We start from the raw sequence: 144,179 nt of genomic DNA, 5'->3' as shown, positions 1-144,179 counted from the left end.
CAACTATTTAGAAAGAAACATATGTAGCTTTAGAGATGGGGCAACACCAGTGTTTCTTTCAGAAACAATGTTCCTGAGGATCACAGTTAGTATTCCCAGGGGCACTGCTCATAGTATTCTATTTATTATTCTATTATACACGTATTATTTGGTCTCCTGCGGGGGCACTCTAGGAGCCCCAAGGAGGCAGTGTACCCCCCAAAATCATTTTGGAAAAAAACATTGAGCATCATTTGCATGATATAGTATACAGACGAGACAAAAATACATTTTGTCTCGCAAGGATAGTGTGTCCTTCGAACCGGAAATAATTGCAAACAATCTCCCTTTTTATACTGATCGTTTAGATAGATGCGTATACCAAGTTTGAAGTCTATACCACAACTGAAAATGTATAAGATTATAACTTTTAAGGAAATACACACACACACACACACACATATATATATATATATATATATATATATATATATATATATATATATATATATATATATATATATATATACGCACCTTTTGACAATTTTCTCGTTGGCAGCGTATATAGTTATAATATACGGGATACGTGGAGAAGTGCCTCTTTCGGTTCAGTAGTTTGTTTACAGGACCGGTTGGAGTGAAATGCGTTTTATAATAGACTCAACCTTATAGGCAAACAATATATGCTATAAAAATAAACTTTCAAAGAAAGAAAAAGTGAGAAAAAGATTGTTAGGAATCGAACCCAGGTCTCCTGTCCAGTAGGCTCACGTTAATCCCCTACACTACCGATTTCCTTAGATTTTCGACTTCGTTCTTACTGCTCACATAATACTGGTACGTTGCGGCCTGCATCTGTGGGGAATTATATACCTCTATAATCGGAAACACACTTAATTGTTTGCATACTTCCACAAAACATACAAACACCAAATTTTGCATACTTGTTCGTCATGGGATGTGAGTAATGGGAAAATTCCGATATCACGAAAAAGTCGACATTTTCCATGTAAATGAAGTGTCGAAATTTTTCGTCGTTTCGAAATGCTGGTTTCTAGAGTTGTTCCGCACACCATAGAAACATCATATTTTGTCAGGCAGTGAAGCTAGGAACATAGTTTATGATAGAAAAAAGAGCATTAAAATTCGTTTTCGTTTCGCGGCGCAAATCGAAAAAATGTGAAATTTGTAATGGCTGTATGTAGGACGTTGAAATTTCGAGGTGATGTTTATTCTGATGCGCAGTTTGCGAATCCGCCCTTAAACTTGAAAGAAATAGTCATGTTCGGTGCAAGAAAGTACTAGGAATGTTATAAGGGGGCGTCTAATTCTACACAACTTGTAGACATGGTGGAATCACGAAATTGCGTTCAGGTGTGTAGATTACACAGCATGTGAGGGGAAAAATCCGACATGTTGGAAAAGTCGCCATCTTCGATTCAAAATGGCGGCTCAAAAATTTGTAACCATGAAAATTGTAAGTTGTGCTCTTGGTAGGTAAGCCAGGTTTCGCTATGTTATTAAGGACGTAGTTGAGTTTAAGTGAAGAAACAAATCATTGGAGAAGTCGCCATCTTGAATGCCAAAGTGCCATATTTTTGAATTGCCTTCATTTGGACTCTTATGTGGTATATTGAGGAGAATAAAACAAGCAAAATTCAACGTAGTAAGTTAGCTTCGCGGTAAAGTGTCTGCTTTCTGAGTAGCAGGTCTGGGTTCGATTCCCCGCCGAGCCTTGTTTTATCTTACGTTTTTTCTTCTTATCACGTTGCTTCGTTTTATCAAAATAGTTTCTGTTGGCATTGCGTGAACAAAATATTTTCGTTATTACAGACATAGACGAAAAGAATATATTTATACACTAACTGTTGATATCGTCTCGAAACTAGGCAGTATGTTCGTGTGAAGCGTCGAGACGATACTCAACTATTTAGAAAGAAACATATGTAGCTTTAGAGATGGGGCAACACCAGTGTTTCTTTCAGAAACAATGTTCCTGAGGATCACAGTTAGTATTCCCAGGGGCACTGCTCATAGTATTCTATTTATTATTCTATTATACACGTATTATTTGGTCTCCTGCGGGGGCACTCTAAGAGCCCCAAGGAGGCAGTGTACCCCCCAAAATCATTTTGGAAAAAAACATTGAGCATCATTTGCATGATATAGTATACAGACGAGACAAAAATACATTTTGTCTCGCAAGGATAGTGTGTGCTTCGAACCGGAAATAATTGCAAAAAATCTCCCTTTTTATACTGATCGTTTAGATAGATGCGTATACCAAGTTTGAAGTCTATACCACAACTGAAAAAGTATAAGATTATACTTTTAAGGAAATACACACACACACACACACACACACACACACATATATATATATATATATATATATATATATATATATATATATATATATATATATATATATATACGCACCTTTTGACAATTTTCTCGTTGGCAGCGTATATAGTTATAATATACGGGATACGTGGAAAAGTGCCTCTTTCGGTTCAGTAGTTTGTTTACAGGACCGGTTGGAGTGAAATGCGTTTTATAATAGACTCAACCTTATAGGCAAACAATGTATGCTATAAAAATAAACTTTCAAAGAAAGAAAAAGTGAGAAAAAGATTGTTAGGAATCGAACCCAGGTCTCCTGTCCAGTAGGCTCACGTCAATCCCCTACACTACCGATTTCCTTAGATTTTCGACTTCGTTCTTACTGCTCACATAGCACTGGTACGTTGCGGCCTGCATCTGTGGGGAATTATATACCTCTATAATCGGAAACACACTTAATTGTTTGCATACTTCCACAAAACATACAAACACCAAATTTTGCATACTTGTTCGTCATGGGATGTGAGAAAATTCCGATATCACGAAAAAGTCGACATTTTCCATGTAAATGAAGTGTCGAAATTTTTCGTCGTTTCGAAATGCTGGTTTTTAGAGTAGTTCCGCACACCATAGAAACGTCATATTTTGTCAGGCAGTGAAGCTAGGAACATAGTTTATGATAGAAAAAAGAGCATTAAAATTCGTTTTCGTTTCGCGGCGCAAATCGAAAAAATGTGAAATTTGTAATGGCTGTATGTAGGACGTTGAAATTTCGAGGTGATTTTTAATCTGATGCGTAGTTTGCGAATCCGCCCTTAAACTTGAAAGAAATAGTCATGTTCGGTGTAAGAAAGTACTAGGAATGTTATAAGGGGGCGTCTAATTCTACACAACTTGTAGACATGGTGGAATCACGAAATTGCGTTCAGGTGTGTAGATTACACAGCATGTGAGGGGAAAAATCCGACATGTTGGAAAAGTCGCCATCTTCGATTCAAAATGGCGGGTCAAAAATTTGTAACCATGAAAATTGTAAGTTGTGCTCTTGGTAGGTAAGCCAGGTTTCGCTATGTTATTAAGGACGTAGTTGAGTTTAAGTGAAGAAACAAATCATTGGAGAAGTCGCCATCTTGAATGCAAAATTGCCATATTTTTGAATTGCCTTCATTTGGACTCTTATGTGGTATATTGAGGAGAATAAAACAAACAAAATTTAACGTAGTAAGTTAGCTCCGCGGTAAAGTGTCTGCTTTCTGAGTAGCAGGTCTGGGTTCGATTCCCCGCCGAACCTTGTTTTATCTTACGTTTTTTTTTCTTATCACGTTGCTTCGTTTTATCAAAATAGTTTCTGTTGGCATTGCGCGAACAAAATATTTTCGTTATTTCAGACATAGACGAAAAGAATATATTTATACACTAACTGTTGATATCGTCTCGAAACTAGGCAGTATGTTCGTGTGAAGCCTCGAGACGATACTCAACTATTTAGAAAGAAACATATGTAGCTTTAGAGAAGGGGCAACGCCAGTGTTTCTTTAAGAAACAATGTTCCTGAGGATCACAGTTAGTATTCCCAGGGGCACTGCTCATAGTATTCTATTTATTATTCTATTATACACGAATTATTTGGTCTCCTGCGGGGGCACTCTAAGAGCCCCAAGGAGGCAGTGTACCCCCCAAAAACATTTTGGAAAAAACATTGAGCATCATTTGCATGATATAGTATACAGACGAGACAAAAATACATTTTGTCTCGCAAGGATAGTGTGTGCTTCGAACCGGAAATAATTGCAAAAAATCTCCCTTTTTATACTGATCATTTAGATAGATGCGTATACCAAGTTTGAAGTCTATACCACAATTGAAAATGTATATGATTATAACTTTTAAGGAAATACACACACACATATATATATATATATATATATATATATATATATATATATATATATATATATATATATATATGTATATATATACGCACCTTTTGACAATTTTCTCGTTGGCAGCGTATATAGTTATAATATACGGGATACGTGGAAAAGTGCCTCTTTCGGTTCAGTAGTTTGTTTACAGGACCGGTTGGAGTGAAATGCGTTTTATAATAGACTCAACCTTATAGGCAAACAATGTATGCTATAAAAATAAACTTTCAAAGAAAGAAAAAGATTGTTAGGAATCGAACCCAGGTCTCCTGTCCAGTAGGCTCACGTCAATCCCCTACACTACCGATTTCCTTAGATTTTCGGCTTTGTTCTTACTGCTCACATAGTACTGGTACGTTGCGGCCTGCATCTGTGGGGAATTATATACCTCTATAATCGGAAACACACTTAATTGTTTGCATACTTCCACAAAACATACAAACACCAAATTTTGCATACTTGTTCGTCATGGGATGTGAGTAATGGGAAAATTCCGATATCACGAAAAAGTCGACATTTTCCATGTAAATGAAGTGTCGAAATTTTTCGTCGTTTCGAAATGCTGGTTTTTAGAGTAGTTCCGCACACCATAGAAACGTCATATTTTGTCAGGCAGTGAAGCTAGGAACATAGTTTATGATAGAAAAAAGAGCATTAAAATTCGTTTTCGTTTCGCGGCGCAAATCGAAAAAATGTGAAATTTGTAATGGCTGTATGTAGGACGTTGAAATTTCGAGGTGATGTTTAATCTGATGCGTAGTTTGCGAATCCGCCCTTAAACTTGAAAGAAATAGTCATGTTCGGTGTAAGAAAGTACTGCGAATGTTATATAGGAAAGGGGGGCAAGAGTACGCAAATTTTAATTAAACTTATATATTTTGGTAAAAAATAGTTACAACGGAAAACTTTTACATGGAACACAAAACTTGAACTCTCCTTTACGAAATGTGAACTCAACTTTTATATACCTCTATTCTTAGAGGAAGTAGAACTCATAAAATGAAAACATTCAAATTCGTACTCTTGCCCCTATATGTGGGGCAAGAGTACGAAATCAAAGGGCCAAGAGTACGCACCCAAAAGAGCATTAGCAATTATCACAGATTAAGGTGCTACTCCTTTATATGATGTGCATTGTTCATGCCACCATTCATGGCATCTTGCGCACTTGATCCAGTCTTCTATTGGTGGATCACTGTAAATGATATTGCATAATGGACACTCGTACACTACTTCCTCACTGACCTGAGGAGTTGTAGCTACAACTTCGGTTGTAGCTTTCCTGGTGCAAGATGATGTTTGCCTTTGCTCTTTTGAAGTGCGCCGTTTCGAAAGTAAGTTCTGCTTGAAAGGAGAGGATTCAGAATCTCTGATTGACTTCGAGAAGATCAAGATCTACTGGTTGAGTGCTTGGTAGCAGTTGGAGGAGGACTGACAACCACCAAAGGAGTGCATGGTGTAAATGGTCCACATGGGCTCCTGCTTACCTTCAGTTAAGATCTAGTTTACTGGTTGAAAGTTTGGTAACCGATGAACGAGCAATCAGCAGAGAAGTGTTTGTTGTGGATAATCCGCATGAGCTCCTGCTTGCTTCTAGTGAGAATCCAGTGTTACTGGTTGAAGGTTAGGTAACAGATGAATGAGAACGAGCAACCGGCAGAAGAGTGTTTGAAGTGGACAGTCCGCATTAGCTCTTGCTTGTTTCTAGTGAGGATCTAGCGTTACTGGTTGAAGGTTTGGTAACAGATGAATGACAACGAGCAACCGGAAGAAGAGTGGTTGAAAAGGACAGTCAGCATGAGCTCTTGCTTGCTTCTAGTGAGGATCTAGCGTTACTGTTTAAAGGTTTGGTACAGGTGGAGGAGGACGAGCAACTGGCAAAGGAGTGTTTGATCTGGATGCACCGCATGGGTCCCTTTTTACTTCCAGTGAATCATCCGATGAACGATTTTGGGCTCTATTCAGGTCTGATGCTTGATTTTTTGCTTCAGGAATGCTTTCTTCAGACCTGGCTTCTACATTTAAGTCTATCACATCCACAATAGAAAGAAGAAAATCATCTTCAGTGAGCACATCTGGATTCAGTAGGGCAACTCCAGATTCTTGAAGGTTGGATACCAATGGTTGCAGCGTTGTAGTCATCATCATCATAGGTATTCTGCCTTTATTGGAAGGTCACTTGCCGCAGCTGAGAAGCTTCCATGCTCCACGGTCCTCCGCTAACTTCTTCGTCTTCGCGTATGATCTTTCTGTTTTTATATCATGAATTAATTGTAGTCCCCTTCGCCCCCTCCTTCTCTTTCCCGCCACCATACCCTCTAGGACGTCCCTCATGATACAATATCTTCTTAGGCAATGTCCCAACCAGTTTCTCTTCCTCTTCCTAATAATATCTAAAAGTGTTCTTTTCTCACCCACCATTTCTAACACTCTCTCATTCGTTTTCCGCTCGATCCAACTAATTCTTTCCATTCTTCTCCACACCCGCATTTCGAAGGCTTTCAGTCGATTTTCATCACCTTTACGTAATGTCCACGTTTCCGCCCCATACAGTACAACACTCCACACGAAGCATTTTATGAGTCTTTTTTGTAGTAAGCCTCAGTAAACAAACTCGCAACTTGGAATTATGTGGGATGGATGATTCCTCATCCATCTATCACACACAGTTGAATACCAGGATTTAACGGGTCAAAAAAGGAGCGATCTAATAGTTTCAAATTATGACTGGGATTTGGTGGTAAACTCAACATCACTATCCTATTTTGCCTGCAGAAATCAATCGCTTCGATTGAAATGTGATTGGTCTGATTGTCAACAAGTAAAAATACCTTTTTCTTAACCGAATTTGATCGCACATTGGTGTAAATAATATAAACATTCTACAAAAAGTTCTGAGTTGATGAACCAGAATTAGATATTCCCACAGAACCTGGCGGCGATCCATCGAATAATTTTTGTTTCATTTGTTTTGTGAGAAATATCTGGGGAATAAAGGAACCAGATGCACTCACCATGAAACAGCTGTTATGTTAACTCCAAAATCACTAGATACAGTTTTATTCACAACTGATTTTTAGTCGACTTTTGGAACTTTATGAGGAACCGTATTTATACCAGTTTCGTACATGTTGTAGATATCCCGTGGAGAAAAGGTTCTTCATAAATACAAGATCTACAAGACATATAAGACTTACAAGATCTTTTAAACAATTAAAAAAAAAAAACATTCAACTTGTGGCTTGCTAAAACCACGAGCTCTCCCCAGACCAGTCTTTGAAGGCTGTTGCAAAGCAATTGTTAAATGTCTACGACGGAAATACTCTGTCCAATCTCTTTCTGCCATTCGATTCACACGACTAAAGGATATGGGGCACCTAGTTACGTTCAGCAAAATTGTATGCCATTCTTCTTAGATCTTCTAAAGTTAATTCATAGAAGAATTGATCCAGTAATGTGATATATTACACTAATTCGTTCTCCATTTCTTCGGTAAATAGGCCTACTGGCTTTATTGTACCTAAAGACGTTGGAGATTCTCATTCAAAAAAAGAAAAGAAAAATCTTTAATTCTCCTTATATCAGTAATGGGAATGCATAGGATACAAAAAAAAAATCAGATAATATTTAGACCCTTTATAAAAATATATTTCCAGCTTATTCCATCAGTTACAGAATGCTGTCACCTACAAGGGTAACTTGAAACCTTCTTGACCTATCCTTGATGAAGCTACATATTGTCAAATGTTAGCTTCATATATCTTTATAGAATCCCATACCAATCATTGGACTGATACCGCCTTATGCAGAGTCGTTTTAACGTATGATTACTAAAGGACTGACTACTACAGGAAACATACGGTAGTCGAACTTTTTAGTATGGTACTAATCACGCGTCAGAACGACTCTGCATAAGGCCCATTGAAATTTATTACTGAAGACTACTGACATTTAAGATAAAAGAGGACAAAACCTGAATAAAATAAGCAAGCGTAACGTTATTCAATAACTGCAGATATCACTATCTCACACGTTTATCTGTTTCGAAAACTCAAAAACCACCTTAGATACTGTTATGTAGGGAATGGTATTTAGAATAAAAATTTATCCCTCGTACATAAGAAAATATCAGGATTCTTCAGAATTCTTAACGTTAGAAGCTACATATGGGAACCAGTATTCGTAAAGTTTGCCGTCACTCTCTATTACAACGGAATCTACATTCTTTTTTGATTGTTAGTTCTAAATCAAATTGGATTCTTTTTCATAGAACAGAAGGGGCAAGAGTACGCACGCGTACCCTTGCCCCGTAGGTATATGCGTACCCTTGCCCCCTCACTACACAATTGATTTTCCCGTGATGTTGTACAGCCAACTGTTGGAAGAAAGTCAATTTACTCCATCCTGTCAAACAATGGATATGTTAGAAACTAACGCTTTATAGTACTTTGAAATCGTTATAAAATTGTGTAAGTTATTCATTAACTACTTATGTCCCAATATTACATCAAACTATTAGAAAACCATAAATAATTACGTAGAAAGCTTGTAGTTTGCCGCAGCACACTCAAACTTGTTTAGGTTCTAGACGCCATTAACATCAAACTCCACGTGACGCATTATTGCCATACGTGAATATATTCACCTGATTTTAGGGAATCGTATCCTTACCCCCCACGTACTCTTGCCCCCCTCTACTCTAAATGTAGAAGCCAGGTCTGAAGAAAGCATTCCTGAAGCAAAAAATCAAGCATCAGACCTGAATAGAGCCCAAAATCGTTCATCGGATGATTCACTGGAAGTAAAAAGGGACCCATGCGGTGCATCCAGATCAAACACTCCTTTGCCAGTTGCTCGTCCTCCTCCACCTGTACCAAACCTTTAAACAGTAACGCTAGATCCTCACTAGAAGCAAGCAAGAGCTCATGCTGACTGTCCTTTTCAACCACTCTTCTTCCGGTTGCTCGTTGTCATTCATCTGTTACCAAACCTTCAACCAGTAACGCTAGATCCTCACTAGAAACAAGCAAGAGCTAATGCGGACTGTCCACTTCAAACACTCTTCTGCCGGTTGCTCGTTCTCATTCATCTGTTACCTAACCTTCAACCAGTAACACTGGATTCTCACTAGAAGCAAGCAGGAGCTCATGCGGATTATCCACAACAAACACTTCTCTGCTGATTGCTCGTTCATCGGTTACCAAACTTTCAACCAGTAAACTAGATCTTAACTGAAGGTAAGCAGGAGCCCATGTGGACCATTTACACCATGCACTCCTTTGGTGGTTGTCAGTCCTCCTCCAACTGCTACCAAGCACTCAACCAGTAGATCTTGATCTTCTCGAAGTCAATCAGAGATTCTGAATCCTCTCCTTTCAAGCAGAACTTACTTTCGAAACGGCGCACTTCAAAAGAGCAAAGGCAAACATCATCTTGCACCAGGAAAGCTACAACCGAAGTTGTAGCTACAACTCCTCAGGTCAGTGAGGAAGTAGTGTACGAGTGTCCATTATGCAATATCATTTACAGTGATCCACCAATAGAAGACTGGATCAAGTGCGCAAGATGCCATGAATGGTGGCATGAACAATGCACATCATATAAAGGAGTAGCACCTTAATCTGTGATAATTGCTAATGCTCTTTTGGGTGCGTACTCTTGGCCCTTTGATTTCGTACTCTTGCCCCACATATAGGGGCAAGAGTACGAATTTGAATGTTTTCATTTTATGAGTTCTACTTCCTCTAAGAATAGAGGTATATAAAAGTTGAGTTCACATTTCGTAAAGGAGAGTTCAAGTTTTGTGTTCCATGTAAAAGTTTTCCGTTGTAACTATTTTTTACCAAAATATATAAGTTTAATTAAAATTTGCGTACTCTTGCCCCCCTTTCCTATAAGTCTATCACATCCACAATAGAAAGAAGAAAATCATCTTCAGTGAGCACATCTGGATTCAGTAGGGCAACTCCAGATTCTTGAAGGTTGGATACCAATGGTTGCAGCGTTGTAGTCATCATCATCATAGGTATTCTGCCTTTATTGGAAGGTCACTTGCCGCAGCTGAGAAGCTTCCATGCTCCACGGTCCTCCGCTAACTTCTTCGTCTTCGCGTATGATCTTTCTGTTTTTATATCATGAATTAATTGTAGTCCCCTTCGCCCCCTCCTTCTCTTTCCCGCCACCATACCCTCTAGGACGTCCCTCATGATACAATATCTTCTTAGGCAATGTCCCAACCAGTTTCTCTTCCTCTTCCTAATAATATCTAAAAGTGTTCTTTTCTCACCCACCATTTCTAACACTCTCTCATTCGTTTTCCGCTCGATCCAACTAATTCTTTCCATTCTTCTCCACACCCGCATTTCGAAGGCTTTCAGTCGATTTTCATCACCTTTACGTAATGTCCACGTTTCCGCCCCATACAGTACAACACTCCACACGAAGCATTTTATGAGTCTTTTTTGTAGTAAGCCTCAGTAAACAAACTCGCAACTTGGAATTATGTGGGATGGATGATTCCTCATCCATCTATCACACACAGTTGAATACCAGGATTTAACGGGTCAAAAAAGGAGCGATCTAATAGTTTCAAATTATGACTGGGATTTGGTGGTAAACTCAACATCACTATCCTATTTTGCCTGCAGAAATCAATCGCTTCGATTGAAATGTGATTGGTCTGATTGTCAACAAGTAAAAATACCTTTTTCTTAACCGAATTTGATCGCACATTGGTGTAAATAATATAAACATTCTACAAAAAGTTCTGAGTTGATGAACCAGAATTAGATATTCCCACAGAACCTGGCGGCGATCCATCGAATAATTTTTGTTTCATTTGTTTTGTGAGAAATATCTGGGGAATAAAGGAACCAGATGCACTCACCATGAAACAGCTGTTATGTTAACTCCAAAATCACTAGATACAGTTTTATTCACAACTGATTTTTAGTCGACTTTTGGAACTTTATGAGGAACCGTATTTATACCAGTTTCGTACATGTTGTAGATATCCCGTGGAGAAAAGGTTCTTCATAAATACAAGATCTACAAGACATATAAGACTTACAAGATCTTTTAAACAATTAAAAAAAAAAAAAAAAAACATTCAACTTGTGGCTTGCTAAAACCACGAGCTCTCCCCAGACCAGTCTTTGAAGGCTGTTGCAAAGCAATTGTTAAATGTCTACGACGGAAATACTCTGTCCAATCTCTTTCTGCCATTCGATTCACACGACTAAAGGATATGGGGCACCTAGTTACGTTCAGCAAAATTGTATGCCATTCTTCTTAGATCTTCTAAAGTTAATTCATAGAAGAATTGATCCAGTAATGTGATATATTACACTAATTCGTTCTCCATTTCTTCGGTAAATAGGCCTACTGGCTTTATTGTACCTAAAGACGTTGGAGATTCTCATTCAAAAAAAGAAAAGAAAAATCTTTAATTCTCCTTATATCAGTAATGGGAATGCATAGGATACAAAAAAAAATCAGATAATATTTAGACCCTTTATAAAAATATATTTCCAGCTTATTCCATCAGTTACAGAATGCTGTCACCTACAAGGGTAACTTGAAACCTTCTTGACCTATCCTTGATGAAGCTACATATTGTCAAATGTTAGCTTCATATATCTTTATAGAATCCCATACCAATCATTGGACTGATACCGCCTTATGCAGAGTCGTTTTAACGTATGATTACTAAAGGACTGACTACTACAGGAAACATACGGTAGTCGAACTTTTTAGTATGGTACTAATCACGCGTCAGAACGACTCTGCATAAGGCCCATTGAAATTTATTACTGAAGACTACTGACATTTAAGATAAAAGAGGACAAAACCTGAATAAAATAAGCAAGCGTAACGTTATTCAATAACTGCAGATATCACTATCTCACACGTTTATCTGTTTCGAAAACTCAAAAACCACCTTAGATACTGTTATGTAGGGAATGGTATTTAGAATAAAAATTTATCCCTCGTACATAAGAAAATATCAGGATTCTTCAGAATTCTTAACGTTAGAAGCTACATATGGGAACCAGTATTCGTAAAGTTTGCCGTCACTCTCTATTACAACGGAATCTACATTCTTTTTTGATTGTTAGTTCTAAATCAAATTGGATTCTTTTTCATAGAACAGAAGGGGCAAGAGTACGCACGCGTACCCTTGCCCCGTAGGTATATGCGTACCCTTGCCCCCTCACTACACAATTGATTTTCCCGTGATGTTGTACAGCCAACTGTTGGAAGAAAGTCAATTTACTCCATCCTGTCAAACAATGGATATGTTAGAAACTAACGCTTTATAGTACTTTGAAATCGTTATAAAATTGTGTAAGTTATTCATTAACTACTTATGTCCCAATATTACATCAAACTATTAGAAAACCATAAATAATTACGTAGAAAGCTTGTAGTTTGCCGCAGCACACTCAAACTTGTTTAGGTTCTAGACGCCATTAACATCAAACTCCACGTGACGCATTATTGCCATACGTGAATATATTCACCTGATTTTAGGGAATCGTATCCTTACCCCCCACGTACTCTTGCCCCCCTCTACTCTAAGGGGGCGTCTAATTCTACACAACTTGTAGACATGGTGGAATCACGAAATTGCGTTCAGGTGTGTAGATTACACAGCATGTGAGGGGAAAAATCCGACATGTTGGAAAAGTCGCCATCTTCGATTCAAAATGGCGGCTCAAAAATTTGTAACCATGAAAATTGTAAGTTGTGCTCTTGGTAGGTAAGCCAGGTTTCGCTATGTTATTAAGGACGTAGTTGAGTTTAAGTGAAGAAACAAATCATTGGAGAAGTCGCCATCTTGAATGCAAAATTGCCATATTTTTGAATTGCCTTCATTTGGACTCTTATGTGGTATATTGAGGAGAATAAAACAAACAAAATTTAACGTAGTAAGTTAGCTCCGCGGTAAAGTGTCTGCTTTCTGAGTAGCAGGTCTGGGTTCGATTCCCCGCTGAACCTTGTTTTATCTTAAGTTTTTTTTTCTTATCACGTTGCTTCGTTTTATCAAAATAGTTTCTGTTGGCATTGCGCGAACAAAATATTTTCGTTATTTCAGACATAGACGAAAAGAATATATTTATACACTAACTGTTGATATCGTCTCGAAACTAGGCAGTATGTTCGTGTGAAGCCTCGAGACGATACTCAACTATTTAGAAAGAAACATATGTAGCTTTAGAGAAGGGGCAACACCAGTGTTTCTTTAAGAAACAATGTTCCTGAGGATCACAGTTAGTATTCCCAGGGGCACTGCTCATAGTATTCTATTTATTATTCTATTATACACGTATTATTTGGTCTCCTGCGGGGGCACTCTAAGAGCCCCAAGGAGGCAGTGTACCCCCCAAAAACATTTTGGAAAAAACATTGAGCATCATTTGCATGATATAGTATACAGACGAGACAAAAATACATTTTGTCTCGCAAGGATAGTGTGTGCTTCGAACCGGAAATAATTTCAAAAAATCTCCCTTTTTATACTGATCATTTAGATAGATGCGTATACCAAGTTTGAAGTCTATGCCACAACTGAAAATGTATAAGATTATAACTTTTAAGGAAATACACACACACACACACACACACACACACACACACACACATATATATATATATATATATATATATATATATATATATATATATATATATATATACGCACCTTTTGACAATTTTCTCGTTGGCAGCGTATATAGTTATAATATACGGGATACGTGGAAAAGTGCCTCTTTCGGTTCAGTAGTTTGTTTACAGGACCGGTTGGAGTGAAATGCGTTCTATAATAGACTCAACCTTATAGGCAAACAATATATGCTATAAAAATAAACTTTCAAAGAAAGAAAAAGATTGTTAGGAATCGAACCCAGGTCTCCTGTCCAGTAGGCTCACGTCAATCCCCTACACTACCGATTTCCTTAGATTTTCGGCTTTGTTCTTACTGCTCACATAGTACTGGTACGTTGCGGCCTGCATCTGTGGGGAATTATATACCTCTATAATCGGAAACACACTTAATTGTTTGCATACTTCCACAAAACATACAAACACCAAATTTTGCATACTTGTTCGCCATGGGATGTGAGTAATGGGAAAATTCCGATATCACGAAAAAGTCGACATTTTCCATGTAAATGAAGTGTCGAAATTTTTCGTCGTTTCGAAATGCTGGTTTTTAGAGTAGTTCCGCACACCATAGAAACGTCATATTTTGTCAGGCAGTGAAGCTAGGCACATTGTTTATGATAGAAAAAAGAGCATTAAAATTCGTTTTCGTTTCGCGGCGCAAATCGAAAAAATGTGAAATTTGTAATGGCTGTATGTAGGACGTTGAAATTTCGAGGTGATGTTTATTCTGATGCGTAGTTTGCGAATCCGCCCTTAAACTTGAAAGAAATAGTCATGTTCGGTGTAAGAAAGTACTAGGAATGTTATAAGGGGGCGTCTAATTCTACACAACTTGTAGACATGGTGGAATCACGAAATTGCGTTCAGGTGTGTAGATTACACAGCATGTGAGGTGAAAAATCCGACATGTTGGAAAAGTCGCCATCTTCGATTCAAAATGGCGGCTCAAAAATTTGTAACCATGAAAATTGTAAGTTGTGCTCTTGGTAGGTAAGCCAGGTTTCGCTATGTTATTAAGGACGTAGTTCAGTTTAAGTGAAGAAACAAATCATTGGAGAAGTCGCCATCTTGAATGCAAAATTGCCATATTTTTGAATTGCCTTCATTTGGACTCTTATGTGGTATATTGAGGAGAATAAAACAAACAAAATTCAACGTAGTAAGTTAGCTCCGCGGTAAAGTGTCTCCTTTCTGAGTAGCAGGTCTGGGTTCGATTCCCCGCCGAACCTTGTTTTATCTTACGTTTTTTTTCCTTATCACGTTGCTTCGTTTTATCAAAATAGTTTCTGTTGGCATTGCGTGAACAAAATATTTTCGTTATTACAGACATAGACGAAAAGAATATATTTATACACTAACTGTTGATATCGTCTCGAAACTAGGCAGTATGTTCGTGTGAAGCGTCGAGACGATACTCAACTATTTAGAAAGAAACATATGTAGCTTTAGAGATGGGGCAACACCAGTGTTTCTTTCAGAAACAATGTTCCTGAGGATCACAGTTAGTATTCCCAGGGGCACTGCTCATAGTATTCTATTTATTATTCTATTATACACGTATTATTTGGTCTCCTGCGGGGGCACTCTAAGAGCCCCAAGGAGGCAGTGTACCCCCCAAAAACATTTTGGAAAAAAACATTGAGCATCATTTGCATGATATAGTATACAGACGAGACAAAAATACATTTTGTCTCGCAAGGATAGTGTGTGCTTCGAACCGGAAATAATTGCAAACAATCTCCCTTTTTATACTGATCGTTTAGATAGAAGCGTATACCAAGTTTGAAGTCTATACCACAACTGAAAATGTATATGATTATAACTTTTAAGGAAATACACACACACACACACACACACACATATATATATATATATATATATATATATATATATATATATATATATATATATATATATATACGCACCTTTTGACAATTTTCTCGTTGGCAGCGTATATAGTTATAATATACGGGATACGTGGAAAAGTGCCTCTTTCGGTTCAGTAGTTTGTTTACAGGACCGGTTGGAGTGAAATGCGTTTTATAATAGACTCAACCTTATAGGCAAACAATATATGCTATAAAAATAAACTTTCAAAGAAAGAAAAAGTGAGAAAAAGATTGTTAGGAATCGAACCCAGGTCTCCTGTCCAGTAGGCTCACGTCAATCCCCTACACTACCGATTTCCTTAGATTTTCGACTTCGTTCTTACTGCTCACATAATACTGGTACGTTGCGGCCTGCATCTGTGGGGAAGTACACCTCTAAAATCGGAATAGTATTCGGGTTATATATGCGTTTTTTAGTATCATTAAGGAAATGATGTCTTGTTATTTAATTGTAATAAGAAATGAGAAAGACACCATTCTAATACACTGTTATACTACTATGCAAAAAGTGGTTTGTTTAAAATGCTATAAACAAATTTTCAAAAGCCTCCAATAATATTCATATTCTAAATTACTTAGTTAATAATCGTCTTCATTGAAAATATGAGAGTAAAGATGCACGAAGACTCTATGTAATTGCCCAGTGTATATAAACATTTCAAAAAGTCTTGCTGCCCAGTAAGTACATTTTTTACCAAAGGACACCATTATAATAAGATATACTACGTTACACTGCAAAAACTAGTGTTGAATCAAATGTTATGAACTAATGTTTAAAAAGCCTTAACAAAATTCATTTTTATAAATTACCTACAAATTGTAGTGTTTATTGAAAATACAAGACGAGAGATACAGGTTGACAGCAAGAAATTGTCCATTAAATATGAAATATTTGAAAAAGTCTTGCTGCAGGTAATATGTGCAACTATGCCCAAGGTTTCCATTATAATCCACTGTACTACCAAATTTCACAGAAGTAAATCCCCACGCTGAGCGGGTTTGCATATCCAGGCTCCTAACTATGAAAATATTTACGATCACTCCAACCCCAATCATTTCACAGATTCAACCTGTTGTATAAAAGTTATTAGGACATAAAATTGAATGTAATTTATACGAGAAACCCTTTTATGCATTGCAAGATCTGTAACGTCCAAATATTCACCACAAACTTATAGTTGTATCGACATAAACAAAACAAAAAAGTGTGGAGCAGGAAACCACTTTACAACACAAAAGTCAAAAGAGGTCACTGAAGACATACGAACTGGTCGAGCGGTTTGGGTGACTAGTCTGTCAATCAGAAGTTTATGTGTTTAAACCCTGTAGAAAATATTCGTTTTGTTTTTTTTTTCTTAAAAGTGTGTTCCTATTTTCATCAGAGGACTGAGAACATTTCTTTGAATAAATCTTTGGAAATTACTTTTCTCTCAAATTCAATTAGAAGCGAACATTATATGAATTGCTAATCTAACATCCACAGCTGAGAACAAAATATTAAGTATGTTCAATATGTCATTATTATCATTTGATTTGTAATTAAAAAGTAATTATAAGCATTGACGATTTCAGAAGATTCTCCCCGGTAATGGTCAAGATATGAATGAGAAAAAACTGATAAAACATTATTAGTCTACTTTGAGCATGATCGAAAATAACTTATGGCCACGAAGGGGAAATTTATGTCGACAGGGTCTCAAATTCTCCGACGGGTCATGACCTGAAATTATCATTGTTTGAAAGGTTTCCTTAACAAATAGAATATTATATTTATTTCTCCTTCTACGTTTTGAAATGGAAAAATCATAATTTTAAATAGAATTATAATACGATAAGCATAAAGATTTATACAACTAATGAAGTAAATATCCTTGTGTAAGTTATCGATTTCTATTCGGATTAAAACTCGAATATTCGTTTGCATCACACTTTAAAGTAAATCCTCTCTATATATAGTTCCTACTGGAAAGCATGTTTAACTCCAATTACTTAATCAATATTTTTAATAATATATTTTTATTGTAATACTCTTACTATTCAATGTTGTATGCACTTAATTTCCCAAAGCAAAACCTCACAAATGTATAATTGACTAGTAAATATTATCAAATAAATTATCATTTAGTTTACGTAAACATTGCATCGCCTGATTTGAAACTTCGTATTTTAAATAATAATAATAATAATAATAATAATAATAATAATAATAATAATAATAATAATAATAATAATAATAATAATAATAATAATAATAATAATAATAATAGTAATAGTAATAATAATAATAATAATAATAATAGTAGTAGTAGTAGTAATAAAATCATAGCCATATCTTTATCAGAATTTCAGGCTTAGTCAATGAATGAATTCAACATAGTCTCTATTCGAAGCTCTATTTAATCGAATCAGATAGAAATACGAAGAGGAACTTCGAGAACAGATAAAAGAAAAATGTTACTTTGGTGGGTTTGGATGTAACTTTTAAGAGTTAGTTTTTTTTTTTTTTTTTTTTTTTTGCAAATTACAGACAAATGCCTTGGACACTTTTTTCTTTTCTTTAAGTTAACTGATTCACCGAACGTATCTGACATATGAGTAACTTGTCTCTATATTCTACTCGGTTATACACGTTTTACAATCTTTTCCATTAACCTTGAACGACAAGAACACGAACACAAAAACATCCACATAGGTATGACAGTTAAAATTCCTAACCTCCCCCACGGGGAATCGAACCCGGGACCACATACACCTGAGGCACACGTGCTAGCCACTAGACCAGCGGGAAGAACAAATAAAATGTATTTTGTAGTGTCTGAAGTTTATAGCTATTTCACCCTGTTGTAGTATGTTTATTGATTTTTTAATGTTTACCGTATTCGTTACTTTGAGGAATGATATATATTATTGATATAGGTTTTATTACATATTCGGCCATAAATATTATATAAATTATCAGAATTATTCATGATCTTCCATGGAAATTCACTGGTGCATGCGCAGTAGACAGACAGTGTAATTGGAAGATGAGTTCAACAGAGATTATAGGGCTATATTCCGCCGATTATATTTTATTTAATAACTATTTAGAAGAGATAACGAAAACGAGTCTACATAATGAAGATGGAATTTCCGTAGAAGATAGAATGGTGAGGTGTATACGGTTTGGGGTTGATATGGTTGTTGTTGTAGAATCTAAAAAGAAAATTAATAAGATGTAGAAAACTTGAGAAAGGCTTGTGAAGAATATGGGATGAAAATAAATGTTAGAAAGACAAAATCCATGGTGATTGAAACGAAGCGATCGGTGTGAAATATAGAAGTAGGAGCGGGAAAAAACAACAAGTGATTAGTTTTCGATATCTGAGTACTATTACTAGTGATGATTTGACATGCGAACGTGAAATAAAAGCAAGGATAGAAATGGCGAAAAGAGCCTTTAGGATGGAGGAAATAGTATTTTGAGGGGTATGATGGCAGGGAAGAGAGGGAGAGGACGAATTAGACTATATAGAAACAGAATTAGGCTATTGGCGATATCAAAACAGAAAAATCGTATGTGAAGATGGAGAGGTTAACAGAAGATCGTGGAGCATGGCAGCTTCTCAGCTGCGGTAAGTGACCCGCTGGTAATGGCGGAATACTTCTGATATAATGATACTGATGATGCACAGTAGGAACAGAAATATCCACTTTACTGTCATTGCTAATACGAATCACAATGCAAATTTCTACAGGTTGTCAAAATACCTCGCTCTAAAAGCTGTAGAAAACTATCTGTTACTATGCGAGGGAAAATCATAGGTCGAGCAACAATTAGACAAATTGCCATTCAGATAGCTAGGGGTATGAGCTGTGACGAGAAAACAGTGAAGAAATTGATTTAGCGGTATGAAGAAGGTAGTGAATATTTCACATCTTGGCCAAGAAGTAGGAGACCAATAATAATAATAATAATAATAATAATAATAATAATAATAATAATAATAATAATAATAATAATAATATTAATAATAATAATAATAATAATCATCATCATCATCATCCCAGGAATTTATATTTATTTCCAGCAAAACTTTTGCATACCCTCCTAGTGCAATATGATGTTTTTGTAAAACGGCAATTATAAAATTGTCAAGCTGAATTTGAAAGTCATAATAAGTAGTGCTTTATTTACTTATTGCACAATTCTTTTATGCCAGTAGCTTTCACCACCTTACTCGCTCTTCATGCTTACTCAGGAGGAAGCTGCAGGTCCCTAGGTTGGGAACTACTGCTTTCCACCAAGGAATTCAGACAGCCTGTTAGAAATTTGCGTTCTGACCAACATCAGAAAATTGTGTTCTTCTGTTTCTACTGCGCATGCACCAGTGAATTTCCATGGAAGATCATGAATAATTCTGATAATTTATATAATATTTATGGCCGAATATGTAATAAAACCTATATCAATAATATATATCATTCCTCAAAGTAACGAATACGGTAAACATTAAAAAATCAATAGACATACTACAACAGGGTGAAATAGCTATAAACTTCAGACACTACAAAATACATTTTATTTGTTCTTCCCGCTGGTCTAGTGGCTAGCACGTGTGCCTCAGGTGTATGTGGGTCCGGGTTCGATTCCCCGTGGGGGAAGTTAGGAATTTTAACTGTCATACATATGTGGATGTTTTTGTGTTCGTGTTCTTGTCGTTCAAGGTTAATGGAAAAGATTGTAAAACGTGTATAACCGAGTAGAAAATAGAGACAAGTTACTCATATGTCAGATACGTTCGGTGAATCAGTTAACTTAAAGAAAAGAAAATAGTGTCCAAGGCATTTGTCTGTAATCTATATATATAAAAGAGAACGTCCAAATCTAACAACCCCCCAAAAAGTGAAAGAAGCTGAACCGATTTCTTTCATTTTTGGGGGGTTGTTAGGATTTGGACCCTAGATGGTTTTTATCATATCACTTTAATTTTTAATTACCAGTGTCTTGAGATAATGGACCATTCAAGTCTCCATAGTTCATCATAGGTAAAAATAAACGTATGTATATGCAACCCGCATGACCACGTGACTCGGCGGGTTAACATAAATGACAGGCGCTTGCAATTTGAAAGCGAAAAAGTAAAAATTATCTAAGTAACAAAGTTTATTGCGTTCCGGGGTGACCGCAGCGAAGCGGGGTGAACGCTGCTAGTTGTAAAAAAAAAAAAAAAAAAAATTAACTCTTAAAAGTTACTTTCAAACCCACCAAAGTAACATTTTTCTTTTACCTGTTCTCGAAGTTCCTCTTCGTATTTCTATCTGATTCGATTAAATAGAGCTTCGAATAGAGACTATGTTGAATTCATTTATTGACTAAGCCTGAAATTCTGATAAAGATATGGCTATGATTTTACTACTACTACTACTATTATTATTATTATTATTATTATTATTATTATTATTATTATTATTATTATTATTATTATTATTATTATTATTATTATTATTATTTAAAATACGAAGTTTCAAATCAGGCGATGCAATGTTTACGTAAACTAAATGATAATTTATTTGATAATATTTACTAGTCAATTATACGTTTGTGAGGTTTTGCTTTGGGAAATTAAGTGCATACAACATTGAATAGTAAGAGTATTACAATAAAAATATATTATTAAAAATATTGATTAAGTAATTGGAGTTAAACATGCTTTCCAGTAGGAACTATATATAGAGAGGATTTACTTTAAAATGTGATGCAAACGAATATTCGAGTTTTAATCCGAATAGAAATCGATAACTTACACAAGGATATTTACTTCATTAGTTGTATAAATCTTTATGCTTATCGTATTATAATTCTATTTAAAATTATGATTTTTCCATTTCAAAACGTAGAAGGAGAAATAAATATAATATTCTATTTGTTAAGGATACCTTTCAAACAGTGAAGATTTCAGGGCATGACCTGTCGGAGAATTTGAGATCCTGTCGACATAAATTTCCCCTTCGTGGCCATAAGTTATCTTCGATCATGCTCAAATGGACTAATAATGTTTTATCAGTTTTTTCTCATTCATATCTTGACCATTACCGGGGGAGAATCTTCTGAAATTGTCAATGCTTATAATTAGTTTTTCACTACAAATCAAATGATAATAATGACATATTGAACATACTTATTATTTTGTTCTCAGCTGTGGATGTTAGATTTGCAATTCATATAATGTTCGCTTCTAATCGAATTTGAGAGAAAAGTAGTTTCCAAAGATTTATTCAAAGAAATGTTCTCAGTCCTCTGATGAAAATAGGAACACACTTTTAAGAAAAAAAAAACAAAACGAATATTTTCTACAGGGTTTGAACACATAAACTTCTGATTGACAGACTAGTCACCCAAACCGCTCGACCAATTCGTATGCCTTCAATAACCTCTTTTGACTTTTGTGTAAAGTGGTTTCCTGCTCCACACTTTTTTTTTATTTTGTTTGTTTGTTTATGTCGATACAACTATAAGTTTGTGGTGAATATTTGGACGTTACAGGTCTTGCAATGCATAAAAGGGTTTTTCGTATAAATTACATTCAATTTTATGTCCTAATAACTTATATACAACAGGTTGAATCTGTGAAATGATTGGGGTTGGAGTGATCGTAAATATTTTCATAGTTAGGAGCCTGGATATGCAAACCCGCTTAGCGTGGGGATTTACTTATGTGAAATTTGGTACATTACAGTACAAAAGTAGTGTTCACTCATATGCTATGAAAAAAATTTTAATAATTTCCAACAATATTCATATTTGTAAATTACCTAGTAAATTGTAGTCTTCATTGTAAATACAAGAATAAATATAGAGGAAGCCTGAAATATTTTCGCACTCTTATATCACAGATGTGAATTACTTTTAGTGCAGGTAGTATGTACAATTAACAACAGGGACACTATTATAATACATTGTACGTACTAAATTACACTGCAAAACGTAATATTTAAAAGGGTGGAAAAATTCACATTTGTAAACAGTGAGTGTTTTCGGAAAATGAAAGGTTTAATTGGTAGGCTATTGCAAGACAGTTTCCGCTGTTTATCTTTCAGAAAATAAATTATGTTATTGTCTCTAACATGTATAGATGTGCGCAAAGTGTATATAATTAGCCATGTATATGATTGCCAGAATAGAAGTAGTAATAGAGTTCTTTCTTATAAATTGTGAGTTTGCTGTCCAAAGTTAAATGGAAGAAATAATACCGGTTCAATTGAGGTATGTGTTGGTAACAGGTGTGTGCTGTAAAGGGAAGTGAATTCCTCAAGGAATAGTTTTCTAGAACTTGACACCTTATGGCAAACCCATTACCGGGGGTCTGGGGGCGGAGCCCCCAGCGAGCTTTAGCGAGTTATTTGCTAAGATCGCAATCTTTTGATGGATTTTTTGATCATTCCAAAAGTTCTTGACCAAGATTGCTATCTTTTGATACATTTTTTTTCGATCATTCCTAAAATTCTTGTTCTGGATAATTAGTGTCTGAAGGATGAATAACTAGTTCACGTCAAGGTCTGTTTATTTGCGAAATGTTTGAATGTAGATTGAGTGTAACACCATACAACCGTATGCATAGGTACTAAAGTTGAATATTCGAACTGCAATGCACGTAACTACTATCCCGTCCAGGGGGTAAAAGTGGACCTGAAAAGGTAGCGGGGCCGTAGGTAGCAGTATGACGTCACGCCGTCCCCCTGCTTATCTTTGCCCATTGTATCCTATTATGAACTGGGGAGACGCCGTATATATTTTCTGCAGGTGTGGAACGGCGTCCCCCTGCGTTCCCTTCACTTTTACCCCTGATCCTACCCCGTTTCAGAAGCAAAAGAAAAGAAAACTTTAAAAAAAAATAAAAATAGCACTGCATGCCCTTCACAACATGTATCCACTGCTCCAACTTATAGAAAAAGTTTAATGGTTAATTTTGAAGGCAGAGGGAGATAACCAGGCCCATAGCCAGCCCAAAAATGTAGCGGGGGCCCGGCTGAAGTTAGGTGAGTAACGATCCAACCATATTACAGTTCATCACCATATAATAGTTCATTTGCAATCCTACCGTTTTTTTAGCAAGAAAATTTTAGGTTGCAGCAAAAATTTAGAGGGGAGCGGCCCCCTAGACTCCCCCTGGATACGGGTCTGGAGAAAACTTGAAAGTTAATTTGAGTGTTCAAATAGTTAATTTGCAGATGAGTGGATGGCACAGTATAACTGTCACTAATCTTGCTATATGAAAAGAGTTACATGAAATAATCATAAAAATAACGAACATATAAAGAATTTAGCCAAAATCAACTACCATGTAAGTAAACAATACCTAACGAATAGTATTTGTCAAGTTTACATATTATTGGCACTGCCATTGATGGTGGTAACAGTTGTTAATGAATTCAATTGTTCTTTCTCACAATGAAGGGTCACACAGTGGCTCCACTGAGATCCGAACGAGACAATTGTGTTTGCATTTGATATGTTATAGCTAGATAAATCCCAAAGTTATACGTGCCACCGGGCGGAACATCGTGAGGTACAATATATTTTGTAATGTAAGAACTACAAAAAAGTTACCTGGCAGAATAGTTTGAACCGAGTAATTTGTTCGGAAACGGTTGGGAAAGTGGAAAGCTCGGACAATACGTATCCCATCATTTCCAAGGATACACTTTTTCGGATAAAAAAAAATTCCCAGGGTCCTCCCAAGGCCCGAGACGGGGTCCAACTCAAAATTTTCAATTGGCAAGGGGGTTTAGTAGCACATCATTTGAAAGCTGTTGTAAAATGGAAGAAAATGCAGCAAGTCTCGACTCTCTACGACAACCCTCTGCCAAATGGTCAAAATGTAAACAAAAACTTAATTGAAAAGTCCATGTTCACTCTTATAAATCGGAAACGGTGAGACATATGTGAAACTAGGAAAGAGGGTTGCATTATTTTCAAAGTACAAGAATTTAAGTTAAAACGTCTTGTCCCAGGGAGCCCACAGGGCATATTTTCGTCACCTACTAATCAACATTAATGCCAAATTTGGTTTTCCTTGCTTCAGCAGTTTGGTATGCTTATCCTTTCGATATAGGTTTTAAGCAACCATCTTGGATTCAAGGTGGACATAGATTTTCAATTAAGCTTTTGTTTACATTTTGATCCGCCGTAATTTTGGACAGGGTTGTCGCAGAAAGTCGAGATGTCCTCCATCTTCTATCACTTAACAAGAGCTTTCAAACGATGTGCTACCTCTCTTGCCGTTTGAAACTTTTTAGACCCTGTGGACCCTGGGACAAGACGTTTTCACTTAAATCGTTGTACTTTGAAAATAATGCCACACTTCCTTTCCTGTTTTCACATTTGTCTCACCGTTTAATATCTATAGGGGTCTCCATGGACTTTTCAATTAAGTTTTTGTTTACACTTTGACCCGTCGCCATTTTGCACAGGGTTGTCGTAGAAAGTCGATACTTGCTGCATTTTCTTTCATTTTACAACAGCTTTTAAACGATGTGCTACTTAACCCCCCTTGCCATTCGAAAATTTTGAGTTGGACCCCGTCTCGGACCCTGGGGATTCTTTTTATCCGAAAAAGTGTGTCTTTGGAAATGATGGGATACGCATTGTCCGAGTTTTCCATTTACCCAACCGTTTCCGAACAAATTACTCGGTTCAAACTATTCTGCCAGGTAATTTTTTTGTAGTTCTTACATTGCAAAATATGTTGTAACTCACGATATTCCGCCCGGTGGCACGTATAACTTTGGGATTCATCTAGTTATAACATATCAAATACAAACACAATTGTCTCGTTCGGATCTCAGCGGAGCCACTGCCTGACCCTTCCTTGTCAGAAGTCGACTAAACTTTGTAGTAGAACTCAGTACAAGCATATCTAGGGAACTGAATAGATATTTGCTTGTGACAATTGCTATAATCACGTTATTGTTGAGAAACAGGTCGCGTATCATTCCCTGTCTGACTTTGGATCAAAGTATCCCAAAGTCAGACTTAGCTTACAATGAAAAGAAGGTTCCAATACTTTCAGAACAAGCAAATTGAAAAGTTCTCAAAGCGCTTCTAATCATTATGCATTTCTCGTAGCTATTATCGAAAAGCCATTGTTGCAGAACAATGACAAAATACAACATGGAACTATAAACAATATAAATTGAATGCAGTTTTGTTGTAGTTTCTAATAAATACATTGAACAGGACTGCAAAACGAACAATCTTAAGCTTGACAGTGGCCTATTGACTGGATAAGAGTGGTTTATTTGCTCAATGGGACTACGTTGTGTTACACTGACACCAGTATATCGACGGCACTTTTCCAGTGATGCAGAGATTGTCAGAATTGGGCGCAGGGCCAGATCCGGGGGGAGGGGGACAGAAGATAAAATTTTCTTATTTTATATATAAATAAAACCCATTCCAGAGTTTCAAGCTCTTAAAAGTAGCTCTAAGTAGTAGTATTACAACCCACCGGGCCCCAGAAGTTTGTCCTGGATCCGCCCCTGACTGGCCGGAGAACTAGGTCGCGTTCTCTTCTTTGATCAGAGCAGAATCAGTCTAAGTAGCGCTTCTGAACGTACTTTCAGATCTGGCACTTCTTAGTCTCCATCTATGCACTGCACTGAGGAAACAACGTATGCGACATACGTAAAAACATAGGTTACATGCGTAAATCCTGTAGTTTTTGGTACTTATAAACAACCGTATGTAACATCATGCAGCAAACGCATAAGTGAAAATTATATTTTGTACGTACTTTCCGTATAAGTGTTCCGAATAAACGCACTTTCCGTACAAAAGAAGAACTACATATAGGCGGTCAGGATCTAAAATGCAGATGGACGTATTTAACATATAGCTGCCGTATGTAATATACGAAAGAATGTTAGATGTCAGACATCCTGCAGTGGCATGATATAACGTTTAAGCGAGGCAATGACAGTACATATTAGCATATGGATAAAGCAAGCTCCGTACAGATTCCTGCAGTAAACATAAGGATTCCGTATAGTTTTACAGTATACCGTTGTCTGGATAACGTTTTTTTTTAGTGTAAACAAACTCGATGGTCTGAGTACTTTTTGTTATACTGAAGTGCTATTGTTACATTTGTTATTCTCTGGGAAGATTCTCCTTGCAGTCGAATCAATTATTGAGAGAACTCAGCGATTACAACATCGCAATCAACAGTTTTCGCCTTTCCTGACTTTTGAGAAACGGCTAGACTTTTGCAACCTCAGCCAAATTTCTTGAACCACCTGGTTGCTGTGCCGTGATCAACTGACACTTCACTTTTCTTACAACAAATGGTTTTGGTTAATTCTTAGCGTTATGCTTCGTTCTGGTTGCTTCAGTTCGAACCCATAAAGAAAAGTTTTATAATTAAAGCTCGTTGTAATTTCATCTTTGGTGCCATCGAATCACACATGAAATGCCATCACTACACAACATTTCTGGACACAAAATACTATTATTTGTACAAATGCTAGTGAACACATTCTGTGATTTGAAGTGACTCACTCACGTGACGATAATATTGCGAAACTTATGTCTGTCTTTTCTATTATTGTATATGTATTTACTCCTTCTCTTCTGATACATTTTATTAGAACTTACACATTTTACACTTTACATTAACACATTAGAAGTAAGGGAAGCATGTGTTATGACGGACTTAAATTTTTATCTTTCCATTGGTTAATTGGAACTCCAAGCAATACGCGCAGTGGGAACCTTTAAAAGAAACGCATGCAAATTTAATCAAAATCGGTCATTATAAAATATATAATTTATACCCTTTTTCACTTTAGCTAACTTAGTAATTGTTGTTCCTTGAAGATGGTTGATCTTTGAAGATGTTTTGTTAAAGCTCTGGAACATCTGTTCGGAAAAGGAAAAATATCATCTTTAATAACATTTATAAACTTGACACACTCAAGTATTTTTCTTACGTAAATGTATAGATGAGGATGGCAGGTTGTTCCTTTGCTATCTTCTTCGCCGACTGCCAACTCCATACACAGCATCTTCTCGCAGATGTCAGAGCCAGATGCCCCGAAGCCTGACGGTTAAAGAGTCGAATGTGTTTTGAGAAATACATCTTCTTCCAGCACCAACAACGCAGAAAACTCGTTCACTTTCCTCCAAATAAAGTCGTGAGGATGTCACACAAAGCATCATCCATTTAAACGAAGAAAGACATTTATGGTGCTAAGCCTTTTCCAGCTCAGAGGAAGGGGCTCAAAGAAGAAAAAAAAACATATATTCTTTTGTAAAACATAGCAAAATGCCGATATCAGCACTTAGGTATAGTTCTCGTTTTATATACCCACAATCAAAGATACAGGAGAGCATTGGGGAGGAACTCTCTCAGGGTTGTGTAAATTATATTAATTAAAATAATTTATTTGTTTTCCTCTCCTATTCCCTAAACTAGGTTCATCTATATCCATTCGTGTTTAACTTGTTATTGCAATTAGTTTTGCATAATATGAATGTGAACAGATCAAAGGTGCCACGTGATGTACTAATAAAACACAAAATGGTCACAAAATTCACTGAACACAGATGACACATGTCATAGAAACCACTGGGTACACAAACAAATGGTCACTGCAAGCCATAAATCTTTTTTTTTTTAAAAAAAACGGCCATTGCAACCATATGCCAGGCTATCAGAGATGTCGGGTATACAAGCCACATGCACATTCGGTAATACACTGAGGAAAATCCGTTATACGGACAGCGGTATATTGTACAAATATACGGAATCTCTAAGTTTACTACAGTAATCTGACCGACTTTCTACTCCGCTGATTGGGGCATTGACCGAGAAGGAATTTGTATCCTACGCTGATAAAAATCCGTTACCCGGACAGCGGTTTATTGTACACATGTGCATATTCTAAATCTTAACTACGGAACATACGTTATTCATATGCTACATACATATTGATTTTTTTCCGCTTAGATGTTTCATCATGCCGCGGCAGGATATCTGACATGTAACAGTCTTCCGTATATTACATACATATACGTATGTTATATACGTCATCTATATGTTATATACGTCCATCTGTATGTGAGATCCTTACTGCCTATGTACAACTCTTCCTTTCATATGGAAAGTACGTATAGATGGAACACTTATATGGACAGTATTATAAAGCATACATTTGGTACAGGATGTTACATACGTTTGAATGTTAAGTCCAACAACTACAGGATTTACGCACGTAACCTATGTTTTTTATGTACGCCACATACGCAGTTTGTTTCTCAGTGTAATTGTCCCATACCATAGCAATCACATTGCAAATAAGTTTTTAATTTCTGATTCAATTATTGATAAAGAGAGCAAACTTTTCTCCAAATAATTGTTAGGATCACACAGTGAGACATATAATATTATGTTGTTAGTACGTATGCCCCCGTTACTTCTCATGATAACTCTTGAACGGATAAGATTTTTTTTTTTTTTTGCAACTGATGGTTAGAGTGATTACATCCGCCGAGATTGTTAGTGGAGTCAATCCGATAACATATTAACGGAATACCATGACTTTAACGGTGGTCATATGACGACGAAGGAACAAGTGCGCCACCGCCTCACTTGGTACACCTATATAACCGAGAGGCATCCAACGACAACCATCAGTCTCGACTGGTCAATTCCCCTTTCTTGGCTTCAGTGGAGCCTTGGAAGTACATCTTCTAAACCCAAACCCTCTAGCTAACAGTAAAGCTCTTGGCTTCCTAGACACAACAGCGATACCACTGGTCATGACGACGAAGGAACAACAGCCCCACCGCCTCACTTGGTACACCTATATAACCGAGAGGCATCCAACAACAACCATCAGTCTCGACTGGTCAATTCCCCTTTCTTGGCTTCAGTGGAGTCTTGGAATTACCTCTCCTAAACCCAAACATTCTAGCTCACAGTGAAACTCTTGGCTTCCTAGAGACAACAGCGATACCACTGGTCATATGACGACGAAGGAACAACAGCCCCACCGTTTCACTTGGTACACCTATATAACCGAGAGGTATCCAACGACAACCATCAGTCTCGACTGGTCAATTCCCCTTTCTTGGCTTCAGTGGAGCCTTGGAAGTACATCTCCTAAACCCAAAGATTCTAGCTCACAGTGAAACTCTTGGCTTCCTAGAGACAACAGCGATACCACTGGTCATATGACGACGAAGGAACAACAGAGCCACCGCCTTACTTGGTGCACCTATATAACCGAAAGGAATCCGACGACAACTACCAGTCTCGACTGGTCAATTCTCCTTTCTTGGCTTCAGTACAGCCTCGGAAGTACCTTACCTAAACCCAAAGCCTCTAGCTCACAGTAAAGCTCTTGGCTTCCTTTTCCTTCTGGTTTGGAGTGGAGCTTTGTGAGAACCTTTAGCTCTGTGTGTGTGTGTGCTTGTGGTGAAGCATTGAGAGACTTCTTATCACAATACCCACCTAGCTTGCAGTGGAGCTTTGTTGGGACTCTAGCCCCTCTCTGTTTGCAGTGGAGCATTCAGTCTCCTGCCCCTCCCCACGTAGCTTGCTTAGTGAGAATTCCTTCTCGAGACCGTGAGATGGAAGGGACATCTACCCTTGCCAAACGTTAGAGAAATTGTATATTTTTTGTATCATAGTAATTTTGTAATAAAATCTGGTAGTGGTATGAAATGATTCCGGACTGTAATTTGCTCTACCTAGGCGTTACCTACACTTGAACAAGTTGAACTTTACAAAATATAGCCCATATTAATACATGTAGGTTAATTCTTGAGTTGTGTCTTTTGTAACTGACAACTAGATCAATTTCCTCGAATAGGTTTGTCAATGGAGTTAAACGGTTGATGTAACGGTAAATGTGTTTTTAACTGCGACAATATCTAGTTGACATCATGTAAGTACCCAAAAGTAGGTATACCGTCCCGTACTGATCTACTCATTGCTTTTTATATTTCATATTGTCATCCATAAGGTAGATTTAGTTTCTTTATTATTTGTTCTTAATGTCTTTTTACTTACATCTTCAGCTCGGAACAGCCGAAGCAAATAAACCTATAAGTTAGAATGTTATACTTAATCAATGCAGGGGTACATACCTACCTTTGGGCCACCCTGTATAAAGAAATCCTTTAATTTTTTGTGCATAGAGTCAATCTGCAAATATGTTAACAAATAGTGACAACTTTAGTTGTGAATGTCTATAGCTCATATCAAATGTATGCAAGTGATGTTTGTTAAAATTATTTAATGGAGTCGGTAATAGAGTCAACTATTTAACAGCTTTACGAGCAATGGGAACAAAAGACTGTCTATCTGTGTCCCATATCTCGAAAACATAAACGAATTTTTGAATTGTCTGTTCGCTTTGGCTCTGGAATATAGGTTTCTGCTGTGTGCATTTCACTTTCTCCACGAACATTAGTTTCTGGCTTCGTGTTAAGCAAATTGTCAAAGAAATGAAGCGCTTAGAGAATAAAAGTGGTATGTTACATTTTTTGAAACGTTGCATTCTGGCGGTTCATGCTCGTGCTTTATGTTAATCATGTTACGTAACACATTATTTAGTGAGTCCTCATCTGAATGAAGAGATTTGGAAACGATGAACGAGGCAGGTTAACGGATGAAGTTGTGAAAGTCAATTTTTCCCGAAATGTACACTTTGTTACATATGACCTTTACCCTCAAACTACTTCAAATATTTATATCTATTCAAGATACTATCTGTATCAGTCAGAATTGTTCCGTCAGCTTTCTTTAATATTTAAGCGCGGGGTTAATAGTTATTTTAAAGCTCGTTGATTTCCTTATACAGGATGGCCCAAAGGAGGTATACAATCCCATACTGATCGGCTCATGATATTTTATACCATTTACTTATTATTATCCATACAGGTTTAGACTTAGTTTCTTCAATATTTGTTTTTAATGTCGGTTCACTTATACCTGAAGCTCGGAACAGACCTAAGCAAATAAATGCATTATTTTAATCAATTAAAATGTCATACTTGATCGATGTAGTCTGTATATCTACTTTTGGGCCAGTCTGTATACATTCCTAATGTTTTTATTTTTTTTATTATCATCTTAAAATTCATTAATTCTAGCTTTCCAAAAAATAGTGTTTCTTTGTTCTAAAGGATTATGAAGTTTCTCACCTCATATCAACGAAATTTTTTGTACCTTTATCATTCGGATTTTGTAGGCATCGTGGTCCCCCGAGCCATGATTTGTTAAAAATTGAGTAATATTTGGTATAATATACACATAATAAAACATGTACCAAAGTTATCAGAATCGCTCTCTGAATTGTAAATGTAAATATTTGATTTAAAGCTGTATTCTTTCTTTTGCTTTATTGCATTTGTATCAAAACTATTTGGATTATCCAGAAGAAATCTTCGACCACTTATTTGAATCCAACTAGAAAACAAACACGAATTTCAAAGGTGGAAAGAACGTTTGGTGACAAACATAAGGAATAATAGAAAACATCACAGAATATAGGAGGGGAAAAAAAGCAACCCTTTTGTAAGCATAAAAGGGCACAAAAGGTTCTCAGAAAGACGAGAGAAAGCTTTGAAAGCTGCTTATTGTAGGAGACCCTTGGGCTGAAGCTTTGTGAGGTTTTAAGTCCAGATTTGTTGGAACCCACCACACGACACACAATTCTCGCTTCAGCTTCTAAAACATGGAATCTCACTCGTAAAATCCAAGCAAGGGGAACATTTCAGTTTGGATACTGGATTGGTATATAAAAAATCACTTTCGTTATCCATTATGTACCAAATACTTGAATGTGGAGCTACCTTAAAAATTATTCACTCATTTATCCCTAGTCAAAACCTTCACTGAAATCTATTTATGAAATCTAATATAAAAGAAATAAACAGTTTGTGTGTCTGTGTGAGGCCTGGGGACCAGACGAGTGAACCGAAAGTTACCAAGTTGTGGGCACGAGTACCTTATTTCAGACTTCAGACCGAGATGAAGCGTTTTTTTAATCCGAACCAGGGGGTGTCAGGGAGGGGGGCGTTTACCAGGATATGTAAAGTAGTAGAAAATGACTGATATAAGTGTCAAATTCATAGATTTGGCGGTCGTTGAGATCAATGTTGAAGTTCTGATCGCATTAACCTCCAAATTCACCCCATTCGGCTTCGGGCTGAGGGTCATCTGGGGAGAGGGGATACCGAGACATGTAAAAATAATCCAAAATGACCGATATTAGTGTCAAATGCATAGTTTTCGCGGTCGCTGATATCAATGGAGACACTTCTATTAGCGATGACTTTCAAACTCAGCAATCATTTATGCGGGCTAGGAGTCAACTGTGGCGGGGGGGGGGGAGAGGTTACCGAGACAGGAAAAAATAATCGAAAATGACCGATACTAGTATCAAATCCATTGGTAAAATTAGTGTTGTGTTCTTTCGTTGTTCAGTTAGTTTACATAGATATTTTATCTGACCAGTACAAAGTCTGGCCATTTCAGTTAGTTCTATAATGTCATCGTTTTCATTTTGGAGATACAATACGTACACATATACAACGTGTGAAAACGAGAAGCTTTATTAATTTATCAATGTTTCATTGAATGGAATCCATTTGTTCGTGTCAGTCCCAACATCACGAAAAACAAGTATTACTTAACATTTCTGTTAAACTTATTGGAACAGTATGATAATGTGATTCACGTTATTTTACAACGCGACAATTCCTTTCTAAAATGCATAAGAGTGTTTTTCTGTCAAAGAAGTCACAGCTAAGTTGTGTCTAATTTACCATTAATATTTTCAGTTCATTAATAATATAGACTGCCTTTTTGTTTATTTGCAATAAAATAGGCATTACTAATTGCTACATGATTGAATATGAATATGATATTCGTACTTTTAGAGTTTGTCCTTTTTCGTTTCAATACTACGCTAACTTCCCTATAATAAAAACAATTCCTTAAACATTCACAGTTGTTAAACTCAAACTAGCTTCTTGGAGCGAATTTCCTCTTTACTTGACTTAGGTGTTATCTGGATACTCCTCCGAGACGTGTGAAACATTCTTAACCAAATTTGACATGGTGATTTGACAGCGTCGTAAGCCGTAACATGTCCCGATACCATTGAAGGATAATTACCGGAAAACGAGATGCCCATAGATTTAACCTTGGAAAAGTATTTGGAGCGCGAATTGTCATTATAAACAATGGGTAATAGCATTTTCAGTACTAGAAATAGGGTGAAGCCCTTTTGTTTTGTTCTGTGCACACTGTTGTTCAAAACCATTATGCTTTTCGTTGATATGCCAAATTAAACCATTTGCATATCGTGTTCGTTCACAAAAACAATTGATACACTAAAAAGTCAATGAATAACACCAGTCAAGAAATATTAACATTTTTGCTGTAACATAAGTGAAAACACCTGATCTTAAAGGAACCTTTTGCGCTGAATCCGAATATGCATTCAGTTTTTTCTGCATTACGTACAGTTTTGCCACGACAGAGTAGAGATGCGCACGAGACGAGGCGAGACAGAATTTTCCTGACAAAATTCGAGTCGAGACATAGCTCTTCTAATAGAAAAATATACATTTTTCGAGTCGAGTCATCACTTTTACAGCACATTTTCGGGTCGAGACAGCCTCAAATCTTGTCTCGTGCGCATCCTTACGACAGAGGGATGTTTGGCAAATTCCCTCAAAAATGTCCCTTTTTCACGTATTTCGTAACCCTAGTTCTTATCCTCTTATGAATAATAACACACGAATTAAACCTATGGTGTAGCTCTTGTGTTAGTATCCGTTAGGGGATAAGAGCTAGGGTTACGAAATACGTGTAAAAGGGACATTTTCGATGAAATTTCCCAAAACAATTCCTCTGTTGTGGGAAAACTGTACGTGATGGAGAAAACTGAATCTATATTCAAATTCATCGCACAGAGTTCCTTCAAGATCAGGTGTTTTTCTTATGCTACAAAAACCTTGTTAACTAGTGTAATCAATAACGGTCGATCACTTCGCTCTAAGTTTGCAATTAATGCACACCTAATTTACGAAATTCTATTTAAAGCTTTGGTAAACATTCACACTCGATGTTTATCTGCTGATTACTGCTCCGTAATGCTTTTAAGACACAGCTTTTTGTGTGATATAAATAACTAGCATATACATAATATGAAACATTATCATCATTGCTTTCAGTGAATCTTCAACTAAATGACTAAATTCATGTGCGCTTTGTGCTAATGCTGCATGTTTAGCTTTCCTTTATCTTTCCGATGTTCTAACACTAATCCATTACTTTAGATCTCATGGATTCACTATTCTCCGTCTAAGGGTTTCAACAGGTGTCAGATTTAAACTCAGGGAGAGTTTTATCGTTTTCGATTGATCCTTGGAATTAAGTAGTGGAGCTCATGAAAAAATTATATTGATCTCCGATACGAAAAAAAAAAAAAAAAACAGTAAATTATTATTTGTTTAAAAATGACTCTGAACCATAAAATGCTGTTTTATGTTACAAGATGCTATCATTTCGCGGTCAAATGCTCGTTCCTGCGTGACAACGCTTTCTTGAATATGCTTATAGTCTTTAAACATACAGTATTTGCAGTAAATTTTCTATACGTGCGCAAAATTGGCGTTGTTCTAAATAAGTAATTCACGTTCGGAGTTCTAAGATAATTTCAATTAGAAAAATGAAACTTACATACCTTGAATCCTTTCAAAGTACAATTGGTGTTCGTAAAAATAATGCAATTACATTTAATTTACTTGTAGAACAGGGAATTTTGATTTTAGATATAGATAGACCCAAAGCTAGTACGAGGAGTTGACAATCAGGTCATTACAATGTATTCTTGATTTTTATGGTAACTTTTGGAACAACATCATATCTAATGTTCCTCCTTCCTGTGATTGTGATCGATCACAGGTTCAAACCCCACTAGTGTACAGTGATTCGGAATTAAAGAAGTACTCGTTCTGCTCTCACCATAATACTATGTCGAGTCATTCATGAACCCGGTGTTGCACAGAGCGTAAACAGTCAACCAACTAATCTGTGACCTCTGGTCTGCAACTGCTTATAATTACTTGGTGTATATGCAGACCGTGGAACCTATAAGTAATGTGGGTTGCCGCTACACAAGGGGTATAAAGTAATTTTCAGTTTATTACTCGACTGAGGGGAATTGGCAACGTATTGGGTTTCGTTGTGTTGAGTTGAACGTTCATTTCAGCACCAGGGCTATACAAGAGGTAAACTTGCGTATGATTCAAACTACATGAGGTCCAAACAGAAATTGAACCTAGGCAATCGAATCATAATACAACGATAGTCTCCGGTAATGTTTTTCAGTTTCAAGTATATGTCTTCACGTGAATGTCAACATATCTCTTTCTTCCCACGGAGAGCCTAAACGACTGATAGAATTTGGTGGACGAGATGCTAATATAATCGTTATAATCTCGGAAATGTCGATGTGTGCATGACGTCATTTAAAATATAATATGACAAATACTAAATGCCATAATGTAAAAAGAAAAAAAGTCCTTGAAATATTTTGTATTGGGTATTTAAGGATGGGAAAGGCATTTTTTTATTAAAAAAAAAACTGGAAATATATTTGTAGAAAGACTGAAAACCGATAAGCCGACATATGGGTTTTATCCAGAACAGGATCAGCTTTCCACCAAAAAATGTTTTTTTTAAATAAAATAACGAAACGTTTTAAAACCGAAACCAAATTTTTGACATTTTTTAAAAAATGTCTGAAGATAAATCGAAATCGGTTTATTAAAAAAACATATTTTTGCAAATTTTTGAAAATATTTTTTCCATAGAAACCGAATAGCGAGAAAACGATTTTTTTTGTCCTCCAATAATTAGAAATTGAAACATTACCTCAGACCACGATGGGAGGGTTTATAAATAATTGCTTTATGGCAGCCACATGTTTAATTATATAGTACAAAATGAAATGAAGAAGTAATGTAACAAATTTCTTGTTTAGCTAATTTCTCCTCCATATTATGATGTAGCGGACAATAGAGTAAAAAAATTGGAGAAAGAAACTAATTCTAAAGAATTATTATGACAAAGTTTCTGGTTCGTCCTCCGGACAAGTAAGTTTGTAGTGAACAACATTGTGCCCGAGGATTTTCTCAGAGTATTCCCGTTTCCTCTGAATTCTCATTCTACTAATTATTCCATGATCACTCACTTGCCTTAATCTCTCTTAGTCTAAAATCCGTATTCGTGTGATCAGTGGCGTATTTACGATATTGTTTCGGGGGCTTTGCTAACTTTAGTCCTGGAAATGTGAAAATACTGCCAAGATATGCCATTTACTTTAATATAGTAAATAAAATTTCAAGGGGGGAGCTTAAGAACGGAAGCCCTCCTTATATACGCCACTGTGTGTGATGTTAAACTAAAAGATTTAATCTCGTTTTCAGCAATGCACGTTGTAGCGTATTCATAGGAATTAAATCCCGTTTCCCCTACAAATTTTTCACACACGTTCTTATAGACATAGTTTTAACAGTCCAAATGGCCAGCAGCAACCAACTGTGTTAGCATCAGGGCTTTTGATAGGAATGTCATGAAAGTGGAACGGATTCCCGATACCTGGTTCATTGTTGATAAAAACGTTGGGAATGAGTGAAAGCTTTATCCATGTGCTTTCGCATCTAGTACTTGTTGGATCTGGTAGGAATGCTTTTTCGATAGATTGGGGTCATGATGGATTTCTGAATATAGGCAGCAATCACCTTCGCGTTTGCGTCACTTTACTTAGATCCAACTTTCTTTGTAACCATATCTGGTATCACTTACCAGTTCATGTGATTTTTTTTTTTTTTTTTTTTTGGAGTGACGGTAAAAACTCTGTACGTCACTTGCCAAATGCATCACGGTACGAATTTATCCGAATTATATCATTACGCGGTATGTAAATGTAGGCTTCATCCAATGTAACAATCGCCTTTTCTCCCCCCTACTAAAGTGGGTAAGTGTCTATCTTATGTTCATATACGTGGCACTTGAGGAGGTTATAAACCGAACTGAGGAGGTCTGGCTGTTAGCGAACTGCAAATCAATGAATTCCACGAGGGATCTCAGGAAAGGAATTTTGGTTGTAACCTCGAATAGCCCTCTTTTGTTATCAAACAACTTGAGGCGATCAACTGAAACCCGTTCAGTGGTCATAATTCGTGAAATGAATTTTATTTCGAGCAGAAACTTGTACACTATCTAGAGGCGACTATGGTTAGCATATAGTAAAAATATTGTTGAGAAGAAGTACCTATGAGTCTTGAGACACTTGTCCCACTGTGTCACCAACTTACAAATGCCACCAAGGTAAACTTTGGACGGCTGACTATCAAACCAATCACGCACAGCCTCCTGAACCTCAACGTCAGACTGAAATCTCTGACCTTTCAATACCTTCTTTAGAGGCCCAAAGATGTGAAAGTCACAAGGAGAAAGATCAGGGCTGAAGGGCGGGTGTCGCATCATTTCCCACTTGAATCGTTGAAACAAATCCTGCACTTGGTTTTCAACGTGTTGACGTGCGTTGTCATGCAATACAATAACTTCAGCAGTCAATAAACCAGGCATTTTGTTTTTGATGGTTTTCTGTAACTGTGTCAAGGTCTGACAGTAGCGTGCGGCGTTGATGGACTGTCCTGGTTCCTTGAAGTCAAACAATAATGGCCCATGGCAATCAAAGAACACAGACACCATAAATTTCCCCACAGACGGTTGCTTCTTGAACTTTTTGGGACGTGGAGATGAGGAGTGTTTCCACTACATACTGGAAGACATTGAACTCGGTTCAAAATGATGGCACCAAGTTTCATCCTCAGCAACAATGCACAGCAAGAAGTCGTTACCTTCCAAATGGTAACGTGACAATTGTTGAATGGCGAAACCCATACGCTCTACCTTTTAGTCTTCCGTCAACACCCTGGGGATCTACTGCGCGCACACATTATGATACCCCAGATCTTTCACAATTTTCTGAGCAGTATCATAACTCATGTTTAACCCGTTTGCTATGGATTGAATACTAAGGTGTCTATCCGAAGCTATAGCCGAATTCACCTTTTCATGCGTGTCTTCTGTGGCAACAGCATGGGCTTGACCAGGACGGAGATAATCAGTGGTTTCTTCACGCCAATTCCGAAATATTCTAGCCCAGTCCACCATCATCATCATACACGTCTTTCATACGCCGGAACACTTCAGCTGGTTGACAACGTTCGGCACTCAGAAGCTGGATGGCGGTACGCTGGCCCTGTTTGGACGGATTTGGGATCTTGAACGCCATCTTTCACTCGTTATACCTGCAAAACGGAAAGACGAATCAACAATATTCCTACACCCAACACACAGGGACATTGGGCATTACACACTATTAAACAAACAATATCCTCCTACACACTATACTAATGATACACGGAACGAACAGGTTTCAGTTGATCGACCCTTGTATTTGTATTTACTAAGCCACGATATCTATTGGTGGTTATTCCGATGGTTAAGCATTTTCTCGATACTGTCTCTATGCATTTGTACAAAAATGTGCGTGGAAAAGGACCATGACACACGCTTTGATCTTGGTGTGATTTCACTACCACCATGATACTTCGATACCTGCAAACTAAGACAACGGAAAAGATAAATAAAAGTAGTTAAAATATGCTTTATCTTATACTTGTGAGAGCTCCTTCGTGACAAAGAGGTTAGCGTACGCACCTTTGGCGTGGGAGAGTCGTGTTTGATTCCCGACGGAAGCTCATGTAAATTGGATTCCACGTTAACCAGTAGGTTCACGTCTCTTGTAGCCTTGCTGCTGAAAGACACGTTAAACTCAAACTCAACACAACTAAACTGATACTTGTGAAATGTCATAGGCGGGTATTCTACACATAATCTGTATACACATTGTAAAAGATAAATTATCATAATTTATATAATAGAGATTAAATTAAGGAGTGCAAACAAGTTGTTAACGCTAGCTATTGTCTCCTACCTACCATTAATTTTTGGACCTTACCACCACAATAAAAATTTGCATTAATTTTTGTAATATAAAACCGCCAACTCGTGGTTTATCAATATTTTTTTATAACAATTTCAATTTATTGCGAAAACATTCTGTTATTCTAATGTATGTGCACTTTTTTACTTTTCTTATTTAATACTTGTGAAAGATAGATATATATGTATTTTGATGTTGAAAAAAAAAAAACTAACATGTGTTTGAAAGGATAAAGATTTATTTTCTCTATTTGAGACAACATATTGCAATGCTAAGTTTCAGATAGAAAGAAAGAACCACACTATAAATCCCCAAAGGTGGTTTCTCTTTACCATCTTTGAACTATATTCTTTCCCTTCAAATCCACACGAAGAGTTTTGATACAATGTTTCGTTCATTCTATTTTGCTTATCTTATTGAAGAGAAAACGTATTGTTTTACACCTGCAGGGTAAAAAAAAATATCTTTTGATACGCAATTGAGCACAAGAAAGGAGAGAGTAAAAAGAGAGATTTAACACCCAGAGGCATACATAGGATTATCCTCCCACGTTGGAAGAGTACAGAGCATTCAGCAATGATATATTCCATAAAATTCAAAGGGGAATGGTACTTAAAAAAGAACTGTTCAGAATATTTTGAATTTACATATAAGCATTCGCTGATTGAGTAGGAAATTTAATGTAGTTATATCATAATATATATAATGGATCTTGGATATTATCTGTAAGATCAATTTAATCCAAACTAGCAGAATACCTGTTCTTCGTACAGGGAAAATACTTTAATTTTGGACATAAAAGGCTCAAAAACTGTCACCAATCAACTTAGAGACTCCTAAACTATGAATTCGACATTAATATCAATCATTTTGAATTATTTCCACATGCCACATACCCCCTTAGGAGTACTAAGGAGGGATGAATTTGGGTTTAGCGACATCGGAAGTGTCACTGTTCATCTCAGGGACCGCGAAAACTATGGATTCGACACTAATATCTGTCCTTTTCGATACTTTATATATACATACATACACACACACACACACACACACACACACACACACATATATATATATATATATATATATATATATATATATATATATATATATATATATATATATATATATATCCTTCTCCCCTAAGTTGCACCTTCAAAGTGAAATAACAATAAAAAAGGCCCCAGGCCCGAACCTCGTCTATGTTGAAAATTTGATCAAGGTCGGTTAGGTGGTTCAAGAGTTAGTAAGTTACAAACATAGCCACTTTCAATAATATAAATACAGGGTGTCCATAAAGTCTTTTGCCACCCCTAAAACTCGGAAACGGTTTGATATATGTTAAATCGGGAAAACACGTATTTCATCATTTCTAAAGTACCACGTATTGAGAGAAACAAAGTTGCCCCAGGAGCCTTCGGAGGGTCCCAGACGGGGTCCAACTCAAAATTCTCAAATGTCAAGGGAGGTCAAGTAGTGTATCTCTTGAAACCTATTTTCAAAAGAAAGACGATTGCATACGTTTGGACGCTCTACAGTAAATCTGTACAAAATGGCGGCAGGTCACAATGTCAATACAGTTTGCATTGAAAAGTTTTTGACCAAACCGATAAATCTGAAATGGCTCAACAGCTATCAAAACTGTAAAATACTGTAACAGTTTTATTAAATAGAAAAAAAAGTTGATAGTTGGTATAAAATTGGTAAACAGCGCCAGTGAGTTTATAGCGGAAATAACGAGTACTACAGGGTGTCCGAGAAGTCCTTCCCTGATTACAGAAATTGATAACTCAGGCTAGAAATAAGATATAAATATGAAACTGGTGTTGAATTGTTTACAAACTATAAATTTTTTTGTCTGTGTTAGGTTTGTTCTGTTCTACCAAGTCTCAATTTTGTTTGTTTTAGGTTTGTAGTACGTAAGTAAGAAGCCCAAGAAGCCATGGCAACCAACCAGGAGAAGTCACAGTGTGTCCTGTGGTACCATGAGACACGATCACCAACCACGGTGCAGAGACAGTTCCAGACAACATTTGGGAGGACTCCACCTGATGTCAAGAGCATTAAACTCTGGTATGAGAAGTTCAAGAACACAGGGTCGGTTGATGACCTTCCGAGGTCTTCCAACAGCTTGGCCCCCACGCTCTCCTGACATAACCCCATTAGACTTCTTTTTATGGGGTTATGTCAAGGATGAGGTCTACCGAACACGTGTACCAGATCTTGAAATCCTGCAGCAACGAATAACCACAGTCGTTGCATCGATCCCTCCAGTGATGTTGGTAATGTGTGGATGAAAATTGAATATCGCCTAGATGTGCTACGTGCTACCAAGGGTGCTCATGTGGAAGTGTACTGATGTGACCAAAACTTTTATAGTCTGTAAACAATTCAACACCAGTTTCATATTTCTATCTTATTTCTAGCCTGAGTTATCAATTTCTGTAATCAGGGAAGGACTTCTCGGACACCCTGTAGAACCTGAAAGTTGTGCGCGGGTATAGAGTAGGCTCATAATTACGACAACGATCGAGAACTGGACACAGTCAAATACTCGTAAATTCAAGTGCTATAGAAATTGTTCTTGGTGGAAAGTTCTCAAGTTATATAGGTAGTTTAGAGTGACAATGTGAAACAGTTTATCGATCGATAAGTTAAAGTGTTTGGTTGCCGGAATTAGAACAAAGATTATAAAGTAGAATAGTTTGGCTACTTCTTTCAAATAATTAATTTATCTAGGTTATGGGAACGACTACCTTTACGGTTACGAGTGTGTGTTGCATTAAGTGAATGCCTTAATGATATTTATCTCATTGAAGTTTTTGAGTGATAAAATTATACTCAAATTTTCACATTTATAGTGGTTACAGTAAAGTGCAAGAAATTATTCCCTTTCGATTGTGTTTAGCAACCTAATTAATAGCTTTAGAAGTGGGTCTAGTGTTCCATATTTACTTTTTGGAATGATAACGTTAAATACATTGTACAAGAAGTAAAAATTCGCTATGGAAGTAATAATTTCTAGACCCAGCAATGTTGGTAAGTGTTGAAATCTTGTTCAAAATACTTAGTCTCATGATTATTCCAGAAATTAGTTGTTTTGTTGTAAAACCTAATATTTTGTTATTTTGTTCATTAAAAAATCAGTCAATTTAAATCCTTGATTTTCATTACTAATTTTGGAATTACATTATTTCATATTTGGAGTATAGTAACTCAGATTTAAATGTTTTATTCATTATATTTATCTTTAAAATCAGTTATGTGTATGTACTCAAACAGTACATGTCTAATGGCGCTAGTCTTTGTGGGGAAAACTTCACTCAGGCTACGTTACAATATGTATGTCATCATTTCAAACGTAACACGTATTGAGGGAAACAAAGTTTCCCCAAGGACCTTCGGAGGGTCCCAGACGGAGTCCAAATCTAAATTTTCAAATGGCAGGAGGTAAAATATGTACATCATTAGTATGCTATTGTTAGAGGAAGGAAGATGGGACAAGTCTTGCATTTCTATACCAACCTTGTGTGAAATGGCGGTGGGATTAAAATGTTAACACGGCCTTCATCGAAAAATCCATGGTCACTTCCAGTGATCCAAAACGGTAAAACATAGGATGTCAAAGCGCTAAAAGGTTTTTTTTTCTTATTTGTAAAGTACAGCTTTTCAATGTGCAAATATTTGTCACAGAATTCCTGCAGATTCCCAAGTTTGGTCCAATTTAAAGTTTGCGAACAGAAAAAGGGTCAAGTTGTTTGAAAATTATTGGTACAAGTTCAGAATGGCTATGCAAACCGTGTCCGGAAGAACAGGGATTGGATGAACTAAAAGATATGTAAACAGTCACATCTATCGAAAGATTTAATTAACTGGTTGCCATGTGTGCATTACTGATTGAGACAATACTATTTCAAGTAGAAGTGTTCCTACTGCTACTTCTGATGCTATTACAAATATTCATATTACAAGTAGTAGTACTATTATTAGTTATACTAGGCCCTACAATTTGTTTTATACATTCCTTATGAAAGAAGGTACTTGAAGTGAGACCCATTTACCTTTTGGCTGTAGAAAAGATGATTATGAAATTCGTCTTGAACTTTTGCGATCGTTTCTGGTGAAATATCTCTACATGCTGCTGTTATCCTTCGCTTTAGATCTTCTATACTTATAGGTTTTGTTTCGTGTACAACGGATTTGAGGTATCCCCACAAAAAAAGTCATTGGGAGATAAATCAGGTGATCTTGGTGGCCATTGAATGGGACCAGGACGACCTATCCACCTGTTGGGGTAAGTAGTATTAAGATATTTACGCACTGCTTGAAAATAGTGTGCAGGACATCCATCTTGTTGGAACCAAATAGCGCTTACATCATACTCAGAAAACCTGTTTTCATCTGAAGCATTTTCTACATGATCTGTTATTAAGGGGTATATTGGATCCATTAAAATTTGTAGATACAGATTAGATTGCCGCTTACAGTTTCGTCAATGAACAAAGGACCAACTATGTGATTCCCCAAGATTCCTGCCCACACATTGATTTTCTGGGGTCTTTGACTATGTTCTTCCCTGAGTATATGTGGATTCTGATCCCTCCAAAACCTAACATTCCGTGTATTGGCACGTCTATCCAGGGAAGACGTACTTTCATCACTAAAACAAATGTTGTGTAAAATCTGTCTATTTTCGGCAATTCTTTGAGTCATGAGTTCACAAAATTCGACACGCCGATCAAAGTCAGCATCTTCGAGTTCATGCTTTATATGTATTTTTTAAGGTTGAAACTTATGAATTTTCAAGATCTTATCTATTGAGCTTCGTGGAATATGCGTGTTAAAGCTTAGTTATCTAAGAAAAGCAGTAGGATTGACAGTTATACTTCCAATAACTGTTTATTCCCCTATCTTCGGTCGTCCTTAGCGTGGTCTGTCTTTAACGCTTTGTGTTTCCCGAAATTTTTTCACAAGGTGACAGACATATTGATGACTAATACTGGGACGTTCAGGATACAATTCATTAAAGCGTCTCGCTGTGGTACGATAGTTACGCGCACATTCTCCAAACAAAAATATTATTTACACTTCATCTTCACTGGAATGTGACCATTCATTACCATTCATTATGACAATCTAACGGCCACTTCAAACACACACACACACACACACGCATATATATATATATATATATATATATATATATATATATATATATATATGTGTGTGTGTGTGTGTGTGTGTGTGTGTGTCTGTGTGTGTGTGTGTACAATCAAATTCTAACAGCACCACTGTATCGTTGTTATTAAGGTTAACTTCATTTATTTGAGTTTTCCTCTTTAATCCTATAAAATCAACAGTGGTCAATATATAAACAACAATTAGTCCATTCAGTCTTTTTGCGTTCCCATCTCCAGCTAGAATAATCTGTCAACTATTTATACGGGCTCTTTGCATAGTAACCAAATCCGTTTTCAGTATGTGCCATTTAATAGACACTCTTTGCCTTAACATTCACACCCTCATCTCTTAACAATCGTTCTGTACGGTTACAAGATGACTAACGTGGAAGAACAACACACTATTACTAGCTGTTTTCACCTACGTCGATTGAACTTTGCCAAGGAATTATATACTGCTAAATTTCACGAGGTTAAACGTACTACAAACGTTAGGAAGAACTGTAATGGTCACTGTAGCATCACTCCTTTGCAAGTACAGTTTTGGATGGCACGGCCAAACATCAAATGTTCTAATGGGTCAAATGCCACACACGCTTATTACGGCGTTAAACGAAACGACATCTATTACATGAGGCGTGTGCAGTTCAAACAACTAATCTGTAAACACTTGAGATCTTCGCGATTCATGCGAATAATATCTAAGGAAAGCAGGTAGACACGAACTCATACGAAAGCGCACATTATGGAGATAGCCATTGTCACTACGTAGCCTCAACATGAAGGCAACGCTACCGTTTTCGTAACAAACAGCAAGATCAGTGTTTGCATGGCTTTTGGCTGAAGTTACGGAATTAGACACTAAAAGGCAAAGTTTGTCTTTAAAAGTGAAGGAGAAAAAGCGATTTTAGAAAATGTGCAGTTTTCTCAAGCGGATAGTTCGAAAACTATTAGTGTGAAGAAGGAAAGAAAAGGTAATAAAGACAATCTTGTAGGACATTTTCTCAGCTTTCTCTGTGAACATAAAAACTTTTTCGCTACGACCCACCGTTTTCGAGATATAAACGAAAACCCGAAAAAAAGTGACCTTCTTCCGCCCCTCCTAGCCCCTGCTGACATCGTAGTTTCGGGGACTTTTAGTATGTTTACCTCCTAACTACTCCAAACGAAGCTCTAAAGTCAAAAATTCTGTTCCCAACCATGTCCTCTACCCCCCCCCTCTTTGAGCGTTTATTAACTGGACTAACAAATAAAGATTGAATTAACATTCTCAGTCCCCCGCAATTTCACACAGGGTTCTTATAGCCACAACAATTGTTCCATCTTCCTCCTTTTAACAATAGTTTTGAAAGAGCCGTTTGCAACTTTTGCGTTGGATCCCGTCTTGGACCCTCCGAGATCCTCTGGGACAACTGTTTTTTTTTCCTCAATACGGGTCACGCTTGAAATGATGACATACGTGTTTACAGTTTTGATAGCTGTTGAGCCATTTTAGATTTCTAAGAGTGGCCGAAGACTTTTCAATGAAAACTGTGTTAACATTGTGACCTGCCGCCATTTTGTACAGATTTACTGTAGAGCGTCGAAACGTATGCAATTGTCTTTCTTTTGAAAATATCTTTCAAGCGATATACTACTTGACCCCCTTGTCATTTGAGAATTTGAGTTGGACCCCGTCTGGGACCCTCCGAGGGCCCATGGGGCAACTATGTTTCTCTCAATACGTGGTACTTTAGAAATGAAGAAATACGTGTTTTCCCGTTTTGACATATATTTCACTGTTTTCAAGTTTTAGGGGTGACAAAAGACTTTATGGACACCCTGTGTATATACACTATGTGATCAAAAGTATCCAGACACCCCCGAAATCATACGTTATTCATATTACGTGCATTGTGCTGCCACCTACTGCCAGATACTCTTTATCAGCGACCTCAGTAGTCATTAGACATCGTGAGAGAGCAGAATGGGGCGCTGCGCGGAACTTACGGACTTCGAACGTGGTCAGGTGATTTTGTGTCACTTGTGTCAGATGTCTGTACGCGAGATTTCCACACTCCTAAACATCTCTAGGTCCACTCTGTCTGATGTGATAGTGAAGTGGAAACGTGAAGGGACACGTACAGCACAAAAGCGTACAGGCCGACCTCGTCTGTTGACTGACAGAGACCGCCAACAGTTGAAGAGGGTCGTAAAGTGTAATAGGCAGACATCTATCCAGACCATCACACAGGAATTCCAAACTGCATCAGGATCCACTCCAAGTACTATGACAGTTAGGCCTGAGGTGAGAAAACTTGTATTTCAGTGTCGAGCGGCTGCTCATAAGCCACACATCATGCAGGTTAATGCCAAACGACGCCTCGCTTGGTGTGAGGAGCGTATACATTGAACGATTGAACAGTGGAAAAAACGTTGTGTGGAGTGACGAATCACGGTACACAATGTGGCGATCCGATGGCAGTGTGTGGGTAAGGCGAATGCCCGGTGAACGTCATGTGTCAGCGATTGTAGTGCCAACAGTAAAATTCGGAGGTGATGGTGTTATGTTGTGGTCGTGTTTTTCTTGGAGGGGGCTTGCACCCCTTGTTGTTTTGCGTGGCATTCTTACAGCGCAGGCCTGCGTTGATATTTTAAGCACCTTCTTGCTTTCCACTGCTAAAGAGCAATTCGGGGATGGCGATTGCATCTTTCAACACGATCGAGCACCTGTTCATACTGCACGGCCTGTGGTGGAGTGGTTACACGACCATAACATCCCTGTAATGGATTGGCCTGCACAGAGTCCTAACTTGAATCCTATAGAACACCTTTGGGATGTTTTGGAACGCGACATCGTGCCAGGCCTAACCGACCTACATCAATACTGCTCCTCAGTTTAGCACTCCCTGAAGAATCGTCTGAAATTCCCCAAGAAACCTTCCAGCACCTGATTGAAAGTATGCCTGCGAGAGTGGAAGCTGTCATCAAGGCTAAGGGTGGGCCAACACGATATTGAATTCCAGCAGTACCGATGGAGGGCGCCACGAACTTGTAAGTCATTTTCAGCCAGGTGTCCAGATACTTTTGATCACATAGTATATATATATATATATATATATATATATATATATATATATATATATATATATATATATATAGAAAGAGAGAGAGAGAGAGTAGAATTTGTGGTAAAAACTTACTATTTTGACTGCTGTCCCAATCGTAATAACACCGCCGAAAGAATGCATGCTCGTAGTTTAATTGTTCAACTCAGTCAAAATGTTTTTGTTTTCAAAGCTTAGTTTTATTAGATCACTTTCTTGCGAATATCGATAGTTCTATCGCTCGTTCAACTTAGCAAAAGCGATTGTTTTATCCGTTTTTCGTGAAAATCTTTACCTCGTTTCGGAAATAAGTCATATTTCAGTCGTACGAAGATGAGTTTTTCGATATCAAGAAGAGAGGTACGGTGGCTCAGTGGTAGAGCGATCATCTCAAGTGTGAAGTATCCCTGGTTTGCTCCCTGGGCACATGTAGTGGATAACATTCCGTTTTCTAAGTGTTCTTCACTTTCCTCCCAAAATTTCATTCTGCGAACTATTTTATAACCGTTCATACTCTATTAAGCATCTCTCTTCTGGACATAAAACTACAAATTCCACTTCAGTAAAAGTAAGAGCTAGCTTATAAATAGTTTTGGTACATCCAACCAATGAGTGCTTCATGCTTACAGTATTTTAAATGTAAAAACTGTTTATACGACTTAATTCATTCAACGTTAAAACTAGCATGCTCCTTTCACATCGTATTCAATTGCATAGAAAAACCTGCGTTTTAACCCTTTCAGTATTTCCACTTCTTGAGGTAAATTTTAGACTTTCAATCAAACAGCTACTGCTTCCTTACTATTCATTGTAGGATCATTGTTATTTCTCGTTTTCTTTTTCAGGAATGAGCATCCTTTCCAACGGTACTACTCGCTTGTCTCTATTATGCCCGAGAAACGGAAATATTGGAAGATTTTTTTTTATTATTTTTAAAAATTTCTTGCGCCCTTCTGACCTGTGCCTAGGTTCAAGTAGGGATCTGAAAATCTCTTGAAAAATACATAAGTATGAACACAATGCATGCGCCAAATTTCAATCTTCTATCTTGTAAATAAATGACGGGGAAAAATTGAAATTCTGAAGGTGATCCATATACATATTATACAAATTTACTGCGTCATTACTATTTGGCCTAGAGTCATGGTTCAAACGTCATTTTCTTCAATATAACGCGTTCTTTGCATCGGTACTACTCGCATGTCCATATCTCACACCTGAACTGGAAACTTCGGAAAAAGTCGAATTTTTTCTGAAAAAATACACCTTTGGAATAGTTGCCCCCTCGGCTCGAGCCCGGGGCCAGAAAGGAATCTTCAGTAAAGATTTAGAAATAGCCAAAGGTGCGCAGACTCAGTATGAAAAATTTTAATCTGATATCTTAGAAACTAAGGGCGTGAATTTTTTTTTGAAATTTGCTTTAAGAAAAAATAAAATAGTCAGGCCCCTCCGCCACCACTTGGCGCTGCCAAATTGACCATCCGGTTCCAAAACGCACCTGTGATATTCTTTGGTCCATGCTTGACTTGACCAATAAAAAGCCGGCTTAAATACTTGTTATATAACCTAAATAAGCGGTCAAAGATAACACTACGTCATGGTAACAAAAGTTACCAAAAATCCTAAAAGGGTTAATATTAGTGTTCTTCCGCCAAATTTCCCGTTATTATCATTCTGATTGAGGACCGATTTATTGACTGTTTCAGATTCTGTATTTTGTGTCACAGTTATTCTACACACAGGATTCAACAAGATTGTTGTTAACACTAATATTTTGGAAACCTATTTTCACTAACTTTACTTAACAGTATTCCGATAGGATTTATTAAAAAATGTGATATTTCCTGGTTGGAAATAAGCGATTGTTGTTAGAGAATGCATCCACATGAGAATGCATATTGTAACATAAAACAAGCAGCCAGGATTATCTGGCGAATAATTTTAACTAACTTCGAGACAGCCGAGCTAGTCTTGCTTCTGATCTCTACCTCGACTCCAATAGTACTAATCCCGCTTGCAATCCCTGATGTACCCTGCATCATGAAAGATAGAGAATAGGGAACATGTTACATTGACCAGATAGGCTGGGTAGCACAATGCAGGTTCACAGATCTGGAATCCACTTTTCAAAGGAGCGAGCGGAACTCGGTGCAATAGAAAAGGTCCCAGAATCACGATGGGGAACTAAAGCTCACTGGATCCCTATGAAATCAACAGAGATTTTCATGAAAAGAAGAGAGAAAGAGACAGGATCTTTTGCAGATTGCATCTGAATAATGGCGGGTTGTGGAGCGCTTTAAAAGATGTCTATTTTCCGTTCACTGAGTAAAGAATTTTGTAAAAAAAAAAAAAAAAAGGATCCAAAAAGAGGTACAAAGAACTTGAATAGGGTTATTTTCTGCATCATTTGGTATTTTTAATGTTCAACAATGTGTGCGCAGAAACTAGACGTTGAGTATGAATTACCTTTAGTTATCGAATCAGCTCGTTAAATGTAAATGAACATTCTAGACAGAATAGATTAATTACTTGATATTTTTGTTTTCATTTCAGGAGACAATTGACTTTATTTATGCCGTTATCTAGTTCATAATCTAATATTTTTTTTTCATTTGTAGAAATTGACTTCATTTAAGTCTAAACGATAAATGAAAAGAAAAGTTCCAAAAACTGTCCTATTAAGTTTTTAAAATTAAGTTCTAATTTTGACGTTTTTCGTTGTGTGACTGCAAAATGCCTACATCTTTCGTGACCCAATGTTGCGTATCGATAGTTGTTATTAACAGTGCTAATAGTGCCATGGACAATAAGAGGTAGAAAATACTTTACGATCTAACGATTTCGTGAAGCACCTTTAATAAAATCTCGTGAATCTATTGTTTCCCGTTGCGGAAAAAATAATTTAGATGGATAAAGCAAATATAAGTGAGGATCCCAGAAGACCGGAAGTATATTGCAAGGTACCATACACCCACACATACTATAAACATACGGTTTCACGATTTGTAAATAAACAGTGGCAGACGACAGAAGAAACACCACGCCTACTGGAAGAGACGATGAGGACACGGAGAACTACGAAGGATTCCGACAATCCCTCCAGAGGTTCTCCCTCCAAAGGATGGCTATAAAAACACATCGAGACCAATAAGTCATCAGTGCCTTATACTAATCATAACGTGCAATATTACTATCGAGGCCGCTTTGGGGTACGGAGACATCGATCCCATATGAGGCCGCTTTGGGCTAAGACACCATCCTATCAACTCGAAGCAACATAGTACTCCGAGAGAGCCCTCTTTATCCATACTAAATACACTTAAAAAATAATTGCACTTAGATAACATTTTAATTGAAACTTTCAAATATAATTATATATGATACTTTGTAATAAAAGGTTAATGGATAAATCCCGTGTACTTTATGAACTCTACCTACTGACTATTGCAATAGTGACTAGAGGACAGAAAAGCCGAGCCGAGGTTCAAGTACTATGAACAATGTAACAAAGCCTCATATTGCGTTTTCACTCGATCACGTACTAGATTGAAACCTCCCCAAGCCTGTGATTGAGACGCACTGTCCTTGCTCTGAAGCCTCTTTTTCCGCCGCATCTCCTGTTTCGGCCTAGCCAATGCGCAGTTACCTAAGAGACACACCATATAAGGGCCCAAGAGCAAGGTAGAGGTAACTTTTCACATTTCTATACTTCGGCATATATACACTACGTTCTCACCGCTTTGACTTTTTAAATTTTCGAAAGTGCTCATCTTGTAGAGGATGGATAGACTTCTAAGCCACATTGAAATAAAAGTGGAACAACAAATGATTCCCATACCCACAGAAGATCGTGCCATTACCACCTTACCGACTATACTGCAGATCTAATTAAGATTGATATCAACAACAAAAACAGTATGAGCGACTTTTACGGTAATAAAGGAAAGTCTGACTCACATTTTTCTTCGAAAATCTTATGATACGAGACAATGATATGGATAAAAGTCAAATACTTTTTAAATGATGACTTTACAGAGATAAGATAAATACTACAAACGTTAAGCAAGAACTACGTGCGTGTTTGAGGATAACATGAGAAGTCGGAATCCTAACCTCTGGTTCACGTGGCAACATCTCATGATTACGTCACAGCGTTATCACTCACCTGAGCTCAGTGCAGTGTTCAACGAGACATGATTACGTGCCTTGTGCTATGTGATCCTTGTGGGATTGTAAAATTATGTGTGTTAAATTTTGTATTAAATTTTGAAAAGCAGATATACAGGCGTACAAAATGTTGCAATTCGCATTTGGTGATGTGTCAATGAGTGATACAACTGCCTTTCACTGGCATCTGTAGAGAATGACCATGTTGTGGTAGGCTGTCCGTGAGTTGGAATGAGAAGAAAACTGCCCAGGTTAGTTTACTTGTGAAATCCAGTCGTCGACTATCTGTACGTGAATTTGCAGGGAGTGAAACATCTCCGTCATCTCATGCTACCAAACCTTACACGAAGATCTAGAGACGCCGCATGTATCAGAGGTATTTGTACTGAGAATTCTCATTCAGGACCAGAAGGACACTTGCTCCTTGACAACACTCCATGCCACACATCAGGAACGGTGCCCGACTTCTTAGCCAAAAATAGGACTCCGTCGTACATCATCCTTCCTATTCAACGGATCTGGCTCTGTATGAATTTTTCATGTTCGCACACTGATATCTATATTAAAAGTGAAATAATTTGACACCATATAGGAGATCTAGAGAACGATGGCGAGGAAGCTCTGGTGTGTTCCACAACAGATAGTTAAAGACTGTTTAGAGCGATAATTGCAACGTTGGAATCGGCGTGTAGACGCAGCAGGAAAGTGCTTTGCTGTGGACTAGCACAAATTATTAGTAAGTTGCGCTTGTGATTTTTTTTACAGTATCAGTCAGATAATTAAATGAACTCACCATTTGTAGTAGATATAGTAAAATGTAAAGGATCAACAATTTCTTTTGAGATACATGTAGAGAGAACAAATTATTATTTTGCGTGTTTTTGTTATATTAACTCCTTTATTCATTTTAATACCGTTTGCGCCAACAACATTCCTATCTACGAATAAATACACAGTTGTAGACTTCAGGATTTGTCTTTTCTTATGTATATTTATATACATACATATAAATATATTTAAATATACATATATCAATATAAGTCGTTATCATATTATTATTGTCTGTTGCACTAGACTCAATAATTTCTGCTTTGCGTTCCTGTTCCAACAACTGATACTCTCAATTTTAAATGCGTCGATTAAGTTCAAATGAATATTTATAATGTGTTGAAACAAAAGTTTTTGTTTAATTTTCAATAATAATAATAATAATAATAATAATAATAATAATAATAATATACCATTGTTTTAGAAATATGCAATTATACGAATTTTAGGAACGATCAAAAAAATGGATCAAAAGATTGCGATTTTGGGCAATAATTAGTTTCTGGATCACGAGCTACAACATTTTTGTACCGTGTCTTCACTGTTCGCTTTTCCCGTTTTGCCTTATGATTCTTATCGCAGGAAAAGCCAATCAAACATTGGTATTTAATGACTTGTTATTGTAAGGCAAAACGGGACTTCCCCTTTCGTCTTACAATAATTTTCGTATATTGATAGCCCTGCCTTAGCAAATATAAATGTAATTAAAATGTTCAACAGAAGGATACTGAGAAACTGGAAAGAAACAAGTTTTATTGAAAATAAGGTAACAATGTAATGAATTGGAATTCAGAACTTAGAATTAATGATCACAGGTCAGGGGTGGACTGGTCAAATTTGGACCACTATTAAAATTTTGACCCACGAATCCGACCATCATGGCTCACGAATCCGGATTTTCAACGCCCTACTGAAATTCACAGGAACAGTTATACCTAATCAGATAAAAAAAAGCATAAACATAATAGTACAACTTATGGTATGTGCAAGTGTCTGTTTTGTACGAAAAACAGTAGAATCACTTTTAACACTCTCTACCTTACTGGCATTTTATTTCTTTAAACCTCAATGACAATCGTTTATTCTGTCTACAGAAATAGAACTGAAATTCCTCGAAAACAACTGAACTCGGATCGGGAGTGCAGAAAAGTTTTAAAGAGTGAAGAAATTCTCGCTGACGTTCACTACTTATGTATAAAGAAAAAGGACAAATTAAAATGATAGTTGCCATAATCGTGTTCCATTTGTTGTGTAATGGAAACATTCTTGCACAAATTCCGATTCACAAAACTTTCCAGACATCAATCTGATCCGAACATTCATTAGTGTACAAAAAATTTCAAGCAGAAAGCGTACGACAATACTTAGATAGAAAAAAAAAACTCTTCCACAACCTAAAAGGAGGATAAGTTTATTTGGTAAAGTTGACATTAAAAAAATGAAGCAACGAAAAACTCACAATAGAGGTACACCCAACCACAAAAGTATCTCCCCCCCTAAGCGCTCTAATTCCATTACTTGGGGTCCAGGTCATTAGCAGTTGTCTGAACGCCTAGATCGATGCAACCCAACTTACACTTAACTTTTCTCGGCACTGACAGCACTTGGTAGACTTGTTCCAGGTGTTTACGCAGGTAAAATTTTAAAGTAGGTGACTAACGGAACAGTTCTCCATTCTAAGATGAATCTCTATGGTTCGGATCGTTTTTTCCAAAGAACACAATATATTAATCTCAATATTGCTGTGTATGTAATCAATTATTTCTTTATATACTGTATGTTTAGAGAAATAAAAATACTGACCACGCAGAAATTATTGAAAGTAGCTGAAAATATCAAATCTAAAACAACTGCAGGAAATAAGTTTGTAAATAATTGCCTCCATTGAGAGGCCTTCTCCAGTTCTACACATTCCAATATTATTTTCTTTCTGGTGAATATGATATTGAAACATTTGAAAAAGTTTCAACCTGGCCGGGATTCGAATCCCGGTCCGCCGAACAGAAGTTCAATGTGCTAAACACTTACCTACCGCGTCACTTAACATTTTATCTAAACTTTTAGCCAGTTAAAATCGTTGCATGTAAGACTATACAAATTACTAATGCTCGTATGAGAAGACTTTCCTTATGAGTGTCGCAATGACTTACTCGAGATTTCCTTCTTTAACTAAAAAACAAGTTATATAGACCTTCGTCAATGATGAAAATATCACGAAACTCATCCTCATTGTAACTTCTAATTTCCAAAGAAGAAGAGCGGCAGCATTTACTCCGATCCCAAGAGTTTCAGTATTTGCGCGCTACCCTAGCCAGCTGTTTGAAGTTGGTCATGTAAAATGTACAGAAAAATTAGAGCAAGAGAACAGAACCTAACCAACCCCTGCGGGGCTTCTAACTCGTTCCTACTACTACTACCACTATTACTACTACTACTACTACAACTAGTACTACTACTGCTGCTGCTGCTGCTACTGGTGCTATTATTATTATTATTATTATTATTATTATTATTATTATTATTATTATTATTATTATTATTATTACTATGGATCCGTATAGTAAAACTGCAAGCTTATTTTAATGAAAAAAAGTGTTATGAAAATTTTAAAAAAGTAATCGGTAAATCACTTTTTTGAGTATTATTTTCAATCCTATTTTAATGAAAAAAGTGTAATAAAAATTTTAAAAATCCTTGGGCAAGGTTTAAACCCACGCCAAAAACTATTTTCATTACTAGAATGTTGCCCTAGAACGCTCGGTCACGACATCAGTTGGCCTTAATTTCCGCCAGATGTAGGTAATGACTCTTGATGTTCTATCTGTATCGGACAATAAGATCAGAGGATAACTAAAAATTCTTGGAAGCTGCGAAAATGCAAGCCGGCAGACAGGTACGTAGCCAGGAATTCGTAATAGCAGGGATCCGTTACGAAATATTGAGGTTATCACACCAGGGGCTGGATAATTCTAACTATTTTACTGGTAAAATATTTTGATTCGTTTAGTGAGAATTTTGTATTGATGGAAGGGGGGGGGGGTGACATGAAATATTGTGGTTATCCACAAGAGGCTCGATCAATCTAAACTATTTTACTGACAAGGATATGTTAGTAAGTATTTTAGTAACAAACTATGAAGAATTCTCGAAAAAAAGGATATTTAAAAAATGAAAAAGATACAGTCTTCTGAGGTCTTTCGAACTCGGTTCTTCTTGTATTTTCTTCTCCTTTTCCTTGTCTTCGTTTAATGCCGTTAAGAATAGCAACGAGATCCCTTTCGGCAGTGGAAACTTCCTGCCGCGGAATGGATTAGTAACGCCGCGAAATTGAAAATTTCTTTAACAATTGTCACTGGAATCCATGTTGCCAGGCTCATATTATTGAGGATTATTGGTATTTCTTAAGTTCTACCTGAGAGTCTATCTGATCGTCATTTGTAGTCCATAGGATTATCATGGAGCTAGATAGAATTCAGAATGTTTCGTCACAATAATATCCATTTTTAACTTGACTCCACCCCCCTGTTTCCCCACACAAAGCTCCTCATAAGAAAGAGTAACCAAACGCTTGTTGTAGTATTATATTTTTAACGCTGATCCTTCTTTTTCTCGTTTCTTTGGGGGTCCAAATCCCCGGACCCACCCTTTGGCTAAGTAACTGCGGCAGACATTATTTTCGCATTCTTAGAATTGTAACAATACGTGTAGAAAAAGAAAGTTCTATTTCTTTCTTCCGTAACTACTAGTTTATTGTTTTATCTTTTGAAGCGTAATGAAAAAAAAGTAATAAGAGATTGTGAATTCTATCAGAGATGGAAACATTGATGAACATTGCTGCTATAGTTATAGTGCTGCCACCTACGAACTTTCGTTTGAGAAATTGACCTATCGAACCTTGTAGAAAGACAAGGTAATTTACTTAGTTAACATGTTAAATTGTTTGGCAGTGAAATTGTTTCGAAATTGTGTCGTGAGAATGAGAAGTTAAAAGAAGTGTATTAGTGGTTTGTATGAGGAACCGGTAGCATTGTGAGTGAGTGATTAAGATTCACAAATTCTAAATTTAGAACCTTTTTTTTCATTTTTTATTATTGGATAATATTAAGGTGAGTATTGGTCACCCATTTGGGAATGGCCCCGACTCCTATTAGATTTAAAGTGCATGTAATTAGTAATGTTAGATTTGGTAAAATATTTAGCAGTAAATTTGTGAACTAAACATAACCTCTAAATTGAATCGAAATTATTGGAACGTGAATGAATTGTTATATAGAAGCTAAATTTCGCCTTCCGACATTAAAATGTGATTGTGGAGCAATTTCACAAAGGAATCGGTTTGTTAGTTGTTATATTTATATGTTGTCCGTTGAATTATTTGTTATAATAAATTATATATCTCAGTTGAACCAGATTCCTTCTAATTTAAAAACTATTTAATAACCCTTTCACCAAGTCTTGTTTTCCGTAACCACTCAAAAATGCAGTGTACTTGTCGTTCCCTTTGACATGATTGCTGCACTTTCTATGAGGAATTCGCGGTAGACTGGCAATTTATGAAACTCGTATGGCAGAGATACGGGTTCTAATCCCGTCGTGGCAGCACCGTAACTTAGATTTTTTCTTACGAGGGGGCAAGCATTAATACACGTATTTGCGCCCCCTAGAAAAAGTCATTTTCCTAATTTTTGGGCCCTGTCTTTCCATTCTTCTCTTACTCTATATGGGTCCCGGAGCCTGTGGGCCCTTCCGCACAGCAAGGTATGCGGGATCGTTAGTTACGCCTCTGGGTCCGTTCCATACACGACAAATTAATTAAGGGACAATATTGACAAATCTGACAATAATATACGAATATATGTTATTTCTAGAGCACTTAATAGTAGACGTTTTTTTTTTTTTTTACTGGAAGGGGCCCACGACTCATTATTGCTTTATTTATCTTCTGTGTGATGTTCTGCTTATGTAATGTAGTGAACCTGTTTGATGATTCACTTATAGTCTGGCTGCGTTTTTTGAAAAGGGGCCTAGAAATTGAGTTAGGGGGTACAACATGCTACTGAGTGCCAACTGATATATTTTGGTTTATGTGTCCTTAGGGAACATGAAACGGCTTGTTGGCATTGTTGAATTTCTAAAATTACATCAGGAGCCGCCATTTTGTAAAGTGATGGCAGTTGTCAAAAATACACTACTTTATCTGTAAATATGCATGAAAGGCACTCAATATATGTATATTTAGTATATGTTTGTATTATATGAGGCTGTATAAGTTAGGACAAAATGTGATATTAGGACGCATAAAATATATTTTCAATACGGCGACCAAGAATTTTCCGTATTTTTACTTATTAACCTAGCCAAGTTTGATATCAAACAATATGTTTAAAGGGATGCAAAATTCAATGAAGATGTTTAAAATGAAGCAAAAAGCATGTGAAACAAGATTATGAATATTTGTTTGTCAATTGAAAGTTATGCACTCAGTTGAAACCCTCTCATGTTGCACTACTGACTCTTATATCAAATAAAAGCATTTTCTCCGAAACCGCTACTATACCACTGTGTGATAATCGTGTGCATAACAGCAGTGAACTATTAATAGTATGATTCAAATAAGAGCAGTCAATAACCTAGTAAACCTAACCAGCAGCAAATAATAACCTAACCTTACTAAACTCTACCTTGGACATGCAACAGTTTTAACATTTGGCGAAAATCTTTACTGCAAAGCAAAATCATTAGCATGGGTAAATAGGGACGCCTGCAAAAACTTTGTGATCAAACTTGGCGGATTTTACACAGCTCTGAGCTTCATTCGTGTTATTGAATGGCACACGTCAGGTTTAGTTCTTACTGAAGTCTGGTACCAAAGTGACGTGTTTGGAGCTACAAATATCTTAGCGGGAAAATCACCCAATCGTTCTATCCCTACCCACAAATTAACTTATGAAGTGTTGCAAATAATTTTATGGCCACATATTATGAAATGGGCAACCAATGAAGGAATGCAAATACCATTAGATGAAATAGAACAAGCAGTTGATAATGTTTGCTCTCATATGAAGAACAACATTAGTTTGTGTGAAGATGAATCACAGGAGTCCATATATATAGAAGGTTGTAAGAAAAATATACGTTACTTTGTGCAGCAATTACGAACTTGTTAGAAGATATGAATGTGCAATCGATTATAAAAGAGTTTGACTCTCAAAATTCCGCAACTTCGAAATCCTGGTGACAGTATATGACTATGATGGAAAAATTACTCCAATTTATAAGAGCAGAAACAGAAGGGAACAGGGAACTTCACATCTCATCATTTACGAAGAAGCTTCATTGGTTTGCTGCCTACAACCATCACAATTAGCTGATATGAAACTGTTATCTGAGACTCGTCCCTATGTATTTGAGCAATTTTATGCTGGTAATTTTAAAGTTAAACAAACAGAAAGGAGGTGTATAACAGTAAATGAACGCAGTCATATCGTGCAGGATATGTTTGGGCTTGGAGTGAAGGATGATGAATATTGTTTGTTACAATCCAAGAATCTTTCAAAATCTAAATACGAAAGAAATGAACGGGACGTTTAAAAGTTTGTTCATGAATGTGAGGAATTCGGTGTTTCCTCTGTAAATCAAGAAAATGTGATGTCTATATCGACACGTGATCCAGTCCCACCTCATACTACAGAATCCTTATTGTTAATACACAAAAGAGGAACTGACGTTATTAACAGTTTTCTTCAGAACCGGTTGATGACTACACCTCAGAAGTTTCATGAGTTTTTGAAACATATCAGCACGTTGACATTGCAGAATATTATTGACAGAGTTGAACAGGCTAAAGAAGAAAAAGTCAAATTAGTCAAAAAATGTAGATATTGTTCATAGATTGTTGTTTGCTACAAAAACAGGTCGAGAAATAAATCTGCAATGTATTCTCGAACACGAACTCCCTTCAGTTCCATTGTCTATTGGTGATTCCAAGGGTGATCTTCGTACGACATGTAGCAAGTCTGAACTCATTCACATCTTGGCAGCTAGGGTACTGATGTCATCTCCATCATACAGTGATGAGTTAACATGCACTATGATAGATAGACAAGTTGCGCAGGTCTTGGGAAGAATTTCAGGATGTTCTTTATTTAGGGAGAATGCAGACAGATACTCAGATAAAGTTTTCCAGAACTTGAACACCAATTCTTCTAGAGCAGATGTTGTATTTGATCGATATTATGATATCTTTATCAAGTCGGCCACTCGAAAGAAAAGACAAGGAACAGAAGTTTATTCAGTTAGGCGAGTTCTTTCTCTTAATGATGATGTATCAATGGTAAAGAATTGGAACCAGTTCATAAATATGCCAGAGAACAAAGCTAATTTGGCGGAGGTATTATTTGAACACTTAATTACAAAAGGCCAACAAATGGAAGGGTCGAAATAATAGTATCGGGTTGGTTTTCTGAAGCAAAAGAGGTTCAATGTTCAACACAGAGAGATGTAAAGATGGTAAAGTCGAACCACAAAGAAGGTGAAGCCACAGTAGTTTTTCATGGGATTAGTGTGTATCAAAGAGGTTTCAAAGGTCTACTTATTCTTGCCAACGACAGATATTGTTGTGCTCTTGCTGCAGTTTGCTGATCAACCCGCAAAGGAAATATGGTTTAAAACCGGGACACCAAGTCAACCTAGGTTTATTGCTGTTCATGATATTGTAATGCCTAATGAATTGAGACATAATATCGTAGCCTTTCATAGCACTACAAGCTATAATACTGTTAGTTACTTCTATGACATTGGGAAAAAGACTGTAAGGCATGTTTCCAAGAACTGGCCGTTTCTCTTTGACGGTTTGGGAAAAGGTGAACTGACCGAAGAACATTCAGAAAACCAGAGGAATCAGTCTGTCGCCTATACCTTCCATCATCACCACTTGTGAATATAAATGAAGTCAGAAGCCATATTTTTAGGAAAGGGAGTAAAGATCTCGAGGTCCTTCCACAAACTACTGACGCTCTACACTATTATATCCTGCAAGTTCACTACCAAGCATTTGTCTGGCTGACATTTTATGTTGCCCAGCAAAAACTGCCATCGGTGACCATGAGTGGAAGGGAACTCCAAGACCTGAATTCAGACCGGTACTTACAACAAAATTCCTCGTGCCATCAAATTACGATAAACTCGTGATATGCAAGCAATGGCGTATATAAGGGTGGGCCTCCGGGCTTAAGCACCCCTCCCGAAATTTTATTTACTATATTAAAGTAAATGAAATATCTCGTAGAAGTTTTATATTTCCAGGAATAAAGTTAGCAATGTCTCTCTCCCCGAAACTAAATCATAAATAAGCCACTGCATGCAAGTGTACCAAATATGCTACCGCGAAATGGGAACGCCAAAAACAAGTATTAGTGGAGCATTTAGCTATACCACAGACTGTAAAAATCTGTACCAAAGTAACATAGTTAATGATGATGGTGTTAATGCAGATTCTGACATATAATTTTTTATGATCATTAAAAAATGAAACTATTTCTATTTTGCATTTTATTCTTTCATGTTATTGTCCCTTTAAACTCGGTGTTGTTTCGTATCATACATAATTAGTTGCTATTTATTTGGATCATTTAAAGTTTTTACAAATTATTATAAACGCTGCCGAAGTATTTATTTTGCCTTTATTCACTTCCGTTTCCAAGAAAGAGTCAATGGCCAACATTTTGGTTTTGTTACCCACAATATCTTGCTTCACATGTTTTATGCTTCATTTTAAACATCTCCATTGACTCTTTCATTGCATTTTGCATCCCTTTAAACATATTGTTTGATATCAAACTTGACTAGAATAATGAGTTAAAATATGACGCTCATTTTGAAAATTCTTCTCCGCCATATTGAAGATATATTCTATACGTAGTAGTATCACATTTTAAATAATTTGTCCTAACTTATACAACCTCATATCGTACAAACACATACTAAATATGCATATATTGAGAGCCTTTCATGTATATTTACAGATAAGATAAAGTAGTGTATTTGTGACAACTACCTTTATTTTACAAAATGGCGGCTCCAGACGTAATTTTAGAAATTTAAGAATGCCAACAAGCCGTTTCATGTTCCGTAGGGATCCATAAGTCGAAATATATCAGTTGGCACTTGGTAACATGTTGTACCCCCTACGCCCCCCATTACTCGATTTCGCCGCTAGACTATTATAATTTCATTTTCGTATCGTATATGGAGTAAGACAAATTTGTCCTAAAATGGGAACCCCTCGAACGGCGAGAAGCTTCCTGGTGGGCAGTGTCCCCCTGCTCCCCAAAAGTTACGGCCGTGCGTTCTGGCAGTCATTTTTTTCCTTAATTCGAAGGTATTATTTACGTAATTGATCTTGTAATTCTGTTACTCCTTTATAATAATAATAATAATAATAATAATAATAATAATAATAATAATAATAATAATAATAATAATAATAATAATAATAATAATAATAATAATAATGATTATTGCAAAGTCGAGACTTAGCTACATATTTTATATTTTATGAATTTTCTATTTGGATATCAAATCTTTTTGTTCAATAATCAACACACTCCACTTTAGGGAGTTTGGGGGAGGGAAATATTATCCTGTTGCTTTCCATTTGTTTACTTGCACGCTACCCCAAGCCTGGATACATTTCACCTTTCTATATCTACAGGAAGTACCCTAAAGGTTGTGATGATCATAAGATAATAATTGAATAAGTGATGAGATCAATGAACTTTGCGTATTAACGACATTTAAAGTATCAGGTTATCATAAAGCCATGACGTATTTCGGTGAAATATGACAAATGATGGTTTGTGTATATACTAGAGTTATTCGGATCATGTAATAATTATGTCATGAAAAGCTAAAATGTTGAGCGTGTTGTGTATTAATATTGCTCTTTGTTTGGTTTGGTTTTACAGATTTGATGAGATATGGCGTGGGTCAATGAAAACTTGACCCACGACCCACTGATCCACCATCTACTGTGACCCACTACGACCCATGATCCACCTCCCACCTTGGCCCACTCTGACCCTCTACCCACCATGACCCACTCCGACCCACCATCCACCATGAATTATTGACCGACCAAAACATATCGTCACCAGCTGTGACACATGATCCACGACCTCTTTTCTACCGACTAAAAGTTTATACTTGTAATAAAACCAGGTTGTCAAATTCTCACTAATCGGAGTTTGAATTTCTACAGTCAATCGCTCAAGCATCACTATGTTACAATAATGATGGATATGACCTTTGCGATATAAAATGGTAAAGTGTTTGTTATGGGCAAAATTACGATCAATTATCATGGTCTAAATATGTCCTTGTTGAATTATCGATACTTTTCAGTGAAAACGGATGAAATTTGAAAGTCCCAAATCAAAGTACGTAGACCAACATACAGAAACTTACATTAGAAATTTTATGTCTATTTTTCTCACAACTTTATGGGTTGTTTGCCTTGTGCTCTAAGCCCTCCATATAATAAACAAGCTTCATCAATTATTGTACAGCACATGGTAAGCATATATGAATATATGATGCAAAGCACTGTATGGTTTGTTCCTACTCCTATTCCTATTTGTTGAGTTGATTTTGAGTTTAACATCTCTTTTAGCAGTGAGGCTATATGAGACATGGACCTACCCCATGCTGTAAACGTCGTCAACACCTAGTGGCCCACTTGCGGGTAAACGTCGATCGTCAATATAGTGACGAGTCGAAGGACTGCCGCTAGTGTCCCACTGGCGGCAGGGTTTCGTCGAGTCGAAGCAGATATCTCGCGTCGGGATGTTGAAGATACCACGTGTAGAAGCGAGGACTTCGTTTTGGTCCGCGCTTCTTCGATTCGACGCGAAGAATCGCGAAGGGACCATCACGAACTAAAGTGTTCCTAAATTAGCTCCGGGGGTCAAGAATAGCCTCTGCCTCAACATCATGAATATACAATTTTGAGTGCGATAATTGTATGAATTTAGATGGCAACTGTCGTAGATCATTAGAAAGTGGGTATGGGAGAACAATGAAATAAAGTAAAAAGACGCACGTCATTTTGTTATAAAATTACATGGCTAACGCATTTTATCTTTTCCCAAACAGTTATCGTCTCATATACAGGGTTAAAGGAGCAATCTGATTGACAAAATTAAAGAGATCTCAACGATTTATCCCTTTTACAAATGACGTTTCCTTCGTCGCCTCCGTAGAGAAGTCGGGAGAACACCTTCCTAATAATCATAAGGTTGGTGGTTCGAGCCCACTCCGGGGTACTTTTTTGGTACTTCCTTTTAGTGTTTTTTAGACTCACCTTAATGTAAACAAATCACAAATATAGACGATTTAACATATTTTGGGGGAGTAATTTTGTGGTTCATCGGCGTTTTGTTGCGTCAAAAGATGTCTACAATGCAGTGTGCAATGAGTATCGGTAGGCCTAAGTGCGTCATAGTGAGTGCCGGGTCAGGATGGGTGTTGCGTCGCAGTGGGTCACATGTTGTTGACCCACAACCCACTGACCCACTCAGAAAACTCGATCCATTTGACCCACTGACCTACTCCAACTCTGGATTTGACACCACATAGAAAATGAAAGACCAAAAAATGCATGTTTACCATATTTTGTTTTACTTCAGGCAAAGGAAGAAACGCGAATAGTGTTTGTGATTTTTACTGTTCTCCGTGTTTCTGTGTTTTTATCCCTGTTCTTAAAGATTTAGTGGAAAAACTCTAAAAGTGAGTAAAACGCATCAAAATAGGAAACAAGGTACTCAGGAAGGTTTGTTAAATTATTTAACGGTATTTCTTAAGAACATGTACTTCTCATTTCACGTGTACGAGGATAATTCTTACTGTTCCACTACCTACAGAAATGAATCTATATCGTGTACAAGTGGTAATAGAACGCACAACAAACCCAGATCATGTTGTATTCTCACTCCATTATGGAGTGAGAATACAGCGCGATCTGCGTTTGTTATGTGTTCTATTACCACTTGGACTTCAAGTAGAATCAATTTTGTAGGTAGTGCAACAGTAAGAAGTATCCACGTGCATTGAACACGCGATATGCATTCAATTGCCCCCAAACATACTCATACATTAAGTACAAGAGCACTACAGAGACACACATAAAATACAAGTGTAAATATCATAAATGCAACGAAAAAGGGAAAAGTGCGAGGAAGCATTCATTTTCACATACCTCAAATGTTTGGAGGATACAATCGAGCGACTTTCAACAGGAAGTTCTGAAACCGCGATGTGAGTGGATACTTTTTCTTGAAAAGAACGGGAGCCAGATGTCCAACGAAATGGTGTCTTTTGTTGCCATATCTCGGAATGCTGTCCTTTGCGTCTCGCCACAACCGCTAGATATTTTGCGTATGAGCACCAATAACGGGATTTACGAAATTCAGGATATGATTCAGACTGAAGTGTTGCAATCCCACCTCAGCCAACCTATCATATTACTTCCAACATTCGCTATGAATGGTTGTACCAGATTTCACCCACTGTTGAAGAAGGCACAACAGCTCTTCAGCACTTCTGTTCTTCACGACACACATGAATACAGTGCCAGAACCAACCTCGTAACCTCTTAAAACTTATGTCCCATCGCTCACACGACCGCAGCGATATTTGTGTTTCCCGAACTTGGGTTCATCTATCTGAACTGTTATCCCTGGACCACCAAGTTTAGTAGAGGAATCCATAGCCCAGCAGACGCAAACCTCATGACAAAAGTTAAACCAATTGACACATGCTGGTGTGGAAATATTCAGATTCATAGTAGCATTACTGATGTTTGGGCGACTATTCAAACACCAGTAACCCATAAGGCGCGTCACCGTTAAAAAATCGAGTTTAGCCCTAAAAAAACGTTGCACTGAAAAGTGAGGAGGAAAACAAGCACTTCGTCTTCCAACTCGAATTTTCAATGTAACGTATTCTCTGACAGCGAAACACTTTCCTTTCCCTACAAGAAACCACATCTCTACAACCTTTGGAACACAACTTACCCAACGAAAGCACGTCGTGCTCCTGTAACAACCGTATACCATCTTCCTTTCTTGAATCAATAGTCAACTCGACGATCCCACACTCTGATATTGTGCACTCCGTGCACGTGGGCACCACCATGAGGACACCATCAGCCACCTCTTCTCTCTCTTCTTCTCTTCATTCTCTTCCCGACAACTCACTCGCCACACACATCAAACGCAGTAGCATGCACTCACTGACGTGGTATGAACCATTTAAAAAGCGCTACTCGTCAAAGTAAGTAAAATTCAAAATACTATGAGAGCGGAATAAACGCACGTCTTCTTCTGTTTCGAATCACCCATTAGGTAATCAGAAGTCAGCCTATTGCCTACTTTTTAACATGCTAGATAGTCAATGAATAATTCCTAAAATTAAAGGGTTTCTCGTTCTTCCGTAAACGGGAAGTACGGCTCCTTAAGTATTGCCTAGTTAACTTTAAAAAAATAATCCAGTGTCCTGAAACACCAGATTCCAATCAATATAAGTATCTGTCCAATGCCGTGCTTTTGAAAATTCAGGGCCCGAGGCCTGAACATACGGCAGCGCCTCCGTGCATATGAGTTGTCAATTTAAAGTTGACCTTTCTTGACTATTCATTCTGCATAATATTTTACTATTTTATGATGACTGAAATCAGAAAGTTTCAGCATTATTACACTGGAATAGTAAAAGTGTGTAATTACTGAATTCGCTGCAGCTACATTTTTTCCTTCTCCAAGAACAGTGATTTCTTAGAGCCCAGTTCGCGTTGAGACACGGGGCGCATAACATCGCCTCTCTGTCCGTGCTGTACTATTGTTTCTGTTTTGTTTGTCGAATAGTGCAGTTTGATTTTTTTTTATATTATTATTTGTGACTTAGTGAATTGGTGAAATGTGTACTACAAGTCCTTTGTTTCACTTGTGAGCAACAACATTTATATATATATATATATATATATATATATATATATATATATATATATATATATATATATATATATATATTCTGTAGTTGACGTGTAACGTCGAGTGTAAGCAATATGAGTTGTATGAGGTCTAATACGCTCCGAATTAATTTCGTAACTGTGCGTCAAAAGCCTACGTCTATTCATATTCATGAATGGATTCGAAGTGTTTTCAAGTTAACAATTGACCAAGTGTTAAGTATAGAACTGAACTTTATTCGTAAACTTTTATACATCAAACTAGTTAGTAAAGTGCTATGTGAACGTATTCTTTCTGGTACCAACGGCACCGTGACTTATACCAATACTGATGGAGATCATGTGTTACCCATTGATTTGGAAGACAACTCTGTTGTTGTTGTAAAAGTCTCTTTATGTCCAATGGAACTTAGTGATACCCAGTTAAGTCGTGTACTCTCCCAGTATGGGGATATTCAGAATATTGCTGATGAACAGTACTCTACTGATCATATTTATCTTACCCGCACGGGTCGCAAACTAGTCAAAATGACTGTTAAACGTAACATTCCATCCTTTGTTACTGTTTGTGGTTTACGTCTTTTTGTCAGTTACGCCGGTCAAATCCAGACCTGCGCGGTCTGCAACTCTCAGGACCATTTTGTACCGGATTGTCCTAAGAAGAGAACTCCACCTTTACCCAGGTCTACTTCTGTGTCTCCAGGTGTCCGCATGCCGTGCAACCTTCCAGTGGAAACATCAGCTCCCGATACCGGTTGTTACAGTGCATTTCCTGTACAGAAGGATACCCACATACCCGCGTCGTCCCCGATTTTGCCACTTGCAAGTGCTACATCTAGTGCTCCCGACATTCATCCCGTCCACCCTTCCATTGCTGGCAGCTCCCATAGTATGGAAGTGACACCTACTCCCGATGCTGACGAGAAAGGTGTTCCATCTCCAGTTCCTGTGACTGACCAGCCACTTCTCCTAAACTCTGAGGTAGGTGATAGAAATACAATAGAGGGGCACAGTGCTACCTCTTCAAGCGTTCCTCTCGCAGTTGGTTCCATTTACACCACTGGTTTTGAAGATGCTACTAGTGATACCATAAGTGATTCCGATCTGAGTGTAGCATCCTGCGAAAAGCGCAAGTTAACTCAACTTCAGTTTAACAGTAGTGCAGTGTCTAAAAATTCTAAAGGTAACCGCAGTGATGAAACAACAAGTGGTCACAATGTTAGGAAAACACGAGCTTCGACCAAAAAGTTGAAATCTGTTGTTCAATCAGACGGCGAATAGTGCATTGCCCATCTTTGTTATCAATAATTTATCTTGTTTATACATTTCTTCCTTGTTTCTACTTTACACATGTTCTTGTTCCCGCATTGCTTTACTTTCATGTATTTACTTTATATATTTTTTGTAATGTTTAGTTTTCGTTTTGCCACAGTCAATTTAAATCGTCTTACTTCTCCGGCCAAATTACACGCACTACGAGATTTTATATATCAGGAAGAAGTTGATATTCTGTTTGCTCAAGAGGTGGCAGTACCCGATTTTCCAGACATTCCTTATTATTCATGTGTTTCACGCTTCACTGAAAATGGTTTAGGAACTGCTATTCTATACCGCAGTGATATTGACTTTCAAGCGCTTCTCCAAATGCCTACTGAACGTATCACCTTAGGAACACTAGAAAATATACGCCTGTGTACAGCCTATGCTCCAAGCGGTTCGAATCATGCACGAGAGCGCAATAGTTTCTTTAATACTGAGGTTGCTCAAGCGTTACATAATGGTTCTTCTCCTTGTATATTAGCCGGAGACTTTAATGCTGTTTTGGCACCAATAGATATGACACCAAATTATACCTTCTCAGCCAGTCTGTCCAATTTAATTGCCACCTATGATCTCGTAGACGTGTGGCGACACTTATTTCCAACTACGCCTGGCCATACTTTCTTTACAGGGACGAGTTCCTCAAGACTGGATAAATTCTATATCAGTCGCCCTCTTATACATCAGGTTCAACACATGGCTGTGGTCCCAGTCTGTTTTAGTGATCATCATGCTGCACTCATGACCATCAAACTACCAGCCCACAAATTTCTCAAACGTAGCCCATTGTGGTACTTTAATACGTCAATTTTACGTGAGCCCGAATATGAAGCTCTGATACATGCTGAATGGAAAGGCCTCCTTCATGTGAAACAAAGCTACAAGGGTTCTCTCATGCATTTTTGGGAAAACCGTGTTAAACGAACTTTTTGCTCTGTCACCAAACAATATTGTCGAACTAGAAACGCCGATCATTATCAGCAATATCACTCCTATACTGGTCTATTGTGAGATTACATGATAGAACAACAACGCGGGGGTCAAGTACGACCTCAAATTCAGCAGATCAAAGCTCTTTTATTAACGCTGCATAAACGACGTTTGCAAGGTTTTATGATTCGTAGCAAAACACGTCAATATGATGACACTGAACAGGCAAGTATTCACCAAATACGCAAGGAGCGCACACGGGGCAGACAAAAATTGATTTTTAAAATTAAGGGTGACGATGGCCGTGTGTATGAGGGCGTAAACATCATGACTTGTTTTATTGATTATTATAAACAATTATATGCTCAACCTCCTACTTGTTGTACTGATTCTTCTATACTAGAGTGTATTCCCTCTGTTTTAACGGATGATGATCAAGAGTGTCTATCGGGTCCGTTCACAATAGACGAGGTCAAACAGTCCATCCGATTAGGTAAATTAGGAAAGTCCACAGGTATTGATTCTCTACCACTAGAACTCTATGTTACATTTATAGATATTTTAGCTCCCTTTCTCACCGACCTTTTTAATGAATACCGCACACATTTTGTTTTAGGCCAGTCTCTCAGAACGGGCATTACTGTTTTGGTCCCCAAACATTCATCAGCATCTAGTGTTACAAATTTCAGGCCACTAAGTCTCTTGTGCACGGACCTAAAACTATTAACTCGTTGTCTGACGATCAGAATGAAAACATACCTTGAGAAGCTGTTAAGTCCTTGCCAATACGGTCTTGGCCACAATAACCCTATTTATAAGGCCTTATCCAATCTCAGAGATTTTATTTCCTTTCATGAGTCCGCCGATCCTTCTTCGGTAGCAATTTTATCCACCGATTACTCCAAGGCCTTTGACAGAATTAATCAAAATTATCTCTTCCAAGTTTTAGCTAAATATGGATTTGGTGACCTTTTCATTTCTCTTATCAAAGGAATATATACGAAACCAATTACCAGGTTAAAGCTAAATGGAGGTTTAAGTGCTCCCATCTCTGTTTGTAATGGCATTCTACAAGGGGACCCAATGTCTAGTATTTTATTTGGTTTATCTTTAGAGCCTCTTGTATATGCGGCACACCGCCTACTCCCTGGTGTTCCTGTGTATAACAACAGTCTAGCGGTGCAATCATACATTGATGACACACACTATATATTACGTAATGACGCAGATCTGGAATGTATACAGAAGCTACTAAGCCTTTATCAACACGCCTCAGGCGCGCAACTTAATACAGCAAAAACAAAAATATTGTGTTTACATGAACAATATCAGTCTCTGTATAGTAGAACGTTTGAAACTGTTCCATCAATCAAAATACTAGGTATTGTATGGTATCCTAGTTTACAACAGACTATCACTAAAGCATATGAAGTCATCGCCTCTAAGATCCGAAGTAAGTCTTTTAATAACGCATAAATCACGTAATCTTAGTCTTTTCAGTAGAAATTTGTTTCTTAAAACTACTGTGTTTAGCTTACTATGGCATTCTGCACAGATTTTCCCGTTACCAAAGCCCATCTATAAGTCTTTAAACAGTCAGGCTTTGTTTTTTCTCTGGCATAATAAAGCATTGAGAGTAGCTCAACCACAACTACTTTTGCCTGCAGCAAAAGGAGGAATAGAGTTTATGGATATTGGAATTCAGTCACGTGCTCTGCTTGTGCATAGAAGTTGTCGTATGGTTTGTTCCCACCCCGATTTGATTACTGCTACGGTTTTCAATGTCTGTTTTCAGTGTATTGACCTTGTGCTTCCGATTCCTATCTTTCCTTGGGCGATTAAATTCCCTCACCTTCGCGATGTAGTACTTGATATGCTGTATGCAATAGTCGCACGACAGCAGATCGAAATTAGGTCAGTCAAAGAAATATACTGGCACTATCAGAGCACGTGCGTATCTTTTACGCCACACGTCATGCTTCACGTGCCATACAAAAACTGGAGTAACATTTGGAAAAACATAACTGCCAAGTTTTTAACTCACAAACAGAAAGAAATGTGGTATTTTATTGTTAATAATGTATATGAAACGTCTGCTAGGCTCTTTAATCTAGGAATCACCTCTACAAATGTATGTTATTATTGTAATCAGATAGACACTCTAGATCATCGATTCCATAACTGTTTTGACATACCACCCATTTGGCAGGCTTTTAGCACTATACTTAGTAGAATATGTCGTACCTCACAAACTGTTTTTAGCGTACATAATGTAATATTATTTCCAGATTTTCATTACTTTCCTAGCTATAAACATAATGCTGTGATCTGGTTTACTGTACAAACTATCATGTTTATTCTTGTAACAGCACGACCATTGTGTCTTGAAATGTATGAAATGTATTTAACATACCAGGCTATGAAGCTCTCTCCTGTATGTAAACGAAAGTATTTTGCCAACTACTTATCTGCAATAGCTCCCACACTTTCTTATGATGTAACCAACAAACAAAAATGAACTGAACCAGTAAGTTTTTTTTTTGAATAATGTTTTATCCTGAATAATGTTTTACACTTTCAGTGAGGCTGTGAATAGTAAATATCCTTGTAAATTTCTCTGTATTTCGATGGAAATAAAGTTATTTAAAAAAAAGAGTAGTGGCTTAAACGTTAGTATCATAATGCTGGGGACGCGAGTTCGATTCCGGCTGTGGCAATTCATGATTTTTTTAATAATTTGCAATACTGATACTTCTGATGTATACTAACATGAAAAATATTCAATATCTCTGGATCTAAGAGTTGAGACGACTTCCTTTACAGGTTAAATGCCCACTACTCAAACTTACTTCATCCGTATCAACATTTGTTCGTTATTGTCTATCAAGTAACGTGTTTGGACAAGAATTGATGAACACATAACGACTAAACATGTCCTTACTGATGTAGTATGGGCCAAAACTGAGTCCCAAGGAATTGTTCCTAGTTGTGCACAAATTGCAAATAGTGATCGAACTTACAATAGGGATCGCTAGTTACGAGAATTATCCTATTTAAGATGTCACCTCACCTTTCTACTTAGAAGAAGGGCGAAACAAAATGCATTACTGTTATCAGCAAACAAATATTTATATTCTATTTCTTATTGTCATAAAATGATAATTCTGTCTGTAAATCCATAAACGTAATAATATTATTGCATTCATGTGTAAACCTAATAAACATCTGACATATACTATATCTTTTCTTTTCCTATGAATACGTTCCACTATGTTACTTTTTTTCCATTGCAGTAATCTAATAATAATAATAATAATAATAATAATAATAATAATAATAATAATAATAATAATAATAATAATAATAATAAATGAATAACATAATTGCAATACCAATTACATAAACATTACCTTCCCATTCTAAAAATTAGTAATTACCACGACGGGATTTGAACCCAAGTAGCTACAATGAGAGTTTCCTGCTTTCACATTATTTTTAGAACAAATCGTCCTAACCGGAGTATTGTTCGCCACTGGCACCTTATGTCCTTTTGACGTATTCCAAACACTGCAGGAACACGAACACAGATATATAGGGGACAGTTAAAATTTTGACCTTGCTCTTCAGAGGAATTCGAACCCCTAGTGGATTGCGCCTCATGATCAGAAGCCGAACGCCCGAAGTCACTCGGCTAGTGCCACCGGCTCAATTTGACACAAATTCTTCATGTGAATATAAGTAAATAAACTAGTAGTTATGGAACATAAACATACAACTGTGTATTTCTACACTTGTTGGTAGAATTCAAAGAATGTGCAAATAATTTTTGTCGTTTTTTCTTCTTTGGAAATTAGAAGTTATGGTAAGACGAAATGTAATGTAAATTGGGACCATCACTGCAACCGATGACCAGAGACGTAACTTAGATTCTTTTCTAGGGGGGTCAACCATTAATAAACTTATTTTGTCCCCCTAGAAAAAGTTGTTTTTGTAATTATTGGGCCACCTCTTTCCAACTTTCCCTAAATCTTTATGGGCCCCCGGAGCCTGTGGGCTCTCCCGCACGGCAAGGTCTGCAGTTCCATTTGTTACTCTTCGGGCCCATTCCATATAAGAGAAAATTATTAAGGGGATAATATAGATAAATCTCTAAACCATACGAATAAATATTACTGAAATGGGTCCACGACTTATTTTTGTTCTATTTACCTTTTGTGTGCTGTTTTGTTAATGTAATATAGCGACCCTATTTGATGCTTCATTTCTAATTTCATGTTCGTAGTATATGGAGTAAGAAAATTTTGCCTCAAAATGGGCCCCCTCGAACGGCGGGGTGCTTCTCTGAGAGGGCAGTTGCCCTCCCACAAGTTACGGCTCAGCCGATGACGTAGCACCAACTTGAAGAACATTTCGTGATATTTTCCTCATTGAAGAACGTCTATATAACTTGCTTTTGAGTTAAGCAAGGAAATCTCGAGTAAGTCATTAAGACACACAAGCTGCTTATATTTTCTTATTCATATTTTTATTTATATTTTGTTTATATTCGTTTTTGTTATATTTGAGTATCTAGTTTGTATTTTTCCACGAAACGATTTTAACTAGGTATTAGTTTTGGTGGAAAGATAAGTGGCGCGGTAGGTGATGTCAAACTCTGTTTATGCTCGATTTATATACTGCAGTTGCTATTAACAAATCCTTCACGTAGCAATGGATACGATGTTTTTGGCCTAGTTATGAATTTCTTGTGAGCCCCGCGTTTATTAACTTTGCTAATTGTTGTCCGGCATACCTTACTTCACTAATACTTTATTGGACATACGCCGGTGTGGTTCTCTGCCCCAACGGGGCACAATTCTCGTACTATGTATAATTTCCTTCTTTCGTTGCCTACCGAGCAGATTATTCTCCAAATTCTTCACCGATATCCTCAGACTATGTGTTCACGGGTATGGGCTAATATCTCCGCCCCGGTATTACCTTCATATCTACAGAATGAGTGGTTTCAAGTGGTGCATCAGTTGGTCCATACTCGTGCTCGTTTATTTGACCTGAAACGTGTTCCTGACACACTGTGTTCTCGATGCGCCAAAAAGGATACACTACCCCATCGGTACGATCAATGTGTGGGTGCTCCAGCTATCTGGAACTGCCTCACGTCCTCCCTAGGACGAATTTGTCAACGACCTCCACACCAGTTCACAGTATCATATGTTCTGTTTTCGGATTTTCGTTATTTTCCACAGACCAAACATTAAGCTGTGCTTTTTCTTGTGGCGTGTACACTTGTTTATATCCATCGCCATGTGCCTTTGCTGGATGCTCGCACCTACTTGCTTAAAACGCACTCGCCGAAAGCTATTTCCCCCGAGTTGGACAGGCAGTGTTTTAGTCGGTTTTTAGAAATGGTGTTACAGTGAAAAAATAAAAAAAAACGTAACTTCTCTTAATGTAGGTTTAGCGCTTCGTTTTTATTTTAGTTTTAGCGATTATTATTGTACACTTCGTTATTCCTTTTCTTGTATGTAAGAACTATTGTATTGTATTACACTCGAAGTAAGTCCGTGGTTAGCGCATTTAACTTCTATTTGGCAGACCCGGGTTCGAATCCCAGCGAGACTGAAACTTTTACAAGTGTTCCTATTTCAATTTAAATTTCAATGCATACTCAGTGTGACAAGCAAGATCTTCTCTTCCCTAGAAAGAAATAAAATCTTGGAATAAGGAGAATTGGAGTTAGAGATTTAAAAACTTATTTCCAGCAGTTGTTCTAGATTTGATATTTTCGTTTACTTTCAAGCATTTTCTGATTCATATGTGATCAGTGTTTTTTATTTCTTTCAATTACAGTATATAATGAAATAATACATTACATACACAGCAATATGAGTTCATTGGACAACACGCTCTGAGCCAGAGAGATTGAGGACAATATGAGGACAAACTCTATTAAAATTTGTAATATCGTCCCTAAAATTAGACAAAATTTACAGAAAAGTCGGGATTTCGGGAAGGGGGGTACGAACTAGCAGAACCCACCCCCTGCCTACAGCAAATGAGGAATGTAGTATTAAAAAAAAATGCAAATTCGTTAAAATAATTTTAAAAAAATGAAATTAATCAATCATTGCGATACTCTGATTTGCGTAACTGAATGCACAGTTGCGAATTTATTGCTAAACTACATATTGTGTAATGATGTCTGAGTTTAATCTTATATTTTCTTTGAATTGGTTTCTTTCATTCATATCCATAAAAATTCAAAATCAAATAAATTGACTTTCATAAATGATTTTTACTTCCTTATTAATAATTTATAGGTACATTTTTTTAAAACCTATCATTCTAAATTCACGTACTGCAAAGACCAAAGCCGCAATAAGATAGCATACAAAACACATAATAATAAATGTATATGTATCATAAGTATTTCCAATAATTATGGACGATACCGTAGTTATTATTCTGATACAGTTTAACCATATTTGTATACATTATAATCAACTCTTCTCTGATTTTTTTTTTTTTTTTAATAGTGTGCATGTTAAAATTTTAAACAATCTAGCACTAGAAGATGTTGAAAGCATATGTTTAGGATAGAGACTAAGGTTAAATTTTCAAACAAAATATTTGTCCTAGAAATATACTTTCTCCTTTACCATGCTGGTGATTGCCTGGTAGCCAGGTAGGCAAGACCGCTCTTGTTAGTAGGATAAATTATTGAAAAGGCATAAGAATTAATGTTTATATTTTATATTCATATAATTAAATTATTTCAATGCATTTGCAAGGGTAGAGCAGGGCGGGGAAAAGGATTTTGGAATCTTTTGTGTAACTTCGTTTTCTGTAAGATGACTGATCGTTACGAGTCAATCAGGGAAAAGGTTTCCAATTAGAGTTCTGTACGTTGCTCAAGTAGTTTCACGCTGTGTCTGATGAGTAAGAGATCCTGACCAATACTAAGTTAGTCACTCGAAATTGTGTAAGTGCAAGTGTGTTTAAGTGTGTAAAATGGATGTATCTTTCAGTGCATAAAAACGAAAGGGCAGGTTATTGTGTTACGAAGAACATCGTCGCGAGTCAAAATAATATTGCGATTGTAGTGAAGGGTTTAAGGACACTTTTGTTCTAATTTGTGATGAATTTGAATCTTCATCTGGTGAATACACGCATCCTCCGAAAAATGAGCACATTCAAAGTTCCCTCATACGAAATGAAATGAAATCTTTAAGTTTTACGTCCCACGTCTATGCCAGGTTGGCTAAAGGAGAAGATGATGATGATAAATTAATGAAATGGTGAAATGAAGAAAGTAGGAGGAAACGGGAGTACCTCGAGAAAACCCACGCACACGTTGTTTGTCCACCACAAAGCTCACTTGGCGCAAGCTGGGATCGAACCAATGATCCCATGCACCAGAGGTGAACACTCTACCACTGAGCCACCGCGGCTCCGGAAGACTGGTCGAATAGCAGTAATTAGAAGAGAGGCTCTTACATACTAGATGTCTTTGGGATCCCTGAGAAAGGATATGGTACAAAAGCGCTTGATTTTACTAAGTTATTGTTAATTTATTTATTCACAAAGCTGTGATGTTTAATAAATCTAAGAAATGAGATCTTTAAGTTTTACGTCCCACGGTTATGGCGGGTAGGTTAAAAGATACGTCAAATATTGACTTGTGATAAGGGTGATATACTTGTTACAAGTCTGGAGCTCTGCCTTGCAAGCTTGGCTCAAATGTATTTTATGCTGTTATGCTATTAGGGAGTTAATATACATTGATCACGTTCTTAAAAAAAACAGCTTCTGATTGTTTCAAAAACCTTATAGTATGACAATGTGCTGCCAATTATCAAATTCAGTTTGCAATAGTAATTATTACATAAGCTCATTATGTTTATAATTATTCTATTGGTAATTACTTAATTGAGAATTCTTCAAGCGACTTATTTACTTTATTTCTACAACCTCTTTGATTATCATTTATTTGGAACCATTTTGGACATATTTAAAACCGTTTTGATAATGAAGGGGACAGGACCACCAATCGAGCAGAGGGTTGGCACTTAAAGTTAAATAGAAGTGCTGGGAATCCTCACCTCAATATGAGTAGGGTAATTTAGTTACTGAAGCAGGAGCAATCAGAAAATGAAGCTTTGATGGCCATTTTTTTTTTTTTTTAGTAGAACTTGTTGCAAGACACCAAGAATATAAGTGGAGACTATTAAACATTCACCTGCGTACCTTGAAATTCGGAATGAATGTTAAGAGACTTCTCTAATGCAATACTTAGACGCTGTTGCTCATTGTATACACATGGAAGATAAATATCAACTGATATAGATTTTCTGTATTTCTTGTAGTTACTATACTTACTTTGTTATATGAATAGACAAATTAAATTATATCTATGAATGCATTTGCAAGCCTACCAACATAAAGTTCGTAAGGCGAAACGGGAAAATGCACATCGAGATTTCCCGTTTCGCCTTAACATCAAAATGAAAAGTGATAACAGGTTTTTACATGCAAATTACATTGCTAAAGGTCATAAGGCGAAACGGGAAAAGGCGAACAGTGCAATAATCTTTTGAACGGCCCCTAAATCGAGATTTCGTATTTTCTACGGAATAACCACATCATACTGAATTAACTAATAATTTGGGTTTGGCTACACTATATGTAGTTCTCCAGATATAAGGCCTACAAGAAAATTTTTGATTAACATATATTGCATCTTTCGATGCATTTTTGGATCAAGAGCCACAAAGTTTTTTTTTTTTCGATCATTTTTTTTCAGAATAACCACATCATACTGAGTTAAGTGATTGTTTGGGTTTGGCTACACTATATGTAGTTCTCCAGATATAAGGCCTACAAGAAAATGTTTGATTGATTGAAATGTATTGGATCATTTAATCCAAAAATGCTATTCTTTGTTGTTAAATTAAATTAAAATGTTAAAATTATAATTGTTTTAGGCAAAACAAATTGTATACTTTTAAAATAAATTTATGAAAATTGCAATTATTCCAAATGGTACAGGAATAGTAAACAAAATTATCATGATTTTTCAAATTGACAATTGTATGTAGAGATGACTTAATAAAACAATTGACATTGTTTATATATCCCCTGGATAAATTGGAATTTTCTCAATACTTCCTCATGTCAACGACATTAGATTAATTCTGAATAATTTTCTTGAGGAGAGAAGGGAAAAAATGCTGAGAATAGGGGAGAAATGATAATTAACAGATGTTTCTGTTGACAGAACCACGGGTTCCCAATTCCCAGTAGACGACGGTGAAACCAAATTCTCACTTCCACTTCTACTGATTTCAATTTGATTAAAAGTTCAGGAAGTCTACAAAAAGTTATAAATGTGGACTTGGCTTGAGAAAGTATTGATCACAGACAGGATTTGACGTAGTTCAAAGTGCCACCTTCAGTTTACAGAAAGTGTTTAACTTTCCTGGACTTATTTAGCAAATCTCTTATTTGAGAAATACCTTCTTTTAAAGAAAATGCCTTTACATTAGTATATAGCGGACACTGTAAGCTCATTAGCTGAAAATACTAATTCATTAATAAGATATCACCTCATTTGCAAAAACTGAAATTTAATATCATTTACATAGTTTTGGCAAAGCTTTGCAGATTTATTTTATGTTTTATATATTAAAAAAGTGCTTTCAGATTTCCTTTTCATTGGTTTCATCCCCAACATTTGTTTATTTGTTGAAATTTTCCATCTCTTTTCAGTAGCGAGGCTATGCAAGACGTGAACCCACAGTTAAAGGTGGAATCTAAACCACCCCAATGCGATAAAATGCGCCATGTACACTCATGTCCAAAATTATTGTCGCATGTCTACAAATAAGTTGTTGTAGGAATATAATTTGATATTGAATTCGCCCGGTATTTCTTATAAGGTTAGTACGTGTACACTCGGCAAAGACATGTATGTGGCAAATTTCATGTCAAAAGAACAGTAAATAAGAACAGTAAAACAAAAATAAAACTTTCTTGTCCATTTAGCAACATTTTGTTTTATTCGCTTTAATTTTCGTATTTATTATCCTTTTTCTATGACATTTGCCACAAATATACATTTCTCGATTATACACATAGTATCAGTATTAAAAGTGCCATGCAAAATCATTATCAAATTATATTCTTACAAGAAGACAATTATATATATGCGACAATCATTTTGGACATGAGTGTACCTAAACTATTTGTACCCTAGCCACTGGATTCGAACGTTCCTTCCAATATCAAGACTATATTTAGAACGTGGATCTACGGCTCTACGGGAAGTCCAAATCATATGAACTCCAGCGGGAAACGAACCCGGGCATCACGCGCGGAAAACATATACGCTAATCACATAACCATCAGTGCGTGCACAGTCAGCGACAAAAGTTTTTTTTTTTTCATTTGGTAAAGTTTATTTTGGAAATAACGGTGGTATAGCTGGAACGTATATCGGTGGTACACGAAACGTACAGATAATTACGTTCTTTTTAAGTCACTCAAAACTACTCAAACTGTCCTTCCATTATGAAGTCATTTACGAAGCTAATTTAATCGAGTGGACATAACTTTTGTCGCTGACTGTACTATAAAGGGATCAAGCATGTTGGTAATCCTATGTGTACAATTTCTAATCTTCAAATCAATATATATATATATATATATATATGTGTGTGTGTGTGTATTGTAATTTAATAGAGTCTCACTTGTTTAAATATATCACTTTTCTAGTTTAAAAAAAAAAACTCAAATTCACTTGTCTATTTCGAAGATGCAAACTAATAATAGATTTACTTTCAGTTTCTTTACAGAATTCTTTAGACTTCTCAAACTAATTTATTTATGAACTTGCAAATTTCTATATATAGCTAGAAAATGATCTTAAACTGAAAATATCAAGAATGACACAAGAAAAACAAGACAATGTTAAAGGAAATCCCTCAGAGCTTACTAATTAAATAACCCATTCCAGCATATTTAAATTGTTAATTATTAGAGGTTGTATAATTCTATTCTCATTTCATTTAACTTGATTTGAGTTTAGCGTCTCTTTCAAGCAGCGAGGTTATATGAGATACGGATCTACAGTAGGGTGGAACGAAAAAAAAATCAAATTTTCGAGTACCGAATTCTAATAAGGCTCAAAAGTTCCATATTCGCATGTTAATCAATGGAAAAAGTAACGAAAAAAAATCACAATTTGGATCTTCAGTTCGCGCAAACAGCCTGAAGTTTGAAAAAGTACCAAAATTTACCTTTACGCGAAAGAATCAGATTTTTGAGTATCGAATTCCAATATAGCTCAAAAGTTGTGTATTTGCATGCTAATTAATGAAGTATTAACGAAAAATTCACACTGTGGATCTTCAGTTCGCGCAAATGGCCTAAAGTTTGAAAAAAATGACAGAAAACATCAAAATTTATTTTTATGCGAAAAAAAAATCAAATTTTTGAACATCAAATTCTAAAAGGGCTCAAAAGTTGCGTTATTGTGTGTTTATGAATGGAGCAGTAACGAAAATAATCACACTTTGGATCTCCAGTTCGCGCAAACGGCCTAAAATTATAAAAAATGGCAAAAAAACACCAAAATTTGCCTTTCTGTAAGAAATATACAGATTATTTTTTCTTAATTTATATAGCGTCTAAGTACTTTATTTTAGTTGTGTGAGGGAATATTTGTTAATAATTCGTTAATATCAGTGATTTTATACATTTTATTTTCATAATGATTGTGCAGCTCATCGCCCATTTGTCAGTGTTTTCTTTCTTTTTTTATGAAATGACCCAGAACTCATCACGAGAAGGTGGCTGCAATTCGAGTTTCACCCACATCCTACTCAACTCTCTTACTAATTAGGGTGTGCTAAATTATGTCGTCATAGTCAAGGACTTTGTCTTAAACTCGAATTTTTAATCAAATTTTTGCAGTGTGTTTTTTAAAGCGAATTTGTTCTAATATGACTATCTATGTTTCCTTGTCCGTATACTTTTCCTGCAGACTCTGTGACAAGATTGACACATCTTTCAACTTCCTGAGTATGGCATGGGACATTTAAGAAGTCAAACTCATGAGCAGATTTGTTATGCATAAGTGATAAGATAATTTATGTTGTCAAGTTTCCCAGCACTGGAGGAGGCGACTGCTTACATTTTCTCCAATCTATCACCTTAGTATAGTCCGTGGCATCAAAATTTATTGAAGTTGTCACAAAAGTTCTAACAGATTTCAACTTCGGATATTGATTTCTTGCCTCTAGCACTCTCCCATAACCCAACTCTCGTATGTGATTTCTCTCATACATTGTCATAGCTAACAATATGTTCTTTGAGTGACAGAACACGCGTTTTTCTAAATCACTGGATCGATAATTCTTTTAATGTTTTTGGCAAATGTCTAATTGTTTGAACCTTCAAAATATATTTAGGTCCATATTTCAATGACTGATATCTCTTTATGTCGAACCAAATAGGAACATATGTCTTTATAATGTACTTTACAAGGACTTTGAGTTCGTTTGTAGGATTTGTTTGTCAAACGTACAACCGTAAGACCCGGTTTGCACATGTCAGCCATCGGAAGTAACTGAAAGGTCTAGGATCTCTTATAGCCACATCTGGAGCACATTGCCCTATCTGAATTGCTCTGTTAGAACTTTTATGTCAACTTCAATAAAGTTTGATGCCACGAACTACAGTGATCTGATAGATTGGAGAAAATGTAAACTATCACCCCCTCAGTTTCTTATCACTAATGCATGACAAATCTGCTCGTTGAGTTTGACTTGTTAAATTTTCCATGCCATACCCAGAAAGTCGAAATGTGTCAAACTTGTTACGGAGTTTACAGAAAAAGTGTGTGGACAAGAAACCAGAGATGGCTACATTAGAGCAATTTTGCTCTCAAGACTCACAATGCCAAAATTTAATTAAAAAATCTGAATTTAAGACAGCATCCTTGACTAAATCAACATAATTTAGCACACCCTAATTAGTAGGAGAGTTGAGTAGGATGTGGGTGGAACTCGAATTGCAGCCACCTCCTCGTGATGAGTTCTGGGCCATTTCATGAAAAAAAAAGTTGACAAATGGGCGATGACATGCAAAATCATTTTGAAAATAAAATGTATAAAATCACTCACATTAACGAATTACTAACAAACATGCCCTCACACAACTAAAATAAAGTATTTAGAAGCTAAAGAAAAAAAATAATATGTATATTCCTTGCGTAGAGGTAAATTTTGGTGTTTTTTTTGTCATTATTTTAAAAAACAGTTGCTCTTTTACGCGAACTGAAGATCGAATGTGTGATTTTCGTTATTTTTCCATTCATTAGCATGCAAATACACAAATTTTGAGCCATATTAGAATTCGATGTTCAAAAATCTGATTCCTTTGCGTAAAGGTAAATTTGGTGTTTTTTGGGATCATTTTTTGTTTCAAACTTTAGCCGGTTTGCGCGAATTGAAGCTCCAAAGTGTGATTTCTGTCGTTATTTCTTTTCATTCATTAGCGTGCAAATACGCAACTTTTGAGCCCTATTAGAATTTGATACTCAAACATTTGATTTTTTCGTTCCACCCTAATCTACAGCATAACATGGGATCCGAACCACATGAGATTCCGCCGGGAATTGAATCCAGTTCTTCCAATGGGCGTACGCTAACTGCTTAGCCATGAGGGAGCTCTATAATACAGGAAGACTTAAAAGTAGGTATACAGTTCAGTGTTGATCAGCTCATTGCATTTTGTATCATTTCTTGTTGTTCTCCATCAGGTAGACCTAGTTTCTTTATTACTTGTTCTTAATATATTTTTACTTCTACCTTAAGCTCGGAACAGCCGAAGCAAATAGATTGATAAAATAGAATGTTATACTTGGTCAATGCAGGGGTGTATATCTACTTTTGGGACACCTTGTAGTATTATGATTTTCATTATAACGTCTTTCCTTGACTTACATTTCAAACTTTTAAAATGGTGTGGTTTTAAAGCAGATTCTAGAGTTTCGTTTAGAGAGCTGTTTTTCGTACACTAAAGATCTTAGAGCAAGAGCATAGTTTCTCAACCTGTGGTGTACGTACTACTGGTAATACGCCAACCACTTCTAGGTTGTACGCATGCTATTTCTAAACTTAAGTAAACTTCTGAGTTACAAAATAAGTCTATAGTGTATAATTTTGCCCCTACGACAAAGAAACAATCTTTTTTTAGAATTATTTTGACTACTGTACATCAATATTATCTACATTAAATATGGTGATAAAACAGTGTAAATGGTTGAGAACATCTGCATTAGAATCATTATTTCTATTTCATTGTCTTCAGTAGAAACTACTTGAGAATGCTCCAAGAGCATTGCCAGAACAAACCTTAAAAAATGGAGAGATAGAGGGGGGAATTATAACTGTGATTTTCCCTATATGTGAAAATAAGCCTTTTTATCTGCAACTCCTTCTGTTTCTCACAAAAATTAGCAAAATATCATCTTTTGATTACTTACTGTTATCGAGATAGGATTTATTAAATATCCCGAAATCCGAAACATTGTTTTTTTGTTAATACCTGGGGAACAGTGGCCAGTTGGCCAGTGTCCTCCGGATACTATTTGGTGCTAAAATGTTCACCCTCCTTTTAGGTATTGTTCAGCACCAATATGATCTCTGTATGACTTACCGTTCCCAAGATATGGCTCCTTAAATTTCTCTAAATCGGAAATTTTTGCCTAATATCTCAGGAACTGTAAGTCATAGAGAGATGATGTTGGTGATGGTCAATACCTAAGAGTATGATGAACATTTTGGTACCTATATTAATCGGTGGCCATTGGCCACCGAGTGCTGTTTGGTACCAAAATCTGTCTCCTTAAATCTCCCGAAATTTCACATTTTTTGGCTAATATCTCGGGAACGATAAGAATAAAGCGAAAAATTTCATAACTTTTTTTTTTTAGGTAGTTTTTGATGCACTATGGAATTGAGGGCACAAAATTGAAAAATTCGCAAATAACAGACAGACAGACACACACCTAGGTAGGCACAGAGAATTCAGTAATGAACGTTTTATGTTAGTTGACATGTTTTTAGATAAAGGCCTGCAAATTACGAATGACTATTTTTTGGAAGATTTTACCTGAGTTTTAACGAAAATGAATTTTGAATTTGACCTCTGCATCAGAGTTCCAGATTGAATGCCTGTTTGATAGTTACCTCGGAAAATACTGTACATTCTGGACTGTATATTTGCAAAACTTAATTGAAGTACCTATAATACGCAGGTGGAGATAAAGAAAATCAAACTAAGTACAGCGTTTGCAACAATGTATGCAACACTTACGTAGAGAGATACAGACAGAGAGAGAGAGAGAGAGAGGGCGAGAACGAGATATATATATAAAAGGAAACAAATTTTTGCTATGTGAACTGAAGCACACGGTATTTTCTGACTCCCTTCACATAAGGTTCTCTCTAAAGCTATCCAGTTGTGGAATCATTTCTCATACATCTGACGAGTTATGAATATCATTTTTCATATACAACTGTAAATATAAGGAGACTGAGAAGTCCTTAGCGATTTCTGGGAAGGAACACTTGAATTCAAATCAAATGTTTATAATATCAAAGAAGATACCGTAAGTCAACGAAATCACAGCAGTTCAACATGACCATCCTCCATATCCAAGCAGAGTTGTCATTTCTCTGCGGTGAACCTGAACACACGCTGCAGCTTTGCTGGGTTAATTGTACGCACCGATGCCAAAATGTGTTCACGCAAGTGCGCGAGATCCCTATAATCTTCAGGTGTACAAGGTGCATATTAGGGATTTGGCGAACCTACATAAACGTGCATAAGGGTGCATATTTGGGATTTCGCCATCAGTGCATACAATTTCCCCAGAAATATTGCAGCGTGTGTTCAGGTGCACTGAGAAGAAATGAAAATTCTGTTTGTATATGGGGGGCGGTCATGTCAAGTTGTTGTGATTACTTTGATTTACGGTGTTTTCTTTGATATTATACACACTTCACTTGAATTCAAGTTTTCCTCCCCGGAAATGGCTAGAGGCTTTTCGAGCACCCTGTATATATGTGAAACACATGATATTTTGTAAGTATTACTAAAAGAAATGTTGAAGTTAATTTATTATTAATCTGTTGTGTAATACTAAGTAAATCAGAGGGCAAAGTGGCTGGGCGGTAGAGTGGCGATTCTGGTGCTAAGGGTTACTGGCATTATCCAAGGCCAGAAGAGCTTTTTATGAACAGTATCATGTGCTTTCCTTATTCATCCGTCTTATTTATCATAAAGGACATCACCGTGTTACTGTCTAAAGAACTGTACATATATCCGTAAAGTTACTGTGCACTATGACTGTTTGCTTCTATGTAAGTAATGCACGAGCTATAAACCAAATTGCTTTGCTTCTTTGGTTTGAATTTAACGTCACTTTCATAGCGAGACTATATGAAACGTGGATCTACAACTTAACGTTGGATCCGAACCACATGATCTCCCGCCGCAATCGAACCCGAGTCTCTCTCTTGCCAAAGGCAAGTACACAAACCGCTTAGCCACGAGTAAGCTCCAACTGACATATATATACAAATGGTGATCAGAAAAATGGAAACACCTGTAGTTGGCAACACGTCAGATGTATGGGTTGGCAGTGGTGTTGTGGCGCCCGCAGCGCCGGACCGCTGGTGGTGGTGTGTTAGGCCGGTCTCCACTACGTCAGGTGCAGTGGAACAGCAGTGTCCAGTGGATGCAGCAGACGGAGGTAATGTAAAATGGGAGACCTCTCAGATTTTCAAAGAGGGCAAATTGTTGGTGCGCGGTTATGTGGAGTGAGTGTGACGGCAGTGGCTACTGTGTTAGGTGTGTCGCGTGGGACAGTGTCGAAGGTGATGACGGCCTACACAACACAGGGGAAAACCACATCGGGGAAGCGGAACAGTGGGCGGAAGAAAATCATGAGTGACAGGTCACGCCGGGTATTAAAGCGCATTGTCACGCAGAACCGTCGTGCCACTGCGGAGCAAGTGACGAAGGAACTCAATCAGCACCTCCCCCACCCTGTTTCGACAATCACAGTCCACCAAGAATTACATGACATGAACTTACGGGGTCGTGTTGCACGGGCCAAACCGCTCATCAGGGACCATAAAGCTTTCGCACGCCTCAAATGGTGCCGCGACCATGCAACTTGGACCGTTGAGGACTGGAAACGTGTGATATGGTCGGATGAGTCATCCTTCACCCTATTCCCAACCACAGGCCGTGTTTATGTGTGGAGAACGCCCAAAGAAGCTTATGATTTGCAGTGTCTCCGCCCAACTGTGAAACATGGCGGTGGCTCGATGATGCTGTGCGCCGCCATATCATGGTTTTCATTGGGTCCTGTGGTCACACTTAGCGGACGAATCAATGCCAACGATTATGTCGCAATTTTAGGAGACCACTTGCATCCTATGGTCCGGATGGTGTTCCCGGACAATGACGCCATCTTCCAGGATGATAATGCACCCATTCACACAGCTGGCGTTGTTGCAGCGTGGTTTGAGGAACATCGAAATGAAGTTTAACACCTCCCCTGGCCCGCCTAATCCCCAGATCTCAACATAATTGAACATATGTGGTCCGTCTTGGAAACACGACTCCGGCGACGATTTCCACCTCCATCCTCTCTCACAGAACTGGCCGATGCCCTGCACGAGGAATGGTGTAAAATTCCACTTGCTACCATTCACGACCTCTATGCATCCATACCACGTCGCATCAAGGTTGTTCTGAAGGCGAAAGGTGGCCCGACACCATGTTAATCTGGTAAGTTGCAACTTCGTTCAGGTGTTTCTATTTTTCTGATCACCATCGGTATATATGTGTATATTCCAAGAAGATTAACGTACAGAAATGGATCCATACATACGAGGGGCATTCAATAAATAAAGAGACAAATTGGTATAGCTCAACAAAGATTTATTTCAATCTTTCAAAACTAAGGCTATTTTTCAATATAATCACCCTTTACAGTTATGCATTTGTCCCATCTTTCTTGCAGCTTCCTAATTCCCTTGGCGAAGAAATCTTTCGATTTACCCCGAAGCAACCTTTGCACCGCTGCCTTAACTTCCTCATTGTTAGCAAATCTTTTTCCACGTAGGGCGTCTTTGAGTGGTCCAAACAGGTAAAAATCAGATGGGGCAAGGTCTGGGCTGTACGCAGGATGAGGTAAGACCTCCCAACCCAATTCTTGAAGCTTATCTCGGGTCAGCTGGGCTGTATGAGGGCGGGCGTTATCGTGCTGAAGAATGACTCCTTTTGACAAGAGACCACGGCGTTTGCTCCTGATAGCTGGTTTAACTTTGTGTTCTAGCATCTCAGAATAGTATAGACTATTGATAGTTCGCTGATATTCACGAAAATCGCAATAGATTGGACCTTGTGAGTCCCAAAAGATGGTCAGCAGCACTTTACCAGCGGAAGGTTGAACCTTGAATTTTTTGCGAACTGGAGAGCTAGTGTGTTTCCACTCCATACTCTGCCTTTTGGCCTCAGGGTCGTAGTGATGGATCCAGGCCTCGTCGCAAGTCACTATTCTTTCAAAAAAAAAAAAAAAAAGCGTTTCCTTCAATCAAACTTCGTTACATCAATTCTTGACAAACGGAAAGCCTTGATTCTTGGAGCCTCAGTAAGCTGTCTGAAAACCCATCTGGCACACGTTTTTCTGTACTTTAAAATGTTTCTAATGACATTGTGAAGAGTTCCAATACTTACTTGAACTTCCTCAGCTATCATTTCAACAGTAATTCTTCAGCTGTCACGAATAAGTCCGTCAATCCTCGATTCCAACGAAGAACCAGAAACTTCCACTGGACGTCCACATCGGGGTTCATTACCTACACTTGTTCGGCCACTTTTAAACCGATCAACCCATTTGTACACATTCGCACGGTTTATACAACTGTTACCGTACTGTCTCAACATTCGAGAAAAAAATTCACTTGGTTTTACACCTTCTGCGACTAAAAACCTAATGACTGAGCGCTGTTCTTCTAAGGTGCAATCTTCTAGAGGACTTGCCATGATGAATTGATATTTTTGAAGTTATGTTGACATAAAATTACGAAACAGCAGATCAGACCATACCACAAGGTTGCTAGCTAACACCCCTGAAACAAATAAAAAAATGATTAGTGTTAAAAATATAGACTTTGTCTCTTTACTTATTGAATGACCCTCGTATTTGTACAACCGAAAAGTTCCTCTTTAATCATCTTTTGTACACTCAGCAACATAAGTTCTTTCCGTTTGATGAAATTAGTATTGTAAATAATTCAGAATGGAGAGTGGAAGGAATTTGAATACAGTTTTCAGTAAATTAAAAATAATGTAATTTGCTGTAGGTTCCAGTCACACCACCGTTAATCCTAAAATAAATTTTACCAAAAAAAAAAAAAAAGTTGTCGCTGACTGGTGTTACTTACACTGCGCAGAAACTTTTCGGTCACCCTGCATATTATATTTAAACTGAATAAATGAAGTTAATGAAAATATTACCGTTTCTGCCAGGCCCATTTAATGAACTTAAACTCATCATACAGGTATTATGTTTATTAAAAGAAAACATAGTATCAATGAAACTGAAAAAAAAAAGAAGTATTAAACCTTCTCGAAGTAAAACTGCATTCACAAAAACAAATCAAGCAAAAAAGTTGTGGTATGAGGACACAAACAATCGACAAATCTATACATTCTTGTTTTCGTAAGAACTGCAAAGAAATTGATTTTTTTCTTTTTTATTTAACCTTCTAAATTGAAAGTCTGTTCTTAGAACTGGTACGCTAACGTCAATATGGAGGGCGTTGAAGGAAAATCCTGAGTAAATCATAGCTTCTGTCATGAATAAAAGACAAGTATCGTGTGAATGTACCACAAACCCTTGATATATCACGCCACATAAAGATGCCATGCTTCATCGATTATTTACAACAGAATCGATGTCGTTTCGAGCTCTACAGAAGTTGCTTGTTCCTGAGGGAGCAAAACATTTAGATTTTATATCACCCACCTTAATTACGTTCATTAAATGCCATAACTATATCTATTGCTGCATCGTCATTTACAAGTTTAATGGCACAACGCTATTGTGCGTAAATGGTTAAGCGTTGCCGTCAGCCCTGTTGACAAGGGTTCAATTTTCATTGACAGATTGTGTGGTACAAATTGAGGAACCGAGCTAAAGAAGACTATGGAGTAGCAGCATATTTTGTTGGTTTTTTTTTTTTTTTTTCAACGAACTTACAAGTTAGAAAGTTCGTTACTGGATTCTATGGGCCTTATGCAGAGTCGTTTTGTAACGTGATTAGTACCATACTTAAGAGTTCTACTAACATATGTTTCCTGCAGTAGTCAAGCCTTTAGTATGATGCTAATCATGCGTCAAAACGACTCTGCATATGGCGGTATATGTCTGTGTGTCTGTCTGTTATTTGCGATTTGTTTTCAATTTTGAGCCCTCCATTCGATAGAGAGTCAAAACCTATCTGAGGAAGTGATGGAATTTTTTTTGAGTCACTCTTACCATTCCCGAGATATTGGCCAAAAAATTGCCTATTTCCGGAGATTTAAGGAGCCACATTCCGGGAACTATAAGTTAAAGAGAGATGATATTGGTGCTGATCAATACCAAAGAGGACGGTGAACATTTGGTACCAAATAGTAACCGCTGCCCACTGTCCAACTGGCCATTTTACCAGATAATATCGGTACCAAAATGTTTACCATCCTCTTAGGTATTGACCTACACTAATATCATCTCTCTATGACTTCCGTTCCCGAAATATTGGACAAATATCTGTTCAAATTTCGAGAAATTTAAGGAACCATATCTCGGAAACCATAAATCAAAGAGACATTATATTGGTGTTGATCAATACGTAAGAGGATGGTAAATGTGTTGGTATCAAATAGCAACCGGCTGCCACTGGCCAGCTGGCCGTCGTTCCCCAGATATTGGCCAAAAAAAAGTTTAAATTGCGGGAGTTTTAGGGAGCCATTTCTCGGGAACTGTAAGTCATAGAGAGATATATTTTGCTATAAAGTACGGGAAAAAGATTTACTTTTGCATCTAAGGACAACCACAGTTATTATTCCCACTCAATTTCTCTATTCTTTTTAAGTTCGTTTTGGCAATGCTCTTGGGACATTCTCAACTGCTTTTTTGTTGCATTCTTACGGGGATCCCCGAAACTACTTCTATGAAAGCATCTCATGACATCACGAAATGAAGTTGTTGTGCTAGAGGTGTGAAAGTACTGCAGTAGTAAAATTTCAATTCTAAAAATGCCAGAAACTGACGGGCATGTTTTCATTATTTACTTTTAGTAAACGCATTTCATATAAATTGTGCAATTTAATTTTAGTTTCAAGGGCTCATTTAAAGAATTAACCTAATTATATAATTTTCTGTTTTCCTGTAGAAACTTGCCTTCTTTATAACAAAAATTTTTGTTTAAAAATTACTATAGGGAACTAGGGATGAATACGAGACCAGGTTTGAGGCTGTCGCGTCTCGAAAATGTGCTGTAAAAGCAATGCATCGACTCGAAAATTCTATATTTCTATATTGGAAGAGCTATGTCTCGTCTCAAATTTTGTCAGGAAAATTTTGTCTCATCTCGTCTTGTGCGTATTCCTATAGGAGGCAACTATGAACCACTTGCAGGTACACTGGGAAAACCCGTTGTCAGGACAGCGGTATATTGTACAAATATACGGATTCCGTAAGTCTACTACAGAAACCTGTACGGAGTACAGGTTATCGATATGTTACATACGAACTGTCTTTTTCCCACTTAGATGTTACATCATGCCACTGCAGGATGTCTGATCTGTAACAATCTTCCATATATTACATACATTTACGTATGCTGCATACTTCAGCTATATGTTATATGATATATGTCCATACTGCCTATGTACAGCTCTTTCTTTCGTACCGAAAGTACATTTATTTGGAACACTTATACGGAAAATACGTATAAAACATACGTTTTCAGTTATGTTTTTACTGTTGGATGTTACATTGGGTTGTAGGTTAAGTCCAAAACTATAGGATTTACGCATGTGACCTAAGCTTTTAAAAACGCCACTTTCTCTGTGTATCCATAATTGGTTCCTACATGTTCTGTAGAACGTCAGTATTTTAATAAGTAGCAAGATAACATGTATAGACTTAACAAAGAAGTGAAGTGAATCTTTGGCTGCAATACATTTTTTGAAATTGCTCGAGACGAACTGTGGATGTGGTGTGTTGAATGCATTTTGTGGGTTCATGAAGAGTGTTATTGTGTTGGAAATGTATTCATGTCTGTACATTTTTGATACTAGTTCTAATTAATATGTGTTTCATATCACCCACGTGTAGTTTTCTTGGCCTTAAAATTTTCACAAACAGCAGACTGTATTAAATCTAGGAATATATTATTAATACTATTCCATATCCATTTAGAATATAAAAGAAAAACTATAAAGTTATATTATAAAATATTCTAAAATAAATTACAATTTAAGATGTACAATTATTATGTTTTGTTATAAGCCTAGAAATCAAAATACGTTTCCTAATACTTTTAACCTTGTACCATTTATGAGAACTTTAAAATCCACTTTTTTTAAAAACTATGGTCTAAAATACATCGGTTGTTAAATATATTTTCTACAACTGTAGAGAGAATCAATTTTCTGCTATCAGTCAAATTATTGGAATTTCTAGTGCTAAAACAGCCAGACGCCCACTATAACACTATACATTCTAATACATAACGCAATGAATTAAGATACAAGTGCAAAAAAAAAATATTAATTGTCATGGGAATACTATGTATATACATTTTGTTTGGGTAACATACACACAAATGCTAGAACAAATAGCTACATAGATAGAACTACAATGAAGCTATGTAAATAATATATGAAGTACGTACTGAGATACCCGTTACAATTTCCAATTTGCAAAGCGTATGATGTGGTTTCTTTTGGCAAAAGGCAAATGCACTAAAAACAGGTACAAAAGCATTGAATTATGTATTATAATCTTGTATAAGTACTTTCAGGAATGATTTTTATTTCTCTTTCCATATAATATATCTCTTGTTCTTGTTTTGTGAGCTGGAATTGGGAATAATATGCTCAAAATAAGCTGACTGTATATTTTATTTCCAATTAATTTATGAATGAACATTGCGGAGTTGTATTGCCTTCCTGTTGCAAGAGATTCTTGCTCAAAGTGGTCAGAAGCAGGCCCGTATCCAGGGGAGTCTAGGGAGCCGGGCCCCACTAACTTCTACCGCCCCCCTACATTTTTGGGCTGACTAAGGGCCTGGTCAGAGTGTCTGTTATAGTAATAGTAAATATGATATAATTTGGGATGATGATACAAAGAGATAATAAATATTTTCTGTATTTTGTCAATCACTTCTTTGTTTTACATATACAGGGTGTCTCAAATGTCCCCTGATATAGGATAACTCTGTTATAATCGAAGTCACAACAATATCTAAGAAAGGAAACCGTTTCCAAATATGATGTTTTCAATCTAAAGTGATGGATTTTTTTTTTAATCGGATGGGCCGTTTGGACTGTACACTCTTTATGCGCCCAATGTTAAATGAAAATGCAACATTGTCATTAACAGACGGGTTGGGGGAGCGGAGGGCATGGAGGCAGATGGATAAATTTGGTAAGAGTATGGTGAATGGGAGCATGTTTGAAATGGGGTCTGGCCATCGACACGTTAGTATAAATGACAATAACGTCATTCACTTATGTTGTGGGCCCAGGAAAATGGCAACGTTGCATTTTCATTTAACATTGGGAGCAACAAGAGTGTACGGTCCAAACGGCTCATCCCATTTTTTAAAATCCTTCACTTTAGATTGAAAACATCATATATGGAGAAGGTTTCCTCTCTTACAGTTTGTTGTAACTCTGATAATAACAGAGTTGCCCCATGTCAGAGGACTTTTGAGACACCCTGTGTTAGTCCAGGCTACTTAACCGTATTCCAGCTTAGATCGAATATATAGAGGAAATGGCGTGTTTATGGAATAGTCCCCTGATATAGGATAACTCTGTTATAATCGAAGTCACAACAATATCTAAGAAAGGAAACCGTTTCCAAATATGATGTTTTCAATCTAAAGTGATGGATTTTTTTTTTTAATCGGATGGGCCGTTTGGACTGTACACTCTTTATGCGCCCAATGTTAAATGAAAATGCAACATTGTCATTAACAGACGGGTTGGGGGAGCGGAGGGCATGGAGGCAGATGGATAAATTTGGTAAGAGTATGGTGAATGGGAGCATGTTTGAAATGGGGTCTGGCCATCGACACGTTAGTATAAATGACAATAACGTCATTCACTTATGTTGTGGGCCCAGGAAAATGGCAACGTTGCATTTTCATTTAACTAAGTAATGGTGTGTTTAGTACTCTCAGAACTGCTCTGATATGTGCTGGAGTCTCGTCGTGGCTGTTTATATCACATCGTTGAAAGAAGGTTGATGACGTTTGTGTGTGGCGGCGTGCTGATACTTGTTTGTGTGTTGTTGTACTGGGTCGTAAAGGTATTTTGCATCTTCGAAAAAGTTGTGCAAGTATGTTGTAATTATTACATCATAAAAAAGACACGTACGACATTAGCATAATAAGATGGTATAGCTTGCATGTGTAAAGACTGAAACTTTTTAGAGTGAAAGGAATTGTTGCTGTTATATCAAGTAATTGCATAGTAGACGCTGGAATTCGAAATAGACAAAGGAGGGGGGGGGTTATGGAATATTTAAATTAACCAGTAAAAATTAATTTTTTACAGGTGCTGCTAATTTATGTATGTTCATTTTAGGGTAACCGATACATAGTGGAAGATCACTTTTGATATTTGAACACCACCACAAAGAAGAACATCAGCGCGTAGACGTCCCAAGGGCTCTGCAGAACTCCCTACATTCTCTCCTTATACATTATCTTTACAGTGTGCAAGTAAATAAGGAGGATCTAAGCTGCTCATTAAGACTTTAAAAAACAGTATCACAGTAAAACGATCACCCAAGTAGTAACAGTCCCTATTTCCACTAGCTCTAGTGATTCAGATTAAATGGAACTTCAGGATTCAAGTAATGATGAAACTATTCATGTTCACCTGCAACCAGGAATGATGTGCATCTTCTGCGAACATTAATTTTCCGAGGACGTTAGAGAAATAGAAGGAGAAATATGGTACAATGTGTTATGTGCCACATATGGCCTCATGAAGCTTGTTCAGGTTGTGAAACAGACAGCTACATATGCGATCTTTGCAAATAAATCGGGATCTCTCTCTCCCGATTTTAACATTCCCTATTTCGAATTCTAGAAACTATGGGTGGTGGTCTTTATCGGTGTAAAGGAAGCCACGCATACACAATCCAAAAGTGCATATTTCGTCAATATTTAATATGTATATAGGGAATTTCCTACAGGGTGTAATTTTCAGATATACACACAATAGAGTTTTCAGATATACCCTAAATTCAAGGAGGGTCAAAAGTAGGCAGAAAGTAATCCTTGACAACAATGGGCATCCAATGCTTCGGAGGGAAATCGGAAGTTTTAGGAACCGGCAGCTCTATGACTTTTTTTTTGTGTTCGGAATAATGTGTGATACGATGTATTCCGTCACGGTATATTTCATGTTTCCTTCACTTATAAGCGTGAAAGGAAGCACTGCAGCATGCATTTTCCCCAATACGAGAAACCGTGCTGTCAAAGAAATCTGTGTTCACTGCTATCAAGGCTTATCGTTTGCCTACTTTGGACCAATCATAAAGTCAGAGCATATCTCAAAATTTGGTTGATGGCATGTCTGGGAATTTCACCCTGCATGGAATACTCTGTACACCCACTGAAAATTAATGAAATATGCATTTTTGGATTGCATATGCACGATTTCCTTTACGCCGATAAGGAACACCATCCACAGTTTCTCGAATTCGAAATAGGGTTTGTTGAAATTTGGCTTTTTCGCGATTTTTTTTTACAGCTCTGAAACTATGCAGTTTTCCCCACAAATCCATATGAATTTTTTCTTTTATTTTGATGTAAGGAATCACGTCTTACAGTTTGTCGGCATAGTTCATTAACACCCTGGGTATATATACGGGGCGCATCCAGAAAGTAAGTTTCTCACGCGTCCCATAGCTAGGAAACGGTATGTTGCGAGAGGCAACTATGTGCATGGGAGAGAGTAAGGTCCTAGCATGGCACTAGCGGAACTCCCCATCGATTGTTACACTCATAAGTGGTGTTAGTGTCAACATGTATCGACTTTAACTGCTATCCAGAAAAGAATCGATGTAGCTATTTGATGGATTGGTAGGTCTATGCTATTGTTCTTTATCTGCAACCTTACTACATAATACAATTCGTGTCCATAAAAAAAGGACCCGAAAGATATATAATTATATTTATTTATTTATTGCTTTATCTTGACTTGTAGAATAGTGCTCAGTAGTCTGTGGGCGTCATTTTGGATCACATCTATGGAAGCGATCCTTACTTTTTGACTTTCAAGTTGTTTTTCTAGTCTGATCCACAAAATAGTTCCATATCAGACCAAATTAAGTAACGATAAATATTATCTCAATTAAATAATATTAAATGCTACACCAAGCGACATCAAGTTTGAATGATTTACAGTATACAATTTGGAGCAAATATACGTACCTCGTACGTTTAAAACGGCTAGAGAGACACCATATCTTGTATAGATGTAATTGAGATTATCATACCTGTTACGACATAGCACCAGCACGGTGGTCATCTTGAAGGCCGCCATCTTGGATTTATGTCCGATTTTTTGTAATAGGAAAGGGACATCTGGCGTACTTTTAGGGTAGATTTTCATCACAAATATATGGTGGTGATCTAAATGGTTAGATTTGATTCAGCTTAAGATCTTATTGGATTGTTATTTTTTTCTGCAGCGATGAACTCCAGACTATTTTAGCAATAAAAATTAGTTGCTACGTGGGTATGGAGGACAATGCAGAAAGCTTATTCGGTAGAACTAGACAATGAGATAAAGTTAGTTAAGTAGGAGAAAACAAAACAATGCTCAGGACAGAAAGAAAAAAAAAGGCTAAGGCATTATTTGAGGAAAATATATTATTGTATGAGGGATAGAAATCCTCTCTATATAAAATTACATGAACTGACATCTATATTATAAACTTGAAAGTAATACTCACTCTTTATCCTCTTGAACCGCCCGACCGATCTCGTTCAAATTTTTAACGTAGATGGGGTTCTGGCCTAGGAGTTTCTTTTTTATCCACTTTCACGGTGGAACTTAAGGGAGGGAGATGAGTTATAAATATATAAATAAATAAACTTTAATAACTTTTGAACCACAGGACCGATCTAAATCAAATTTTGAACATAGATGAGATTCGGGACTGAAAAGATATATTTTACGCTTTAATTTTTGTGGTAGAATCTAGGGAAGAATGAGGAAAGAGGGATATATATATATATATATATATATATATATATATATATATATATATATATATATATATATTTGGTCTAGGAGTTAATTCGTGCGGTTGGTACGCACACATTGAAGCTGTAGTACAAACACAAAATACATAAATACCTTAAGAAAAATATTGTCCATCGCTAGCCAGCACTTTCGCCCATCTGTCAGGCAATGTACGGATTCCGTGGCGAAAGAAGTCCTCATCCTTGGAAGCGATCCAGTCAGAGACCCATGTTTCGATATCTTCTGAAGAAGTAAACCGCTGTCCAATCAAATCGTTGTTAATGCAATCGAACAAGTAGTAGTCCGAAGGAGCAACGTCTGGTGAATACGGCGGGTGGGGTAAAACTTCCCATCCGACATTTTCTAAATAGGTTTTGACCGGTTTTGCGACATGTGGGCGAGCGTTATCATGTTGAACAATAAGTTTATCATGTCTGTTCTCCCATTCTGGTCGTGTTCTAGCCAGAGCTTGCTTCAAACGCATTAATTGTCGTCGATAACGTTCTCCATTCATAGTTTCACCCGGTTGCAGCAGCTCATAGTACACCACACCTTTCATATCCCACCATATGCACAGCATAACCTTTGCACAGTGAATATCTCGTTTTGGTTGTGATGGACCTCGTTCACCTGGTTTCACCCAGGCCTTTTTTCGTTTAGGGTTCTCGTAATGGATCCACTTCTCATCACCCGTAATAATTCGCTGCAGAAACCCCTTTCTGCTCTGTCGTTGAAGCAGCAATTCGCAAATGGTTTTTCGTCTTTCAACGTCTCTGTCTTTCAATTCATGTGGAACCCAATGTGACATCTTGTGAATCATTCCCATGGCTTTCAAGCGTTTGGAGACTGTTGTTTGATCAACGCCTAATGCTGCTGCAAGTTGTTCCTGCGTTTGACACGAATCCTGCTCGAGCAATGCTGTCAATTCTTCGTCTTGAAATTTTTTTGGCTGTCCAGCTCGCTCTTGGTCTGCCAAGCCGAAATCACCACTTCTAAACCGTGCAAACCACTTCTGACACGTTCGCTCAGCTAGAGCATGGTCACCATACACTTCCACCAAAATACGATGACTTTCAGTCGCACTTTTCTGCATGTTAAAGTAATGCAGCAGGACACCCCGCAAAAACACTTTATCAGGCACAAATTGCGCCATGTTCACTTAACTACAAACTGGTGTTGTTGACGCTTTAATCCACTGCCCTATACTACGAACGATACGCGATGACAGGGGTTTGCAACACATGTGTGGATACACGGAACTGTGGGACGCTCCGTTCGTTGCGCCATCTCTTGTCCACCCGCACGAATTAATTCCTAGACCAAATATATATATATATATATATATATATATATATATATATATATATATATATAACTCTTGAACTACCCAATCAATCTTGACCAAATTATCAATATAAATGAGGTTCGGACCTGGGACAATTTTTATCATCTTACAACGTGGGGGAGGGGAGAGAGAAGAGGAAGTAATATGCAAAAAGTAATAATAAAATTGACTGTCTTTGTGACTTCATCACTCTTGAACCACTCGACTGATCTCAATCAAATTTTGAACATAGATGAAGTTTGCACTTGGGGTGTTTCTTTATGATATCACTTTGACGGTAGAACTTAGGGGAGGGGAAAGGGAGGGGGATATATGTATATATATATAAAACTTCCAAAAATATCCAAAAATACATTTTTCAGAATCCTGAAGTACTCACGCAACAAAATTTTACAGAGGTTGTTTTTCTACGGGCATACAATTTGAAGTATTCATCAACTACCTCTATAAAAATTGTTGCGGAAGTACCGCAGGATTCTAAAACTTCCACACACACACATTTTAATAGGGCACATACTAGTTCCTAAGTGTAGTCTTGACGCGACTACAGTAGATCCCATAGTTTTGGAGCGATGGACCTTTAAAATTCATTTTTTTCTGCAGCCTACAACTCTGAAAAGAAGCATTTGTGCACCTAGGTTGTTGTATAATTTTGGTCTTATCTTGGTGTCATGAACACTGTCGGTGTTGTTTTGAAACACCCTGAATAAAATAATCAAAAATGACCAATATGAGTGTCGAATCCGTGGTTTTCGGGGTCGCTGAGGTGAATGGTGACACTTGCGATGCCGTGCCCTGTAAATGCGAGAGGAGGAGGGGAGAGAAATATAAAAATGATCAAAAAGAACTGATATCAAGAGTACTTTGGTAATAGTATAAAATGACTGACTAACGGAACATACTACTATTTTTTTTTTTAAATTTAACCCAGCGAAGCAGATATTTGTTATAAGAAAAACTAGATCGATACCGTAGTAATGTAACGCGCATAACTTTTTACTTTGCTGCAAGCAACTTCGCATCGCTGGCAGAATACCTTTCACAATGATGTTCATATTTACGACTTAAAAAGAGGATCTTACAATAAAAACCGGTTTGGCTGGTTGATCAAGTATTGGGGAGTCCTAAGGAGATACTGCAGTCATAATGTTCTTCTACACGCTTGTGTTAAAAGAAACTCGATGCTTATAAACTTTTGCCAATTTTGTTCAGCTATATGGTAGTGGCGGTGCTTTTGTTATCTTTATTTTCACTTATTGAATGATTAGGCTGCTGCCAGAAGCTATAATTTACTGAGCATATTGTCCAAATTACAAAGCTCTCGTCGCAGGTGTATTTTATGTCAAGTGTGATGAGACCAAGAGACATAAAGGATTTGAAACCTCTTGAAAGACCGTGTTTCAGTAGAGGCGAACACGACATCTATTAGTCTCATTATCACAGTCATAAAATACAAGACTTCACCTAGTTATATATATATATATATATATATATATATATATATATATATATATATATATATATATATATATATATATATATATATATATATATATCCTACATAAATTTAACTTACAGACAAAGAAACATTACGTGGTTTAATTATAACACCCCGTATTATTCTTGATTTCAAATGATTAAATATTACCAAGTAATTTATGATAACATGAAATGATCACTGGGTTTATTTGAAGGAAATTTCTATGATACGATTGGCGTGAAAAAAAAAACAGTACGCTAGTCTTTGTAATAGAGATATCTTAGTATTGATATTTTGATTTTTAGATTTGTATACAATAATGAACAGAAGTACATGCCTTCTCCTAAATATATTTTGTCAATATGATCGCAATGAATTAAAATAAGTTGGATATGTTTACTGTAATTTACAGAAAATATTTTGTTTAAATATGAATTTTTGTTTTAATATGATTGAAACTTCACTTCCATATAACTTTCTTTCTAATATTAAAATATGCTGTGTTTAGTTTATCCTTTCTCCTAACATGTGGTAAATGAAAAAGTGAACAGAGAGATACGTCTAAATAATTTAAAAATGTATTGACGTGTATAGTACACATCGAACATTCATTGTTCTAAATATAAAGCTTACCCTAGAGGCAACTTAGGAATTTCAATATTATTAAGATAATTCCGGAAATGATGCTCCAGTTAACAATAAACCATCAATATGTTAGCGACTTGAATAATTGAAATCAAACAAATGCTATACATTGGTTTATATTTATTGTGTAATACATACAAGAACAGGAGGATACGCATTACTCAAAATCGTTTGCGTGAAACAAGATATATATATTGTATCTACTGATTAAGGGTAAGTACACGATTCAGTTGAGAACAAACACGTGGTGAATAGTTTACAATAAAATACTCGAATTTCTGCTGGGTTTTCTTGATTATGTTGTTCATTGGCAAGCCTGACGAGTGCTAAAATACGAATCAATGTTTGGGTCAAGAGCACTGAATTAATTTACACTTACCCAGCTCTGTTGAACCCTTTTAGGATTTTTTGGTAAAATTTACCTCAAAAAGTGGAAATCCTAACAGGATTAATAGGTTGCTCGTTTTTGAGAGTTCCTAGCACTTCTGCGAAAGGTCTTGAAGTCCTCTGAGCCACGTTATAAGTATTAACCTCTACGGTCCCCCAGTACTCATTTGAGTACATTCATTTTAATATTACGTAAATATATGTCGTTTCATTTCAATCGCACCCTTACACGTTTTGCTTCTCAAGTACTGATTCGAGAACAAATTTAGTGCACTCTGGGTTCATGAGATAGCAGCATTGAACATACAGTGTTAGATTCAAAAGTATGGCTGCAACAGGAGAGGAAGGGATTGAAAGTCCTGACAAAAGAACGTGAGTATATTATTTGATTTACCTTCGGTATGGTATAAAAAATTATTTTCTTGTAGTTTAATAGAAACTTCTTGATATAAAAACATTACTCGTGATTTGGACGTTCTGTACATTTTAGAACTTAGTAAAAATTATCATGTACTCAGATGAGTACTTTGGGACTTATGTATATATATTATTCCCCTGTACTCATTTGAGTACTTTTCATATTGCTAGATATTTTTTATCTTTCAAAAGCTATTTTAAGTTTTGTTTCCTTTTAATTGCATTTAGAAATAAATATGCTCCATTTTGTAGATAACTTATCTCATGATTCCGAATCACCAGACAAAATTTGGAAAGTAAAGCCAATAGTTGATGAGATACAACACGGTTGTAACCTGCTGCCACAAACAAAAGTCCGTTGCTATCGACGAACAAATTATACTTTTTTTCAGGACAGAAAATAACTCAAGGTTTGAAGCAGTGTGTTCGTTCTAAGCCCAATCCTTGGAGATTAAATAGTTGCTCTAGCAGCGTGTGATGGTTTGGTTTTACATTTTTTGAAATATCAAGTGAAAAATACATTTCCTGAAGAGTTAGTGAAAGTGTATGGAGTAGAAAGAGCTGTTGTAAAAAAATAAGTTGAGCCAATGGATTCTGTAAAATTTGTTTATACTGACAAGTTCTTTACTAGTGTGTCCACTGTTGAAAAAGTGTTGGAGGCAAATGCATATTGTACTGGTACAGTAATACGAAATAGGACAGGAAGAGCATTCAAAAATCTGAAGAGTGATAAGGAAATGGTAAGAGGCGAAGTGGTGTCGTATGTAGAAGTGATGGTAAAATAGTTATAGTTAAATGGAAGAACAATAAGAGTCTTCTCTTGTTATCTACGGCTTTTGGTAGTTTACCACAAGATCAAATCCTAAGATACAGCAAAGAAGATAAGTATCATGTTTGTGTTCCTAGGCCTTCTGTAGTAAACATTATAATGAGAAAATGGGGGCGTAGATTTGCAAGATAGATTGATTTCGTACTGCAGAATCTCCACTAAGACTAAGAAATGGACTGTAAGAGTGTACACTCATTTCTTGGATTTTGCTGTTGAATTTTGAATAAAGTAGATTGTAAGCTTGCAGGTACACCAAAAAAGACGATTTTGGTCTGTTAAGAATTTAGATCAGACATTGCTAATTCTCTATTAGCGTCTGACCTCGAAAACGTGACAGTCCCAAAGTTGACAGGTCAAGTAACAATAACAGTAAGGTGATTTCTGTGAAAAAAAGAGAACAAATGCCTATGCCTCAATATCATGTAAAGTATGATTCAGTAAATCACTGGCCAGATCATGACCCTGGTAAATCACAATATCGATGTAGGTTTGCAAAATGCAGAGAAAGAACAAGGATTAAATGCATAAACTGCGAAGCTTTCCTTTGCTTGCAAAATAGAAATTGTTTTCTTACGTTCCACACCAAGTAAATCCATTCACCGGGTTTGCAAGGTTATATGTTATGAAAACAACAGTGCATGCTAGATAGTATTACACATGGCAAATGTAAAGTTATTCTTGAGATGTAAAATGCATGATTGATCTAATGAAACATTGAAAGTACACGATTATGTTAGCAGCTTATCTTATAAGGTACTGAAGGTAAAAATATACAACTAGTACATTTCTTTATTTCTCATTTTGTTAAGATACATCACAAAATTATAGCATAATTTGTTGTAAACACTGCAACAATATTTTTGCCATTAAGTTTTGATTTTTCACTTAACAATTGCAAAAAGTCGTGTATGGTATGCAGTGAATTCAACTAAATTCTCATAAGTAATAATACCCACACTGAATGTATCACGAATGATGTTAAATAATTTTGCTTCAAAACAAAACAACTAAATCTTTATTGATACCTGGCTTCTAATACTTGCTTCGTTTCTAGCAAAGACATCCTTTATTTATTTTTATATTAACAATAGATATATGCAGTACGCCCCTAAAGTACTCAAATGAGCACATGCCCTCCCTCTGCCCCTATCGCATATTTTAATATGAAATTGCTTTTAATACACTGAAATACATATAACTAACTAGAAAATATTCAGAAATAATTTTTTGGTGTAGTAAAAAAAATTCGGGTCCGTAGAGGTTAATATAACACTGTAAGCATGAGTGGCCCATCTCTTTAACTTTCATGGATATGAAATTGTCAACAATTTAAAACTTTGGAGGTTTTTGATTTATTTTGTCTTCACTGATAAGACATTATCATATTATATGGTTATATGGGTTTGTTTACGAGTCCATACGCTTTATTACAACATGGTTAAATGATTGAGTACGGGGTTATTTTTTTTTCATAGGACTTAGGTACATCGATGCACTCTTTTTAAATTTTGGAAGGGGTAAATTTGCACCCCTTTAAATTTGGAATTGTTAAAAAAAAATAAAATTTGGCAAATATTCTCTTGGATCCTATATAATATACATAGTTTTGTAAATTTGATAGGTACTTCTTGTTTCCTTTTATGGATAAAAATTGACCAAAATTCAAATTTTTGAGTATTTTGGGGGTTATTATGTCCTCTTTGATGAAAGTTATTGTATTATGTGCTTAATAGTTGAATACAGGGACCAGTTCTCTTTCATAAGATATGGGTACATTGACGCTTTCCTTTTGAATTTGGGAGGGTCACTTTCTTCCACTTCTTAAATTTTGAAATTGTTAATATATATATACATTTTCTCTAGGACTTTTTTTAAATGTGATTGGTTCTCTATATACCCCATTTTATAGATACAAAATTGACAAAAAAAAAAATATCGTCGAAGATAACACTTAATATTTGGTGAAGAATGTCAATTCTAATGGGAAAAATGAACTAGTATGATGCACAAAGTTTGAATGTTGTGGCTAATGTTTACAAAAATAGATTGTAACATAACAATATGGCTCAATACAAGATCCTATTGTCTTTCATTCAACAGGAATACCTTGAGACTAGGAGAAGTACATTTGATACATCCTTAAATTTTATAAAAAAAATAAAAATAAAAAAAAAATCTGTAATTGTTCTCCAGGACTCATATAAATTTGGATGATCTAATTTGTGTGCTTTCATGGATAAAAATTGCCAAATTCAAATTTTTAGAATGTTGACCTAATGTAGCATCCTATCGTTTTGATACTTGGGGGCAACTCATAGTCTAAGGTTATTGGTGAGAAAGTTTTAGGACTTAAAACCTGATAGGCAATGATCAATATCAACTAATTTGAAATAATAACAATTTCAGTAAAATGAACATTATTAGTTACAATTGATCTGTCTTTCTAAATCCGCGTTGTGCTTCAGTTAAAATATATATTTTTTACATTAAAATATAAATATTCATATAGAATATTTAAAAAAAAATAGGAAACGTATTTACTAAACTTACAGGTTTATAATTTTTAACGTTTCACGATCATCTCATTTCTAAATCGGAACAGTATATACTTGTTTCCATTTCGAATGAAATACTCCGTTTTTTTAACGTAATATTAAAAACGTCCAATAAATTGTTGCTACATCATTACCACAGGTTTTGAATATGCAATACGGAATATTATCGTGTTCAGGGGTAGTACACAATACTATCATGTTTAATGTTTTTTTTTTTTTTTTTTTTTGAATTACGCAAATTTCCATGATATTTGGAATACTAATGGACATGCTTAAGTTGCTACTAAATATTGTTCATTTCACGACGTCATATATTGATCAGAACCTAAATTAAAAGAATATATATCAGCACGCTTAAAATAATATGCAGTGTCAATCGTCTCAGTCATTGATGCATTATCATACTTTTCCGCCTTGGAATTTCTTTGTTACTTGATTTCTCAAATGCTCTTCAGAAATACAAGGTGTCCCAGGAGGAAGGGACAATATTTTCGGAAATGGTAGTGTGCGTGACTCTAAATAAAAAGGTTCATATGAACATTTGTCCTAATCTCAACGGTTTAAGAGCTACAGGTTGCGAACCACTTTTGAACTTATGTTGCGTATGGTTCACCCTGTAATTATTCTACAGAAGTGGAATATAGCGGATTTGAAAGGTGATGGGATAGCCTTTCCAAAGGTATGCAACATATGGCAGTGATGTCTTTGAAAAGGGGTTAATACGGGAAAGTTAAGATTAGGTAAGGAAATTGGATGACAACACTGATTTCCACATTTCCCTCAATAATTTCCCTTCAAAAGATGCCACTGTCACATGTTACATACCGTTGGAAAGGTTATTCCATCACCTTTCAAACCCACTATGTCTCAACTCTGTAGAATAAATACAGGGTGTGTAATAAGCAATATTAAATCAAAATGTTTCACAACCTGTAGCTCTCAAACCGTTCAGGTTAAGACCCATCTTCATATGAACTATTTTTACGTAGAAACACCCATACTACCATTTTCCGAAGTCTTCCCCCTTCCCCCGTGACACCCTGTATAAATTACCCTTCTCCAAAGTTGAGAAATATGGTTTTCTTGTCCCAAGATCTTTCTCAACTTTGTATCTTTACGGGATACCTTTTATATCAACTATCATTGATTGATTGTTTAGTTTTTCCCAATTTTTTTTTAAAATTTATTAATGATTTTAGTTCCGTACTCGTCCACGGACCCTTATATTTTGTATTAATCTACATTTTTTTTTTAAAAAGGATATGTGTGTCAAGAACCTTATGTATTTGATCGTAGAAATCTCTTGTCATTTCTTCGGCATTGTTTGCATATATCCTTAATTTCACCTGTTCCCTTTATTCCTTAATATATCTGAGAGAAGCCAGATTTTTAAAAATCATAACCAGTGCTAATTTATATGGATTTTTCTTAGAGTCATTGGAGGGCAGGGTGACTCACTACTCAGTGGTAGAACGCTTATTTCTTGTGTGTGGGCTCTCTGATTCGATCCTCGGCTAAGTAGTTTGTGGTAGACAACATCGTTTTCTTGGGTTTTCTCGGGGGTACTCCAGTTACCTCTCACTTTCTCATTCCACCACTTCTCGCAATTACATTCACTTGTCTAAATTATTCGTCTCCCTTAGTCTAAGAGGCATAATCGTGGGACGTTAAACTGAAATATTTTGTTCCATTTTTTTCATTTTTCTTACAGTCACTGTTATTTTTATTATATTCCAGGTAAAAATAAAGTGCGGATGAAAAACGATGAATTTTGGCTAGTACAGCACCATTATGATTTAGTGTGCTGTTTTCTAAAGTTTTTATCTCAACATTCAGTGCTTTATCCTGATTCATATTTTCATAAGATTTGGTCATTTTATTTCAATTGAATAATCTTACTTAATCCTAATATATTTTGTGCTTTATTCTTAGCATAAAAATTACTAGATGTTATGATACCTGTTTCTCAATCAATTCCTCTCTATATGAAAATCTCCTAATATTACGAAAATGCCATTTGTTGTTAGTAAGTAAGAACCTAAACAGTAACCGTAATCCTTAAAATTATTTAATGGTCTAGTACGATGAAAATAATGTAAAAATATTATATTTTTTATTGTTCGTTCCGGATTACTATTTTTATTATTATTACATCTGATCTGTCGTCAGAAACATTTATCAATGTGTACAGATATTTCATTTTTATTATAATCGTATGCCCATCTCTCTTAGTTGTTTTTTTCTATTAGTGATAAGCTATTGTCTTTTCTAATGACATATGTATCTCATAATTGTGCGAAATGTAAGTTTGATTCTTTGAACCATGTTCCAGTAATGCAATATAAATCATATTCTGAGCAATTAGTTTCGTTTGGTAATACAAGCTTTTTCCCCTTATGTCATACGCGTATTAATAATGAAAAAATTATTTACCTGCGTTTTCATCCTTTCCATTCGATATATTCTCAGATTCTTCCACAACTATTTAATTCTTTAGACGACCCATAAATCTAGTGAACAAAACGCCATCCAGCCAAATATTTGAATTACACACAGTGCTAGACTCATTTTCTTGAAAATGAACATAAAATGAGGAGTACGTGTTATGTTTACTTTTTTAAATTTAACACATTTTTCAATCTCAATGTTAACACCACCATTCAAAAACGGACTAATATAATTACAAGACACAGTTGGGTCGAGCAGCGTTACAAATTGAGCAACCATGGGGCGGGGGGGTGCTATTGACATTCAGCTTGCCAATGTTCATTCTCCCTTACATTAGATTTGCTCGTTTTTGTTATAATAATAATAATAATAATAATAATAATAATAATAATAATAATAATAATAATAATAATAATAATAATAATAAATGAATGTATGTGTGATTTTGCGAGGTATTATGCTATTTTTATGACAACTTACTGTTTCAGTAATACCGTGACAATACACTCTTCAAGGTATTACCGAGACATGGTAAATGATAGGTACTACGCTGAGTGGATATTAATGCTGCGTTTCTTAAAAGAAATATGTCTCGAATATTTTGAAAGACAATTGATAAGTATAAATACGAGCTGGATAAGTCGTTCATGTTGTCGGTTACCAAAATTACCAACAAAACAGCTAGATTCAGCTTTAAAAATTTATAAGATAAATTTTAAGCTCCCGCTTTGGTAAGGTAAAAAGAATAGGAATTTATAACTCACTTTGTTTTAACCTGATATGTATTGCCTGACAACTTAGTAAGAAGTAAAATATTCAGTTCCTTGAGCACCCATAATCTTGAGAAAAGAAGAAAGAAAGAAAGAAAAAACAACTCAGAAGTATTAAAAAAGGGCAGATTTCTAAAGTCATAAATTGTCGAAAAGCATGTTATGCACCTTGAAACCCACTATGTCGGTTTTTCTACTTAATTTGACTAGCTATGAATACGGGAACCTACTAAACCCATTCTTCATTTCTGTAAATTTAATTGAACATCTCGCCAGGGAATAAAAGTAAGTTCTTTGAACACAACAACATGCTTCCCTCAGAATTTATTTTTACCATTATGCATGTATGTGTGTGTGTGAGTGTTGGGAAGGAAAGAGCGCAGATGATGGATCCTGCAAAATTAACAATCCAGAAAAGGAAAGAGAAACCAGCAGAAGGCTTTGCTGAGCATTCCTAACTTCTTTTTCTGTGACCACAAACGAAACTCCTCTGTGGATGAACAAAAGGGACCAGAAGCGAAGAACTAAAGAAATTAGTTGTGGCAGTTGGAAAGTGAAGAGAAAATTCGTGTAAAAAAAAGAAAAAGGAAGTTTTTTCTTTGTTTCGTACTCATGTGAGTGTGTGTGTGTGTGTATGTGAAAATGGAAAGCTTTTTTACAATTTCTTGATTCAGAATCTGAGAACATTTTTCTAGCTGGAAAGAATATATTCATTTTGTCCTTTTTCGCACTGAGTAAGACATTAAAAATCAAATTTGCAAACTTAAAAAAAGCAGAGAAACTGCAAACTATAAAATAATGTGTTTGGTGGTAGGAGGGTTGTTGATAATGAATTTAAAGGCGTTCATCTTAAAGAGACATTCAATGAAGATCCCGCACCTGTATGCAAGGCTCTTTAATAAATCGAATTAAAGCCGCAACTCGGCAATTAAGCACGTTGTGTGTGAAGATCGATAGCAGCTACCGGAGTCTTCACCAGTTTCTCAGAAATAATTCCAAAGCGATGCGATTGGAGACTGAGTATTCAATGTGGCAATTTTCCACATAGAGAGGATGGCTCAGTGATAGACAATTCGTCTCATGTACGAAGGGTCTATGGTTTTGTATTGAGGACTTAACAATCATGTTGTGCATACTCTATTCATGGGGTTTCTACGACTTTGCTCACTCCCTTAGTATCCTCAACGTTCACCAATATTTCCATTATGTTCACATTCATTAATCATCTTTCTCTTTGTCCTATAGGAAATAATGGAAACACGTCTCAGATTTCATATTTTAGTTTACCAAAATAATCTAATATAAATAAAATAGAGAGTTCCTTTGCATGTCTGTCTCTGTGTGCTTGTGTGCTGCCTGGAGACCAGACGAGTGGACCGAGAGTTACCAAATTTTGGCCACGGGTACCTTGGTTCATGCCCCACACTAAAGCGAAGAGATTGTTTCGAACCAGGGGGTCTCAGAGGGGCGTTTACCGGGACATGTAAAAGTAGTAGAAAATGACCGATATTAGTATTAAATTCATAGTTCTCTCGGTTGCTGAGATTAATGGTGAAACTCAGATCGCATTAACTTCCAAATTCATCCTATTCGGCTGCGGTCCGGGGGTCACCAAGGGGGGATACCGAGACATGTAAAAATAATCCAAAATGACCAATATTAGTGCCAAATATAGTTTTCGCTGTCACTGAGATGAATGGCGTTGACTTCCAAATACATCCCCTTCGGCTGGGGACTAGAGGGTCTCAGAGGGCGTTTACCGGAATACGTAAAAGTAGTAGAAAACGACCAATATGCTTTTCCTTTTGTTGTTCAGTTTGTTTACATAGATATTTTCTCTGACCCATACCAAGAATGGGTATGTTCAGAGAGTATATTAAATAACACAAAAGTAAATGAACCTTTATAGTTCCTCGACTATGTCCTTTAGGGTAAAAGGAAGGATGCGTATTGAAAATCAATTATTATAAAAGAATCGGGGAAATGAAAACATGCGGAGAGAACCTCGAGACAACCTACGATCTCAATATTGTTCACAAAATCTTATATGGCCGTGGATCGAACCAGCGAGGCCTGGAAATATAAACGAACTCTACTCATCGGCAGCGATGGCGAGCTGACCTGCGGAATGCGCTGTTGCTTGTTTATACGGCATACATTCATTCTTCAAGTTATACTTCTTCTTATCGTCTAAATGGTAGTGATTCGAGTTAATACATTGCGTGTAAACTTTAGTAATGTGCTCAATGTGTTTAGTAATGTGTATTACTTATAGTATACATGAATTTATTTTGACAATTTCAAGTTAAGCAATGACCAACTTGTGAGTATTGAATTAGACAATTACCGACGTTGTGTGTTTGTTAAGTTAATATCCCAGCTCTTGTGTGAGCAGATAATTCGAGATAATAATATTGTATCACGATATACTGATGAAAATTAGAGTATGATGTGGGTGTGGAAGTTGCAGATAAGCCCATTACTTTAGTTCAATTATCTTTAGTACCAACTGAATTAGAAGATTAAGAAATACTAAAAGTGTTGACACCATTTGGTAGTGTTAGAAATATCAGGGATGAATTTTATGATTGCAGTCATCGATACCGAGGGTGTACTGGACGGAAATTGGTGTACAGTGGGCCACAGAAATTCTTGATGTACGAACTCCGCGAGATAGGCAACCCAACTAACGCCTGCTACAAGATTAATTACGCCTGGTAGTAGCTAGCACAGCAGCATGAAGTTGCCCCCAACTGTTAAAAGCACAAATCGTAAAGAATGCTTTTGTGCAGAAGTGGAGCGAAACGCTGGCTGACGAAATGACAAAAGGGAGTCTTTGGATACTTATACTCACAATAATTCTTGTTTGTATGATACACACGTAAAATTATACACAGCCACTTGAAAAAATATAGGGATACCAAAGGCGCCGATGAGTAGATAACAGTCGAGGGACTTAGTTAATCTTATACTGTAATTAACTCAAATGAGGGATTATATAAACAGGTTTACTTAGTTCAAATAACTATACATATCCGCGTATCAAATAATATACGGATAGATTATGCGGTACATATGGTAGGTCATTTCTTAACTAACTCAAAGCTATGCGCTGAGTTTTGAAACAGTTAACAGTGGTCCTAACTGCAAATGAATTAAAAATATGGATGGAAGAACCCAACCCCCAATGAAAATTTTGGGGGTCTAACAGGGCCTGAGCTCTTGGTTCCGGCGCCACTGACTGATAAGTAATAATACTTCGAAAGAAAAAAATGTCCGATTTCATTATTCGTTAAATGAATTTTGAAAAATGCTAAATATTGGTATGCAGTAATTTATTTGTAAATATTAAAGTGAAAAAATCAATGACACTCAAACTAGTTGGACAACTTATCCGTGTTAACTTATTTCCCGTTAGGTTGCAAATATAACTAAGGGTTCCTGATTTGTATAATTTTTGTGAAAATTTACACATTGAGATACAAAGAGAGAGAGGAAGAATACAGTGTCAATAAACAACAATTTAAAAATGCACGAAATTAACCGATAAATCAAATATAGAACTATTAACAGAATTAACTTTGCAACTCGTTTCCTCCATCCATTTTTCTTCCATTATTCTCAGGATTACATCATCACTGAATTTCTCCACTGGGGATTATCTTTCATTTAGCAGCATCCAACTGTAGCTCAGCCTTGTAGATGAAACATAGTAAAACGTGCTAAAGTCTAGGAGCAGAATCGAACTCGAACTGCTAGATTAAGAAAGCACAAGTCTAACCACTCATCCACAGCATTACTTATTCTGGCTTGCCTAAATAAAGAGCCTTTTCAGTTCGTTCAAAATAGTTGCTTGATAATAGTCAAATTGATTGGCAAACAAGAGGGGTATATAATGGACACTTCCTTTCTGACAAATGGTTGTAATTTAAAGACAGCATCGTGTAGAACTAGTCTTCAATATAGCACATACCAAAAATGTCAGAAAAATATTTCTTCGTTACGGAGATGCAATGCTTCAAACAATGGAAAAATGAGCTGCTTACGTCACAGAAGGGTTTTGGCGTGACGCCATAGGTCCCTAAGCGCGCTGTGAGTGGCATTGGAAGCTTCAGGGATTTTTTTTTTCATATTGCAGTTTCTCACTGCAAACTACAAATAAATTTAGTAGAATAGTGAAAGGAAAAATGGCAAAATAAGTAATACACTTACGGTATATAAACGTAAAGTGTTAATAAGACCTATTTTTCTAGCTTGAAACACATTAATGGTCATTTGTAACGTTCTATCCTTACAAATATTTTAGATATTTATACATTTAAGAAGAATTACTTAACTATTGTATTACCCCAAAAACAGTAGAGCCTAAGTACCATATCAGTTCATGCGCGGATTGAGAATATCTAGGCCATCATATTATAGCTTTTCTTTATTTTGAAGATGTGTCGTTAATTTCCATGCTATTATGCTACGGCTATAAATAAGCACTTTATGTACCAAAAAGCTCTTAATTCCTTAAAGCTCTTAATAATCATATTCTATTACATCCTTTCATTTTCCTCTGCATATTAGCAATAGGTCCCCTAACGCCATTGCTACAACCATTCTTATCTTAATGTTACAAGAAACGTATTATATAGCGCTTTACTTTCATATATGTCTACAAAAGAAATGCTTTTGTGGTCACCGCGGTAGTTTGAAGCTGAAGGAAGCTGTAGCGAATAGATGCAGACAGATGGCTAGGCTGCCGAAAGACCATCATAAACAAGATAAGCGATCGAGAATTTCTTCAGACCTAGGCGCCGGTTCTCAAGTTTAGGTACCATAATAATACAATTTCATACATGGGCCTTCATAATTTTATTTTTGATTTAACTTATTTATGAGCCAGTCTCCTATTTCCAATCGGACTAACTGGCTTCCAGGATTTTTCGAGCCTGAACAAGAGGAATATTGACAGAAATTCATTGTGTTACGTATGTTGTTACTTTACTACTTCAGCTTTTTCTTTTCAATAACCTCACACGAAATAGTGTTCTAAGTATACAAACACAAGTTTATTTATATTCTTCCCTTCAAATAGGCCAGTATCCCCGGGAGGATGCCCCCTAAATTTTTACTGCCCCCTAAACTTTTCAAGGTAGGCTTGCAAATAAACCATAATGTGGAGATGAACTATAGTATGGTTGGATTAACCCCCTGACTTCTACAGCCCTCCCTACATTTTTGGGGTAGCTACAAGCCTGCCCTCAGCTCTGAGATGATTAATGTTTGGTATATAGTAGTACATTTGAAAAAAATATATATATCGTGAAAGTATTGTGTTTTGTGTTCTGAGGTCCACAAGTAAAAAAATAAATAATAATACATAAAATCAAACGTTTTAAGCGTTCAGCCTTTGTTAAGTTTCGTCCAGTAGATTGGCTTCTTTTATATTGTTTCACTGACTGGAACAGAATATTGTGTTCATTACTCGTCATGACATAAATCACAAACACTCATTTTTCAAAGGACACAGTGGATCAATAGCGGAGTGCTCAGCTCTAGTGTGAGTGGTACCTGGTTCGAATTCAAGGCATATGAATGTGTGATGGACAACATTGCTTCGTGGGTTTTCTCGCGATTCAGACGTTTCCTCCCACACGACCATTCCACCGATTATTTTATAATGATTCACTCTTATTAATCATCCGTCTCCCTTTGCCTACAGGGCATTCGTGGAACATAAAAGTAGAAACTTCATTTTATTTTATTCAGTAATAAGCCACTATAACTAGTTTGTTATCATTACTGTGAGACCACATTTGTTCACTTGTTGGTTTAAATGTAAACTCATGTGCTCAAAACACTTCAGCCAATTTGAAAACGTTCACATGGACTAATATAAGCAATTTACAAGTATGTTCCATTTGTAAAGAAAACGACAATAAGCGCGAAGATATTATGATGAAATAATATTGCTAATGTGTAAAGTATTTCGATAAATTAACAGAATGCTGATGAACATAATTATCATCGAAAGTTTGTGCGTCCTTGTATTGAACTTAATAGAGAATTTAGATTACTTTTACTGAGATAAATGTTTTTCTTCGTGTATTAATTTCCTTGGGCTTCCCCCTGAGCGCATAACTATTTAATACAGGATGAACTTGCATATAAGAGATTAGCACTCTACTATCAAATAACTATGCTTTTATATTGTTGATTTTTTTTTTCCTTAAGAAAGAATAAAATTCTCTTCGAAAAGTCGGTCGGTGACCGAAACATGAGGGCGCCGATCCTGGGGAGACGAGGGGTCCGGCCCCCCAAAACGCATGTGGGCCCCCTACTGTATTTGTGAATATACACTATTTGGCATAATTTGAGTGCAATTTGTCTTAATATCTTCATATATATATATATATATATATATATATATATATATATATATATATATATATATATATATATATATATATATATATATATATATATATATATACCTCCTGCATCTGAATGGGCCCCCCAAAAATTTACAGAGAAATCTGTGAAAATTAATGCATGTGAATATTAATTAGTTTCTTACTTCAGGCTGCAAACAATGTCATTAATATAGCAAATTAGTGCACTTCAAATTTTTCCTAAGATATTCAAGTATATTCAAATAATTGGTAACAAATATATAAATAAATAAATAGTTTGCCTTTTAAATAAACCTTAAATTCTGTTACTTTTCTTATTCTTTGTGTTATTAGCAACGTCGTACACATTTGAAAAACATGCATCGTATCTTTCGCTAAGCCGTTTCCCTAGTGCGTGGCGCAGACCTTTTCCACTGTACTGACCGGTGGCATATTTCCGGATCCCAAACGTTTCAGATATCCTCTGATCTGATTGGCCGATACAGATACGACATCACGAGTCATGATCTACATATAGTACAAAGTAAGGGCCAGATGCTGTCGGTCCTCATAGCCGAGCGAGTCATCAGTTCACCGGTAAACGTGAAGGAGAGCGGACGTTGGCTCCTGCTCGTTGTGACTACCGAGTAGCCAGTTAAGTGCGGCTATTTAAGTGTTATTTCAAGTGACTCTTATCAGTGCTATCTTGATATAATATACAGCTTTGCTTCTTCTAGAGACATTAGTAATTGTTTGACAAGCTTTTGTTTGATTTTGTGCGCATCATGTTTCGTGGTTTACGGCAGAACACAGTGAAACTTCCATTCGATAAAAGTACGCGATATATTTGCCCAACTGCTTTGGATATACCTGTTTGGCTGGATGAACAGGTTCATGTGAATTTGGATCAGATCGATAGTATTCAATTAAACAGAGAGGAATATTGTGCTTTCCTAAAATTTAGTTCTCCTAAACAATTTAAAAATTCTCCTCAATACACCTATTGAGCTTCCCTTTTTGCATCAAGATGGCTCCCGGAGCCTTGTTTCAGTTCAAAATGCTTCAGATACTCCTACACGTGTGCGTATCACAGATCTCCCTCTTGAACTAGATGTTAGTTTTCTCAATTCTGCCCTCAGTAATTATGGAAGTGTGAAAAAGAATACCGGTTCCCTGTTTTTAATGGAGTACGTGTAGCATCTATGGAACTCAAGAAGCATAATCCTTTGAAATTACTCATCCAAGGTTATCGAACAAGTGTTATATACTCTGGACAACCTCCAACTTGCTTCGCGTGCAACCAGATCGATCACACGATCAACTCCTTTCCAAGACGCGTACAGCGCTCCAAACATTTGAGTAAAGCTCCGCTGACACTAAATATGTCCCAGTTATCTGGAGGAACTCTTCCTAAAACTTGTCGTTACTCAGCCGATCTGCAATTTCAACCTGGTAATAGTACATTAACAACGGCCTTATCTGACTCATTACCCAGTGCCCAAAGTGCTCCGTCGCTACACGACCTCAATGAGTTCCCAGTGCTGACTGTGCCTACTCCCATGGATCAACCCACGGATACCGGGATACAGGATTCAATAACTAGTGCTTCCCCCAAAATATAGGTGATCCGCCCATGGTGCCTGATGTCAATGACCAGTGTTCGTTAGTAAGTGTCTCGGCAATAGAGGAGGCCTCCAACACGAGTGCTTTTCAGATACCGCCTACTACAGTAACTCACGACATTCCGCCTCCATTATCTGAATCAGTAGATGCGGAAAGCAGTAGAACGGTTTATGTAACTTAAAAAGCAGGTAAGATTGTCTTGCCAACACACAAGAAAATCAAAACAAACACAGGCAAAGGGAAGGCTGTCGTGACACGTGACTCACATGAGCCTGTTGTTGGTAGTTCGATTACAGCATCTGAACCTAGCTTCTCAACCGTTCTTGACGATTCATTACAAACAAACAGTTAAAGGAATCAACCTGACTAGTGTTTTTTTTTTCTTTTTTTTTCTGTTCGTCAGGTCTCATTATGGAGTTTGTTTATTATGTAGCTCTAATAACTTTATTCACTTTCTATCAGCTGTGTATGTCTTACCCTGTTGTCACTGTTCGTAAAGTGGGTACTTTAAATTTAAATGGTATAAATAATCCTACTGCTTAGCGTTAGAATAAATGCTTAGCGTTAGAAAGACTGGTCCAAGGATTCCGATTAGTTGACACCTGGCGGTCCAAACGCACGGATATCATTTATACGCATGTCACTCCATCAGTGAAGTCAAGAATCAACAGGATCTATACTTCATTCGATCTCGTACCTCGTGTGTGTGTGACATTAGTGTTCTTCTGGCTCCGTTTAGTGATCATAGTGCTGTATCTATGTTGCTCAAATTCCCCTCTCTCCTTGGTTTGAACTCAACGTTCGGTCTCTAACTGGGAACTTAATCCACAGCTTCTGAGATCTGATGATATTAAAAAACTGTTTCGAGAGAAATGGGATTACTAGTGTCGACAACAGAGACATTTCCGCAGTTTACATTTGTGGTGGGCTCAATATGCTTAGCATAAAATTAAATCATTTTTCCAATGGATGCATTCTGAATACCGTCAAAACCGCAAAAGTAAAATTGACTACCTTTACAAAGTGTTATATGAGTTGTGGCAACAGACTCCCTCTGCGATCACGTATATGCATATTAATATTTATAAAATAAGAACAAAATTAATTCGGTTAGAAAACTACTATTTACAGTCTATCACTAAATCAGTCGATTCCAAATTGTTGTAGTCAAATGAATGAGTTACATTTTTCCACATCATGCGGCAACACAATAGAAGGCGAACTAATTTTATGGAACATCTTGTATTAGAAAATGGCCAAGTTGTAACTGCATTACCCGATATTATGTGTAATTTAACACAGCATTATACACAACTATTTGCATCGCATCCAGTTGCTATTTGTAACAATCGATCTCGTCGAGAGATTTTTATCTCTGAAGAATGGATTTGTTCCAAAGGAGAAAAAAAAGAGGAAGAAAAAGTAGAACATAAAGTAACGTAAAATAACGTATAAAACAATAATTAATTATTTTGTTACTAATTGTTTGTTATTCTAAATTTATATCATTCCTTAAGGAAAGAGAAAATAGAAAAAAACGAAATATAGAAGAAACGAGTGAATTGACTTAAAAACTGTAGACTGTTGACAACAGGAGTGAGAAAGGAAAAAAATAGAAGTTGCGCGAAAAAGGGGGCGTGCTGCTGTTTTACGGTTTGGTTACGAGGCAGCGTAACCTCTGGTTACGTTGTCTAGTTCCTTGTTTTATAGCCTGGCTGCTTGGATCACTTCCTTCGCTTTGCTTCAAAAATGTGTAGTGGCTGTTGTGTGTAATGCTAAACGGGTCAGCACTAGGAGAGTTTGAAGTTTCGTGCCAGTGTTAATTTATACTAAATACCAGTAAATGGAGCGATATGAAAGATATTATCGGTGTGTATCAATGCATAGTGATTACGAGTGAAATAATAGGAAAATTAGTGGATTCTCTAAGATTGAGAAAAGGTCCGGATCGGGGAGGTCGAAAAATGTCCACAGTTGAGGTACAAGAAACCTGTGATTTTGCAGTGTTGTTTTCAAGATATTGGTGATTATCGTGTTTAAGCTTTGTTCTTTAGCAATTGTCGTAATTATTTTCACGATCTGTAAGTGTCGTTCTCTTTCAAGAAATTCGCAAAAAAAATATTACATTTGTGAAACATGTCAGATTTCTTGTAAATGGCATTCTTGCTGGACTTGGTGGTATTTTTCAAGCAATCAGTGGAATTTGTCTATGTGTTTATTGCCCACTTATTCTGTTCCTTTCATTTACTGGAATCACCAGTTTAACCGGGTTTTGAAGGGAACCTCAAATGGCACAAAACTGATAACTTGTCCTATTGCTTACCAAATGAAGTCCAGGACAAAGAAGTCAGATGTTACAAACAGGACTACAGGACCAGGGTAAAACAATTTGTCTGCAACGAGGCGAGTTTATATCCTTATTAATTAAACAAGTAGTTGCGTCACTTTTTTCGTTGCGTAACTATTTCGGTTGTCTGGTTGTGATATTAGATTCGTTTTCCTTTGTGGAAGAGAATACAGTTGATCCCATTAATTTTACTTTTGGATTCATTATTTGCCCTCCAATATTTTGTGGCGATCTGTTGAATCGAGATTCGAAATAAATAAGTATTCCTGACGTTTGGATCCAGTATTTCTTTATAAATTTATATCTTTCTCTTTCAGTTTAATTACATTGGAAGTATTGCGTTCGATCAGAAATTGCTTTATAAGTTTATTCTTTCACTCCAGCACCTATTGTCAAAACTGATTGGTAATTATTACAAAATTGACTTTGAAGTTAAATTGAGAATTCCTCTATGTTTGATTAGAGAAATTGGAATTTGGATTGATAACAATCATTAGGAGGATTGTATAGTTTGATTAATTTAATAATCAGAATTTGAATTGACTAGAATATTGGTGACATTATCCGAATTTAAACTTTCTTGAAATTGAAGAATATTTTGCATATAATGAATAATTGTGAATTTAGATTCATAGAATTAGATTTAGTAACTTGGAGTTATAATTTGAGATTCAGATTTATTCAGATTATATTTGATTGCTTATTGTGAATATTCTTTTCAAAATAAGATTTGAATCAAACATTGGAATTTGTTATTTTCGGGCTTGGTTTGATAAATACGTACTAACTCTTTTTCGACGCTTAAGTAATTTATTATCACGATCATCAACATTTCATCAACTTTCAATTTTATATATAATATTTATTGTCTGTTACTTTACATTGAGTATATGCGTTATTCTAACGTTTTAGCGGATATACACTACCATATTATTGATGTTGAACAAAATTGTTATCTGAAAATTGAAACATTGTGTTTAATTTGTTTAACTTGTTTATGTTGTTTGGTTTACATAAAGAAATATTGGATCAATTGGACGCTAATTCTCGTTGTGTTGCTTAGTTGATAGGAGCCCTGCCAGCAAGTCCATTCTGCCAGGTTTTATCTTAGTGAATAAAAATCGACAGTTTATTATTATTATTATTTTATTTTTTTATACTGAAAACTTTCGGTTTGGACTCGTATTGGAGAGACTGGGTGGACATGGACGTTACATATTCAGGAATGGCCCCATTTATTTTCCAATATATCTTGTAAATTAACAACGGCTGAAAATGAACTATTGTTAGCCCCCCATTACTTAACAAGATATTTTTGATGTGTTAAACACTACCCAGCATTTTAGCAGTCCAGGCAAAGATGGGATCATTTTTCTCTTCTGTAAACAGTATTGGGATGTAGTAGGAGATACTTTCACTGCTGTGGTTAATGATATGTTTCAATCTGGAAATGTTATGCAAAATGATGGTATTATTATTTTAATTCCTAAAAAGGAGCACAAGCTGATGTTTCCAATTTTCTTCCAATTATGTTGTTAAATACTGATGTAAAATTATTGTCTAAGGTATATAAAGTACGCATGGAAAAAGTTCTCACGAAAATGTTTAAGTGGTAAGCAGCCAGCACTATCACACGAACGTAATATCTATTACGCCCTGTGTAGCCTCCGAGATGTCATGGAATATTTTCAAGTGAAACAACTCCCTGCTTGTGTCACTTCCATAGATTTTGAAAATGCATTTGATTTTGTAGAGCATAACTATCTTTATGCTGTTTTACATGCGTGTGGTTTTGATCCACGCTTTATCGATAAGATTAAACATTTATATCACAATGCAAAATCCCAGCTCTATATCAATGGTTACTTTAGCTCACCTATATCTATCAAGAGACATATCCACCAAAAATGTTCATTATCAATGTTGATATTTGGCTTAGTTCTTGAACCTTTATTGCAAAGTTTGTACTGTTTTCAAGTCTCACATGTACATGATTTTCAAAATATTGTTTGTTTTTCTTTCGCTGATGACGTTTCAATCAGTGGTACGACTGTTGCTCAGGTCAACTATCTGCACAAGTGCTTAAATAGCTATTGTAATGCTAGTGGAGCAAGTGTTAATGCCAATAAAACGAAGAGTTTAACCGTTAATAATTGGGCTCTGTCAATAAAGGGTTAACTATCTGTCACTCAGAAATTGTGATGGAACTAAAAATTTTAGGCGTTAATTTTACGAGTAGTCTTGATCCCGGCTCTGAGGCTGTCTGGACGCCAATAATCATTAAAATCAGGACAGTTGTTCCCCAAAACACATCAAACAATTCATCGACACCCGAATTTAATACAACTAGTATGGTATGTAAATACTTATATCTGTTCTCAATTATGGTATACAGCACAAGTATAGCCACTTCCGGACATCTTTCCCAAAAAAGTGCAACCGATCATTGGCTGGTTTCTTTGGTGCAACTATTTCTTCATAGTTCTACAGGTAGTAATGGCGTTACCAGTAGACAATGGTGGCCTTGCTTTAATTAATGTACGACTAAAGTGTAAAGTATTATTTTTATGTCATGACCTTTTTTTATAATAAACACCTATATGCTCTAACTCCTACTTGTACTGATTCTTTTATACTAGAGTATATTCCCTCTGTTTTAACGGATAATGATCGAGAGTGTCTATCGGGTCCGTTCAGAACGGACGAGGTCAAACAGTCCATACGATTAGGCAAACTAATCGTACAGGCATATATTCTGTATCACTAGAATTCTATGTTACATTTATGGATATTTTAGCTCCCTTTCTCACCAATCTTTTTTATGAATACCGCATACATTTTGTTTTAGGCCAGTCTCTCACAACGGGCATTATTGTTTTAGTCCCCAAACATTCATCAGCAGCTAGTGTTAAAAATTTCAGGCCAATAAGTCTCTTGTGTACGGACCTAAAACTATTAATTCGTTGTCTGACGATCAGAATGAGAACATACCTTGACAAGCTGTTAAGTCCTTGCCAATACGGTCTTGGCCACAAGAACCCTATTTATAAGGCGTTACCAAATCTCAAAGATTGTATTTCCTTTCATGAGTCTGCCGATCCTTCCTCGGTAGTAATTTTATCCACAGATTATTCCAAGGCCTTTGACAGAATTAATCACATTTATCTCTTCCAAGTTTTAGCTAAATATGGATTTGGTTACCTTTTCATTTCTCTTGTCAAAGGAATATGTACAACACGAATTACAAGGTTAAAGCTAAATGGAGGTTTAAGTGCTCCCATCTCTGTTTGTAATTGTATTCTACAAGGGGACGCAATGTCTAGTATTTTATTTGGTTTATCTTTTCCACCTCTGGTATATGCTTCACACCGCCTACTTTCTGGTGTTTCTGTGCATAACAACAATCTAGCGGTGCAATCATACATTGATGATACGCACTACATATTACGCAATGACGCAGATCTGGAATGTTTACAGAAGCTACTAAGCCTATATCGACACGCTTCAGGCGCGTACCTTAATAAAGTAATAATAAAGATATTGTGTTTACATGAAAAATATCAGTCTCTCTATAGTCGAACATTTGAAACTGTTCCACCAATCCAGATACTTGGTATTATATGACATCCTACTTTACAGAAGACTATCACGAAAACACATGATGTCATAGCCTCTAAGATCCGAAGTCTTTTAATAACACATAAATCACGTAATCTTAGTTTTTTTTTTCAGTAGAAAGCTGTTTCTTAAAACTACTGTGTTTAGCTTACTATGGTATTCTGCACAGATTTTTCCGTTACCAAAGCCTATCTATAAGTCTTTAAACATGCAGGCGTTGTTTTTTCTTTGGCATAATAAAGCATTAAGAGTAGCTCAAACACAACTCCATTTCCTGCAGCAAAAAGAGGAATAGAGTTTATGGATATTGGAATTCAGTCACGTGCTCTGTTGTGCATAGAAGTTGTCGTATGGTTTGTTCCTACCTCGATTCAATCACTGCTACGGTTTCCAATGTCTGTTTTCAGTGTCTAGAGCTTGTGCTTCCGATTCCTATCTTTCCTTGGGCGATTAAATTCCCTCACTTTCGCGATGAGTACTTAATATGCTGTATGCAATAGTCGCTCAACAGCAGATCGAAACTAGGTCAGTCAAAGAAATATACTGGCACTATCAGAACACGTGCGTAACTGTTACGCCACACGTAATGATTCACTTGCCACGCATAAACTGGAGTAATATTTGGAAAAACATATCTGCCAAGTTTCTAACTCACAAACAGAAAGAAATATGGCATTTTATTGTTAATAATGTATATGAAACGTCTTATGGGCTATTTAATCTAGGAATCACATCTACAAATGTATGTTATTATTGTAATCAGATAGACACTCTTGAACATAGATTCCATAACTGTTTAGAAATGCCATCCATTTGGAAGAGCTTTTAGCACTATACTTAGTAGAATATGTCGTATTTCACCCAATGTTTTTAGTGTACATAATGTAATATTATTTCCAGATTTTCATTAATTTGCTAGCTATAATGCTGTGATCTGGTTTACTGTACAAACTATCATGTTTGTTCTTGTAACAGCATGACCATTGTGTATTCAAATGTATGAAATGTATTTAACATATCAGGATATGAAGCTCTCTCCTGCATATAAACGAAAGTATTTTGCCAACTACTTATCTGCAATAGCCCCCACACTTTCTTATGACATAAGCAACAATACAAAACATGAACCGAACAAGGGAGCTTTTCTTGAATACTCTTACATTTTCAGTGAGGCTGTGAATTGTAAATATCCTTGTAACTTTATCTGTATTTCAATGTCAATAAAGTTCTTTTAAAAAGCGGTAGAGCGTTTACCTAAGGTTCTTGTGGTCCCTGGTTCGATCCCGGCTCGCGCCGGGTGGACTTTGTGGTGGACAAACACCGTGCTCGTGGGTTTTCTCGGGGTTCTTCCGTTTCCTCCCACTTTCTTCTTTCCACCATTTCATTCATTTCTCATCATCACCGTCTCCTTTAGCCTAACCGGCGTAACCGTGGGACGTAAAGCAGATTTTATTTCACTTTTTAACAAATTTGCTAATGACAATTCTCCAATGTCATTAACGTCTAACGATAAAAGAAACGTCCAAAGATGAAAACGTTTTTCTACCTTAACGTCCCATGGTTATGCTCCAAAGCTAAGCAAGTTGATGATGTTGAGATAAATGATATTGGTGGAATGAAGGAAGTGGCATAAGCCTGACAAGAAACGGACATGAACCTGTTATTCGAACATCCCTATCAGACCTAATTCATTCGATAAACATAATAAAGATATTTCCAAGCTTAAAAATAGGTGCCATGAAAAACGGAGTAAGTCCTTTGGGGCCCATTAACCCTGTTAGTATAAAGAAAGTCGTAGACTCGCAGTGAAATAGTTATTGCATCAACACTGTTCATTGGAAAGTCATGGTGTATGGTTTATTCTCTTCAGCATGCAACAAACTTTAGAAAGGTTCTATGTATTTTGGGCCCATAGTACTTGAACAGAAAAAAAATGGGGAGAATGTCGGGAGAATTCCCTTCGGAAATCCCTCCCATCAACTTTGGACCCTTCTGGATTGTACCCGGGTAAAAACACACAGAATTGGTATGAGAGGAAAGTGTGTATTAGTATACAAGCGTTTTGCTTATATCTATTCTGTCTATCAATACAAAACTTGGTACAGTCATTTCTTATCCATAATAATATTTTCCGAGATACATTTGGATTGTGTGCTTTTACCCATGGCCACTCCAGAGGAGTCCAAAGTTGATGGAATGAATTTCTGGAGAGCATTTTCCAGACATTCTTTCAATTTTCCCTGTTGAAGTACGTTATGGACCCCAATACATATAACATCTGGAAAGCTTGTTTTATGCTAAAGAGAATAAACTATAAACCATAACTTTCCAATGAACAGTGTTAATGCAATAGCTATTTCACTGCGAGTCTACGATTTTCATTATACTAACAGAGTTAATGGGCTCCAGGGAGTTACTCCGTTGACCATGACACCTTTTTTAGTACATTAACATATTGTATATTTGTTATGTTTATCGAATGGACTAAGTTTGATCCGGCTGTCCGGATGACAGGTTCATGTCAGTTCCTTACGAGAACACCTATACGTCTGGTGTTTGTTCGGCATACACTTCATTTGTCAAGAGCTGGATTCCTGGAAACCAGGTATCCTACATACCAGAAGTGGACGCTTTGCTATTGAGCAATAGAGCTCCTCCGTGGCTAAGCGGTTAGCGTACGCGCCTTTGGCGTGGGAGACCCGGGTTCGATTCCCGGCGGGAGCTCATGTGGTTCGGATTCCACGTTAATCAGTAGGTCCACGTCTCATATAGCCTCGCTGCTGAACGGGACGTTAAACTCAAAATCAACTCAACTATTGAGCAATAGTTGCCACAGACGAAAACTGGCGCAGTACTATAAGAACGCCATATTTTATAGCCCAGTAAACAAAGACCCAAAAAGAGGCTCGAGCTGAAATAATTCTAGAAAAGCTGAAATTTTCAGTACTTGCTCTTTGTGTCAAATAGAATGAAATCTCAAAAGTTCCAAAATATCCCATGTGAGCTTCATCCTCAAAATGGCGGTCAAAGACGGCCGTCAACCAATACGCACCTGCTTTTATATTTCAGCCTCTATCTGGCACTCTAATAACGATATTTCAATTTAGAAAACACCACTTTACTCTGCGGGAACTCCACTTTAATTTGGTATATTATTTATTTAAATAAAATCACACCCAAAACGGTTATTTGTAATCAAAGGTGATAATTTTGGCATTTCGGAAAGGCATTCTGTATTATTTTGCGCTTAAGCTCCTAAACCACTAGAGAATCGTAAAAATATGTTCACATATTTTGGATTGTGTGTTTCATAAGCTGCATTTTAAAGAGAAGATCATCAAAATCGGATCAAAACTTTTCGAGATATTTACTCTGTTGTGAGCCTAGCTGTTAGCGGCTATTTGAAAGAAAAGCAGAAACTGATGGTTAAATATCTTATATTTTTATTTTCATATTTATTCTACAAAACATAAAAAATAGAAAAAGAGATTTTGTGAACGATTGATCGTTTCAGAGATATGTATTGGTTATTGAAGGGAATCCATTCTAACTTTCAAGGGTAAAGTGAGAGACTGCTACACGATGTTTGGCAATGGAAAAGGAAAAAAAAACGAGGAAAGTGAAAGAGCTTGGATTGTATTAATGGCAGCAAAAATGAATAAGGAAAATATTCAATTAAAAGTATGTGACAATGAGTTATATTCTGAAGCAGAACAAATCTTTGAGGGGCACAATGATGTTATCCCACCATCACTAAAACATATGGTCAAAAAAGTGACATCACCAATGAAAAATGATCCCAGGATAGCCCGAAAACAGAGCATATGTAGTTCTGTTATTTCGTTATGCAGACCGAGACCTTTTATATTTTCCAATGAGCTTGCTATAAAAGTATACAGCCTTCTTCATTTTGGTTCTCGGCAGCTAATTAATGGCTTTCAATGTATGTGAATTTGTGTAAGTTGTAATGAGATTCGACGACATTAGTACATCATATTGTGCTCCACAACCGTTATTACATTTTATTCAGTGAGTCTTTGATATCGCTGACGTCAATACGAAAACACTAGAAGGTCATGCATAGGGGGTATCAGAATAAGTATAAGCCTCCTAAAGAAAGAGCCACAATTCTCGTCTTCCTCGTCGTGGTTAAAATACATCGAACAAGTCAACCAAATACTATTATACATCCAACCAGATCGTACTAGAGATTGGAAACTGCATTTGCACGGAATCAAATCAATGCTTCCGTACTTCCACGGACCTGACCAGCAGTTTTTGCTAAATGTGAGCATTTGTATGTTCAGGTGGTAGAAGCTTTGAAGCAGAAAATGAATCTTGATGAGTATAGCAAATTTACTGAACAAGGATATGTTTTCGCAGAAAAATAGATATTCTAGTAGGATTACATCACATATGATCATTGAACAAACTTTAATGAGATCAGTGAAAGTTTCTGGAGGGATAACTCAAGGCCGAGAAATAACAGACTCAAAATTAGCTAGACGGATACTGTAGTTTCCCATCACCATGAAAGTCACTGAAACATTAAACAACTTTTGCGTTAGAATTGATAAATATTTTGTGTCTTCAGAGCAACATCTTGAGTTTAGACACTCTCGCCAGACACTAGATAATCAGGATCTAAAGAAGCTGTCTTAACTGGTTATTCCTTCATGATCCCTTTGAAAACTCAGCACCACAGGACTTACTCATGATCATTGCAAGGGGTTAATTGATGACACTCAGACAAACTCTGATCAAGCAAAGAGGATTGGTGAAATGTCATTAAACTAGATGATAGGCGGTTTCTTTGAAACTGCAAAACTGGAAAGGAAGAAAAAGTTATTTCTGTATCTGCTACAAACAATACCATCAAAATTCGAGAGCAAACTGTGTCTATCAAACAGTTGTGCTCTTCAGTATAATTGTAGCTGTGCTTCATTCGAGGGAGAATCTTCGCGAGTGTCTCAAACATGAATTAGCACCGATGCCTTCATCTCTATTAGATGAGGTGCCAATGAGAAAGAGTAACCATTCCACTCTTTCGAATGTAGTTGAAATTTTTGAACCATGTGTAAGAGAAGCGCAAAATTTTATGTCTGTAGTAGATGGAGGATATCTTCTTCATGCAATGGTTGGACCAAATCGGACACCTACGATGCGATATGCGAGAAGTATGTGGACTTATAAGAGTATAAAGTCCACATTCAACGACCTTTCGCTTGGTGCAATGCAGTAGTGTTTAATAACTATACTTCTAAAACTGTACTATGAGTACTAAGAAATAGAAGACAAAGTTGAAAATGTCTGCAACTATCGCCTATCACGAAAACATGGACACAACAGATCAATATGAGTTTTTACGGAACTCTGAGAATAAGGATCCACTGATTAACATGCTGAAATCGTATCTTAGTAAGAGTGGGATAACAGTGTACCGATCAGATGGAGATGTTGATACTCCAAATGGTACTAGATTTTGAGCCGAAATCATAGTTCTGTTGCAGTTGTAGGAACTGACTCAGACTTTCTAGCCACTTTAATCGCTCACGGAAATCTTGGAACGTCATTATTTTTTGTAAAGCCGAAAGTGGGCAACATTGAAGAAAAATACTATCACATTGGCGAAATACAAAATACTCTTGGAGCACTGAAAGACTACTTTCTTTTTCTTCATTTGGCTACTGGATGTGATGCCACATCAGCGATCTTCAGAAAAGAAAAGACACCAGCCTTCAAGCTACTTCAAAAGAATAGTGTGCTCCGACCTTCTGTTTTGGCCTTCAATGAAACGATCTTACACTACAGAATGTTTCTGAAATTGGAGAACTTTCCTTGCTACGACTTTATGGAGGGGTAAAACATAATCCTAGATACTCTCAGAGAAGTTGGGAAAAAGCTGTCTTCTAATTTCCAACTAGCAAATTTACCACCAACCAATTCGGTTAACTCTCAACATTTCCTTCGGGTTTATCTGCAAGTGCAACAGTGGTTGTTAAACATGAGGCCAACTAAATGAAAATGGTGCGTCAAAGAAGACAGACTCTCTCTCTATTTCAACGAGTTTTCCACCAACTCCTGAAGAAGTACTTAATTTGATTGCTTGCTAGTGCAAAATACCTCCTCGCATAGCTTGTGATGTTGAAACCTGTGAAGGTAAGCATGCCAACCTTATTTTCTCCAAATTTTACCCCTTTGGCGAGGGAATTTCTTGCACAAACTCACAACCGAAAAAGGAGTCAGTTATGGGGGATGACGATTAATCATTTTACCTATTACCTTTGAATCTATGTTTTATTTCACGGGATTTTATCCAATACGATACATTCCGTTTTAAACTATTCCAAATACTGACATCTTTAGCTTTGTTAATATCCATGCAAATGCTACTTAAATAAAATGTTTCGAAGTGAAAATGTGATTTGATATTCTTTCTTAAAATTGGGTGTTTACATTTCCTACCATCTAGCGAGCACCGGGCGAACTAAATATACATAAAAATATATTTAACTATCAGTTGCTGCTTTTCTTTCAAATCACCGTTAACAGTTAGGCTCACAACGGAGTAAATATCTCGAAAAGTTATGATCCGATTTTGATGATCTTTTCTTTAAAATGCAGCTTATGAAACACACATTCGAAAATATATGAACATATTTTTATGATTCTCTAATGGTTTAGGAACTTAAGCGCAAAATACTACAGAGTGCCTTTGTGAAATGCCGAAATTATCAACTTTGATCACAAATAACCGTTTTATGTGTGATTTTATTTTAATGAATAATATACCAAATTAAAATACAGTTTCTACAGAGTAAAATGGTGTTTTCTAAATTGCAATATCGTTATTAGAGTGCCAGATAGAGGCTGAAATAGAAAACCAGTGCGTATGGGATGGCGGCCATCTTTGACCCCCATTTTGAGCATGAAGATCACATGGGATATTTTGGGACATTTGAGATTTCATTGTATTTGACACAAAGAACAAATCCTGAATATTTCAGTTTTTTTAGATTTTTCTCAGCTCGTCGAACTATTTTTACTGGGTTGTTAAAGGAAACTGATACGGAAGTACCTTCTCTTCACTGTAGCTAGGTGACGGCAGGTAGTAAGGTAACGGACTATAGTCCATAATTATGGTTATATCGTACAGTTTAATTTTTCTTATAATTATAATATCTTATGATAAGACATACCCCAGTCTATAATAAAGTGAGATACTTTATAATCAATGAGATATTAATGTTGACAACCCTTGATAGTGCCTTTTTTTTTTGTATTTTAAATAATACAGTTTTCTATACAAGTCACATTTCATCCTTTTGAGCAAATTAGAAACTTTGACTATCAACTTTTGATTTTAATTAATTTGGTATAGAAATTAATTAATCATTTGTTTGTCTGTATTAAAAAAAACAAAAAAAAAGAAAAAATATTGCTTCATAAAACCACCTAATTCTTCGTTTTGTCCAAAAAACTAAAAGAACAAAAATCTGTTGAAATTCTGTGGTATCCAATAAACATTCCTTGCTTTTTTCATTTCATTGGTGATCCTTCTGGGTCTCTGTTTGATTCCCCGTTTTAATTATCTGCCTCTCGCGTTGCCTGGTCTTTTTCCCGTAGGATATGTGACACAGCTCGTACTTTTGACTCCAACTCTTCCAATTTACCAATTTTAATATACTGCGTCCATTTCCTGTCCTTCTGTTTTTTTTCCCACACTTACGTTTTGTAGATTTTGTTAGTAGCTAACCTCTTTGTTTTTTTTTATTCATTTTTGTTTAAATTTTTCACATGCATTTTTTTAAAAAAATCAAATGCATGGACTCCTATTTCCTCTACATCCACACATATACGTACTTCTCTCTTTTTGGAATGTTATTGAATAAATCACAGTGATTGTTATTTCAGTAATTAAATAAAGTTGATTCTATTTGTTTCTATTGAGTGACCTTTATTATTATTATTATTATTATTATTATTATTATTATTATTATTATTATTATTATTATTATTATTATTATTATTATTATTATTATTATTATTATTATCATTATTATTATTATGTAAGATTTAAGATTTCTAGAGTCCATTCTAGAAAATAAATTATACACTGAGTACCTTGTAAATAATATCTCATACAGAGTACCAACTCACAAAGTAAGGAAAACAAATTTAGTGTGTAAGAATGGTACAAAGAACTCTGTATTAAGCACCTTACTTACTGTGTTTAATAACAGAAGACAGCACTCTTAGAAATTATGGTTGTGTTAGGTTTTTAGTACGTTTATAGTGTTTTATTCTGTTATAACAATTCATCCGTGAATTTTTTTTATAAATATTTATATTTATATTTTATTATTAGACAATCTAATGAACTATTTTAGTATTTTGTTTTGTTTGTTATATTTTACTTTGTATGACTCACTTTTAAGCTATGAAATATTACAATTGTAGTCTTATATGGTACCAGCATTGAATTCTAAGCCTTTATTTGTATTATGCACAAAATATTCAGTTACCTTGTTCAGTGCTATACTTGGGTAACGCTGTTATGTTATTAAATTAAATTAAATGCATTTCATGTTTACTGATTCAGAGCACAAGGTGAAATTGACAATGAGTTATATCTTTATCAAGCTTTCAATATGACGTTAACAAGATGACAAACACAGACATTAACGAGCTTTAGTCCAAATTTATAATTAATTCTTAAATTGTTTTGCTCAATTATAATGTTGTACCATGATAAGACGCATCAGTGAATAGACAACATTGAATTGAACAACATTAGATGTTTGATGATAATTATTCAAGTTGACAGAAAATGTAATTTCTTGTAGTTTCTTATAATGTCTTGTATTCGAGTAATCTCTTGAAATCTTGTGTATAGGCCTAATGTAAAATTCTTTATAACTCACACTGTGTCTTTTTGAGTGAATTAGTAACAACTGACGTCCTACTTTAGACACGCAGATGCTGAGCATAAACATGTCTTGTATTTGTTGACTTCATATCTCACTATTGCAATTTAATGTTATGCATTGCTATTTAGTTGATATTTACTTGATATTTGAACAGTATGATTTACTCTGAATTCAATGTTATTATGCCCAATAAATTTATTTACAAATTTGATTGTTCATAACTCAGGAACCCGAAGCCTGCAAAATGTAATAGTTAATAGGCGGCGACAGATCATGAAGATAATAAGTAAAAGAAGAAACAGCATGCTTGGCCATCTTATTCTGCACTTCGATTGGATCACCGTGCTGATAGAGGGAAAACCAGAAGGAAAACTAGGAAGAGGAAGACCAAGGCTAGAATATCTAGATGCAGTTACGAAGGAGAAACCTTATCAAAGTATAAAACAGCTCTCCCAAGCGAGTTAAAAGTTTTAAAATTTTCATGCTGCCCATCAACCATGGTTGAGGTGAACAAGAAGAAGAAGAAGAAGAAGATAGTATTTCTACCACCGCGCGAAATTTGATCCCAATCAGATGATTTCCATATACACGGGATTTAGTTTTCGAAACTATGATACAATATTAGGCCACCTGAACCTCAGACAACCCGTCCGCGGAAACTAGTGCGTTCCAGAGCCCCTTACAGGCGGTCTCGCTATTAAGTGCCACGGGAAGGGATGTATATAGAAAACCACTGTGGGAATACATTTTTTCTGGCATCATTAAATATTTTATCTCGATTTTTCAAGGAACATGTTGAACGCAGATTGTATATTGTAAAGCTACATTGTATATGTGTAAGTAGAGTATAGACAAAACTAAATTATGCATGGTAACGTTTCTTCCACTATCGAATTTTATAATAAAATCTCCTTATTATAAATGCTTGTAACGCCAAATCACTCTAATATAAATAGTTCACTAATATTGATTAAATAGAGATATCCCAAGACCAGAGAAGCCTAGGGAAAGATCTCCGTAGAGCTCTGAGAAAATTAGCTTGAGTGAATTCAGGATCCCTTATGCTCTACGCATGCAGAGTGACTAGTCAAGACTAGGGATTGGTAAAACCGGTTTTTATAGAAACCGATAACCGGTTTCTATAAAAAACCGAAACCCGAAATTTCGGTTTTCTCCAAAACCGGTTCGGTGAAAACATTTGGGAAACACATAAAACTACTTCTGTGGAAATGGATTCGGTTTCCGGAGAACAACGAAACGCCATTCTGGTCAGAAATAGAACAAATTAAAAAAAGGGAATCGGTTTCGAAGAAAACCGAAACCGGGTCAGGTGAAAAACCGAACCGGTTTTGGAGAAAACCGATAACCGGTTTTTGTGCCCACCACTAGTCAAGACACAAAGCTCCACGCAAGCTGGATGGCGGAGGTTAGGAGTAACACAGAGTTCTGAGCAAAGTAGATCGGCAGGAAAGGATGCCTAGAGCTCCAAACAAGCTAAAGGATTTATGTTAGATATCTCGTGTATATTCAAGCAAGCTAAAGGAGTGAGGGTGATCAGTCAAAAACTGATATCAAATGTGGAAATCCTCCTGGTGTTATAGCTGCTCTAGTGTGGCGGTGTTGCTAGTGGTATTTCTTCGTCACATTGCTAGTGATGGAGCTGGGGTTCCTGTCGTCTGCCACTGTAGTAATTCGTAGTAGGACGCATATGATTGATGCTTACAAACAAAAGTTAGTGTTGTTTGTTAGTAAATAGAGCCATGTACGGGATATTACAGTATTAATGAATTTGATTGGTGGAGTAAGTATTCATGATTCTTGGAACAAAGTATTAGATAAGATAGTAAATAAACATAAAATGGCAGATACAACATGTAGTCTAAGGTGGAGATGTGAGAACAAAATAATGCAGGTTTGCGCCTAATTAAAAGTTGAGGTTTCTATCCAATTAAAAATTTAGAACTAAGTAAAGAAAATAAATCAAGTTATGGGTTGTTAGAAGTGACTTCCTCCGAGTGTCTCTGTCCAACTGTTCATGGCAGAAGGTGGCATTAATGGTTTCATTGAGATCACGGACCTCCCTGTAAATAATTCCTTTGAGACCTCACCACATACTAGCAGCACATTCGTGAGATAAAGTTGCAGTTTGGAGGTCGGTGGTTGTGTAGGGCTTTATATTCCAGTTCATAACTCATTTATGATCTCCCCTGGCAATACATTAAAGCGGATAAACGTAGGTTAAGACTCATCGTTTCTTTGGTTTGGAGTCATGCGAAGTATTTGTAGTAAAATCAACTATTTTGAACCGTCTTCCGACTATTGTACTATATCAGCGTTTCCCAACCTTTTTCAATTTGCGGCACACTACAGGTGTAACTTGGTTTCTCGTGGCACACTTATAAATATTATTATTTGTAAATATAAAACACCGTGGTATTTTTTTTTCCTGTGATATCTGATCTCCTTTCGACGAAAAAGGTAGCTCGATCACTGGTTTCCCCCTCGTGGTAAAACATTATGCATATTTTTCATTGTAATTTAAAAATTGAAAACTGTTACAATGAAATATAGGACTCAGGTTATTAAAAATACAGTTTCTTTTTTCGAAAACTGTATCCAACCTTTCACTGGAAAGGAAAATTACTAAATAACGAAGGAACACACAAATCTCTTACAAATGTAGGTAACTTGTATGCATGTTTGCTTTGTCGAAATGATTGAATATTTTAAAATTTCAAGTTACGAAATTCTCTGCAACAATAAAGAAGTAATAATGGTCATATTGATAACAATACTTTTTTCAACATTAATAACGTACAAAAAAAATACAGTATGAAACACAATTTATTGACATGGTTAATATATGTAACAATTTTGAAATATTATATGAAGATTAGAATTATTCAATAATATTAGTAACATAACAATTTTTCAATAATATACTGTATATTGAAGGTTACAATTGTTTACTAATACTATATGAAGGTTATTTTTTAAAAAAAAAGAATAAGTAAAAGAAGTTGATTCAAGAAAAAAGTAATGTACATGACCTTGATGTTCTTTCATAATCTTCAATTGTGAACGGATAGTTGATAAACACATTCTCATAACGTGTTCCGGAGTTCACAGTTGTTTTCTGTTCTTACACTTGATTATGTTCATTGCAGAAAACCCTACTTCAATTAAATAGGATGCAGAAAATGAAACGAGAACTCTCACATCCTTTGCAGAAATAGCTGGGTATTCTTTCCGGAGAGAAATCCAGAATGATGTCATGTCTTGTTGTGAGTGCTGGAGCTTCAAACCTCGGTCATTCCTCACATCGACAGGTTTATAGTAATGTGAAATACAAATATGCATTTCTCGTATATCTTGCAATTTGGTTGCTATAGAAATAACAATTTTGTTTCGATTTCCTCGCGCCACACCGGTTGGGAAACGCTGTAATATATAGTTGGGAAAGATGTCTGCTACAGTTAGCTTAGGGCTACGTTTTATGGTTTGGTCAATGTCGTCTCTGAGAAACACTGGCGGACATCCAGGCTATGATTGACCTTGGTAGTTCTTGACGGTGTCACTGGATTTTCAAAGCCAGAGACGACATGTTCTATCGTCAACTGCATTTGCCCCACACAATTCCTGAATGTTGGGATAGGAAGCGGCCGCATACTGATTTTAACGAATTCAAGGGGAAAAAATAGTGTCTAGCGTATTCATTATCGGTTTCCGTTTTCCCACACGCTACTCTGTTCTTAAGAGTTTACGCCGACACTCACTTCCTGTTGCTGCTGTAAGTTGACTTACCAAAAACATATAGCTATATAATAGAATCATACTCTCCCAGAACTTTGGGGGGCGCGGTGGCTCAGTGGTAGAGCGTTCACCTCTGGTGCCTGGGGTCCCGGGTTCGATCCCAGCCCCCGCCAAGTGAACTTTGTGGTGGACAAACACCGTGCTCGTGGGTTTTCTCGGGGTTCTCCCGTTTCCTCCCACTTTCTTCATTCCACCATTTCACTCATCTCTCATCATCACCGTCTCCTTTAGCCTAACTGGCATTACCGTGGGACGTAAAACTCAAAGATTTCATTTCTCCCAGAACTTTGCTTTGCTTTGCTCTGAAGCGCCACTTGAGCATAGTGACGAGTTATGTTCTATCCTTTTCCACTATCCTGGTCACGGAAGCTTGATATCTGTGTGTATCAGTTGAGAGACTGATCTAGCCCAACTCATCAGATACCTACGCAGGTCGATAGCCTCTTTGGCCCACCTAGACCACTGTCCAAACGGGTGGTCTTCTTCAAACCTGCAACCTACCTGAATAGACAATCCCCGCTATGGCATCTGGACAAGGCACCGGTCATTCTAGACTACCTCCTGTTGTTGCACAGGGCCCTTCTCTGACGGCGGCAAAGATTGATAGGCGCAAACCCAGCCAAGATTCAGAACCGAACAGTCCAACGGGTCAATCTGCAAAAGCTGCTACTTTTGCTGCTGCACTACAGATGACACCTCCAACGAAACGTCATCATACTTTGAGTGAGTCCTCGTCAGCATCTAGCGCGATGGATGCCGAGATTACTGCCAATGTAACATCATCTAAACCTATCGTTCATTCTTTTCTCCTCACAAACTACGACGCAAAATATCATGATCTGAAGCAGATCTACTTACCTTTACTTAAGTACGTGCCACGACCGGACGTGAAGCAGCTCATACCCACCAAGAATGGTATTATCATCCGATCCACAGATCCTAATATAGAAATCACACTTCGCAATACTTACTCTGTTGAGGTCTTTGGCAAATCGGCAAACCTTCAAAAGCTTACTTTTCAACAAGCGAAGCAGCCTCCACTTCCTTGCAAGCCTCCGGCTCTCTCTGTAGTTATCCGAGGAGTTGATCCCCAATACACTGATGCTGAGATCTCAACATGGAGGGTTATTCAATCATTAAATGCATTCGTATTAAGAACATATCCGGACCAACCTACATGGTCCGTGTTCTAACCAATAATCAAGAGACCGTGGATGATCTCCTCAGTAACGGTGTGTTCATATATTTAAAACGACATCGAGTAGAACCTTGTCGCTCACAACATCCACTTCTAGTGCGTTGTGAGCGCTGTCAATCCTATAACTCACATCATACCAACGACTGCAGGAACCCTTTCAAATGATGGTACTGTGCCGGCCCACATTCAACTAAGTCGTGCACCAATCTTACTAATGCACCACTGTGCTCGACTTGCCCGAATCAGCATCCCACATACAGTTATAAATGTAAGGCCAAACCTGGTGCAGAGATACTTAAACCAGAAATCACTGTTCCTATACGCATCCATAATGCCGATTCTACTACACCATCTCTGCACATCAACCGATTACCATTGACACATTTTTGGCATTTCCTACTGTCACATTGCAGAACATTCATCCCTTCCTTCCTCAACATATTCTTCACCAAGGGCAACTAGCCGCAAAAAAACATCTTGCATGTCAATTTTACGGGCACATACTCCAACAACTACGCACACTTCCATTCTACTGTACATGAATCTGCAGTCTAACTTCCTTATCCGTCTAATTTCCTTACCCTTCATTATGTCAGTTCAGTGTTTATTTCTGAACATTCGTTCTCTCCATAAAAAAACAGGCCTCTATTTGAACAGCTGCTCCTTGAGGAACACATATATTGCTTTCTACTTAATGGGACATTCCTCACATTGCAAATCTCCTGTAAAATTCCATCTTATCATCTTCTTCGCCACGACAATCCCGTGCTAGTGGCAGTGTCGCTATTGGCATTCCACCATCTATCTCTTATCGGATACATGTTACAGGAGGCCTAACGCTGCCTGAACATCTTATCTCCACTTTATATTGCAAACATTGCTACATCTATATACGACCCGGCCAACCTATTCCTCTCAGTTTTTTTTTTCAGTATATATCATACAACTTTCGCAGCTACATTATCATGGCCGATGTTAACTACCACAGTCGCTCAGATCACCAAAAGCTTACTTTTCGCAACTATCTTCAGACCCGCACGACAGGTTTCTTTCATCCTATCCCTAAAGCGACAAGGCCTGCATCCAACACAACTCCTGATATTGTCGTAACTTCACCCAACCTTCTTTGTAAGTGTACGTAATGCACACACAATAATTGATAGACAAACGATGAGAATTTATTTATAAAGGATCAAAACAACAAAAGAGATGTATACTAAAGTTGATTATAATATAATATAATGTTTACTAGAGGTTTTGGTAAGATTACTTGAATTTACACGAACACACACACACCATTACACCAATTAGAAAAGCCGCGCGCCACACACTGCTTGTGACCTACATTTCCAAACAGAAACTACAAAGGCAACAACCTCCAGCGTGAAGACACCTCCCGTGCCATCTATCGAGGCAAACGACAACTACTTGAACTGACAAAGTTGTTTTTTCTAGAACCAAACAGTAAGCTTACCTTGACTGTACTTGTTCCTCTGGGGAGTGATCATGTCCCTATCAAACTCACTTTTCAACAACTGGGACCTATTCACCCACCTCCAACTGCTCCTCCCCGTTCAGTAGCTCGTTTTGACCGTGCAAATTGGCCTAAGTACAGAGAATGCCTTTCTAATAGGCTCACATCTGTATCATCCCCTACTACAGAGGCAGAACTTTACGATACTTCACATATCATCACCGACAGTATACATCAGGTATCCGCTCAATTCATACCCTAGACTACAATAACTTCCTACAGACCTAAGCTATCGCCACAGTATTTACCATTCATACGCCATTCCCGCCAGTTCTACCGAGATTTTACTCACACAGGCAATCTGGAATCGCTTCAGCCACATCGCCAATATCAAAGGGCAGTACATAACTATATTGTTGCCTACAAGACCAGAAACTGGATCAAAACCTGTAATACTCTCTCCGATACAGCCCATCCAACTAAATACTGGAAACGATTTCACCAGCTCACCGGTCAAACCTCTCGTACTTCTTATCCACTCATCCTTAATGATAAGCCCTTACACACTGATGACGAAAAAGCCAATGCTTTTGCTGACCAACTTCAAGGTGTTTTCACGCCTCTTAGACCTGCCCTTACAGCTCGTCCTCATCCTACAGCTCGGCTGAATCTCAATACACCATCACTTCAACCTCATACCGAACATCCTCTACCCGACGATTCACCTTTAACATCTCCTATCACTGTCACAGACATTACTACCATTATAGCTCGTAAGCGTAACATCGCTTCAGGGCTAGATTCTATTACTTACCGCCATATCAAAGAAGGCCGTACATTCTCCATTATCTTCTGTCTCTCATTTTCACGTTCATTCTCCGTACTGGCTTTATCGCTACCGATTGGAAAACATCAAAAACTTTAATGTTCCTAAAACCGAAAAAGCCCGCTCCTTCTGTGTCTTCCTATCGCCCAATACAACTCACCCTTGTTTTCAGCAAAATACTAGAACGAATTCTTGTATCACGCCTGCACATCCATCTCACCGCTCACAACCTTATTCCTCTTCATCAGGCTGGATTGCTCCGCCTGACCACGTACATTACTGCTCCGTTTAACCAATCTAAGCCTTCCTGTCTTGTTCTTTTTGATTTAGAAAAGGCGTTCGATAAAGTCTGGCACCTAGGTTTCTATACAAACTTTTTTCTTTCCGCCTTCCAGTATGTTACATTTGGTTAATCTACCATTTTCTCTCAGGTCGCCTGACCTATGTTTCCATCAATACTGCTCTCTCACACCCTGTGTTTATCCATTCTGGTGTTCCTCAGTGATCAGCTATTTCCCCGCTTCTTTACCTAGTGTATGTTGCTGACTTTCCTGCCCTTCCTACCAACGTCAGTCTATTTCAATATGCGGATGATACGGTTTTACTGGCAACGGCAAATACTATTCAACACATCAATCGCATCCTTCAACCTGCCAATGATGCTTTCATTCAATGGTGTGATACATGGCGCCTCAAACTTAACGCCAATAAAACCCAAGCCATTATCTTCCTGTCACCAGCTAAACACAGTCGGGTTCATCGCAATCCATCCAATCTCAGTATTGAGATGGCAGGTACACCACTTTCTGTTAGTCCCACAGTCACATATCTGGGCATTATCTTCGACTCCCATCTGAAATGGTGTGCTCATCTCAAAAGTCTTGCTCTTAAAGCGACCAACCGTCTGAACTTACTGCGACGCTTAACTGGGACTACCTGGGGCCTGAAACCTAACATACTTCTCAACCCCTACAAGGCTTTCTTTTACGCCCTGTTTTGACTTATGGCTTTACAGCCTGGCTATCAGCACCAGAGTCACATTACCGCAGGCTACAAATTCTTGAGCGCCATGCCTACGCCTTGCCTTTCGAATTAAATTACCAAGCCCTACACCCGACTTATATGAGAGAACACCTTTTCCACAAATCCTCTATCACCTAGAAGACCTCAGACCCCAGTACGTTACGAAGCGATTCCAGACTCACCATCCAGTGCTCTTTGATGCTATGCACAATGAAGCCACTCTCCACAAACCTTCAACTATTATCCGGCATTCTCCACTCTCTCCGCTGTTTACTCTGTACCACTACGTTCTCCCACCAAATAGTCCCGCCTTTCAACTTCTTGAAGACTTCCCCATTGCAAACTCCCTACCATATATCATTCCATCTTATGTTGCACAGTGGCTTCACCGCACTAACAGGGCTCCACTCGTTTCCTTTACGTCCAGAGTAGCCCCTGGACAAAAGATAACATTCATTCGTCTCTCTAACACTCCTCTCTGTGTTGTGTTGTGATGAGAAGTGCACCTCATTGTTTCATTTCTCACCACTGTTCTGCTTTCGCGCTCTCCTGATGAATTGCTCGCCAGTGAACATATGTTTTCCTGTCCTGATGATTATGGTTAACGGCCATAATGCCCTTTCATTTGAATGAACTTAGATATAACAAAGTTAATAAAATCTCTTTTGCCTCACGACAATCAACCTACAGCTGCAGTTCCTATTAATTCCGCTTCCCAAATAAAGGGCGTAACAATTTGAGTGGGTGCTAGCTACGGCTGGCAAAAAAATAGAAGTTATTCGTCTCTGCAAACGCTTGCTTTATCCAGCATAAGATAATATGTACACTCATGTCCAAAATTATTGTCACATATCTATAAATATGTTGTTGTAGGAATATAATTTGATAACGAATTCGCCCGGTATCTCTTAATCGCCCGGTATCTGTATAATCGGCAAAGACATGTTTGTGGCAAATTTCATGTCAAAAGAGCAGTAAATAAGAACAATAAAACGAAATTAAATCTTTCTTGCCCATTTAGCAACATTTTGTTTTACTCATTCTAATTTTGGTATTTATAATTCTTTTTCTATGATATTTACCACAAATATACATTTCACGATTATACACATAGTATCAGTATTAAAAGTAACCTGAAACATTATTATCAAATTATATTCTTACAAGAAGACAGTTACAGATATGCGACAATCATTTTGGACATGAGTGTACTTGTAAACTCTCAAGAATGAAGGAATATATCGAATAAATTGCTTTTGGTATATACATTAAACATTTCAAATGCATATGCTTCACTAAGGAAAACTTTGATCATAATTTTGTTCTTACCAAATTAGATGTTCAACTGCAGTAAGAAAACAGGCCTGTGAGTAAAAACAAATGGATTGTGAAACATTGAATAATAAGGGGTTTGAAGTGAATTTATACAAAATAACTCATGCCTATCCCACTAGTAGGAAATGTTCTCGTTTTTATAGCCATATTAACTGTATTTGCTACACAAACTTCAGCGCACTGATTTAAATGAATAATTTGTCCGCGAGTGGAGTGAAACTTTTAAAATATGAGAATTTGTAACAGTGTAAGGATAGAACGAGTGTGTCGGGAGAGACTGGGATCGAATCAGAGATCTTTTGTGCTAAAAATAAACATACTAAATTTCTTATACTTTTAAATTTCTACTGCACTCATGAGATTCTTCGTGGTTAAGCGGTTGGCGTAAGCGCCTTTGGTGTGAAAGACCGAGGTTCGATTCCTGACAGGAGCTCATGTGGTTAGGATTCTATATTAAGCAGTAGATCCCATCTCATATAGTCTCGTTGCTGAAAGGGATGTCAAACTCAAACTCAACTCTACTCTACCGGACTCGACGGAGACGCAAACACAGACATATCACAGGCTGTTAAAAATGTTCATGTTTCTCTTAACAATTTATGCTCAGGATGGGTTTTACCTAATGGCTCTCGGTATGACGCCCCATATCGCTAACCACAATCACTAGCAAACTACGCTACAGTGCCCCCATGTGTTATTAGTATTTTATAAATACAAGTTTAAGTGACAACTTTATACACCAATTATAGCTTAATTGAAGAAATAGCAGACAATAATGAAGAGAATGATCTGTAACTTTTGTTGAAACATATGCGTTCGCAATGGCAAGAAAATGCAATACCTAAATTTTACTTTACCATGTTAACATCATGCAGTGAGCAAATGTCAAAAAAAAAAAAAAATCTCAGAGACTATCACACGTGCTTTCTTTCGTACATACAATATGTATATTTTTTGGATGCTAATACGCATTTAATTAGACTTTTTTGTTGGAATTGATGATAGGAAGATTTTGCCAAAAATATTTTTTTCATTTTTCTAACATTTTGTTCATCTGTAGAACTTTTTTCTTCCTTAAAAAAAGTTAAAAAAAAACTAGCTGTGCTTTTCGATTCTACTACTGAAATTGACCGCAGTTTTAATTAAAAATTGAAAACAGAAGTGTGACAAAAACAAACTCGATGCAAAAGTTTGCGTTGCTACAGAATATATTTTCCACTCTTAGTTGAAGGTAGAGACGTAAAAGTATACTGTGGAAACGATGAGAGAAAACAAAATAATAATAATAATAATAATAATAATAATAATAATAATAATAATAATAATAATTACAAATAAAAATAATGCAAAGTTACTTAAAATCTTAAAACAAAAATGATCTATACAAAAATTTGTAATCTAGTATATTTACTAGTGAAGTCCAAATCGATTTAAAAATATTGAAGTTAAACTAAATCGGTTTTATATTTTCAAAACTGGTTTTCAGTTTCGTTTCTTAAATGAAAAGACTTTCGGCTTTCAGATTTTAAAGCCGATTTCCGGTTTCAGTTTTCAAAACCGGTTTTTGATTTCGGATATAAAAATATGTTTTCGGTTTTTGAAAACTGATCTTCGGTTACGGTTTTTCAAAACTGCTCTTCGGTTACGGTTTTAAAAGTTGACTTTCGTTCTCCGTTTTCAAAACCGAAATTCGGATTTTGGCTTTCTTTCTTTACCGTCAGATCGTTATGGAAAGTGAGTGTGAACGAAAACAAATTATTAAAAAATGAATAATGTGCATCAACAGAAAAGGTAAAGTCGCTTCTTTGAACTTTCTTAATATATGCTACAAAGTTGATATACGACAGTAATGCTCTGCAACACACAAACTCGTTACATATACAGGGTGTTAATGAACTATACCGACAAACTGTAAGAGGCGATTCCTCACATCAAAATAAAAGAAATGTTCATATGGATCTGTGGTTAAAAGTGCATAGTTTCAGAACTAGAGCTGTCCAAGATCGCGAAGAAGCCAAATTTCAAGAGGCCCTGTTTCGAGTTTAAGAAACTGTGGATGATGGTGTTTATCACCGTAAAGGAAGTCATGCATACGGAGTCCAAAAATGCAATTTCATTAATGTTTAATAGGTGTACAGAGTATTCCCTGCAGGGTGAAATTCCGAGACATTCCATTAATCGGATTTTGAGATATGCTCTGACAGGTTGGGGGTTGTTTCATCCAAAAATATTTCGTCCAAAGGACATTTAGTCCAAACACAATTGGTCCAGGGACATTTGGTCCAAAGAACAATTCGTCCAAAGGGCATTTCGTCCAAAAACATTTGGTCCAAAGGACATTTCGTCCAAAAGACAATTGGTCCAAAGGACATTTCGTTCAAAAGACGTCGTTTGGACCAATTGTCCTTTGGACGAAATGTCCTTTGGACCAAATGTCTTTTGGTCGAAATGTCCTTTGGACGAATAGTCCTTTGGACCAAATGTCCCTGGACCAAATGTCTCTGGACGAAATGTCCTTTGGACGAAATATCTTTGGACGATTAGTCCAAAGTAAGCAAATGATAAGTCTTGATAGCAGTGAACACGGAATCATTTGGCGCAATGTCGGAAGTGTTAAGGATCGTCAGCAGCACGGTCTCTCGTACTCGGGAAAACGCATGCTGCGATGTTTTTTTCACGCTTATAAGTGACGAAAATGTGAAATATACCGTGCCAAAACACATCGAATCGCACGTTATTAGGAACACAAAGAAATGTGGAGCTAAAGGTTCCTAACACTTCCAAATTCTCTCCGAAGCACTGGGTGCCCATTGTTGTCAAAGCTTACTTCCTGCCTACTTTGGACCCTCCATGAAATCAGAGTATATCTGAAAACTCTATTGAAAGCATACCTGAGAATTACATCCTGTAGGAAGTACCCTTACACCTATTGAAAATTGTTGATCTATGAACGTTCGGATTGCGTATGCTTGGCTTCTATTACACTGATAAGGACCACTATCAACAGTTTCTAGAATTCGAAATAGGGCCTGCTGAAATTTGGCTATTTCGCGATTTTGGACAGCCCTAGCTCTGATACTATGCACTGTTCTCCATAGGTCCATATGAACTTTTTCTCTTATTTTGATGTGAGGAATCATCTCTTATAGTTTGTAGGTAGTTCATTAACACCCTGTATATGCATGTTATGTGCATTACTTGCTTAAAATGCAGCTATAAGGCTCTCCTTCAACGCGAGAAAGGCCTGGTTTGAGTTCCGAAGATGGTACATTAGAAAATACTGGCAGCAGATGCCGAACATTATCTACACTACGTCATGTAAGATTTGAAAGGTGAAACGTGTAGCAGTCGTTAGATCACAAAGCAATTTGAACAATATGACATACTTGAAGGTACATTCTCATGTATGCTTTACAAGAAAAAAAATATACAGTTTTCTTGCTGTGATACAAATTACGTGCCTTATTCATTGCTAATACTAACCGACATTTTTTTGTTGTTGAATATATTATATATTTATTTACACACAGTACAGTATACATTCACCAGCCAAAACATTATGAACTCCAACAGAATATCTGGTATAACCACTTTAGGCTCGCAGAACAGCAGCAAGAAGTTTGGCATGGAATTCATGAGGCCTTGGTGGGTGGCTACAGTCACGGCGTAAAACATATGCACACACAAGTCGC

Source organism: Thermobia domestica, chromosome 6 (assembly GCF_964235325.1).
Source record: "Thermobia domestica chromosome 6, izTheDome1.hap1.1, whole genome shotgun sequence".
In the NCBI taxonomy this organism is placed as follows: Eukaryota; Metazoa; Arthropoda; class Insecta; order Zygentoma; family Lepismatidae; genus Thermobia; species Thermobia domestica.
This window is presented reverse-complemented; position numbering follows the sequence as displayed.